Source organism: Gorilla gorilla, chromosome 1 (genome assembly GCF_029281585.2).
Source record: "Gorilla gorilla gorilla isolate KB3781 chromosome 1, NHGRI_mGorGor1-v2.1_pri, whole genome shotgun sequence".
Classification (NCBI taxonomy): Eukaryota; Metazoa; Chordata; class Mammalia; order Primates; family Hominidae; genus Gorilla; species Gorilla gorilla.
The window spans coordinates 228555611-228694255 of record NC_073224.2 but is presented as its reverse complement, the minus strand read 5'-3'; the positions used below and the strand labels follow the sequence as shown (position 1 = coordinate 228694255).

General features: G+C 51.9%; 4 protein-coding genes, 1 non-coding gene and 1 pseudogene across 16 annotated transcripts; 4 read left to right on the top strand and 2 right to left on the bottom strand.

Moving 5' to 3' along the window:
• The first annotated feature begins 7641 nt into the window (after nucleotides 1–7641).
• Nucleotides 7642–7760, top strand: LOC115932091 (U5 spliceosomal RNA). Its single transcript, XR_004068438.3, has one exon. It is a non-coding gene; the product is annotated as a U5 spliceosomal RNA (small nuclear RNA).
• A 1455-nt stretch (nucleotides 7761–9215) lies between these two features.
• LOC115932095 (uncharacterized) lies at nucleotides 9216–9337 on the bottom strand (annotated as a pseudogene).
• A 9652-nt stretch (nucleotides 9338–18989) lies between these two features.
• On the bottom strand, nucleotides 18990–25806 carry KIAA2013 (KIAA2013 ortholog). 2 transcript variants are annotated; one of them, XM_004065274.4, is made up of 3 exons: nucleotides 24584–25806; nucleotides 22013–22866; nucleotides 18990–19730 (listed from the first exon to the last, which is right to left on the bottom strand). In XM_004065274.4, exons 1-3 carry the CDS (start codon nucleotides 25614–25616, stop codon nucleotides 19713–19715), a joined length of 1905 nt encoding a protein of 634 aa, XP_004065322.2. In that variant the 5' UTR covers nucleotides 25617–25806; the 3' UTR covers nucleotides 18990–19712. The 2 variants fall into 2 exon arrangements, with proteins under 2 accessions (XP_004065322.2, XP_018866810.1); XM_019011265.4 differs by lacking the exon at nucleotides 18990–19730 and having other exon boundaries at nucleotides 19739–22866; nucleotides 24584–25795.
• Nucleotides 25807–34255: 8449 nt separating this feature from the next.
• On the top strand, nucleotides 34256–75007 carry PLOD1 (procollagen-lysine,2-oxoglutarate 5-dioxygenase 1). The gene is made up of 19 exons (XM_019011273.4): nucleotides 34256–34545; nucleotides 47528–47619; nucleotides 49322–49455; nucleotides 49906–50069; nucleotides 52154–52266; nucleotides 54349–54412; nucleotides 56448–56545; nucleotides 57373–57474; nucleotides 58046–58177; nucleotides 60218–60339; nucleotides 63093–63197; nucleotides 63652–63777; nucleotides 64125–64266; nucleotides 64962–65075; nucleotides 65734–65799; nucleotides 66470–66574; nucleotides 70184–70330; nucleotides 72347–72472; nucleotides 74123–75007. Exons 1-19 carry the CDS (start codon nucleotides 34470–34472, stop codon nucleotides 74276–74278), a joined length of 2184 nt encoding a protein of 727 aa, XP_018866818.3. The 5' UTR covers nucleotides 34256–34469; the 3' UTR covers nucleotides 74279–75007.
• Nucleotides 75008–79625: 4618 nt separating this feature from the next.
• Nucleotides 79626–111597, top strand: MFN2 (mitofusin 2). 4 transcript variants are annotated; one of them, XM_055384592.2, is made up of 20 exons: nucleotides 79650–79913; nucleotides 81392–81535; nucleotides 81948–82015; nucleotides 88624–88802; nucleotides 91685–91820; nucleotides 94319–94481; nucleotides 95460–95584; nucleotides 96933–97041; nucleotides 97151–97258; nucleotides 99555–99708; nucleotides 99923–99990; nucleotides 100136–100257; nucleotides 102145–102271; nucleotides 102640–102744; nucleotides 102956–103058; nucleotides 103842–104062; nucleotides 104669–104824; nucleotides 105184–105380; nucleotides 107673–107807; nucleotides 109578–111597. In XM_055384592.2, exons 4-20 carry the CDS (start codon nucleotides 88628–88630, stop codon nucleotides 109645–109647), a joined length of 2274 nt encoding a protein of 757 aa, XP_055240567.1. In that variant the 5' UTR covers nucleotides 79650–79913; nucleotides 81392–81535; nucleotides 81948–82015; nucleotides 88624–88627; the 3' UTR covers nucleotides 109648–111597. The 4 variants fall into 4 exon arrangements, with proteins under 4 accessions (XP_055240544.1, XP_055240548.1, XP_055240567.1 ...); XM_055384583.2 differs by having other exon boundaries at nucleotides 79658–79913; nucleotides 81388–81535; XM_055384569.2 differs by lacking the exon at nucleotides 81948–82015 and having other exon boundaries at nucleotides 79626–79913; nucleotides 81388–81535.
• A 6059-nt stretch (nucleotides 111598–117656) lies between these two features.
• Nucleotides 117657–130190, top strand: MIIP (migration and invasion inhibitory protein). Of its 8 annotated transcripts, none has more exons than XM_019011306.4 (11): nucleotides 117730–118083; nucleotides 119787–119982; nucleotides 120237–120584; nucleotides 120975–121059; nucleotides 127178–127286; nucleotides 127368–127426; nucleotides 127910–128039; nucleotides 128171–128267; nucleotides 129218–129273; nucleotides 129417–129554; nucleotides 129873–130190. In XM_019011306.4, exons 2-11 carry the CDS (start codon nucleotides 119869–119871, stop codon nucleotides 129964–129966), a joined length of 1230 nt encoding a protein of 409 aa, XP_018866851.2. In that variant the 5' UTR covers nucleotides 117730–118083; nucleotides 119787–119868; the 3' UTR covers nucleotides 129967–130190. The 8 variants fall into 8 exon arrangements, with proteins under 8 accessions (XP_055240607.1, XP_018866851.2, XP_055240589.2 ...); XM_055384614.2 differs by lacking the exon at nucleotides 129873–130190 and adding an exon at nucleotides 129692–129866 and having other exon boundaries at nucleotides 117967–118083; XM_055384624.2 differs by having other exon boundaries at nucleotides 117968–118083; nucleotides 120327–120584; nucleotides 129692–130190.
• The last annotated feature ends 8455 nt before the right edge of the window (nucleotides 130191–138645 follow it).

The window sequence follows — 138645 nt, the reverse complement described above, 5'->3', positions numbered from 1 at the left end:
CATGGTGGCACACACCTGCAGTCTCAGCTACTCAGGAGACGGAGGCACGAGAACTGCTTGAACCTTGGAGGCAGAAGCTGCAGTGAGCCAAGATCGCACCATTGCACTCCCACCTGGGCAACAGAGAGAAACTGTCTCAAAAAACACTTTTTTTAGAGCTCTTGATACATATCATCAAGTGACATTTTAGTAAGATTGGGCCAGTTCCTGTTTCTACCTGTGGCATCTGCGTTCCTGTTTCACTGTAACATGGCTGCCTCTGAATTTTATATTTTAAAAGTATTTGCTAATGTAATAGATGGGACGTGACATACAGAGTTGCTTGTATTTGGATTCCTCTGATTACTAGTAAGACCAAACAGGTTTTCACATATTTATTAGACATGTACATTTCTTCTGGAAAATTTTTCTCTCTACTATCAATGATTTTCTATTGCAGTTTAGTATTGATCTCATTAATTTTTCTTTTTCTTTTTTTTTTTTTTTTTTTTAGATACAGGGCTTCACCACATTGCCCAGGTTGGTCTTGAACTCCTGGGCTCAAGCGATCTGCCCTCCTCAGACTCCCAAAGTTCTGGGATTACAAGCGTGAGCCACCGCACCCAGCTTTATCTCATTAATTTGTAAGGCTTTTTGATATAGTACAATTGTTAACCCTTTGGTGTATTGCAAGCATGATTCTGGTGGGAGGCTCACCTTTTTGCTTGATTATTTTTGACACACAGAATTTCAAAATGTCAAATATATTTACAGTAACTTTTTAAAGGCTCGGCATGGTGTCTCACACCTGTAATCCCAGCACTTCAGGAGGCCGAGGCTAGCGGATGGCTTGAGCCCAGGAGTTCAAGACCAGCCTGGGCAACATGGAAAAACCCCGTCTCTGCAAAAAATACAAAAAATTAGCCAGTGTGGTGGCATGAGTGCCTGCAGTCCCAGCTACTCAGGAGGCTGTGGTGGGAGAATCACCTGAGCCAGCGAAGTTGAGGCTCCAGTGAGCTATGATCACACCACTGCACTCCAGCCTGGGTGACAGAGCGAACTCCATCTCAAAAAAAAAAAGAGGCTGGGCACAGTGACTCACGCCTGTAATTGTGCTGGAAGGCCGAGGTGGGAGGATCACCTGAGGTCAGGAATTTGACACCAGCCTGGCCAACATAGTGAAACCCCATCTCTACTAAAAACACAAAAATGAGCCGGGCGTGGTGGCTACTCAAGAGGCTGAGGCAGGAGAATCTCTTGAACTCGGGAGATGCAGGTTGCAGTGAGCCGAGATCACACCACTGCACTCCAACCTGGGTGACAGAGTGAGACTCTGTCAAAAAAAAAAAAAAGAATGGCCAGGTGCAGTGGTTCACACCTGTAATCCCAGCACTTTGGGAGGCTGAGGTGGGTGGATCATGAGGTCAGGAGTTTGAGACCAGCCTGACCAACATGGTAAAACCCCGTCTCTACTAAAAATACAAAAATTAGCCGGGCATGGTGGCGGGTGCCTGTAATCCCAGCTACTTGGGAGGCTGAGGCAGGAGAATCACTTGAACCCGGGAGGTGGAGGTTGCAGTGAGCCGAGATCACACCACTGTACTCCAGCCTGGGCGACAGAGCGAGACTCCATCTCAAAAAAAAAAAAAAAGAAAGAAAGAAGGAAAGAAAAAAGAAAAGAAAAGAAAAAGAAAAATGCTATAATCCTGCTAAAAACTCCCCTGTCTCTGTCTACTTTGGAATGCTGACCACTCCTTTGGAGTCGGTGTTTCCGAATTGTCCATCCTCACACTTTGTGCTTGAATAAACACTCTTTAAATTAGATTCTAACCCTTTTGATGATTTTAGGTTGACTTTTTGGTGACCCACAGATGGAACCCGAGGCAAGCCTCCCAGAATCCATGCTGCTTTGCCAACATTCTGAGCTTTGGTACCCGCAGGAACAGCTTTCACTCGTCCGACCTCATCAGAGCTAGCGGGGCTTCCTGGCATTTTCTCTTGGGTTTCAAATCTCCCTGGCTTTGGCTGAGATTCAGACTTTATTCAAGTACCCTGATTCCGCAATTCCATGCTCTATGGAGCTGAATTTGAAGCTCTACTTTTAAAAGTAGAAGTTTCAGGCCAGGCATGGTGGCTCATGCCCGTAAACCGAGCACTTTGGGAGGCTGAGGCGGGCAGATCACTTGCGGTCAGTAGTTTGAGACCAGCCTGGCCAACATGGTGAAACCCTGTCTCTACTAAAAATACAAAAATTCCCCAGGCATGATGGCACACATCTGTAATCCCAGCTACTCAGGAGGCTGAGGCAGGAGAATTGCTTGAACCCAGCGGGTTGAAGGTTGCAGTAAGCCAAGATCTTGCCAATGCACTACAGCCTGGGGAACAGAGCGAGACTCCGTCTCAAAAAAAAAAAAAAAAAAAAAAAAAAAACAGTGTGTGCCGAGCGTGGTGGCTCATGCCTGTAATCCCAGCACTCTGGGAGGCCCAGGCGGGTGGATCACCTGAGGTCAGGAGCTCGAGACCAGTCTGGCCAACATGGTGAAACCCCGCCTCTACTAAAAATACAAAAATTAGCCACGTGTGGTGGCGGGCGCCTATAATCCCAGCTACTCAGGAGGCTGAGGCGGGAGAAATGTTTGAACCCAGGAGGCGGAGTTTGCGGTGAGCCGAGATCACACCACTATACTCCTGCCTGGGTGACAGAGTGAGACCCTGTCTCAAAAAAAGAAAAAAAAAAAAAAAAGAAGAGGAAATAAACTATATGTGTGTGGTTATTGTTACAAAACACACACAGACACACACACACACACACAGAGAAAATTTAAACTAGAAACTATTGAAAATGTGTTGGGTGCAGTGGCTCACACCTGAAATCCCAGCACTTTGGGAGTTGGGAGGATCACTTAAGCCCAGGAGTTAGAGACCAGCCTGGGCAACATAGTGAGACCCCATCTCTATTACAAATAACAAAATGTAAACAAATTTTCTTTAAATAAAGAAACTATTGAAAATGGGGATGAGTGGAAACTGGGCGAAGGGGCTAGGGACAGGAGTGGGACTTCTCTGAGTATATGTTTTTACATAGTTTTGATCTTTGAGTCTTGCATTTTTCATTTTCAAAAAGGAAAAATCTTAGCCGGGTGTGGGGCTGCATGCCTGTAGTCCCAGCTACTTAGGGGGCTGAGGTGGAAGGATTGCTTGAGCCTGGGAGGTTGAGGCTGCCGTGAGCTGAGATTGTGCCACTGCACTCCAGCCTTGGTGACGGAACAAGACTCTGTCTCAAAAAAAAGAAAAAGGAAAAATCAAATTATAAAGAAAAATGTATTATGACTTAAATGGGCCTTATCTCAAGAATGCAAATAATTAACATCCAAAAATCTAGCAATGGCCCAGGAGCAGTGGTTCACACCTGTAATCCCAGCACTTTGGAAGGCCAAGGTGGGTGGGTCACCTGAGGTCAGGAGTTTGCAACCAGCCTGGCCAACATGACGAAACCCCATTTCTACTAAAAATAGAAAAACTAGCCAGGCATGGTGGTGCACACCTGTAATCCCAGCTACTCAGGAGGCTGAGGCACACGAAACGCTTGAACCCGGAAGCGGAGGTTACGGTGAGCTGAGATCGTGCCACTGCACTCCAGCCTGGGCAACAGAGTGAGACTCTGTCTCAAAAAAAAAAAAAATCTAGCAATGTAACTCACCATATTGCTGAATTCAAAGGAGAAAATTTATACAACTATCTCAATAGATTCTGAAGAGCATTTGATAAAAAATCTCAGCACAGAGAAACCTGATGATAGAAGGAGATTTCCCTAACATAATTAATACAGGCTGTATGTTAAAATCTTACACCAGGCCAGACGCGGTGACTCATGCCTGTAATCCCAGCACTTTGGGAGGCCGAGGCAGGCAGATCATGATGTCAGGAGATCGAGACCATCATGGCCAACATGGTGAAACATCGTCTCTACTAAAAACACAAAAATTAGCTGAGCATGGTGGCGTGTGCCTGTAATCCCAACTACTTGGGAGGCTGAGACAAGAGAATCACTTGAACCAGGGAGTTGGAGGTTGCAGTGAGCTGAGACCACGTCACTGCACTCCAGCCTGGCAACAGAGCGAGACTCCGCCAAAAAAAAAAAAAAAAAAAAAAACTCACACCAAATATCACACATAACAACGCATTTTCCCTGATCAGGAAAAATGGGCCAGGCATGGTGGTTCACACCTGTAATCCCAACACTTTGGGTGGCTGAGACAGGAGGATCACTTGAGGCCAGAAGTTTGAGACCAGCTTGAGCAACATAGCAAGATTACAGCTCACAAAAAATAAAAATAAACAAATTAAGCCTGGCCAATATAATGAGACCTAGTTTCTACAAAAAATTTAAAAAAAATTAAAAATTTAAAATTAACTGGGCAACAGAGCAAGACCTCATCTCTAAAAACTAAAAATAAATTCAAAACATTCACAATGTTGTAATACCATCACTGCCATCCATTTCCAAAATTTTTCATCACCCCAAACAGAAACTCTATGCATTACCCAATAACTCCTATTATCCCCTCTTCTAGATATTTTACCTAAGTACAGTCACACAATCTATGCCTTTTTGTGGCTGGCTTCTTTCATGTAGCATACATCCTCAAATTTCATCTACAATGTAGTGTGTACGAGAATTTCTCTCCTTTTTATGGCTGAATAGTATTCCATTGTATGGGTAAACCACATTTTGTTTACCCACTCATCAGCGGATAGACACTGGGATTGTTGTCATCTTTGGGCTGTTATGAACAACGCTGCTATTAACGCTCATGTAGAGTCATCTGTTTGAGTCCCTGTTTGGAAATCTTTTTTTTTTTTTTTTTGAGACGGAGTCTTTCTCTGTCCCCCAGGCTGGAGTGCAGTGGCACGATCTTGGCTCGTTGCAACCTCTGCCTCCTGGGTTCAAGCGATTCTCCTGCCTCAGCCTCCCAAGTAACTGGGACTATAGGGGCCTGCCATGCCCAGCTAATTTTTGTGTTTTTAGTAGAGACGGGGTTTCACCATGTTGGCCAGGCTGGTCTCGAACTCCTGACCTCAGGGGATCCGCCCGCCTTGGCCTCCCAAAGTGCTGGGATTACAGGCCTGAGCCACTGCGCCCGGCCCCAAGTTTCTTTTTACTAAAGAGATTTCCATCAGATTTTTTTCTAAAATAGAAATACAAAGTAAAAGTGCTTTGCTTTGTTGTGGCTGATGGTGATGAGGTTTAGGAAGTCTTTCTTCCTTCCCCACTTCCTCTTTCACTCCTCTGTCTCTCTCAGGTTAGGAAGTAAGGAAGCCTACTTATCCGTCTAGAAGATGAGCCAGTACGGGGGATGTCCTAGTTCAGGTGCTATGACAAAATACCTTAAACTGGATAATTTATAAACAACAGAAAGTTATTTATTGCTCACAGTTCTGGAGGCTGGGAAGTCCAACATCAAGGCATCAGCAAATTTGCTGTCTAGTGAAGGCCTGTTCCTCATAGACGGCACCTTCCCTGTGTCCCCACTTGATGGGAGGGTGAAAGGGACAAACTCGCTCCCTCAAACCCTTTTATAAGGACACTGATCCCATCCATGACCCAATCACCTTCCAAAGGCCCCACTTATGAATACCATCACCTTGGAGATTACATTTCAGCCTGTGGATGTGTGAGTGGCCACGACATTCAGACCACAGCGGGAGGGACACGGAGGGTGCTGCTGGGGGATTGCATGGGAGGGGAGCCATCTTTGTGGAGTTGGGGTTCAAAGCCCAGGACGAGGGCCGTTCATGGGAGGAGGCAGAAGATGAGGCAGATGCGGTTGCAGGCAGGCTGGGAAGATGAGTGTGTCTGGCCTCTCAAGGAAGCCCCTGGGATGTCGTGGGCTGACACGGTGAGTTGCAGAGGGGGAAGCTGAAGGGAGAGAAGGATTAAAAGGGGTGTTTGTGTGTTTGTTTGTTTTTTGAGACGGAGTTTTGCTCTTTCACCCAGGCTTGAGTGCAATGGTGCGATCTCGGCTCACTGCAACCTCCACCTCCTGGGTTCAAGTGGTTCTCGTGCCTCAGCCTCCCAAGTAGCTGGGATTACAGGCACGCATCGACACACCAAGATAATTTTTGTATTTTTAGTAGAGACGGGGTTTCCCCATGTTGGCCAGGCTGGTCTCGAACTCCTGACCTCAGGTGATCCGCCTGCCTCCACCTCCCAAAGTGCTGGGATTACAGGCGTGAGCCACCGCACTCGGCCTGAAAAGGACATCTTGAGGTGGGAAATGGAGCCAATCAGAGAAACAGGTGAAGTGGAGGCCTGTATGGGAGGTTCCCCTGCTGTGGAATTTTTCCAGCAGTTCAGCTGCTACAGGGCAGAGGCTGGAAAGACGGCCCTGGGATCTTCCCAGGTGAGAAGATGGAAGGAAAGAGGGGCCAGCAGAGGAGGGGCTGCAGGGGAGTGAGAGAACAGGGGTAGTGGGGGGCCCAGGCTCCATGGACCACGATCACTGCGGGGAGGCACCTGCACCGCTTCTCCTTCCCATCTGCAACCAGGAGCCAGCTACCGCCCCCTCCCCATCTCCTGTCCCTCCTCACCTACTGTTTCCTTCCTCTCTCCCAAAGTGTTGGGATTACAGGCGTGAGCCACCGCGCCTGGCCGGGAAACCTCCTCTCTGCCCTCGGTTTCTGTGAGGCTCCCAGTCCAGGTTTTCCTCCTGCCTCCCTCAATTTCTCTAATCTCTTTCATAGGCTCCTGCACTGTCCCCTCCTTTTATGCCACCATCCCCCAGGGACTTTCCCTGGCCTTTTCTCTCCTCATTTCAAAGCCTTTCCCAGGCCTTCCCCTGCTCAGCCAGTAATCTGTCTCCCAAACTCCTCTCACTCTCCGTATTTCAGGCAGAACAGTTGCCAACAGAGGTTCTCAATGTGGCCTCCATCAGAATCACATGGAGGATGAGTTCAGACCCAGGGGGCTGGGCCCAATCCCCAGGCCTGCAGTAGGTCTGGAGTGGCTAGAAGTGTAAGAATTTTTTTTTTTTTTTTTTTTTTTTGGAGACACGCTCTCGTTATGTTGCCCAGGCTGGTCTCGAACCCCTAGTTCAGGCGATCAGCCAGCCCGCCTCAGCCACCCAAAGTGCTGAGATTACAAGGGTGAGACACGGAGTCCAGCCAAGATAATTTTTTTTTTACTTTTTTTTTTTAAGTTCAAAAAAATTCTTTACTTATTAGGCTAATTGTGCAATTAAAAAAAAAAAAAATTGCAAAAACCGCAATTACTTTTGCACCGATCTAATAGATCGCCCACTGTAAGTAAAGCAGGTAAAGTCAGCCTTTTTCTTCTGGGACCAGACTCTGCTCTGCCCCCCGGTGGTGGCCTCAGGCGCAGCGCTAAAACGCATGAACCACTTAAGGTATTTCCTGAAACTGGAGCGTGATTGGTGAGACTTTATTTGCATACCCACAATGCATTGCGCACTAAATAATGTTCGTCTTTAAAATTATTTCCCCTTTTTCCTTCAACATATCTTTCTCGAAACCGAGATTGCTGTCCCAGAATTGTCTGAAGAAAAAGACTGAAGTCAATAGCTCTTTTGGACGGAAAGAAAGTTACCATTAGCCGTTTGGGGGTAGCCGTTACCTGAGAACTGAGTGCCGATGGTTGTTGTTATACTCTGGTTTCTCTTCAGATCGTATAAATCTTTCGCCTTTTACTAAAGATTTCCGTGGAGAGGAACAACTCTGAGTCTGAAACCAATTTTTTGAGGCCTTGCTTTTTTGGCAGGGCTTATTTTAAGTGCTTGAAAAACAGATGTAATTCTATTAAGTTGTCTGTTGGAGCCGAGGTTTTTCTAGCTCTGCGCTTTGATAAGGTATGTAGTATCAGTTGTATTGTAGTTTTGGGCAGTCACAACATGTTGGGGTGGATTAACTGCTTATGACGAAGAAGTAGGGTTTGTTGGTTGATTATAGGAGTGGTTTTTAACCCCAGCCACTGACTGACGGAGGGTTACCGACTGACTCACAAGCGAGCATTAACGCCTGAGGTCTGCCTGCTGTCAGGGCAGCAAAGCATCAGATTCTCCTAGGAGCGGGAACTCTATTGTGAACTGCGTATACGAGGTATCTAGGTGCGTGCTCCTTTTAAGAATCTAATGGCTGATGACGAGGGGGACAGTTTCAACCTGGAACTGTCCACACCCCCTACCCACCTTCCCCCGCCCTTGGAAAAACTGCCTTCCATGAACTGGGTCCCTTGTGCCAGAAAGGTTGGGACCGCTGGACTATCCGATCAAATGAAGCAGGGACTCGGGGCGAGCTCCCCCGCTGCTCCCGCCGGCTTCTCCGTGTAGAATCGAAGAAGGCAGTCCCAAGGGCTCTTCTGCCCCGTATCCCCGCCTGAGGAGCGCGCCAGGCGCGCAGCTAGTCCTCCCCCGACCCAACCGGTTTGATGAAACGCAAGAGAAAAGTGAATTTTCCAGCCACTCCCATTGGCCAGAATTCTTCTCAGCCGCAAGGGAGGCTGGGAAATGCAGTCATGCCTTCAGGTAGCCGTGAGCCCTGCTAGCGATGGGAGATTCTAGGGAGAGGTTGAGTACTGGGGAGGAAAAACTAGCAGGGTCTGTCCCAGTAAAGGAGGGAGGAAATCCATCGCAAAAAATCCTGACCCCCAGGCCGGGCGCGGTGGCTCACGCCTGTAATCCCAGCACTTTGGGAGGCCGAGGCGGGCGGATCACCTGAGGTCAGGAGTTCGAGACTGGCCTGGCCAACATGGAGAAACCCCGTCTCTACTAAAAATACAAAAATTAGCCGGGCAGGAGGGCTCATGCCTGTAATCACAGCCACTCGGGAGGCTGAGGCAGGAGAGTCGCTTGAACCTGGAAGGCGGAGGTTGCAGTGAACCGAGATCACGCCAATGCACTCGAGCCTGAGCGACAGAGCGAGACTCTGTCTCAAAAAAAAAAAAAAAAAAAAAAATCTGCCCCAGGCTCAGGCCCTGAAGCAGCCGCCCACAGCCCAGCCCTGCCATGCCCCAGTGACTCAAAGCCCCATTCAAGCTACGTAGGAGGGTAAATTGTCCTTTTCCCCCAAGGCCAGCTGCTCCTCCAGAAGCCAGCTCTGTTCCTTCAGACTCAAATACTAGAGAACAATGTTTTCTCTGAGTTTTGAGTGTGGTTTTTGTTTCAGAATAAACACAAACCATCGTAATGGCTAAGTACATCTACTTTTAGGACGCCCAAATAAGCCTTGCTAAAAAATGCAAGGCTTCTAAAAAATTGGTTTAAAACTCACGAGTTGTTTCTCTCCACGGAAATCTTTAGTAAAAGGCGAAAGATTTATGCGATATGAAGAGAAACTAGAGTAAAACTGTAGCGACCGGCACTCAGTTCTCAGGTAATGGCTACTCCAAACAGGCTAATGGTAAATTTCTTTCTGCCCAAAAGAGCTATTGACTTCTGCCTTTTTCTTCAGACAATTCTGGAACAGCAATCTCAGTTTCGGGAAAGATAGATTGAAGGAAAAAGGGGATCTAGTAATTTTAAAGACGAAAATTATTTGGTGCACAATGCATTGTGGGTATGCAAATAAAGTCTCAGCTATCAAGCTCCAATTTTGACAAACTGGTGAAGCCTTAGGGACTCCTCAAAAAAAGGTTTTCTGTTGCTTTTGTTTTGTCTTAAATTTTTGATTTTTAATGTTTGTGGGTACATAGCATGTGTATGTATGGGTTACATGACAAGAGAAAGGTTTTGTTTGTTTGAGATGGAGTCTTGCTCTTGTCACCCAGGCTGGAGTGCTGTGGTGCGATCTCAGCTCACTGCAACCTCCGCCTCCTGGGTTCAAGCCATTCTCCTGCCTCAGCCTCCCGAGTAGCTGGGATTACAGGTGTGGGCCACCATGCCCGGCTAATTTTTGTATTTTTAGTAGAGATGGGGTTTCACCATGTTGGCCAGGCTGGTCTCGAACTCCTGACCTAAGGTGATCCGCCTGCCTCGGCCTCCCAAAGTGCTGGGATTACAGGCGTGAGCTACTGCGCCCGGCCCCTGCGAATGCTGTGTAGTTGTCTCTTCCCAAGGTTTTATTCTGAGAGGAGCCCCAGCCTTTCTCACGAGCTCACTTGCCCAGTGTTGCCGTCTCCCAGGACAGCCACAGAGCAGTCACACTGGTCCCTGGCCCGGGTTTTCAGAGCTCTCCTCCACGTGTGTGTTAGGATTCTCTAGAGGGACAGGACTAATAGGATCTACGTATATATGAGAGGGACTTTATTAAGGACAATTGACTCACACGATCACAAGGTCAAGTCCCATGATAAGCCGCCTGCAAGTTGAGGATCAAGGAAGCCAGCAGTGGCTCAGTCCAGGTCCCAAAACCTCAAAAGTAGGGAAGCTGACAGTGCAGCCTTCAATCTGCACCCCCAGCAAACCACTGGTGTAAGTCCAAGAGTCCAAAAGCTGAAGAACTTGGAGTCTGATGTTCAAGGGCAGGAAGCCTCCAGCACGGGAGAAAGATGAAGCCGGGAGGACCCGGCAAGTCGGCTTTTTCCACCTTCTTCTGCCTGCTTTTTCTAGCTGTGCTGGCAGCCGACTGGATGGTGCCCCCGACACTGTGAGTGGGTCTTCCTGTCCCAGTCCACTGACTCAAGTGTTAATCTATTCTAGCCACGCCCAGGAACATCCAGATACACCCAGAAACAATACTTTGCATCCTTCGATGCAATCAAGTTGACACTGTTTTTTTGGTTTTTTTTTTTTTTTTTTTTTTGAGATGAAGTTTCTCTCTGTCACCCAGGCTGGAGTGCAATGGCACGATGTCGGGTCACTGCAACGTCCGTCTCCTAGGTTCAAGCGATTCTCTTGCCTCAGCCTCCCAAGTAGCTGGGATTACAGGCACCCGCCACCACACTCGGCTAATGTTTTGTATTTTTAGCAGAGATGGGGTTTCACCATGTTGGCCAGGCTGGTCTCGAACTCCTGACGCTTACTATTAACCATCACAAGCTGTTAGCAGAGGTAATGATTAACACACCACTGGCTGGGGGTACATCCTGCAAGGGTGCCACCACCCAACTCCATGAGTGACCTCTCTTTGACCTTTAGCAAGTCACTGTTTTTCACCGGGTCTCAATTTGCACTTTGTAAAACATGGTGATAAAACCGTTCTTTGGTTTTCAGGGAAGCTGTAGATTGGCTAAAATTATGACAGTAATAAGGAGAGAAGAAGGGATACGTCCATGGGAGGAATGATGATCTCTAATGTCACTGTTGCTGTGAATTAGGGCCAGAGCCCACCCTTTGTCCCTAGAGGTCAGTGATGCCGGCGAAGAAATCCAATTCTTGGGTGGGTGCAGTGGCTCACACCTGTAATCCAACACTTTGGGAGGCCGAGGCGGAAGGATCGCTTGAGCCCAGGAGTTTGAGGCCAGCCCGGGCAACATGGCGAGGCCCCATCTCTACAGAACATTTTTTAAAAATTAGCCAGGTGTGGTAGCATGCACTTGTGGTCCCAGCTACTCAGGAGGCTGAGGTGGGAGGATCACTTGAGCCCAAGAGCTCGCGGCTGCAGTGAGCCACGATTGTACCACTGCACTGCAGCCTGGGAGACTCTGTTTCAAAATAAAGGCTCCCTGGCTTCCCTACACCCACTCACCTCTGTGCATTCATTCATTCACTCAGGCTCTCCACTGCTTAGCTTGGCTGACTCCCATCATCTTTCGGTTTCCAGATTGGAGGTTTCACCTTCCTCCAGGAAGACCTCCCTGACTTTCAAGGGGAGGTTAGATGTCCCTGCCCCATAGTCCCGCAGCCCTGACTGCAGTATCATCGTCCACTTTCTCGTCTATAGGGTCCAGCCCTACGGGGTTTGGCGGGTGTTCTCCCCATGTGCGGAGGCAGACATAGTAAGAAATAAAGACACAAGACAGAGATAAATAGAAAACAGCTGGGCCCAGGGGACCACTACCACCAAAACACAAAGACCGGTAGTGGCCCCGAATGGCTGGGCGCGCTGATATTTATTGTATACAAGACAAGGGGGGCAGGCAGGGTAAGGAAGGTGGGTCGTCCAGGTGATTGATAAGGTCAAGCAAGTCACGTGATCATAGGACAGGGGTCCCTTTCCTTTTAGGTAGCCGAAGCAGAGAGGGAAGGCAGCATACATCAGCGTTTTCTTCTGTGCACTTATCAGAAATTCGATCAAAGACTTTAAGATGTTCACTATTTCTTCTACCACTATCTTCTAAGAACTTCAAAGAGGAACCAGGAGTACGGGAAGAGCATGAAAGTGGACAAGGAGCGTGACCATGGAAGCACAGCACCACGGGGAGGGGTTTAGGCCTCCGGATAACTGCGGGCAGGCATGGATAATATCCAGCCTCCTACAAGAAGCTGGTGGAGCAGAGTGTTCCCTGACTCCTCCAAGGAAACGGAGACTCCCTTTCACGGTCTGCTAAGTAACGGGTGCCTTCCCAGGCACTGGCGTTACCACTTGACCAAGGAGCCCTCAAGCGGCCCTGATGCAGGCGTGACAGAGGGCTCACCTCTTGCCTTCTTGGTCACTTCTCACAATGTCCCTTCAGCCCCTGTCCCTATACCCGCCGGTTATTTCTTGGTTATACAACAAAGAGTAATATTAAAAGTTAATGATTAATAATGTTTATACTAATGATTTATAATGTCCATGATCATCTCTATATCTAATTTGTATTATAACTATTCTCATTCTAACTATTTTGTTTATTATACTGAAACAGTTTGTGCCTTCAGTCTCTTGCCTCGGCACCTGGGTAATCCTCCGTCCACACTCGTCTGTCTCTCCTGCAGGCTGCATTCGCTGAGGTGTGTCTGTGTTGTTCCCCTTTGAGTTCCAGTCAAAAAAGATTCCTAGAGAGAATTCGCTCTCACGCCAGGGCTAAGCTCCTCCCACCAGGTTCATGAGCCTGGAAGTAAGTGCCGTCCACCAATGTCCTGCCTGCTCTTCAGAGGCTCCTCAAGCCTTCCCTGCCCAGAGAGATTCCGGGATGAAAAGGAAAAACGTCCCTGCCTGGCAGAAATTGATGCTGCTTCGGGAAACGTAGGGCAGGTGGCTGTTTCCAAAATGTGTCTGCCATCACTTGAGCTAGTAGTGGGAGCATCTAGTTTTGGAGCTGGACAGACTTGGGAACGCATCCCTGACTCCACAAATTATGTGACTTTGGCTTAATGACTTATCGTCTGGGAGCCTCACTTTCCTCATCTGTAAAACAGGACTGACACTCGCCTTGCAGGAATACCGGAGGTCTGTACTGCGCTGCCAACATCTATTCGCCCTCATCCGTGACAAGAGTACCCACAAGTTCCTCTGGGAAGCTGCTCCTCTCCGATTAGTGTCTCTTCAGTGGTTGGAGGTTGACCCTACCCCAGCTCTGAGACGGCCTGGCCAGCCTATCCTAATTAGCATATCCCTTTCACCCTGGCCACAGTGATTGACTTAGGGCTGGGCTGTGCAGAGGTGAGCCTCAGCTTTTTGGGTAGGAACACCAGGACTTGGATTCCACTGGGTTTAATGCTAGGAGGGCATCAAGCTTGTGATAACTGTGGCCATTTTTGTTACCATAAGGGTAGCCAGTCTGAGGATGGAAGCCAATCTACAGGAAACAGAGCTAAGAGATACTAATGCATCCCTAAATCACTTGAGTCCTGGATCAAACCGTTCCTGAAGCTCCCACTAAGCTACACTGTTATGTGAACCAATACTCTTCCTTTTGTTTAACCAGTTTTTGGTTTGTGGGTTTTTTTGTTTGTTTTTGTTTTGTTTTGATATAGGATCTTACTCTGTCACATAGGCTGGAGTACAGTGGTATGATCTTGGCTCACTGCAACCTCCACCTCCTGGGCTCAAGCAATCCTCCCACCTTAGCCTCCCAAGTAACTGGAATCACAGGTGCACGCCACCTGTGCACCATGCTCAGCTAACTTTTAAAATTTTCTGTAGAGACAAGGTCTCACTATATCACTCAGGCTGGTCTCGAAGTCTTGGGCTCAAGAGATCCTCCTGTCTCAGCCTCCCAAAGTGCTGGGATTATAGGTGTGAGCCACTGTGCTCGGTCAGAATGTGGTTGCTCCTGCACCAGAAATACCCTAAGATTTATTTGGCCAGGCACGGTGGCTCACGCCTATAATCCCAGCAGTTTAGGAGGCTGAGGTGGGTGGATCGCTTGAGCTCAGGAGTTTGAGACCAGCCTGGGCAACATGGTGAAACCCCGTCTCTACAAGATATACAAAAAAAATTAGCCAGGCGTGGTGGCTTGTGCCTATAGTCCCAGCTACTCAGGAGGCTGAGGTGGGAGGGTTGCTTGAGCCCATAAGGTTGAGGCCACAGTGAGCTGTGATTGCACCACTGCACTCCAGCCTGGGCGACAGAGCGAGACCTTGTCTAAAAAAAAAAAAAAAAAAGAAGCATCCACGGTCCTATGACTCTCTGTATTCTTGGTTTGTTATCACCAGAGAAGAGTTCCATTTCTCCGCTGGAAGGATATGCCCATATTGGTGTGTTCCGGCTGCTCTAACAATATACCATAGACTGGGCAGCTTCAAAACAGCAGAAATTGATTTCTTCCAGTTCCAGAGACTGAAGTTCGAAATCACGGTGCCAGCATGGTTGGGTTCTAGTGGGGCCCCTCTTTCCGGTTGCAGACTGCTGTCTTCTCATTGCATTCTCATATGTTGGAAAGAGGGTGAGGCAGCTCTGTGGGGCCCCCTTAGAAGGGCCCTAATCCCATTCATGAGGACTCTACCCTCATGACCTAAGAACCCCCCTAAAAGCCCCACCTCCTAATCCTATCACATTGGAAGTTAGGACATCAACACAGGGGCCTGGTATGATGGCTCACACGTGTCATCCCAGCACTCTGGGAGGCTGAGGCAGGTGGAATACTTGAGCTCAGGAGCTTGAAACCAGCCTGGGCAACATGGCAAAGCCCCATCTCTACAAAAAATACAAAAACTGGCCAGGTGTGGTAGTGCACACCTGCAGTCCCAGCTACTTGGGGAGCCAAGATAGGAGGATTGCCTGGGCCCAGGAGGTTGAGGCTGCAGTGAGCCATGTTCACGTCACTACACTCCAGCCTGGGTGCACTCACAGTTCTCAAAAAAAAAAAAAATTTTTCAACATAGAAATTTGAGGAGGGGACACAATTCAGCCCATGTCAGTGGCCATGGAGAATCCCACTTCCTCCTGGAAAAATCGTCAGGGAGGAGCCACAGGCCTCTTGGTTAGTGCCTTAGCCTGGGTCTCCTACCCGGGGCTTGATCTTGTGGGGACCTTCTGTTTCAGTCCATGTCATGTTGCTATAACAGAATACCTGGGGCTGGGTAATTTATAAAGAAAAGAGGTTTTTTTTTTTTTTTTTGAGGCGGAGTGTCGCTCTGTCGCCAGGCTGGAGTGCAGTGGCATGATCTTGGCTCACCGCAACCTTTGACTCCCTGGTTCAAGTGATTCTTCTGCCTCAGTCTCCTGTGTAGCTGGGACACGGGCATGTGCCACCATACTCAGCTAATGTTTGTGTGTTTTTTTTGCTTTGTTTTGTTTTGTTTTGAGACGGAGTCTTGCTCTGTTGCTCAGGCTGGAGTACAGTGGCGCAATCTTGGCTCACTGCAAGCTCCGCCTCCCGGGTTCACGCCATTCACCTGCCTCAGCCTCCCGAGTAGCTGGGACTACAGGCGCCCGCCACCATGCCCGGCTAATTTTTTTGTATTTTTAGTAGAGATGCGGTTTCACTGTGTTAGCCAGGATGGTCTCGATCTCCTGACCTCATGATCCGCCCGCCTTGGCCTCCCAAAGTACTGGGATTACAGGCATGAGCTACCGCGCCCGGCCAATTTTTGTATTTTTAGTAGAGACAGGGTTTCACCATGTTGGCCAGGATGGTCTCGATCTCCTGACCTCGTGATCCACCCGCCTTGGCCTCCCGAAGTGCTGGGATTACAGGCGTGAGCCACCACGCCCAGTCAAGAAAAGAGGTTTATTTACCTCACGGCTCTGCATGCTGAGAAGTTCGAGGGCATGGTGCCAGCATCTGCCTGGCCTCGTAGCATGGTGGAGAAGGTTGAAGGGGAAGCAGACATGTGTAAAGAAGCAAAACCCGAGGGGCTTCCTGGTTTTATAACAACCTGCTCTCTCGGGAACTAATCCATTCCCAGAAGAGGAAGAACTCACTCACTCCTGAGAGAAGGCACCAAGCCATCCACGAGGGATCCACTCTCGTGACCCAAACACCTCCCACAAAGCCCCACCTCCCAACACTGCCACACTGAGGGCCAAATGTCAACAAACCATATCCAAACCGTAGCACCTTCTGAGGAGCCGAATAAAATGTGCCTCCGAATTGTCCACGCCAGGGACAGAAGAGGAGAGCTTGTGTCTACTGGCTCCATGTCCCACGGGTGAAGGGTGGCCCCGAACGGTGTTATCATTCACATGCTTCAAGGCTACATAATCCTGAGTGCCTCGCAGCTTCCTAAAGATGACAGAGGCTGATGTTGGGTGCTGCCAGGACACTCAGACCCATGCAGAGCTGGCTGTCGCCACAATGGCAGGAGTCAAGGTGGCTGAGAGAGGCCGGGTGCGGTGGCTCAAGTCTGTAATCCCAGCACTTTGGGAGGCAGAGGTGGGTGGATCACCTGAGGTCAGGAGTTCAAGACCAGCCTGGCCAACATGGTAAAACCCCGTCTCTTCCAAAAATACAAAAATTAGCCAGGTGTGGTGGCACACGCCTGTAATCCCAGCTGCTCAGGAGGCTGAGTGAAGCAGGAGAATCGCTTGAACCTGGGAGGAGGAGGTTGCAGTGAGCTGAGACTGCCATACGGCACTCCAGCCTGGACAACAGAATGAGACCCCGTCTCAAAAAGAAAAAAAAAAGAGGTGGTTGAGAGGATGTGAGATGGGACAGAGGTATGAGGTGCAGGTGGATTTTCAGGGAGTGAACACATTTCCAAACCAATGTCTCGGCTGTTGGGAAGCTTCAGATAGTATGCAATTAAATTTTCCACACCAGATTTCAGGCCCTGAAAAAGCAACTTGAAAAAGGCTCTCTGTGGCCGGGCGCGGTGGCTCACTCCTGTAATCCCAGCACTTTGGGAGGCCAAGGCGGGCAGATCACGAGGTCAGGAGATCAAGACCATCCTGGCTAACACGGTGAAACCCCGTCTCTACTAAAAATACAGAAAATTAGTCAGGCGTGGTGGCGGGCGCCTGCAGTCCCAGCTACTCAGGAGGCTGAGGCAGGCGAATGGCGTGAACCTGGGAGGTGGAGCTTGCAGTGAGCCGAGATCGTGCCACTTCACTCCAGCCTGGGCGACAGCGAGACCCTGTCTCAAAAAAAAAAAAAGAAAAAAAAGAAAAAGACTCTCTGTGCAGCCACAGCCTCCACTGGACCGTGCAGATGGGACCCACCAGGGTTACTGCTTGGCCTGCTCCACCATGGACCACCAGCATCTCCTCTCTACCACGGTGGCCAGCTGGAAGCCCTGTGGACACTGAGCCATGCCACAGAAGCCATCAGACGCACACCACGGGGAGAAATGGCAGTGTGGGGATCCAAGCAAGCCTGCACCGGCATCGAGGCAGAGTTTGCACTCCAGTCACTCCATGGTCGCGTGGCCTTGGACAAATGATTCACTGTGTGAGGTCCAGGTTCCACATCTCTCAAACTGGGATCTTAACCCCCAGCAACCTCTTCATCCCAAAAGGCCATGTTGATGTGAAATATCTAACACGTATGGTGAGCACTTAATGAGAGCTGTACTTTACAAACCTCAGTTTATTGACATTCTAATCATTCGATAGGTATTTCTCAGGCACCACATACAAAGGTTTGTTTTTTTGAGATGAAGTTTCGCTCTTGTTGCCCAGGCTGGAGTGCAATGGCGCGATCTCGGCTCACCACAACCTCCGCCTCCCAGGTTCCAGTGATTCTCCTGCCTCACCCTCCCGAGTAGCTGGGATTACAGGCATGCACCACCACGCCTGGATAATGTTGTATTTTTAGTGGAGACGGGGTTTCTCCATGTTGGTCAGGCTGGTCTCGAACTCCCGACCTCTGGTGATCTGCTCACCTCAGCCTCCCAAAGTGCTGGGATTACAGGCGTGAGCCACCACGCCCGGCCTTGTTTTACATTTATGGGAGCCTACAACATGCCCAGTTCCAAGTTCAAGAAGGAATGGGAGCTGCAGTTGTTGTGGTCTAACAGCTTTCCGTTTAATGTCACACTGTAAATGACACCAATTGCACCCCAGGAGGTTCCCACTCTGTAATAGGTGAACCAGCCCGTGGCCCACGGCTGGAAGATCACATGTCAGAGCTCTGCACGAGCCAGGGGAGAAGGTGCTGCATGGACAGAGGTAAGTGGGTTACCAGTGCCACTAAGAGCAGAGCTTGAGTTTACTCTCATAACCATCGGCTGTGGGCCAGACATTTGGCTGCTCTGCAGGCAGACCAGGCTTCCCGGTGAGTCATGCTGCTTAAAATGCTGTCTGGGAACGCAGAGAAAGTCTAAACGCCAAGATGCTGAGGACAGCCCTGCAGGTGGACTGCCATGCCCGGCTCGGCCCCTTTTTGGTCCCCAGAGTGGACCCTTCTCCTCCCCACAGAGGGGAGGCATCCGATGGTGGCTTCAGCAGACAACCTGGAGAAGAACCACTCAGGGTTTGTCTTGCTGATGTCCTATAGCTAGCAAAACCCAGGGCAGGAGAACCCTGGCTCTTTAGGGCAGGTGGGGGAGAGGGCACCTTAGCAGGGAAGGAGCTAGGGTAATGCCAGAAGCAACCCACTCGGCAGGGCCACTCAGCAACCCCCTGGCGAGCAGAAAGGTGGCCAACAACACATCTTCTGGGCAGACTCCTTTGAAGAGAGGTAGAACATACCGGAAAGGAATAGCGTTGTGACAGCGGGGCCGGGTGGGTGTCCTGCTTCTGACAGATCTAGTGCTGAGGGCAGACGTGGTGCATGTCTCCAGGTTTCAACCACACACAAACCGGTCATGAAAGTTTGAAAGATATTTATTTAAAAACAGAACAAAAAAGCTTTGGTATTTCAAAACCTGACAATCATCAATCACTAGAAAGTTAAACACCTCCCCTGAAGCCCCAAAGTACAAAACCACAGATGTCCACAGGCTCCTAAAAAAGGGCGTGCAAACCCGAGGATGACAGCGCACCCCGCACCCTCCTACAGGCAGCAGCACAGCCACCCTGGGGGGCCCCGGCCCAGCCTCGGGACCGTGGGGCCCCCGAACGCCGAGACGGACGTCACCGCCAACACTCACCATCTACAGGGGATGCAAAAGCCATCTAGCAAAATCTCAACAAAAATAAATTAAAACTTCATTAAGAAAGAACACGTTAAATTAGGAAAAGGACACAACTTTTCCTAGACAAGAGTCTTTTTCAAAAGACGGTCTATTTCCTGGGACAGAAGAAAGGGGGAAAGCGGAAGGAGTGAGTTCCATTTCAAGTATTTGCCATACAGGTTCATTTTATTGAGTGGAAAGCTTACAAAAGGTCCACTGGCCCCTTCCCTCCCCACGTGACACTCATTCCTTCCAATGCAAACTCTGGTGTATCCACACTCACTTCTGCGTCACTGGTTTCCCCCAACAAGGCACAAAGGGCGGGTGCTTCCAAAGGATCCCTTGCTCCTGGCAGCGGGACTTTCAGTGCTGGGTGTCTTGTGCAAATGGTGGCTGAAAGCAGGACTGTTAGTTCACTCAGACACTGGGATCTTCCTGTTCAATTCACAAAACAAGTGTGATTATTGTTCACTGCCAACCCCAGTGGCCAGCTACAGAAATAGGCTACGGAGACAACCCTAGTGGCACCACACCCTGGCTCTGACCCAGCCTTGCAGAATTACCACAGACTCAGTGGCCTGGGCCCTTCTGGAGCTGAGTGTTCACTGGCTCCGCTCTGGCACGGCCCAGCTTGAGCCTGAGTCAAGGAGAGATCGGTCAGTACCCCATGAAGGTAGTTTGGCTCATTTGCCCAACTGTGGGAGGAACCGAAGGTGCACTCAAGAGCGAGGGCAGAGAAGCCACCAAGCAGCAGGGAAAAGCAGCCGCCTGCCAAACAGACGGCAAAACCCACACGATGCACATTTGGCACCTGTCCTAGTGCAGCTAGTTCAGAGGCGGCTCACAAGGAAGGCCTCTGTGCGGTCCTTTTTGATCTGACTTTTGATCTTTCTTCAAACTTGAGGAACTCAGCCCTGTCTCCCACTCTTCTGCTCTTTCAGGTCAAGTTCTGCTTCCTTTTCCAAGTCCTGGTCTTGGGCCAGAAACTAGAAGCCGCAGGCATCCCTGTGGATGTGATGGGACACTTCCCATTTCTCCAGGGTGGGATCTGGGCTCTCTGACTACTTGGGGGCACAGACGCAGAGCCTAATATACCTCTCTACTGTCACTACAGTTTAAAAAGAGAGGATAAAGGAGAAAAGAAGAGAAGGGAGGGGAGGGGAGGAAGAGTAGAGGGAGGAGATGGGGGATACAGGAGGAGAGAAGAGAAAGGGAAACAGCTCAGCTGTTTGGGAAACATTTTCTTCTACAACTGCTAACAAAGGCCTCCCCCTGGAATCCCTGCTGGTCTTTCTCCTGAGGAAGCACAGAAGGCCGGGCGGCAGGGCACAGTAGGCAGCCTCACCCCGCGACAGCAATGCTGATGCTAAGATGCTGCCGCGATGACAGTCTTGCAGCAATGATGGCCAAAATCACCGCTTCCAGGGGCAAACATGTCTCAGGAAACTAGAGGGCAATGCTTCTGTCCTGTGTCCTATGCTAACGAGATGGCCACTCTGGTCCGAGGCCTGGAGCAAGGGGCTGACCTCTGCATGCCATGAACAGGCACATGGGGGGGAAGCTGGGGATCCCGCCAGCAGTTCAGACAGAGGCTTCAAGTCAATTTAGGGGCTTGTTGCAGTTATTTTTATTTTATTATTATTATTTATTATTATTATTTTTATTTTTTTGAGACAGAGTCTCACTCTGTCACCCAGGCTGGAGTGCACTGGCATGATCTCGGGTCACTGCAACCTCCACCTCCCGGGTTCAAGCAATTCTCCTGCCTCAGCCTCCCGAGTAGCTGGAATTACAGGCATGCACCATCATGCCCGGCTAATTTTTGTATTTTTAGTACAGATGGGGTTTCACCATGTTGGCCAGGCTGGTCTTGAACTCCTGACCTCAGGTGATCTGCCCGCCTCAGCCTCCCAAAGTACTGGGATTATAGGCGTGAGCCACTGCACCCAGCCTCATTATTATTATTTTTAGACAGGGTCTCACTCTGTCACCTGGGATGGAGTGCAGTGGTGTAATCACAGCTCACTGCAGTCTCAAACTCCTGGGCTCAAGTGATCCTCCCACCTCAGCCTCCTAAGTAGCTGGGACTACAAGCATGCACCATCACGCCTGGCTGATTTTTAAATTTTTTGTAGAGACAAGTCCTCGTTATCCTGCCCAGGCTGGTCTCAAACTACTGGGCTCGAAGGATCCTCCCACCTAGGCCTCCCAAAGTGTTGAGATTATAGGCATGAGCCACCAGGCCCTGCCTCTAATTTTTTTTTTTTTTTTTTTAACTTTTGGTTTTTTGAGACAGGGTCTTGCTCTGTTGCCCAAGCTAGAGTGCAATGACACAATCATAGTTCACTGCAGCCTCAAACTCCTGGGCTCAAGGGATTCTCCCATCTCAGCCTCCCAAGTAGCTGGGACTACAGGCACAAGCCACCACACCCAGCTTGCAGTTATTTTTAAATGCTGAGATTTATGATGCGGGAGGAGGGGAGGGCTGCCCTGGAAAGCCAGAAGACCATCAATTCACACCTGGATTTCCAGCTTTCCCTTCCTCGTCGTCTCCTCTCAAAACACTTGCGCGCGCTCTCTGGTGTCAAGGGCTGAGGGCATCAGGACACCCATTCCTGCCCAGGCCTCACCCCCCCTCGCCAGGCTAGCCCCTTCCGAGACACAGGGCTGAGAGCAAGGCCAAGGCCTCGGGTTTCGACCAGATGGCGGCTTCCTACCTTACTCCTGAAGAGGGGCTTGGCTCCAGGCCCACAGTACTCGTTGTAGATGAGCTTGAAGAGGAAGAGGTGGAAGAGGGTGATGAGGGAGGCCACGCTGAACCAGAAGAGGAAGGGCAGCCCGGGGTCCTGCTGGGCCATGTGCTCATCATGGGCCAGGATGGCCTTGAGGTGCAGCGTGTGCCGCAGGTCCTGCAGGTGTGTGAGGTCGGTGGAGATGTAGAGCAGTGGCGTGATGGGCTGTGTCACCATGATCGAGAAGGTGTGGCCCGTGGGCGCTGAGGTCAGCTCCACTGGCTCGTCCAGGCAGCCTGCCTTGCAGGCATAGATCTTGACAGGCTGGCCACGGGACTCCACGGACACGTGTAGGTAGGGCTTGCCCTCGGCATCCGCCAGCACGGCCAGGTTGATATGGTCGTTCTTGTAGCGGATGCCATGCAATGCATAGCTGTTGTGCAGCACGTCGGGGTCGGCCTGGAACTGGAGGTGGTTCTCTGTGAACTGCAGCCCCCCGAAGCTGAGCACCATGCCCTGCAGGATGCCTGGGGCACCCACCTTCACCAGCCCCTTGCAACCACGCTTCTGGAGGGTCAGCCTCCACAGGTCAGAGAGCTGCAGGATCTGCTCGACGGAGGACAGCCGCCCCGGCCACAGGTTCTCGGCATGCATGGTGGCGTGCCCGCTGAAGCAGTGATCTTCATAGTTGAGCGTCGACTCCATCTGGTCTCGCTCCCTGTGGCTCAGGGAGGGGCTGAGCAGCGGGGCTGGCGAGCACGAGAGCATGTAATAGAGCGTCAGGTTCACGGTGAGGCCAGACGGCGTGTGGGTGTCAGTGATCTTCTTCATTTCCACTCCTGCAACACCATGAAAGCAGCATGTTAAGGGGGAAGGACAGCTGGGAGGCAGAGCATACGAAATAAAGACCAAGGGCAGCAGAAGAGTGAGGTGTTGTGCCTTAATGATAAAGACAGTGGTGCCCATCTCCCTAAAGTATAGAAGAAAGTCAGCCTGTCTTGTTTACACGACCAACTTGAGCCTGTGGGCCTGAAATCTAGAATCCTGTTAAAAAGCAGCGGGGCCTGATGCCAGAGCCCAGAGGAACACAGACTTAGCCAGGACTTGGCACCAACCCTATGGTCAGACATCCTGCACCAGATCAGTCACCAGTGCTGAGGCCAGTCTCAGGCCACTTCTCCTCTCTGTCCTTTCTCTCTCCAGTCTTGTAGCTTTATGTATGTATGTATTTATTTGTTTATTGAGACAGAGTCTCACTCTGTTGCCCAGGCTTGAGTGCAGTGGAACCATCTCAGCTTACTACAGCCTCCGCCTCCCAGGTTCAAGTGATTCTCCTGTCTCAGCCTTTGAGTAGCTGGGACTACAGGTGCAGGCCACCACCCATGCCTAAAACAGCCCTGGCAGAAGCATTCAATAGACACTTGCTGAATAAACACGTGCTGGGCCCCTTTGCTACTGATGGATTCAACAGCCCTAAGATTTAAAAACATACACACACACAACTTTGTTTCTGTGAAGATGACCATCCTCTCGCCGGGCGCGGTGGCTCACGCCTGTAATCCCAGCACTTTGGGAGGCCAAGGTGGACGGATCATGAGGTCAGGCTAAGTTTTGTATTTTTAGTAGAGACAAGGTTTCGCCACGTTGGCCAGGTCGGTCTTGAACTCCTGACCTCAGGTGATCCACCTGCCTCAGCCTCCCAAAGTGCTGGGATTCCAGGCGTGAGCCACCGCGCCCAGCCAGCACATTCTAGCCTAAAAAGCTGCCTTATTTTAATTTTAATTTTCACTTTTCTAATGTCTGTCTTCCTCCCAACCAGAATTTAAGCAAGCACCATGAGAACAGGAACTCTGGTTCCCATCTGCACCCCCCCATGCATAGACCAGCCCTGGCAGAAACATTCAATAGATACTTGCTGAATGAACTCAACTCTCTGAGCAACCAAACACAAAGGTTCAGACAATTGGAACCCTGGAAACCAAAACCCCTCTCTTATCCAGAACAGGATTTTCTTTTCTTTAACAGTCAACGAGAGGAGAGTTTTCATCGGGCGGGAGCATCTCAACCTGCTAAAAGGGATTCTCCAACCTCCCTGTGAACCAGTTGCAGCCACAACTGCCAGGACGCACCTCAGCCTAGCAGGGGTTATGTCAAGAAGCCCACGTCTGTCACCAGGCCGACTGCGGGGCTGAGCAAAGAATCAGGGGATCCACCTGCTGGTTTCACCTCTGCAAACTGACTCTAAAACACTTCACTCTGCTCACATCAGGCCCCATCTAGCAAAACAAATAACAGAAAGAATTGACCTTTACACTCAATTGTCCACTACAGTCTCATAAAAACCTTCTGAGGTAGGCGTTATTGTTATTAAATACAGGCCCAGAGAGATTAGGCGACGAATCCAAAGGTCGCACAGACACTAAGCAGTTGAGCAGATTCAACCCCTGGTGAAACGCCAAGCCCAAGTTTTAACCACCCCACCATCACCTTCAGTGTCACCTCTGCAGACTTGGGAGGGACATATCTAGGGTGGACCAAGCGCTGGCCAGGACTCACCTGGGCTGAAGAGCTGAGCCCAGAGGAGCTGGTGGTCTTGAAGCAGCTCCGCCGCTGGCATCTCCAAGAGCTCCAGCATTTCCTTCCGTGCCAAGTCCTGCAGCGCCTTGAGCTCCTTGGCTGCTTTGCTTTTGAGCACCTGGGGGTTAATGGGGCCAGAGACGTGCACCACCCACAGCACCGTCTCATCCAGCTGCGTCTTGGGAGCCACTTGGAGGCGGTTCACCAGCTTCTTGGCGGCCACCACCACCAGGTGCACCAACCCAGTGGGCGTAGGCGGGGACCGGCCTGAGTAGAGGAGGAACTGATGGTCTCCGACCTTCTCCAGGGTACTGGTGAAGGCCTTGGGGGCTGGGCCGGCAGTGGGCCCCACAGTCTGCAGCGCGGCCACGCGCTCCGTGGGGTTGTTGAGCTGGATGCGCTGCAGGTAGACGTGGGGTCGGCCCCTGTGCGCCAGAAAGTCCTCTTGCAGCAGCACGCAGTCGCGACCGGACCCCGCGGCAAGGCCAGAGACGGAGGCGGGCCCGGGGCCGGCGGCCACGGGGCCAGGACCTGGGGACCCCAGCTGCAGGCAACGCACGCGGCGCAGAAGCCCCTCCCGCAGCAGCAGCACCGCCTCTCCAGCTTCAGCCAGCGCGCTCAGCGGGCGCAGCTGCACGAAGGGCACAAAGTCCGGCGCCACGGCGGGCTCCCGCTCCCCGGGAGTCACCCACAGCCGATTGGCAGCCACGTCCAGGGCCAGGAAGCCGTTGGCCACCAGGGCCGGCACTCCAGGGCCCAGCGGTACCGCCTCGCCGCGCTCCCGCAGGCCGCGCCAGGCGCGGGTGGCCGCCTCCAGGCAGGCAGACGGCTCGGCGGCGCCCGGCTCACCGCGGGACCAGGGCAGCAGGTGCAGGCCGCCCGCCGCCCGCCGCGCGCCGGACCCCCCAAACCACAGAAGCAGCAGCAGGAGGCCAAGCAGGCAGAGGAGGCGGCGGGCCCAGCTGCTCGACAGCAGTCCCGGCAGCCCCTTAAGCCGCTGCTGCAGCCACATCGGGCCGCCAGGCGCGGGCAAGGGCGCGAGGGCGGCCGCCGGGCCCGCCGCCCAGCCCACCGGCCCGGCCGCCCGCGCCTCACTGCCCGGCCCGGACCGCGACGCCCACCCCGGCCCCCGCCGCAACCGCCGCAGCAGCCGCCACCCCTGCTTCTTCCTTCTTCTCGGTGGCCTCCAGCCGTCAAACGACGCCGGCCGTCAAGCGTCGCCGTGTCTTTTACGACAGATGGAAAACGGGAGGGCGGAGGGAGGAGAGAGAGGCGGGCCGGAGAGAAGGGGGCGGAGCCACGGCGAGGGCGGGACAGAAGCTGCCGGGGGCGGGACCACCCGTTCCCAGGCCGGAAGAGTGAAGTTCAGTGGAGTTAAGTGCAGGGGTCTGGGGAGGGCTGGAAGCATCCAATTCACTCGTGAAAAAAACATCGAGCCAGCCAAACAGAACACGTGTTAGGCCCCTTTGCTACTGATGGATTCAACAGCCCCCAAATTTAAAAACATACACACACACAACAACTTTGTTTCTGTAAAAATGACCATCCTCTCGCCGCGCGCGGTGGCTCACGCCTGTAATCCCAGCATTTTGGGAGGCCAAGGCGGGCGGATCACGAGGTCAGGAGTTTGAGACCAGCCTGACCAACATGGTGAAACCCCATCTCTACTAAAAATACAAAAACTAGCCGGGCGTGGTGGCGCATGCCTGTAATTCCTGCTCCTCAGGAGGCTGAGGTAGGAGAACTGCTTGAACCCGTGAGGCGGAGGTTGCAGGCTTGCAGTGAGCCGAGATCACTCCACTGCACTCCAGCCTGGGCGACAGAGTGAGACTCCGTCTCAAAAAAAAAAAAAAAAAAAAAAAGACTATCCTCACTGCAAGAAAACACTTGGAACAATACGAAAAAGTGGAGGAAAAAAAAGAGAGAGAGAGAAGAGGAAGAAAGAAGAAAGGAAAAGGGAGGAAGAGGGGAAGGGGAACCACCAGAGGCCAGGAGTGGTGGCTCACGTCTGTAATTCCAGCACTTTAGGAGGCTGAGATGGGCAGATCACTTGAGGTCAGGAGTTCGAAACCAGCCTGACCAACATGGTGAAAACCTGTCTCTACTAAAAATACAAAAATTAGGCTGGGCACGGTGGCTCACGCCTGTAATCCCAGCATTTTGGGAGGCCGAGGCCGCCAGATCACGAGGTCAGGAGATCGAGGCCATCCTGGCTAACACGGTGAAACCCTGTCTCTACTAAAAATATAAAAAATTAGCCAGGCGTGGTGGCAGGCGCCTGTAGTCCCAGCTACACGGGAGGCTGAGGCAGGAGAATGGCGTGAACCCTGGAGGCGGCACTTGCAGTGAGCCGAGATCGCACCACTGCACTCCAGCCTGGGTGACAGAGGGAGACTCTGTCTCAAAAAAAATAAATAAATAAAAAATAAAAATAAAAAAATAAAAATGCAAAAATTAGCTGGGCGTGGTGGTGGGCGCCTGTAATCCCAGCTACTTGAGATACTGAGGCACGAGAATCGCTTGAACCAGGGAGGCAGAGGTTGCAGTGAGCCGAGATCGTGCCACTGCACTCCAGCCTGAGCAACAGAGCGAGACTCCGTCTAAAAAAAAAATAATAATAAAAAATAAAATAAAAACTAACCACCAGAAACTAGACTTCCCAAAAAATATTTTGTTAACAGACCTGTCTAGCTGCATGTACACCACATGTGGACACAAATCCAGCCAAGGGCCATCAATGTCTCCACTACACCAAATCGTCTTCTTGATGTCAGTCCTAAGTTTTAACTTACTAAATAACATAAGACACTAACGTCTCATACTTTGAACATGGCTTTAAATTGTGAATCATCGATGCAAAAGAGAAATTTTGCTTTGTATTTTGGGAAAAAAATTCAATATAAGCACAGAGGCAGACAATGGGTGATTGTTTCCACTTTGGTTTCAGTACATTCCAAAGCCAGACAGTGCTTCCCAGTTGTTGGAAATTAAACGGTCATTTGAGGTGGCCTCTGGTGGGCTGTGAGCAGACACAGAAATGTTTGCTGAGGCCAGTGCCCTTTAGAAGGAACTGTCCAGGTGGTCCTACAGTCTGCTTACCATTTTTATTTTATTTATTTATTTTTATTTATTTTTATTTTTTATTTTTTTGAGACAGAGTCGCACTTTATCCCCCAGGCTAAAGTGCAGTGGTGCGATCTCAGCTCACTGCAGCCTCTGCCTCCTAGGTTCAAGCAGTTGTCATGCCTCAGCCTCCCAAGTAGCTAGGATTACAGCCAACACGCCTGGCTAATTTTTGTGTTTTTAGTAGAGACCAGGTTTCACAACATTGGCCAGCATGGTCTCAAACTCCTGACCTCAGATGATCCAACTGCCTCAGCCTCCCAAAGTGCTGGGATTACAGGCATGAGCCACTGTGCCTGCCTTATTTATTTATTTATTTATTTATTTATTGAGACGGAGTTTCACTCTTGTTGCCCAGGCTGGAGTATAGTGGCGCGATCTCAGCTCACCACAACCTCCACCTCCTGGGTTCAAGCAGTCCTCCTGCTTCAGCCTCCCGAGTAGCTGGGATTACAGGAAACTGCCACTACACCTGGCTAATTTTTATATTTTTAGTAGAGATGGAGTTTCACCATGTTGGCCAGGCTGGTCTGGAACTCCTTACTTGTGATCTGCCCACCGTGGCCTCCCAAAGTTCTGAGATTACAGGTGTAAGCCACCACCCCCAGTCCTATTTATTTATTTATTTAGAGAGAGGGTCTCACTCTGTTGCCCAGGCTGGAGTGCAGTGGCACGATCACAGCTCGCTGCAACCTCCATCTCCCAGGCTTAAGTGATCCTCCCAACTCAGCCTCCCAAGTAGCTAGAACTATAGGCTGTCACCATTATGCCCAGCTAATTTTTTTTTTTTTGGTATTTTTTGGAGAGGCAGGTTTTTGCCATGTTGCCCAGGCTGGTCTTGAGCTCCTGAACTCAAGCAGTCCTCCTACCTTGGCCTCCCAGAGTGCTGGGATTACAGGTGTGAGCCACCACACTTAACCTTCTTTATTTTTTTTTTTTTTCAATTTTTATTTTAGGTTCAGGGAGTACATGTGCAGGTTTATTACAAGGGGATATTGTGTGATGCTGAGGTTTAGGCTTTTTTTTTTTTTTTTTTTTTTTGAGATGGAGTTTCGCTCTTGTTGCCCAGGCTGGAGTGAAATGGCACGATCTTGGCTCACCACAACCTCCACCTCCCAGGTTCAAGCAATTCTCCTGCTTCAGCCTCCCGAGTAGCTGGGATTACAGGCATGTGCCACCATGCCCGGCTAATTTTTTGTATTTTTAGTAGAGACAGGGTTCTCCATGTTGGTCAGGCTGGTCTGGAACTCCTGACCTCAGACGATCCACCCGCCTCAGCCTTCCAAAGTGTCGGGATTACAGTCGTGAGCCACCGTGCCCAGCCTTAAGGTACTGCACTCCAGCCTGGGAGACAGAGTGAGACTCTGTCTCAAAAAAAAAAAAAAGAAAGAGGACATTTTATTATGATTTATTTTTACTATTATTATTATTAGGGAGGCTTAAGTGCTAGTGAGAGGTGATCATCCATCTAGCAGCACAGAATATGGCCATCCTACCGAAGCCCTTGCTCTTCCTGGGGCCAAAAAAGGAAATGAATAAAACAAAAGGATGAAAATGAGAAAAGCCCCTCATGTCACCGGGCAGCTGCCCTCCAGGCCAGCTATCCTTTCTACACCTTCCCTAGAAATCTGAGTCCTGTGCCTTTAACTGTCCACAGCACGTGCAGCACGTACCAGAAGTAACATCTGGATGGCAGCCACCACTGGTTAAAGAGACAGGCCCCCTTTCTCCATGAAGCTTGGGCAGGGTTCAAGTTTCAGCAATTTGGTGAAGGGAACAGGAAACAGATACCAAAGGAGGAGAGGGCAGGCTTTGCCAGAGTGAATCCTTTCTCCCAGAGAGGCCAGCAGCCTCCAAGATTGATTCCCCCTCCTGACTTAAAATGACTTTTGGGCATGGGACCCCCACTGCCCAAGGGGTTTTTTCTTTTCCTTTTTTTTGAGACTGAGTCTTACTCTGTAACTCAGGCCGAAGTACAGTGGTACAATCACGGCTCACTGCAGCCTCAACCTCTTGGGCTCAAGTGATCCTCCCACTTCAGCCTCCTGAGAAGCTGAGATTACAGGTGCACACCACCACACCCTCCTAATTTTTTTTGTGGAGACAGGAGGTGGGTGGGGGCGGAGGGATGGGTCTATGTTGCCCAGGCTGGTCTTGAACTCCTGGTCTCAAAGGATCCTCCCACCTCAGCCTCCCAAAGTGTTGGGATTACAGGCGTGAGTCATGGCACCTGGCCTCAAGGTTTTTTTTTGTTTTTTTTTTCTATTCATAGTACATCACCATTGAGGTTCTCCTTGGACTACAGCAAATGGAGGGTTAGAGCTGGGTTCCAATGCTGCCTCCCTTACTGTAGTTCTGCATCAGTTGTGTGGCATCGAGCAGATTGCTTCACTTCTCTGGGTCTGTTTCCTCATTTGGCAAATGGGGCAATACTGCTTAATTAGCAAGGCTGTTGCGAGCAGGGAATGAGGGAGAGTTTTGAAAACTGAACCAGGGGCCGGGAGCATTGGCTCACACGTGTAATCCCAGCACTTCGGGAGGCTGAGGAAGGCAGATGTCTTGAGCTCAGGAGTTTTAGACCAGCCTGGCCGACATTGTGAAACCCTGTCTCTACAAAAAAAAAAAAAAAAAAAGGCCGGGCGCGGTGGCTCACGCCTGTAATCCCAGCACTTTGGGAGGCCGAGGTGGGCGGATCACGAGGTCAGGAGATCGAGACCACGGTGAAACCCCGTCTCTACTAAAAATACAAAAAATTAGCCGGGCGCAGTGGCGGGCACCTGTAGTCCCAGCTACTCGGGAGGCTGAGGCAGGAGAATGGCGTGAACCCGGGAGGCGGAGCTTGCAGTGAGCCGAGATTGCACCACTGCACTCCAGCCTGGGTGACAGAGCGAGACTCCGTCTCAAAAAAAAAAAAAAAAAAAAAAATTAGCCAGGCAAGGTGCATGCCTGTAGTCCCAGCTACTCAGGAGGCTGAGGTGGGAGAATCACCTGAGCCCAGGAAGTTGAGGCTGCAGTGGGCTGTAATCACACCACTGCACTCCAGCCTGGGCAACAAAGTGAGACTCTGTCTCAAAAAAAAAGAGAAAATGGAACCAGCCAACAAATGCTCATTCTCCTCCCTCTGCTCCTCTTGGCATTTCCTCTTCCTCCAGGGGTCTGGAGTCTGAGTCTGCATCCTCCTGAATCCAAAACATCCGGTGGATTCTGGCACCAAGTCCTGTCTCCAGATGCTGAAACTCCCAGCCCTGGATCCCAGCTGGGAGGTAGGGGCCCTGGATTCTGCTCAGGCCTCTTCCTTTTACTTGCCTTGTGACCTTGAGCTTGCTGCCCCATGCCTATGGATATCACTTGTGCTATCTGTGCAATGAGCACATCTCCATACAATGAGATGATTTCCACACAATGAGATGATTTCCACGGTTCCCAGTGACTGACTCTATCTTTGTTTTTTTAATAGAGATGGGGGAAGGGTTTTGCTATAGTGTCCAGGCTGGTCTGGAACTCCTGGGCCCAAGCAGTCCTCCTGCCTTGGCCTCCCGAAGTGCTAGGATTACAGGCATGAGTCTCTGTGCCGGCCTGGACCTATATTCTAAAAATAGCATGTATTGATTTTGTTTGAATATATATATATATTTTTTCAAGACGGAGTTTTGCTCTTGTTGCCCAGGCTAGAGTGCAATGGTGCGATCTCGGCTCACTGCAATCTCCGCCTTCCAGGTTCAAGAAATTCTCCTGCCTCAGCCTCCCAAGTAGCTGGGATTACAGGAATGCGCCACCATGCCCAGATAATTTTGTATTTTTGGTAGAGACAGGGTTTCTCCATGTTGGTCAGGCTGGTCTTGAAATCCCGACGTCAGGTGAACTGCCTGCCTCCACCTCCCAAAGGGCTGGTATTACAGGCATAAGCCACCATGCCCGGCCGATTTTGTTTGAATTTTACAAATAGTATATATTTATTGAAAAAAAAGAAAAATATAAATAACGAAATAAATACCTGGAAATAATATAAAACATCAAAAATTGTCTATATAAATATGAAATAATCCCACAACCTGGAAATAATCACAGTAAACATTTGGCCATAATTTTCTCCCAGCATTGTCTCTATGCATGTATACATCGATAAGAATATATTTTTGGCTGGGCGTGATGGCTCACACCTATAATCCCAACACTTTGGGAGGCTGAGGCGGGTGGATCATGAGGTCAGGAGTTCAAGACCAGCCTGGCCAAGATGGTGAAACCCCATCTCTACTAAAAATACAAAAATGAGCCAGGCATGGTGGCAGGCACCTGTAATCCCAGCTACTCAGAAGGCTGAGGCAAAGAATTGCTTGAACCAGGGAGGCGGAGGTTGCAGTGAGCTGAGATCGTGCCACTGCACTCCAGCCTGGGCTATACAGTGAGACTCCATCTCAAAAAAAAAAAAAAAAAAGAAGGTAATTTTACTGAGTGGAACCATACTATATATTCGGCTTTTCCACTTAACATCATATGGGTAGTGTATTTCTCTGGCTGCAGCATCTGAATGCTATTTTGTTTTTATTTTTATTTTTTGGTTTGTTTGTTTTTTTTTGAGGCAGGTTCTGACTCTCTTGCCCAGGCTGGAGTGCAGCGGTGTGATCATGGCTCACTGCAACCTCCACCTCCCGAGCTCAAGTGATCCTCCCCAGTCAGCCTCCTGAGTAGCTGGGACTACAGGCACATGCCACCATGCCCAGCTAATTTTTGTTTTTTTAGTAAAGAAGGGGTTTCACCATGTTGCCCAGGCTGGTCTTGAATTCCTGGGCTCAAGCAATCTGGCTGTCTTGGCCTCCCAAAGTACTGGGATTACAGGCATGAACCACCGCACCCAGCCCATCTGAATGCTGTTGATTTATTAATATCTTTTCCCAGCACAGACGCATAGCCTGCTCTTTGTCGTCCATTGACATTCGTGACATTCCTTCTCTCCCACCCCTTTGCCCCCTGCAGGGAACCCCCGTCATCCTAGGGTTACACCTGCCACCCACTCCTCTGGAGCCTAATCAGCTGGGAAAAGGCTCCTGGGTCCCTGTCTGAGGTCTTTTTTTTCTTTTTTTTTTTTGAGACAGAGTCTCGCTCTGTCGCCTAGGCTGGAGTGCAGTGGTTCAATCTTGGCTCACTGCAAACTCAGTCTCCTGGGTTCAAGTGATTCTACTGCCTCAGCCTCCTGAGTAGCTGGGATTACAGGCGTGTGCCACCATGCCTGGCTAATTTTTGTATTTTAGTAGAGACAGAGTTTCACCATGTTGGTCAAGCTGGTCTTGAACTCCTGACCTTGTGATCCGCTCGCCTCAGCCTCCCAAAGTGCTGGGATTACAGGTGTGAGCCACCGTGCCCGGCCTCTGTCTGAGGTTTCTTCCAAGGAAGGAAGGATTTTTGTTCAGAGGTGGCTGCCCCTGTCTGACATCTGGTCCAGGAGCCCTTACTCTAGAGACCGTTGAGTTGTTTGTTGGGCTTTGGGTATCTGTGAAGAGGCCCTAAAAACTTTCATCGATTCGTTTACTCATTTAACAATTAATCTCTCTAGGGTGTGGTGGCTCAGCCTGTAATCCCAGCACTTTGGGAGGCCAAGGCGGGTGGATCATCTGAGGTTGGGAGTTCAAGACCAGCCTGACCAACATGGAGAAACCCCACCTCTACTAAAAATACAAAATTAGCTGGGCATGGTGGCACATGCCTGTAATCCCAGCTACTCGGGAGGCTGAGGCAGGAGAATTGCTTGAACCCGGGAGGCGGAGGTTGCCATGACCCCAGATCTCGCCATTGCACTCCAGCCTGGGCAACAAGAGCGAAACTCCGTCTCAAAAAAAAAAGTAGAAAAATTAGCCAGGGATGGTGGCTCAGGCCTGTGATCCCACCTACTTGGGAGGCTGAGATGGGAGGATCGCTTGAGCCCGGGAGGTCGAGGCTGCAGTAAGCGGTGATCACGCCACTGCACTCCAGCCTGGGCAACTGAAAGCAACCTTGTCTCAAAAAAATGGAAAAAAAAAAAAAACAAAAAAAACAAACCTCAGAAGCAAGACTTTCCTTGGCTCAGAGGTTTGCCTCCCAGGGACACAAAGGTAGATCAAGTGATTGCCTTTTGGGGAGAGTGGAGACGGGCTTCCTGCATTTCCAGTGCCTGGGTGGGCCACGTAGGGGTGTCCGTGTCTCTGAACGCATCCGTGCCCACCCTCACCCCTTGGGTTTTGGGAAGGACTAATGAAATCATGAAAACTGACTTCCTTGGGGCTTGACCTGGGGCTGCTCTAAGTGCGCTACAGGTAACGCCATTAACCCATGCAAGACCCAATGAACAGACGCTACCATAAGCCCCACTTTTCAGGCGAGCAAACAGGGGCTCGCGGCTATCGATGCCATGGAGCCTTGGCCCAGAACCTGGGGTCTAGAAATCGTGGCCTCGCTCTCCTCTCACCGCCCTCTTTCTGGTCGGAGTGAACCCCCCAGAGAAGGGAGGGAGACGGCAGGGCCTGACGGAAGTCCCGGGAGCTGCACAGACAGGCAGAGGGAGCTGCCCCGATAAGGAGAGGCCCGGACTTGGGCATATCTGCAGAAAAACCCTTCCCCCTAGGCAGGCGGCGGGGAGGGCGTGGAGGGGCGGTGCGGTGCCGCCCCCGGGGCGGGCCCAGTGCGTGGCAGCGGGACCTGCGGCCCCGTCGCGAAGTTTCCAGCCCTGCGAGCGCCGCCGGGTCGGCCGATCGTCCCCCATACCTCGGCCATGCGGCCCCTGCTGCTACTGGCCCTGCTGGGCTGGCTGCTGCTGGCCGAAGCGAAGGGCGACGCCAAGCCGGAGGGTGAGGGAGCGAAGGCCGGGGGCGGGAGCGCGGATCCGGGCGGGAGGGCTGGTGTCGGGCTGCCTCCCTGGGGACGACCTGAATGGGAGGCCTGGGCTGGAGAGGGAGTCTGGGTTCCGGCTCCTTGTCCACTTAATCGCTGGTGACTTGAACAAATCACTTCCCCTCTTGGGGCTGCGGTTCCTGCTTCGGGAAGGAAAGGGTGACAGCTGAGTCCCATTCAGCACAGAAAGGCTCAAATAATAATAGTTCTCATAGTAATAACCGACAATGGCTATTCTGCCCAGTGCTCACTCTGGGCCAGGCATCAGTTAGGCATGATTGCTACCCTGGTAAGTGTTTCCTTCTATTATCCCCGTTTTCCAGCTGGGCAAACTGAGGCTCCAGAGTTCATTCACTTGCCCAAGATCACACAACTTGTGGGCCTTGGAACCAGGATTTACCCCACCCACCCAGGTGTCTGGTTCCAGAGCCAGGAGGCCTCATGACCATGGGAGTGAGGGGTCTTGAGGGGGACAGGGGAGGAATGGGGGTAGAAGGTGTGGCTCACTTTGTGGATAAGTTTGTGCTTTCACCCATGTCCCCTGTGGTCTGCTTAGCCCCTGCCAGGGTGGTCTTCCTCTCTGCAGTTTATTTTTTTATTTTATTTAATGTATTATTTATTTAGTTATTTATTTTTGAGACGGAGTCTTGCTCTGTCGCCCACGCTGGAACGCAGTATGCGATCTTGGCTTACTGCAACCTCTGCCTCCCAGGTAAAAGCAATTCTTTTTTTTTTTTGAGATGGAGTCTGGCTCTGTCGCCCAGGCTGGAATGCAGTGTCACAATCTCAGCTCACTGCAACCTCCACCTCCTGGGCTCAAGTGTTTCTCCTGCCTCAGCCTCCCAAGTAGCTGGGATTACAGGCACGCGCCACCATGCCTAGCTAATTTTTGTATTTTTAGTTGAGATGGGGTTTCACCATGCTGGCCAGGCTGGTCTTGAACTTCTGACCTCTTGATCCGCCGGCCTCAGCCTCCCAAAATGTTTGGATTACAGGCGTGAGCCATCGCGCCCGGCCGGTTCAAGCGACTCCTGTACCTCAGCCTCCCAGGTAGGTGGGATCACAGACATGTGCCACCATGCCCAGCTAATTTTTGTATTTTTGGTGGAGATGGGGTTTCACCATGTTGGCCAGGCTGGTCTTGAACTCTTGACCTCAGGTGATCAGCCCACCTTGGTCTCCCAGAGTGTTGGGATTACAGGCGTGAGCCACCACACCTGGCCCTCTCTGCAGTTCATACTTGAGGAAACTGAGGCCCAGACAGGTGAAGTGACTGTCCAGGGTGGTCCAGACAGAGGTGGTTGGTCCGAGGTCAGCTGGGCTCCAGTCTAGCGCTCCTTCTACTTCCTCAAGGCAGATTGGATTGCAGTGTGTGCCCCACTGTCCTGAGTGGGTGCTTCCCTCCTCCCCAGCCCTCCCTGGCATGGGCCATCTCCAGGGCTGTCCCGAGAAGGGCATAGACTGTGGACAGTCCCAGCAAAGCCAAGCAGAAGTGGCGGTACTTTCCATGGCATTCTCCTCCTTCAGCCTGCCCTCCTGGAGAACCTGAAACTGTACCACCAGAAGGATCCCGGGTTCTTTGGGTCAGGAATGGGAACCACCATTTATTTTATTTTATTTATTAATTTTTTTTTTTTTGAGACAGAGTTTCGCTGTGTCCCCCAGGCTGGAGTGCAGTAGCGTGACCTTGGCTCACTGCAACCTCTGTCTCCTGGGTTCAAGCAATTCTCGTGCGTCAGCCTCCCAAGTAGCTGGGATTACAGGCCTGCACCACCACGCCCAGCTAATTTTTGTATCTTTAGAAGAGACAAGGTTTCGCCATGTTGGCCAGGCTGGTTTCAAACTCCTGACCTCAAGTGATCCTCCTGCCTCGGCCTCCCAAAGTGCTGGGATTACAGGTGGGAGCCACTGCGCCCAGCCAGGAACCACCATTTCTTTTCTTTTCTTTCTTTTTTTTTTTTTTTTGAGGCAGAGTTTCACTCCCGTTGCCCAGGCTGGAGTCCAATGGCGTGATCTCAGCTCACTGCAACCTCCGCCTCCCAGGTTCAAGCGATTCTCCTGCCTCAATCTCCCTAGTGGCTGGGATTACAGGCGGATGCCACAACGCTCAGCTAATGTTTGTATTTTTAGTAGAGACAGGGTTTCACCATGTTGGTCAGGCTGGTTTCAAACTCTTGATCTCAGGTGATCCGCCTACCTCGGCCTCCCAAAGTACCGGGATTACAGGCGTGAGCCATCGTGCCCGGCCAGGAACTGCTATTTCTTGAGTACCTCCCTTGGACCAGGTTGTGCCCAAGGCCCCACGTCTCCCAGTGGTAAAGCTGGCAGTGCTTGTTCTCTGTGAGGCTTGGTGTTCTAGCCTGCAAGTCCCGGTGATACTACCTCACGCCTGGAGCTCTAACAGGAATTCCAGGGGGTGAAGTTGGGGAGAGTTCAGCTCAATGCCTGGCCCATGAAAGGCCCTCGGCAAAGGGCATTTTCTCTCCCGGTCCCAGGGCTGCTGGCTTACAGCAGGGCAGTAAGACAGCTCAGAAAGTCCAGTGATGGAAACGCTGACCACCAGGCTGTGCGAAGGGCTCTCGGCCTGGGTCCCCTCACTGGCCAGGAGCCCTGTTGTGGCCTTGTTTTCTGGGCCTTTGATCCCCCTGCTTCTGCTGACATGGGGTGCCTGCATCCCAGACCATCCCAGGAGAGAAACCGCAGCTGCCCATGATGAAGCCTGGTGAGTTGAATTGAAGAGGGACCAGACTGATGACAGGGCATTAGGCACCCTGATCCCCAGCAAGTGACAGGAGGAGGGCAGAGCAGATCCAAGGAAGCCTTCACAGAGGGTGCTGCTATGGGCGGAGGACAGGATCAGTGTGCTACTGAGGTAACCCAGGTAGAGCACCTGGTAGGTAGAAAGCACATCTGTGCTCACTGATGCACAAGAGAGCGGATCCCCAGGCCTGGGGCTAATGTCAGGCCAGTCTGAGTTAGGCCCTTTGCTTCCCTTCTCCATTTGGATCCCTCCCTGTTTTCCTTTTTTTTTTTTTTTTTTAAGTTTTCATTTTCTTTTTTTTTTTTTCTTTGAGACAGAGTCTCGCTTTGTCGCCCAGGCTGGAGTGCAGTGGCACGATCTCAGCTCACTGCAGCCTCCACCTCCAGGGTTCAAGCGATTCTCCTGTCTCAGCCTCCCAAGTAGCTGGGATCACAGGCATGCACCACCATGCCTGGCTAATTTTTGTATTTTTAGTAGAGACGGGGCTTTGCAATGTTAGCCAGGCTGGTCTCGAACTCCTGACCTCAAGCGATTTGCCCACCTTGGCTTCCCAAAGTGCTGGGATTACAGGCCTGAGCCACCACGCCCGGCCAGGATCCCTTTGCTAAGTAAGGAATCATCAACTCCATTTTGGAGATGGGAAGACTGAGGTCCTGGTAGGTTAAACATCTGGTCTCTCGTTGCCAGAGCTGGTTGGAGGTGGGGTCATTGTCTGGAACTCACACCTACTGTTCATTTCTGCACCTCTGGACGGGAAGGGGGTGCTGTTGCCTGGAAATGCTGCCTGGGGGAGCCTGCTCAGCTCCCCCAGACCCAGCTGAGGTGTGACCTTTAGCCAGCTGGACAGGAGGACAGAGTGGGTTGCTCCTCTTCCCCGCAGGTCTTGCCTGAGCAGCCCACTGACTAGTGTGTGTGTTTGGTGGGGGGTACCCCAGCAGCCCCCAAAGAGGCCAGCTCTTCCCTTTCCCTGGCAGATGGATGGGAGGGGGCAGCTACTGAGGTGGATTCAGCTGGAGTAGGGAAGGGGATTTGCTGTGGAGTCTCGGGGAGTGAGGTGGGTGGGGTGCTGTCGGCAGCTTGTCTGTCCCCTCACCCAAAACGCATGGCCTTGGTGCATGGAGAGAAACATGGACCATTTTCACTTTTAGGGGGCTCCCAGTCAGAGGGGGGTACAGAGCACCTCACTTCAGTAGACACCCCGCGTCTGAGGGAAGAGATATTGCGCCATCCTGGGGGGGCTTCCAGAACAAGATGGGAGACACAAGAAGGCTTCAACAAAGCAATATCTTCCATCACAGGGAACTGGGAGAATAAAAGGCAACATCCAAACAGGCAGATATCCCTAGAGCCGAGGCCAGATGTCCCACAGTCCTCCCGTTTGTAGAAACTTCTAGCAGATCTCCAGCTCCTGCCTTTCCCTGTAGGCCTTGATTTGGCTGTGGTGAGGGAAGGACAGCTGCAGAGATCAGAGGCTCAGCTGGCCGTTCAGGTCATGCTGTTCCCTACTAGAGAACAGAAGGGTCCCAGGAGTCAGTCAGGCTGCACTGGATGGTGTGGGGGTGGGGCCGGGTCTGGGGAGACCTAAGTGGGCAGCTGGCCCCGGGGAGGCCAAGGTTGGCTCCCAGGTGCGGGGCATCCCAAGCTCCTGCCAGACCCTGTTCCTGGCTTCAGTTCAAGCCTGGGGTGGGGATGAAGGATGGGGGAAGGGAGAGGTCGGAAGGGCTTCATTCATTCCCGCCTCCCCAGGGAGCAGACTGGGTGTGTCATGACTGTGCCTTGACTCAGGCCACACAGTGACCACCCACGCCTTGGGCTGGGACTGCTTGGGGAGGAGGGGGCATCCGGTGGCACAGTCAAACCAGGGGTGCCCAGAGGTCCCATTCTTCCAGGAGCTCATCACATACGCATGCCCCAACCAAGCCCTCACCGTCAGTCTCTCCACATCATTCTTTTTCTTTTTCTTTTTTTTTTTTTTTGAGATGGAGTCTCGCTCGCCTAGTCTGGAGTGAAATGGCATGATCTCAGCTCACTGCAACCTCTGCCCCCTGGGTTCAAGCAGTTCTCCTGCCTCAGTCTCCCGAGTAGCTGGGATTACAGGCACCCACCACCATGCCCGGCTAATTTTTGTATTTTTAGTAGAGATGGGGTTTCGCCATGTTGGCCAGGCTGGTCTCGAGCTCCTGACCTCATGTGATCCACCCGCCTTGGCCTCCCAAAGTGCTAGGATTACAGGTGTGAGCCACCGCACACATCATTCTTCTCTTAAAAGTTTTTCTAAATTTTATTTTTTTGTACAGACAGGGTCTCACTGTGTTGCCCCGGCTGGTCTTGAACCCTCAGGCTCAAGTGATCATCCCCACCTTGGCCCCCCAAAGACCGGGATTACAGGTGTGAGCCACTGCACCTGGCTAATTCCTGTGGCCCAGTAGCATGACTATAGCTCACTGCAGCCTTCACCTCCTGGGCTCAAGCAATCCTCCTGCCTCAGCTTCCTGAGTAGCTGGGCCTAGAGGTGCGTGCCACCATGTCTGCCTAATTTTTTAATTTTTTGTAGAGACAGGGTCTCACTTTGTTGCCCAGGTTGGTCTTGAACTCAGGGCCTCAAATAAGCCTCCTGCCTTGGTCTCCCTAAGTGTTGACATTACAGGTGTGAGCCACCCCACCCTCTGCATCATTCTTGCTCTCAGGAAGGCAGCTCCCCTTTATTCCTGACCCCCAGGGCAGCATCTACCAAGACACAGCTCCCCTTTAGGGGGGGCACCCTGTTGCCAGAACCCCCCCGCAGCTACCAAGGCAGGCACTGTGCCAAGCGCTTTACGGCATTGGCTCATTGAATCCTCATGAAAGTCTCTGGAGGGAGGTACTATCATCTGTATTATTCCAATTTTACAGATGAGAAAACTGAGGCACAGAGAGGCTAAGTTCCCTGCCCAGCAATCTGTCTTTAGCACCCTCTCTGTTGTATCTCATTGATTTCTGCTGATCCTGGATCACGGATTCATCTGGGGAAGTCATTGCTGGACTTTGGGCAGTAGGTGGGGAGGGCTGAGAGCTCTGGGTGCCAGGCCTTGGCCTTAGCCCAAGGCAGCTGGCTGGACCAGACAGAAAGCAGATGGGAGGGGCCTTGGTGCTCAAAAATGAATCTTCCACATCCATGCCTTAAGGGTTTCTCTGGCCTGGCCTAACAGTGAGCTGGGAAAAGACCTCACCACGTGACTGGAGTTGGGTGCTTGTGCTGCAGAGGCCAGAGGGAAGGCACTGGAAACGCTGGCTTTCGTCTGCAGCCAGGCGTCTGGCATCTTAGGGTGTTGGGCTCTTGGACAGGGAAATGAAGACAAGAGCATGGGCATTTAGAATTCCAACTCATTCCCATTTCACCTAAAGGTTCTGTGACTTTGGGTCAGGTATTTAGCCTCTCTGTGCCTCGGTTTCCTCACCGGAAGAAGCAGGGATAAAAATATCACCTTCCTCGTAGAGTGTTGACCGTTAAATAAGATAATGAATGTAACATGCCTCATATAGCACACGGTATCCGGTATCTCACAGGGGTTCAGTGGTGATAGCTGTTCCTAAAAGTACCTTCCATGTTGCTGCTTTTTTTTTTTTTTTTTTTTTTGAGACGGAGTTTCACTCTGTCACCCGGGCTGGGGTGCAGTGGCACAATCTTGGCTCACTGCAACCTCTGCCTCCTGGTTTCAAGTGATTCTCCTGCCGTAGTCTCCTAAGTAGCTGGGATTATTATTATTATTATTTTTATTTTTTTGAGATGGAGTTTCACTTTTGTTGCCCAGGCTAGAGTGCAATGGCGCAATCTGGGCTCATTGCAACCTCTGCGTCCCGGGTCAAGCAATTCTCCTATCTCAGCCTCCTGAATAGCTGGGATTACAGGCGCCTGCCACCACGCCCGGCTAAATTTTTTTTGTATTTTTAGTAGAGACGGGGTTTCATCACATTGGTCAGGCTGGTCTCAAACTCCTGACCTCAGGTGATCTGCCCGCCTAGGCCTCCCAAAGTGCTGGGATTACAGGCGTGAGCCACCGCGCCCGGACTAGTAGCTGGGATTACATGCACCACCGTATAACTTGCACCATGTAAAATGCACCACTGCCGGGCTAATTTTTGTATTTTTAGTAGAGACGGGGTTTTGCCATGTTGGCCAGGTGGGACTTGAATTCCTGACCTCAGGTGATCTGTCCACCTTGGCCTTCCAAAGTGCTGGGATTACAGGTGTGTGAGCCACTGTGCCCGGCCTTTTTTTTTTTTTTTTTTTTGAGACAGAGTTTCACCCTGTTGCCCAGGCTGGAGTACAGTGGCACAACCCTGGCTCACTGCAACCTCTGCCTCCTGGGTTCAAGCAATTCTCGTGCCTCAGCCTTCCGAGTAGCTGGGACTACAGCTCTTGCCACCATGTCTAGCTAATTTTTGTATTTTTAGTAGAGACGGGGTTTCACCATGTTGGCCAGCCTGGTCTCAAATTTCTGATCTCAACTGATCTGCCTGCCTCAGCTTCCCAAAGTGCTGGGATTACAGGTGTGAGCCACTGTGTCAGGCCTCACGTAGCTGCTTAAGGCCAGAATGTACAGTGTGTCTTGGTCATGCCCAGTCCCAGCCATGGTGAGGGAGAGGGAGAGCAAGGAAATAAAGATGTGGCCCTGGCCTGGCAAAGGGAGAAGGAGCAGGTTTGTACCAATATGTCAACTACTGGGCAAACCAAGACTGCACGTGCAAAGGAGTGACCACATGGGATGAGATTAAGGAGGGCTTCCTGGAGGAGGTAGACTGGAGGCCTCTTTAGGGGAAGGAATGTGTGTTGCAGACAGGTCAAGGGAATGGGGTGCAGGCTGGGTTTACTGAGGCTGTTTCCTTGGGGATGTTAGGAGGTCATGCCAGGGTCTCTTGTTGGAGGGCTTGCCTTCAGTTCTCTTGTTGTGAACCGCCTCCCAGACCCCTGCATTGCAGCCCAGTGTCAGCGGACCAAGGGGATAGATTGGACCAGTGATTCCCAAATGTGGCTGACATCAGAAATCACCTGGGAAAGGTAGGAAAAATCCAGACTCTTGGGCCCACCTCAGACCCCTAGCCCTGGGGCCTAGGACCCTGGATTCCACAACCTCTCTTGTGATGCTGATGTGTGGGCAGGTTTGGGACCCTCTGAAATGGACAATCACGTGGGATCCTCAACCAGAGATGCAGGCTCTGCGTGGCCCAAGGAACCCGGGAGCTTTTTTTGTTTGTTTGTTTTGTCTTTTGTTTTTGTTTTTGAGATGGAGTCTTGCTCTGTCACCCAGGCTAGAGTGCAGTGGCATTATCTCGGCTCACTGCAATCTCTGACCCCTGGGTTCAAGCAGTTCTCTGCCTCCGCCTCCCGAGTGGCTGGGATTACAGGCTCCCGCCCACCACCACGCCTAGCTAATTTTTGTATTTTTAGTAGAGATGGGGTTTCACCATGTTGGCCAGGCTGGTTTTGAACTCCTGACCTCATGATCCACCTGCCTTGGCCTCCCAAAGTGCTAGGATTATAGGCATGAGCCACCGTGCCCGGCTTTTTTTTTTTTTTTGAGACAGAGTTTTGCTCTTGTCGCCCAGGCCAGACTGCAATGGCACAGTCTCTGCTCACTGCAGCCTCCACCTCCCGGGTTCAAGCGATTCTCTTGCCTGAGCCTCACGAGTAGTTGGGATTACAGGCATGTGCCACCACGCCCGGCTAATTTTTGTATTCTTAGTAGAGACAGGGTTTCACCATGTTGACCAGGCTGCTCTCAAACTCCTGACCTCAGGTGATCCACCTGCCTCAGCCTCTCAAAGTGCTGCAATTACAGGCATGAGTCACCACGCCTGGCCACGGAACCTGGGGGTTAAGGCCCCAGTGTGGGCTCTCGGCAGCACTGTTTCCCTGGAAAACAGGGAATAGACAGGTTATGGGGAGGAAAGTGGGCATGTGGGGAGGGCACAGCTAGACAGCTCCCTTACATAGATAGAGAGACAGGGCCCTCTCAACAGATGGCCTGGCCACCGTCCCTGGCTGGGCAGTGCATGCATTTAGGTTCAGAGAGGAGACTCTGGGTTCAGGCTTGTGTCCAAGTCCTGGTGCTGCTGCTTCCTAGGTCCCTTGGGCACATTACTCGCCAGCTGTACCCTTGGTTTCCTAACTGGAAAGTCGGGGGTTAGTATGTGTGAAGTGCTTGGAACAGCATTGGCTGGGCACGGTGGCTCATGCCTGTAATCCAGCACTTTGGGAAGGTGAGGCAGGCAGATCACCTGAGGTCATGAGTTTGAGACCAGCCTGGCCAACATGGTGAAACCCCATCTCTACTAAAAATACAAAAAATTAGCTGGGCGTGGTGGCCGGCACCTGTAATCCCAACTATTTGGGAGGCTGAGGCATGAGAATCGCTTGTACCCAGGAGATAGAGGTTGTAGTGAGACTAGATCTAGCCACTGCACTCCAGCCTGGGTGACAGAGCGAGACTCTGTCTCAAAAAAAAAAAAAAAATGTGTCTGGCACACAGAAAATGCTCGATGAAGGTAAGCCATTATTGTTGCTGTTATTGAGAAGCAGGAACTTGAGAAAGGGGCTTTGAGCCACGCCACCCCATCCCCTTCCCCCACCCCTGCTGCTGGAGTTCAAGAGCCTGTTCCATCAAGAATTCTGAATTGCGCATGCACGCGCGCACACACACACACACACACTCTCACATGCTCTCACGCTGGCTTTTTCCATCCATGAAATGTGACACTCTTCCTGGCTCCAGCAGCCCCCTGTTGCCAAGAGGGCCTCAGAGCTGGTGGCTCTGGTTCTCTTCACCTGGGGAGAGACTTCACCATCCTGGCAGGAGCTGGGGGGAGCCCTTCCCCAAGTGTGAGCAGCACCCCTCGTTTCTGGATCCCAGGTTCAGGTAGTGAGGCCTCTCCTTCCCACACCTGCCTGGTGTATCCACCCCCTCCTCCCCCAGGACCGCAGCTGATCCCTGCCAATCCCTGCTGGGCCGCCTGGCGCCAGCCCCCTGCCCTGGGGCCATCTCCCTGCCCCGGCTACCCCTGCCCCGCCAGCTCTGGCAAGCCAGCCCCCTTTGTTCCTACAGTCTAGGTTCCTCCTGACTTCCTGAGGTGGTGGGAGGGGAGGGCCTTACCTGCCTGCTGTCAATCTGGCCACCAGGTGAAAAGTGTAAGCTGCAGACCCTCAGGGAGCTAAGACTCACCCAGGGAAACAATGATGAGCACCGCAGTGTGGGTCTTGCCTCTGTGGCTTGGAGGCCAGAGAGGGCAGGAGAAATCCGAGAAGGCTTCATAGAGGTGGAAGGGACGTCATTGTCACTGGCCCTGGGACCTGGAGGAAGGTTAGAGAAAGGAGACACAGGCCGGGTGTGGTGGCTCACGCCTGTAATCCCAGCACTTTGGGAGGCCAAGGTGCACAGATTGGTTGAGGCTGGGAGTTCCAGACCAGCCTGAGTAACAAGGCGAAACGTCATCTCCACTAAAAAATTTAGCTGGGCTTGGTGGGGTGCACCTGCAGTCCCTCCCAGCTACTTGGGAGGCTGAGGTGGGAGGATCACCTGAGTGCAGGAAGTCAAGGTTGCAGTGAGCCATGAGCCATGATTGTGCCTCTGCACTCCAGCCTGGGCAACGGGAGTGAGATTGGGTCTCAAAAAAAAAACAAAAAAACCCAAAAAACAAAAACAAGAAAGAGGACACAGAGGGAGCCATGGTCCCTTGCATGGGAGGTCCCTTGCATGGTCCCTTGCATGGGAGGAACCCAGCAAGGAGAGACCCCCCTCCAGTTGGAGGAGGGCCTGCATGATGGAGAGGGATGAGTATATCACCCGCCAGATCAGAGAGGGCCTTGAATGCCAGGCCAAGGCATTTGCTTCTCATTAATCAGCACCAGTAATACCTCTTTATTTTTATTTATTTATTTATTTATTTTTGAGACGGAGTCTTGCTCTGTCACCCAGGCTGGAGTGCAGTGGTGCGATCTTGGCTCACTGCAACCTCTACCTTCTGGGTTCAAGCAGTTCTCCTGTCTCAGCCTCCCAAGTAGCTAGGACTACAGGCACATGCCACCATGCCCAGCTAATTTTTGTATTTTTGGTAGAGACAGGGTTTCACCATGTTGGCCAGGCTGTTCTCGAGCTCCTGATCTCAAGTGATCTGCCTGCCTCAGCCTCCCAAAGTGCTGGGATTACAGGTGTGAGCCACTGTGACCAGCCTTCAGTAATACCTCTTCATGTGTGCCGAGCATCCCAATAAGGATTTTACATGCCTGATCTCATTTATTTATCATTTAATTACTCCAGCAGCCCTGAGAAGTAGGTACTATTATTATCCCTGCTTTCCAAGGGGGAAACTGAGTCTCAGAAGGGCTAGGGACTTGCCCCAGGTCACATGGCTATTAAGGAGCAGAGCTAGGATTCTAACCAAGCAGGCTAGCTCCAGACTCCTTGCTTCTCAGAGAACACAGCTTCAAAGTGTGCTCTGAGAGGGGCTTCCCCAGGGCTCCCTGAGATGCTCTCTGGGGAGTTATTTCCAGAAGGTTCTGTTGCAGAGGCAGGCCACACTACAGAGCCTGGGAGAGGTTCCTTGTTAAAATTGTAGGAATGGCTGCCCTGGCCAAAGGTCAGCAGTGGACCAGTAGATTTCAAGTCAGTTTCCACTCTGGGCCGACTCATTGGTTGTAAGAGCCTCAAGCATGGTGTTGGGAGAATCTAGAGCCATGTGATACTCAGCAAGAAAGACTGTGGGATAGATTAGCAATGTCTGTCCTGGGTTAGGTATGGAGGGCAGGGACCTGTGAGCCATGTATTTGCTGTCCCTGGGCTAATTGTCTATCATTGGCCAGAGAGATCTTCCTGGTGGTCAGCATTCAGAGTAATCTTCCTTCCACACCCTCTAAAGCCAGAAACTCAGTCCTATAATGCAGGGTGTAGACACCTCTCCTGTCTACAGCACATGCTTCATGACATGTTGGTCAGTGTATTTGTCTGTTTTATGTCGCTGTAAAGAAGTACCCATGGCTGGGTGATTTCTCAAGAAAAGAGGTTTATTTGGCTCACAGTTCTGCAGGCTGTACAAGCATACCACCAGCATCTGTTCTGCTTCCAGTGAGGCCTCAGGAAGCTTTGACTCATGGCAGGCATGTCACATGGTGAGAGCTGGAGCAAGAGAGAGGAGGAAGTGCAAGGCTCTTTTAAACAACCAGCTCTCTGCTGGGCACGGTGGCTCATGCCTGTAATCCCGGCACTTTGGGAGGCCAAGGCGTGTGGATCATTTGAGGTCAGGAGTTTGAGACCAGCCTGGCCAACATGATGAAACCCCGCCTCTATTAAAAATACAAAAATTAGCTGGGCATGGTGGCGAGTGCCTGTAGTCCCAGCTACTCAGGAGGCGGAGGTTGCAGTGAGTTGAGATTGTGCCACTGCACTCCAGCTTCGGTGACAGAGTGAGATGCTGTCTCAAAAAAAAAACAAAAACAAAAACAAAAAAAACCCAGCTCTCTTGGTCGGGCATGATGACTCATGCTTGTAATCCCAGCACTTTCGGAGGCTGAAGCAGATCACCAGAGGTCAGCTGTTCAAGACCAGCCCGGCCAACGTGGCAAAGCCCCGTGTCTACTAAAAACATAAAAATTAGCCAGGTGTGGTGGCATCCACCTGTAGTCCCAGCTACTTGGGAGGCTGAGGCAGGAGAATAGCTTGAACCCAGGAGGTGGAGGTTGCAGTGAGCTGAGATCATGCCACTGCATTCCAGCCTGGGTGACAGAGTGAGACTCTGTCTCAAAAAAATAAAAACCAACCAGCTCTCACATGAACTCAGAGCAAGAACTCACTCATTACCAAGGAGATGGCACCAAGCCATTCATGAGGGATCTACCTCTGTGACCCAAACACCTCCCACTGGGCCCCACCTCCAACAGTGGGGATCACATTTCAATGTGCAATTTGGAGGGGACAAATATCCAACTATATCGGTCAGTTACTGGGTGGAGGGAGCCCTGGAGGAGACTCAGGAGACCTGGGTTATTTCCTGCTCTATCATCCCTTCCTCCCTGGGCCCTGTTCTGTAACGGGTTGACATGAAGACACTTCCTGCCAGAATTTGACAGGTCACTGGGAACAAAGACCTCCTCCCTGTCACCTCCCTCATCCTCCATTCCCATTCACCATACCCTCCTCTGTCTGCAGACAACCTTTTAGTCCTCACGGTGGCCACTAAGGAGACTGAGGGATTCCGTCGCTTCAAGCGCTCAGCTCAGTTCTTCAACTACAAGATCCAGGTAAGGGGTTTCCTGGGTGAGGCAGAGACAGTGAGGGGTGGCAGGAGGATCTAGGAGCTAGTGTCCTTTCCAAACTACCACGTCTCTTAAGATAGACTTGGGGCCACAGGGGAGGCTTCTGGAAGCCTGAAGGATGAAAATGAGTTAGTCGGGAATGGGAAGACACAGCAGAGGACACAGCGTGAGTCTAGGGGGTGATGGAGAGGGAAAGAGTTGGCTAAAGAAATGCTCAGATGTTAGTGTGCAGGAGCCTCAGCTGAGAGGCTAGTTTAGAGGACAGGGCCTCGGGATCAGCATTTCCACAAGTACCACCAGGTAATCTGGGGATGGGCACGGTCTAGACATCTTCCCGGTATTATAAACACTGCTCTAAAGAAACATGAGTGGTCCGGCGCAGGGGCTCACGCCTGTATTCCCAGCACTTTGGGAATCTGATGATCCACTGAGGTCAGGAGTTCGAGACCAGCCTGGCCAACATGGCGAAACCCCATCTCTACTAAAAATACAAAAAAATTAGCTGGGCATGATGGCACGCACCTGTAATCCCAGCTGCTTAGGAGGCTGAGGCAGGAGAATCACTTGAACCTGGGAGGCGGAGGTTGCAGTGAGCCGAGATGGCGTCACTGCACTCCAGCCTGGGCAATAGAGTGAAACTCTGTCTCAAAAAAAAAAAGAAAATAGAAAAAAGAAACATGAGCTAATGCCCGATCGACCACTGGCATGGGCTTGGTGTTGTCTGTGTGCAGTCCATGGGGCTGAGCCCTGCAGGGAGACGAGTATCCTGAGTGCTTACTTATGTCAGGCACAAGGTTGGGCACTGGCAATAGGGTGATGGACAATACAGAAAATGTCATTGCTTACACAGAGCTTGCAATCTAGTGGCATTAAGTCAGCAGGCAAGTGTATCAGCTCACATGAATGAGGGTTGCAGCAGAGGGTTGCTTCAGGCATGGCTGGATCCAGGGATTCAAGCAGCAAAGTGAGGGCCTTGCGTTTCCATCTCTAGGCCCTGTTTGTTTTCATCGTGGTGGCAAGATGACCACCAGCCACAGATTCATGTGCCCCAGTTTCTCAACTTCAGCAGAAGGAGACAGCCTTTCCTTTTTAGGAAAGGCCTGCAGACTGTTCTGTTTTTCACAGAACAGTCCCAGGGAAAGCGCTGATAGGCCATGCTGGGGTCACATGCTCAAATCTCCGGATGTGGGAGGGGCAGGAAGGGTGGGACATTCTGATTGGACAGGCATGGTCACATGACCACCAGGAACCGGCTAAGCCTCATACAGGTGGAGAATGGTTTCCTTATAGGGGAGGGTCAGAGTTGCTGGACCCACAGAAGCAAAAAAATTATTTCTTTTTCTCTTTTTTTTGAGACGGAGTGTTGCTGTGTCTCCCAGGCTGAAGTGCAATGGAGTGATTTCGGCTCACTGGAACCCCCACCTCCCGGGTTCAAGCAATTCTCCTACTTTAGCCTCCCGAGTAGCTGGAATTAGAGGCATGTGCCACCGCACGCCGCTAATTTTTGTGTTTTTAGTAAAGACAGGGTTTCGCCATGTTGGCCAGTCTGGTCTTGAATTCCTGACCTCAGGTGGTCCACACGTCTCGGCCTCCCAAAGGGCTGGGATTACCAGCATGAGCCACCACGGCCAGCCCTGGAAAAATATTTCTTTACCAAAAGCCCGTGTTAAGGGGTGTTTCTCTCCAGGCGCTTGGCCTAGGGGAGGACTGGAATGTGGAGAAGGGGACGTCGGCAGGTGGAGGGCAGAAGGTCCGGCTGCTGAAGAAAGCTCTGGAGAAGCATGCGGACAAGGAGGATCTGGTCATTCTCTTCACAGACAGGTAGGTGGGTCAGGGCTTCCTAGCCTGGGCCCCTCCGAGGAAGATAGAAGAATATTCTAAAATGAGGCCCTCCCAGAACATCGGGGAAGAAGGGGGACCACTCTAGCTAAGGTTGCCTAGTTTTAGGGTGTCCATTCCCGGTCTTAGTGAAGCCCATTCCCAGGCTTGGTGAAAAGATAAAGAGGAGGTGGCCCATGAGTGTGATGGGCCCCCTTTAAGTAAGAGAAGAATGACATGTTGTGGGGACCATCTCTTTGCCCAGGGTGCAGGTGGGAACATGGCAGGCAGGGCTGCAGACGGAGACAGGTCCATTTCCCAGATGGTGGCCCAGGCTGGCGTGGGCAGAGGGCCATTTGTGGAGCACTTGATCCCTGGTCCCTCCTGTCTGTGCCCTCACTGGGCCCCTGCTCACCCCTGCCCTGCTCCGTCTTCTCGCTGCTCTGGCCACAGCTATGATGTGCTGTTTGCATCGGGGCCCCGGGAGCTCCTGAAGAAGTTCCGGCAGGCCAGGAGCCAGGTGGTCTTCTCTGCCGAGGAGCTCATCTACCCAGACCGCAGGCTGGAGACCAAGTATCCGGTGGTCTCCGATGGCAAGAGGTTCCTGGGCTCTGGAGGTGAGAGGCCTGGGTGCAGGGCGCTTGGCCCAGCAGAGGGGTCCATCTACTGCCTTTGTGAGGACCCCCCTTGTTTGACGTGCAATCTGGGTGTCTCACAGGTCTCCAGTGCAGAATGTCCTGAATAGAGCTCCTGACTTTTCAACCCCAAATGTGCTCCCCTGCAGTTCTGATCTCATTCAACAGACACGCAGCCCCATGGACAGAACCCAGGAGTCACTCCTGACTCCTCCCTTGCCCTCCTCCACCTACGTCCAATGCCAGTCACCTGTCTACTACTTTTTAAATTTTGAGACGGCATCTCAGTCTGTTGCCCAGGCTGGAGTGCAGTGGTGGGTCTCAGCTCACTGCAGCCTCCGCCTCTTGGGCTCAAGCAATCCTCCTGCCTCAGCCATCCAAGTCACTGGGATTACAGGCATGCACCACTATGCCTAGCTAATTTTTGTATATTTAGTAGAGATGGGGTATCGCCATGTTGGCCAGGTGGGTCTCGAACTCCTGGCCTTAAGTGATCCACCTGCCTCGGCCTCCCAAAGTGCTGGGATTATAGGCATGAGTCACCACACCTGGCCACCTGCCTCCTACTTCCTAAAGATCTCTGGAATCTGCTCTCTCTGGCCCACAGTTCACTGCCACCATTCTCACTGGGCTCCTGGCCGTTGGTAGGAGCCTCATTACTGCTCTGCCAATCCCTACCCTCATGCCCTTCCAGGCCATTCTCCATCCAGCAGCCAGAGGTGTCTTTAAACGATGCAAATCCAAGGCCAGGCACGGTGGCTCACGCCTGTAATGTCAGCACTTTGGGAGGCCAAGGTGGGAGGATCACTTGAGGCCAGGAGTTCAAGACCAGCCTGGCCAAAATGGCGAAACCCCATCTCTACTAAAAATATAAAAGGTAGCCGGGCATGGTGGTACACGCCTGTAATCCCAGCTACTTGGGAAGCTGAGGCAGGAGAATCTCTTGAACCCAGGAGGTAGAGGTTGCAGTGAGCTGAGATGGTGCCACTGCACTCAAAAAAATAGATAATTTATTTTTTTAATAAAAAATAATATATTATTTTTATAATATAAAATATATATAATAATTTATATATATATAATATATATATTGGTGGCTCATGCCTGTAATCTCAGCACTTTGGGAGGCCGAGGTGGGCGGATCACGAGGTCAGGAGATCGAGATCATCCTGGCTAACACGATGAAACCCCGTCTCCACTAAAAATACAAAAAATTAGCCAGGTGTGGTGGCAGGCGCCTGTAGTCCCAGCTACTCGGGAGGCTGAGGCAGGAGAATGGCGTGAACCCGGGAGGCGGAGCTTGCAGTGAGCCGAGATCGTGCCACTGCACTCCAGCCTGGGCGACAGAGCGAGACATTGTCTTAAAAATAAATAAATAAATAAAGACGCAAATTCACACACATCACTTAATGACTTTCCACTGCATGGAGAATAAAACCACAGGCCTCTTTTCAACCTTAGATGGGGATCTGCCATCTGCCCTCAACAGACACTTTTTTCCACTGGTCCAGAGTAAGCACAGTCCAGATGGCCTTGCCCTGGCCCAGGCCCAAGAGTAGGGATGTCCCATTGCTCTTGTGGTTGCTTGTCACCAGTCTGTACTCTAGCCAGGGGCCCATGTGGGCTTCCCCACTATGCCAGGTCTCAGCCCCCAAGGCACTCTGTGAGCTTGGCCCAGCCTTTCCCTTCTCTGGGCCAGGTTTCCCAGATAACTGTAAAAAGGGACACCAGGCCTGTATCCTCCCAGCCCTGCTCTCCAGGGGCTCCTCGTACAATCCGTTTCTTCACCACCTATATGGTGCCCAGCACTGAACAGTACAGCTTAGTGGGCACCATTGGTCTTATTCTTGGGGTCATTAGGAACTCATTAATAAGTGACATTCACTGGCAGGCCCATTTCCAACCTGCAGCCCCACCTCCTGTCAATTCAGGAGGACTTCTGAGAGGTGACAGGGTTTGTGGGCATATGAGTGGAGGTGGATAAGAGGGAAGGGTGGGAGGAAGCCCCTGGCTTAGAGGCTGGAAGCTAAGCGTCTGTCTCGGTGTCCCCACCCACCAACCTTCAGGCTTCATCGGTTATGCCCCCAACCTCAGCAAACTGGTGGCCGAGTGGGAGGGCCAGGACAGCGACAGCGACCAGTTGTTTTACACCAAGATCTTCTTGGACCCGGAGAAGAGGGTAAGAGGCAGTGGGCGGGCCAAGGAGAGGGGGCTGGGGATCCACCGGCCAGGCTGCATGGAAACAGCTCCTCTCGGGCCTGAACCCCTGGGTTGGTGTCTTAGTCTGTGCAGGCTGCTCTGACAAACTGCCATAGGCTGGGTGGCTCCCAAACAACGGATGTGGATTTTTCATGGTTCTGGAGGCTGGAAGGGTGAGATCACAGTTCGGTTCTGGTCAGAGCCCTCTAACTGGTACAGAGACAGCTGACTTCTCTCTGTGCCCTCAGATGGTGGAAGGGGGTAGGGAGCTCACTGGGGCCTCATTGATAAGGACACTAATCCTATTTTTTTCTTTTTGGGATGGAGTCTCACTCTATCGCCCAGGCTGGAGTACAGTGGTGCGATCTCGGGTCACTGCAGCCTCTACCTCCCTGGTTCAAGCAATTCTCAAGCCTCAGCGTCTCGAGTAGCGGGGACTACAGGCGTGCACCACCACGTTTGGCTGATTTTTGTATTTTTAGTAGAGACGGGGTTTCACCATGTTCGCCAGGCTGGTCTCGAACTCCTGTCCTCAGGTGATTTACCCGCCTCGGCCTCTCAAAGTGCTGGGATTACCGGCATGAGCCACCACACCTAGCTGTCAGGTCTTAAAGAGGCAGCATCGTTCATTGGTTCAGAATAAGGACTTCAGGGCCAGGCTGCCTGGGTTCCAATCCCAGCTCACCATTTACTAGCTGTGTGACATTGGGCAGCTTCTCTGTCCCTTGTTTTTTCCGTTATGAAATGCAATAATGGGCCAGACTCAGTGGCTCATGCCTGTAATCCCAGCACTTTGGAGGCCAGAGTGGGTGGATCACCTGAGGTCAGGAGTTTGAGACCAGCCTGGCCAACATGATGAAACCCTGTCTCTACTAAAAATATAAAGATTAGCCAGGCGTGGTGGTGGGTGCCTGTAATCCCAGCTACTCAGGAGGCTGAGGCAGGAAAATTGCTTGAACCTGGGAGGCGGAGGTTGCAGTGAGCCAAGATTGTGCCCTTGCACTACAGGCTGGGTGACAAGAGCAAGACTCCATCTCAAAAAAAAAAAAAAAGCAGTAATGATAGTACTTTCTGACAGAGATGTTGTCAGGATTAAATTGATTAATATATGTAGAATATTTTATTTATTTATTTATTTGAGACAGGGTCTCACTGTCACCCAGGCTGATGCGCAGTGGCAGAAACATAGCTCACTGCAGCCTCAGTCTCCCGGACTCAAGCGATTCTCCCACCTCAGCCTCCTGAGTAGCTGGGACTATAGGCCTGTGTCACCATGTCTGGCTAATTTTAAAATTTTTTAATAGAGATGAAGTTTTGCTATGTTGTCCAAGCTGGTCTCAAACTCCTGGGCTCAAGTGATCCTTCTGCCTCAGCCTCCCAAAGTGCTGGAATGACAGGAGTGAGCCACCGCACCCAGTAGAATATTTGGAGTAGCGGCCAGGTGCGGTGGCTCACACCTGTCATCCCAGCACTTTGGGAGGCGGAGGGGGGCGGATCACCTGAGGTCAGGAGTTTGAGACCAGCCTGCTCAATGTGGTGAAATCCCATCTCTAGCAAAAAAAAAAAAAATTAGCTGGGTATGGTGGCACATGCCTGTAGTCCCAGCTACTCAGGAGTCTGAGGCAGGAGAATCGCTTGAACCCAGGAGGTGGAGGTTGCAGTGAGTCGAGGTCGTGCCATTGCACTCCAGCCTGGGTGACAAGAGCGAAACTCTGTCTCAAAAAAAAGAATATTTGGAGTAGCTATGTGCATGTAGTGGAGTGCTTGGCAGGCGCTGGTTACTCTTAACGGCTGTCATTGTTGTAGGTGAGCCGGCTGCATTCTTAGATTCCTTCCAGTTCAGAGTCCCTGGTTTTCTGTGAGTAGAGCCACTAGACTGTAGACCCCAGGAGCTTGGCTGCTGGCCTTCTCTGGGCACCTAGCTGCCCTGATGTGACGTGGCAGAGTCGGTGTGGGGAGAGAGGGCTGAACTTGGGGACAGATTCCCCACACTGGGTGAGATGTAGCCCCAGCCTCCCCCAGGGCCTGTCCCTGCTGCAGTCTGGTACCTTCTTTCCTGCAGGAGCAGATCAATATCACCCTGGACCACCGCTGCCGTATCTTCCAGAACCTGGATGGAGCCTTGGGTGAGCAGCCCCCACGGGGAGGGGTGGATCCTCAGAGGGGTGATAGGAAGAATTCCAGGCAGGGCCCGAGCCCAGGGAGGAGAAATGGGCTGCTTCTTTCTGGCCATTGTGCTGAGAGGTCACTGGCCTCATCCCCAGGTCCCCAGGGGCCACTTGGATATCCTGGCGCAGAGCCATGTCTCTCTTGGGGGCCGGGGACAAGTGAGCATTCAGCCTGGGAGGAGTTGGGGGATGCGCACAGCAGGTGCTGGACCCCCTGCCCTGCATACCAGGTCCTTACAGGTGGGCCCTCTTTCCCCACTTTCCCGGCCCTCCCACCTTCCAGGTGAAGGAGTCCTGGGCTAGGGGCAGGAACTCAGCTGGTGGGACAGGCAGCTTGGGAAGCAAAAGGCTACTTGACCCTTGATGCCACAAACATCCCTGGGCCTGGCCTCATGTCTGTGGCTGGTGATGACATTGCTTTGCCGTAGGTCTTCCTGAGTGACCTCAGGCAAGTCACACCTCCTCCCCACAGGGGACTCAGTTTTCTTATCTTTACAAAAGGGAAGTGAACCAGATCCACTGATTGCTGATTTTGTGGATAAATGGGCCCTTTTGAGAATCTGATGAAAGCTACGGCTCTGCTCCCAGAGAAACGCAGAAAATGTCCTTTGCCTGTGGTTTCTGGGGATTAAGAAGCACTGAGTTCAGATCCACGCAGGTCAGGAGCTATCTGTTTTCCTTTTTTTTTTCTTTTTTAAGATGGAGTCTTGCTTCATCGCCCAGGCTGGAATGCAGTGGCGAATTCTTGACTCACTGCAACCACCGCCTCCCAGGTTCAAGTGATTCTCCTGCCTCAGCCTCCCAAGTAGCTGGGATTACAGATGCACGCCACCATGCCCGGCTAATTTTTGTATTTTTTCAGTAGAGATGGGGTTTCACCATGTTGGCCAGGCTGGTCTCGAACTCCTGACCTCAGGTGATCCACCTGCCTCGGCCTCCCAAAGTGCTGAGATTACAGACGTGAGCCATCGTGCCCAGCCCTATTTTAATTTTTAAAATGGAGACAGGGTCTCACTATGTTGCGCAGGCTTGTCTCAAACTCCTGGGCTCAAGTGATCCTCCCACCTTGGCCTCTCAAAGTGCTGGGATTACAGGTGTGCGCCACCGTGCCCAGCTGAAATACCCATTTTCCTATGTGCAGACTAATAGGGTCAAACATGGGTATTGGGGGCCGGGCACAGTGGCTCAGGCCTGTAATCCCAGCACTTTGGGAGGCCAAGGCGGGTGGATCACCAGAGGTCATGAGTTCGAGACCAGCCTGACCAACATGGTGAAACCCTGTCTCTACTAAAAATACAAAAATTAGCTGGGCGTGGTGGCATGTGCCTGTAATCCCAGCTACTCAGGAGGCTGAGGCGGGAAAATCACTTGAACCTGGGAGGCGGAGGTTGCAGTGAGCCGAGATCATGCCACTACACTCCACACTGGGCAATTGAATGAGACTCCATTTCAAAAAAAAAAAAACAAAAACAAAAACACACACACAAAAAAAACATGGGTATTGGAACCCTGCTGCAGGGGCTCCCTCCACTGGGACAAGATCTGTCCTGATCATGCCCAGGCCTCCCCTGCATGTGGCTCTGGCATTTTCTCAGTGCTGCTCTGCCTACTCAGAGAAGGCACGTCCCGGACCCTTTCTCTTGGGGCTTCTCTGAGGTGCCTGGAGCTGGGATGTTCCAGGTCTTCGTTCTTCTCCCAGCCCCTGCTTCTGACTGTAAGTAACCACAACAAGTACAGGGGTTGCTGTGGATTCTGTGCTCATCATGGGCCAGGCTTGGTGCCCCACACTTGCTCAACACAAATCCTCCCCCTCACCCCATGAAGAAGGGATTATTCCTATTTTATAGATGAGGAAACTGAGGCTTAGAGAGAAGTGACTTGCCCGAGGACATAATCTACTCATTGCACAGCTGGGTTTTGAGCCCAGCTGGTTGGACCCTGAGCCTGACCTCTGGGTCTGATGCTGGGTGGGGCTGTGCTTTCTGACCCCCAGATGAGGTCGTGCTCAAGTTTGAAATGGGCCATGTGAGAGCGAGGAACCTGGCCTATGACACCCTCCCGGTCCTGATCCATGGCAACGGGCCAACCAAGGTAGGGGGGCCCCAGCCCCTGGGGAGTGTGGGAGGGGGCCAGAGCCCTAATTTCATTCTCACTGTGACCCCACAGTGTCTCCCTGGGGCCAGGGCCACCTTCCTGGGGCCTGCTATGAACTCACTGCCTCTGTCCTCACATCTGAGCTCAGCGTGATGCCTTCTTTTCCTGCTGTGGTGGTCAGTGGTACTCTGTCTGTTCTTGCTGGTCACAGGACACGTAGGAGGCTGCCATCCCCTTCCAGGCCTAGGCTGGGCTACCAGAGCCATCTGCGCTGTCACCCCAGGGCAGAGTCACTTATTCACTCAGTAAACCTTTATTTCATGTTTGCACCGGATAGTAAGACATAGTTATAAGCAGGACAGATGTCCTGCATTCATGGTGACAGAAGGGACTGGGTGCAGATGCGGCCAGGGACAGAATGGACCTCACTGGTCCCTGGGGAACTGGCTCATAGCTCATAGCATATTTGAGTGTGGTCTTTCACCGCTGGAATGAGGGAGAGGAAGGAGGATGTGATGTGTTTAAAATGCAAATTTGCTGATTCCACCCAGGATCTGTTCAGATGGAATCTCTGAGCGGGGTGGGACCCAGGAATCTGCATTTTACAAGCTCTTGGGAGAAGCACTAGAGCGCCAAGCCCTCCCCTGCCCTCTCTCAGAGCGGCTTGGTGATCTCCTGGGGATGGAGCATTATCTCCAAGACCCTCTTAGGGAGTGGGAGGGGGCTGGATGGTGCTGACCCACTGCGGGCCCAGGGAGATGTGAGTCAGGGCTATGGCGGGTGGGGCTGGCTGACTTCTCTGTGACCCCACGTCTCCCCGACAGCTGCAGTTGAACTACCTGGGCAACTACATCCCACGCTTCTGGACCTTCGAAACAGGCTGCACCGTGTGTGACGAAGGCTTGCGCAGCCTCAAGGGCATTGGGGTGAGGCTGCGCCCAGGCCTGTGCCTGAGGGACACGGGGGGCTCAGTCCCCTGAGATGGCGAGATGGGTGATTCTGGAATAGACTCCATTGTCTTTGGTGGAAAGTGAAGGGGTCACCTCCCTGCCTGGGGTTCTATCCCGGTTGCCACCCCAGTGCCTCCTCCTGGAAGCCCTCTCAGATTGCATGTCTCTAGCTTCCCCCGAGATGTCCAGGTTCTGGTTTCTTCTGCCTGGTCCTTCAGGCTCTCCTGCAGCCCCCTCCCCATCCCATGAACCTCATCCTCATTTATGACTCACCTCCAACACCACGCCAGCCACGATCTCCCGACAGCAGGCCCTCAACCGAGTCCTTGTTCCAGGCCTGGGCTCCTGCTGCTCTCTCCCCGGGGCACCCTCCTGCTGCTTCCCTGCCCCCCGTACCCCCTGCCTGGAGTTCCCCAGCCCGGGCACCTTTCTTGGGAAGTCTACATGCTTCTGATTCTGGCTCTGACTCCCTTGGGCCACCCTGGGGTGGAGTGGCAGTGCTGTGGCTGGACACTGCTGGACTCTCGTGCCGCCCTCCCTGGTGCAGGATGAAGCTCTGCCCATGGTCCTGGTCGGCGTGTTCATCGAACAGCCCACGCCGTTCGTGTCCCTGTTCTTCCAGCGGCTCCTGCGGCTCCACTACCCCCAGAAACACATGCGACTTTTCATCCACAACCACGTGAGTAACAGGCGCTCTGTGGGGTCGTCATGTGGCTTAGATCCAGGGCCCAGCTTCACAAGGTAGCCCGAGACCTCTGAGGGTCTCACCGAATCTAGCTTATCTGGGCCAAATGACAATCACCAGTGGACTGTGTCCCCAAATCACTGAGTTGACTTTGGAGTCAGACTGGGTGAGTTTGAATCCCAGTGCCGCTATTTTTATTGGCTGTGTGACCTTGGGCACATTACTCAACCTCTCTGTGCTTTAGTTTCTCATCTATAAAATAGGGATAAAAGTCGAGCGTCGTGGCTCATGCCTGTAATCCCAGCACTTTGGGAAGCCCAGGTGGGCGGATTACCTGAGGTCGGGAGTTCGAGACTAGCCTGACCAACATGGTGAAACCCTGCCTCTACTAAAAATACAAAATTAAGCTGGGTGTGGTGGCAGATGCCTGTAATCCCAGCTACTCAGGAGGCTGAGGCAGGAGAATCACTTGAACCTGGGAGGCAGAGGTTGCAGTGAGCCGAGATTGTGCCATTGCACTCCAGCCTGGGCAACAAGAGCAAAACTCCGTCTCAAAAAAAAAATAAAAATAAAAAATAAATAAATAAATAAATAAAATAAAATAGGGATAATAATTGTCCAATCACACAGAATTGCTGCAAGGGCTAAGCAAGTTGACATGCGAAGTTCGTAAAAGGTGCCTGGTGCACAGGACGCATCTAGATGCTTCTAACTGTTGTCATCTTCACTTCCATCCCCGTCCCTGTTAATCCTTCCTACCTTCCTAATTGTACCTGGTGGCAGTCATATTGGTTTTCTTTTTTTTTTTTTTTTTTTGAGACAGAGTCTCACTGTGTCACCCAGGCTGGAGTGCAGTGGCATGATCTCGGCTCACTGCAACCTCTGCCTCTTGGGTTCAAGCGATTCTCCTGCCTCAGCCTCACAAGTAACTGGGACTACAGGCATGTGCCATCACAACTGGCTAATTTTTTGTCTTTTTTTGTATTTTTTTTTTTTTTTGAGACGGAGTCTTGCTCTGTTGCCCAGGCTGGAGTGCAATGGCGTGATCTCAGCTCACTGCAACCTCTGCCTCCCGGGTTCAAGCCATTCTCCTGCCTCAGCCTCCCGAGTAGCTGGGATTACAGGCGCCTGCCACCGTGCCTGGCTAATTTTTTGTATTTTAGTAGAGATGGGGTTTCACTATGTTGGCCAGGATGGTCTCGATCTCCTGACCTCGTGATCTGCCTGCCTCCGCTTGCCAAAGTGCTGGGATTACAGCCATGAGCCACCACACCCAGCCAGACGGTTGTTTTTCCTTTTTTTTTTTTTTTTGAGATGGAGTCTTGCTGTGTCTCCCAGGCTAGAGTGCAATGGTGCGATCTTGGCTCACTGCAGCCTCCGCCTCCCAAGTTCAAGCAGTTCTCTGCCTCTGCAACCTCCGCCTCCCAAGTTCAAGCAGTTCTCTGCCTCTGCAACCTCCACCTCCTGGGTTCAAGCAGTTCTCTGCCTCAGCCTCCCGAGTAGCTGGAATTACAAGTGTCTGCCACCATGCCTGGCTAATTTTTGTATTTTTAGTAGAGACGTGGTTTCACCATCTTGGCCAGGCTAGTCTTGAACTCCTGACCTTGTGATCTACCCGCCTCGGCCTCCCAAAGTGCTGGGAATACAGGCGTGAGCCACTGTGCCTGGCTTGGACTGTTGTTTTTCAAAGCGAAGTTGAGGATCACCTGGCACATTTTGTAACAAAGTGGATCCCTGGGCCACACCCAGGAATCAGCAATGTCTCTGAATGTGGGATCCTAAGCGTGGTGGCGGAGCTCTATCCTGATGACAGAGGCTCTTAGGAGGCTTGGCCTGTTCAGAGGAGAATGGGTAAAGGATGGCCAGGGAAGGGTGTTCTGGCACAGGGCTGGTATGGGCAAAGGTCTGGAGACAGGAAAGCAGATGGTCAGGGGTGCCAGAGATGAAGGGGCACAGCCTGGCAGTGACAGGAGGTGCTGCAGTCCCTGGGTGGAAGCTGTGTCCTCCTCCTCACCCCCCCATCCCCAACCCCAGGAGCAGCACCACAAGGCTCAGGTGGAAGAGTTCCTGGCAGAGCATGGCAGCGAGTACCAGTCTGTGAAGCTGGTGGGCCCCGAGGTGCGGATGGCGAATGCAGACGCCAGGAACATGGGCGCGTGAGTTGTGGGCCACAGTACTCTCGACTGACAGTGGCAGGCAGGGGAGGTTTGGCTGTGGTAAGGAGCAGCAGGCTGAGTGACAGGAGTTCAGAAGGCTGTGTGTGCTCTAGCAAGTTCCTGCCCCTTTCTGGGCCTTGGAGTTTCCGTGTGTCAAATGGGGAAATAGCCTCTGTCCTGCCAACCCCTGGGGCTCCTGGGCAGGGCTGAGCCATGTTATTTGGGTTCAGGAAGCAAATCAGAGAAAGAGGAAGGACTGGGGGCAGAAGTAGACAAAGGCTGACTATTAGGGAGCCAACCTCGAATGTTTTACTTTATTATATATATAAAAAAAAAGGCCGGGAGCAGTGGCTCATGCCTGTAATCCCTGCACTTTGAGAGGCCAAAGTTGAAGGATTGCTTGAGGCCAGGAGTTCGAGAGCAGCCTGGGCAACATAGCGAGACCCTATCTCTTCAAAAATAAAAAAAAAATAGCCAAGTGTGGTGGCTTGAACCTGGGGTCCCAGCTACTGAAGAAGCTGGGGCAGGAGGACCTCTTGAGCCCGGGAAGTCGAGGTTGCATGAGCTATGATTGCACCACTGTGTTCCCGCCCGGGAAACAGAGCGAGACCTTGTCTCATAAAGCAAAACAAAAACAAAGAAAGAAGTAATTTGTGTTGCTTGTAGAAGAGTCAGACAGTCCAGATCAAAGGTTGGCAAACTTCCTGCTAAGGATTAGATCATAAATCTTTGCAAATTGGCTCTGCCGGCTCTGTGACAACCCTCAACTCTGCCGTAGTAGCACAGAGGCTGCATTCCAGCAAAATTTCATTTATGGACGCTGAAATTTGACTTTCATGTCATTTATTTTTTTTTCTTTTTGAGACTTGGTGTCACTCTTGTCATCCAGGCTGGAGTGCAGTGGCAGGATCATAGCTTACTGTAGCCTCAAACCCCTGGGTTCAAGTGATCCTCCTGCCTCAGCCCCCCAAGAAGCTGGGACTACAGGCATGTGCCATCACATTCAGTTAATTTTTAAATATTTATTTATTTAGAGACTGAGTCTCACTCCGTCACTCAGGCTGGAGCACAGTGGCGCAATCTCGGCTCACTGCAACCTCCCCGTCCCAGGTTCAAGCCATTCTCTTGCCTCAGCCTCTCAAGTAGATGGGATTACAGGTGCTTGCCACCACACCTGGCTAATTTTTGTATTTTTAGTAGAGATGAGGTTTCACCATGTTGTCCAGGCCTGTCTCAAGCTCCCGAACTCAAGTGATCCACCCGCCTTGGCCTCCCTAAGTGCTGGGATTACAGGTGTGAGCCACTGTGCCTGGTTAATTTATTTATTTTTATTTTTTGTAGAGACAGGATCTTGCTATGTTGCCCAGGCTGGTCTCAAACTCCTGGCTTGAAGTTATCCTCCCGTCTCAGCCTCCCAGAGTGCTGGGATTACAGGCATGAGCCACTGCACCTGGTGATGACCTTCACATAATTTTTACATCTTCTTCTTTTGATTTTTTTTTTTTTTTTTTTTTTTGAGATGGAGTCTCGCTCTGTCACCCAGGCTGGAGTGCAATGGTGCAATATTGGCTCACTGCAAGCTCTGCCTCCCACGTTCACGCCATTCTCCTGTCTTAGCCTCCCGAGTAGCTGTGACTATAGGTGCCCGCCACCATGCCCGGCTAATTTTTTGTATTTTTAGTAGAGACGGGGTTTCACCGTGTTAGCCAGGATGGTCTCGATCTCCTGACCTCGTGATCCATCCACCTCAGCCTCCCAAAGTGCTGGGATTACAGGCGTGAGCCACCACGCCCTGCCGATTTTTTTTTTTCTTGAAACAACTTAAAAACATAAAATCAGCCAAGTGCAGTGGCTGTAATCCCAGCACTTTGGGAGGCCAAGGATTGCTTGAGCTGGGGAAGTTGAGGCTGCAGTGAGCTATGATTGTGCATTCCAGCTTGGCTGACACAGTGAGACCCCCATCTCTAAAAAAGGAAAAAAGGCCGGGTGCAGTGGCTCGCATCTGTAATCCTAGCACTTTGGGAGGCGGAGGCGGGCAGATCACCTGAAGTCAGGAGTTCGAGACCAGCCTGGCCAACATGGTAAAACCCTGTCTCTACTAAAAATACAAAAATTAGCCTGGCATGGTGGTGCATGCCTCTAATCCCAGCTACTTGGGAGGCAGAGGCAGGAGAATCGCTTGAACCTGGGAGGTGGAGGTTGCAGTGAGCTGAGATTGTGCCATTGCATTCCAACCTGGGCAACAGAGTGAGACTCATTCTCAAAAAAATAAAATAAAATAAAAAGAAAAAAAAGAAAAACATAAAGCTGTTCTTAGCCCATGAGCTGTACAAAACCAGGCAGGGCCAGAGTTTGACTCACAGACCCTCGTTTGCTGAGTCCTGTACCAGATAAACAAAAGTAACACAAATTTTTAAGGCTTTTGGTACAAGTTACCAAATTGCATTTCAGAAAGGCAGCCCCATCTTACTCCCCACCCTGGGCCATGTAGGCACCTGTGGGCTGTGTTCTTCCCAGTACCAGGATTTTCAGGGCACTTGATACCCGTTGCCAACCTCTGGGCCTTGGGTAATAGAGCCCAGCAGTCCAGGGGTTTGGGACTCAGAGTCGGGAGGAACCTTTGAGGCTGCTGGTGTGACCTCTCTAAAGCCCCTTGGCTGATATGTGGTGAAGCCAGACTGTGGTCACACATGTGAGCAGCCACCAGTAGCTCCAGGATCAGGTGCACTGACCCTGTGTCCTCCTCCTTGCAGAGACCTGTGCCGGCAGGACCGCAGCTGCACCTACTACTTCAGCGTGGATGCTGACGTGGCCCTGACCGAGCCCAACAGCCTGCGGCTGCTGATCCAACAGAACAAGTGAGGCTGCTCAGTCTGCGCCCAGCACTGCTCAGGACTGGCCTGGTCCTGGGGTGGGAGCCCTCCTTGCCTTCCTCCTCCTCTTCCTCTTCCTCCTCTTCCTCCTTTTTCCTCCTCCTCCTCCTCGTCTTCCTCGTCCTCTGTCTCCTCCTCCTCTTCCTCCTCCTCCTTGGCCTCACCTATTACCCAGAGCTGTGGATCCCCAGCCTGATACCCCAGGTTCTGATAGAGAAGGTGTCCTGCCCTGTCTGCTCCTGGCTGCCCCATGGGAGGGAGCAGGTACCAGAAGAGCCAAACCCCCGACACCCCCGCCAAGGCACTGCCTGTCCCAGTGAGGTGCTTGGGGATCCCTGCGTGCAGGTTGAGGGGCACCTACCTCCCCCGATCCCTGGTTAGTGCTGTCTCCTACTCCCAGTGGGCAGCGACCTCCTACTGAGGTGCTCCCTTCCCTCAGGAACGTCATTGCCCCGCTGATGACCAGGCATGGGAGGCTGTGGTCGAACTTCTGGGGGGCTCTCAGTGCAGATGGCTACTATGCCCGTTCCGAGGACTACGTGGACATTGTGCAGGGGCGGCGTGTGTGAGTACCTGCAGGGTGGGGGTGGGTGGGGGACACCTTCATCTGGCTTCTGCCTGCCTGGGCTTGTGGGGCTCCCTCCCTAGTATTCCTGTTCTTGTTACCCTCAAATTCCTGTTGAACCTGAAGCAAGGAAGACTTCAGTTAGACACACAGAAGGACTTCCTGACAAATAGGCCCATGTGTCCAGGGCGGGGGAATCAAATCAGCACAATTGTGCCCCCCTAGCCTGTGACTTCCCTTCTCACACCCAGACTCCAGGCTATGACTCCCCACCACCACCCTGTGACCCCCTCCATCTTCCCCACCACCAGCCTCTGACCCCCGCTCTCTTTCTGTCTCTCCCACAGTGGTGTCTGGAATGTGCCCTATATTTCAAACATCTACTTGATCAAGGGCAGTGCCCTGCGGGGTGAGCTGCAGTCCCCAGATCTCTTCCACCACAGCAAGCTGGACCCCGACATGGCCTTCTGTGCCAACGTCCGGCAGCAGGTCAGCCAGGAGCGGGCGGCACAGGACGCCCTCTGGATGGGGCAGGCGGGAAGGTGGGCCTCCAGCTCTCACCCTCATGGTGGGCCGCCTTGTCACCATAGGCCTGGGAGCTCCAGAGATTCCAGCAGGGCATCTCGGAAGCCACCAGGGCCTGCTGGAGGAATGGGGGCCGTCGGGCACGAGGGCTGGTCCTCAGAGGTCTGCAGGGACCATTTTAGCTCACCTGGTTTTTATACCATCTATTTTATTTACATTTTTGGCATAGCCCAAAGAAAATGGAACTTTCCACCTAAAGGTACTCCAAGTGATGTGCCCGAGAGACACCTCACCCTGTCTCTGTGCCCCGCCCTATATACTTTTGTGACTTTTTTTTTTTTTTTTAAACATGCAGCAAGATGAAGTTTTCCCCTGTGACCAACATTTCAGGACCAGAACACGCTCCTTTTCTTTTATGCATTTTTTCTTTCATTCTGTGTTCAGCCCTCTGGGAAGACTTCCCTGATCACATTCTCAGTGTCAGGCCTGGGCTGGGCCCTGGGGACATAGCGGTGACTGCACTTGGTCTCTGATATTGGGAACTTCAGTTCGGCGGGTGGAGGAGGCTGCACTGTTGCCCGTCTGGGAGCGTGCAGGGGAGGCGTGAGGGCAGGGGAGGGGTGGGGGAGCGCCTCTTCCACTGGGCCTGTCCTCCCCAGGATGTGTTCATGTTCCTGACCAACCGGCACACCCTTGGTCATCTGCTCTCCCTAGACAGCTACCGCACCACCCACCTGCACAACGATCTCTGGGAGGTGTTCAGCAACCCCGAGGTGAGGCCAGGGTGGGCACATAGGGGCTGGGAGCAGAAGGGGCCCAGTGATCCTGCAGTCGGAGAGACTTCCCTCTCAGAGTCTTACAACAGCCAGGACCCCTGTGGGCCACCTGCCACCCTCCCTTCACCCCAGGAGGCTATAGGACGGGATTTGGGTAGGGAGAGAAGGGTGTCCAGAGAGGCAATACCATCTATTGGAGGAGGGACCAGGACTCAAGAGGCCTGGGTTTGTGGCCTAGGTCTGCCATCATCTGGGACTTAGTTGAGCCTTCCAGCTTTGGGGACCTTAGTTATCTTAGCTCCAAAATGGGTACACTGTCCCAGCCTGTCTTACCCATGAGGGTGTTGTGATGATCAGAAGGGGAGACAGTTGTGACTGTTTCTAGACGTTGGGAGCTCGCAGCTGATGGGTGTAAGTACGTGCCTGCACACAGACATGTACACACAAGCACACACATGTACATACATGTGCAAACACCACCTCCTATGGGCACACCTGTGCACCCAGACAACACACACGCACCCAGTGGGCGCAGGTGAACACCTGCCTCCGTCAAGCACGTACACCTTCACTCCCACTTTGAGGGGTCTGCTCGGAGCATCCCTGGCAGTCGAGCCAATGGTGAGGACCCTAGCCTGCTTCCCACTTCCCACAGGACTGGAAGGAGAAGTACATCCACCAGAACTACACCAAGGCCCTGGCAGGGAAGCTGGTGGAGACGGTAAGGGCCATGGACACCCTCTTGGACCAGCCTTGCCTGCTGCAGGGGGCAGGGCACAGAAGGGAAACTGCTTGCCCTGGGGAGTGGGGGATAGCAGGATGGGAGTGGGGGGTGGAGGGATGGGAGTTGGGGGGCGGCAGGATGGGAGTTGGGGGCGGCGGGATGGGAATGGGGGGGCGGCAGGATGGGAGTGGGGGGTGGTGGGATGGGGGTCGGGGGAGGCAGGATGGCCCCTCTACCTGTTGGCACTTTCCTGCTGGAGGCTGTGGGGGTCTGCAGGGCCTCTCTACCTGGCCCAGGCAGGAAGGAGGAAAACATCCTGGATGTGATGGCCACTGTGGCCCATCATGCCTGGACCACTTCGGGGAGTGGCTGCTTCTCTCCACTCACTAATGTCTGCTTCCCCCGAGCCTGGGGCCTCTGCCCCCTCCCTCCCTCCATGCCCATGTTTCTGTCTGACCTTGGCGCTGGTAGCTCTGTGACCTCGGCTGAGAAAGTCTGTCTCTGGGCTCTGCCTCCTCCTCCCCACTCAGTCTTTCCAGGATTGACAAGGCTCTGCTCCCCGGGGACACTAGGAGGGCTCCCTGGCTTGGGTGTGTGGCCCTGAAGAGGGAGGAGGATTCTGTGGTGCCACTGTGGACCCCCTTGACTGAGTCCCTGCCCTCCCCAGCCCTGCCCGGATGTCTATTGGTTCCCCATCTTCACGGAGGTGGCCTGTGATGAGCTGGTGGAGGAGATGGAGCACTTTGGCCAGTGGTCTCTGGGCAACAACAAGGTGGGACCCTGATGCCTGGGCTGGGGCCGCAGGGAGGCTGCCTCTCCATCAGTGCCGCTCACTGTCTGGGGTCTTCTGGCAAGCTGGCCTGGCCACCCTTTCTGGGACTCTTGACATAGGGGTGCTGGCATGGGTATCTGCAGGCAGTTAGGAGTAGAGGGACTGAGAAACCTGAGATGGAGTTTGGTCCCCGGGCTGCTATTGCCACCGTGTGGCTTTGAGTTGCCTTGACCGTAAGCTACTAGGTTTTCAGTTCCTGGTTTGCTATTGGAATGGCTTAGCTTGGTTCCCTAGACTTCCCCCAGGTGGAGCTGGGGAGGAAAGGGCCAAGGTGGGATGAGGGGCATTAGGAAGGGCTGTCGGGTCCAAGTTCATCAGACAGCAGGAGCAGGTGGCCTGCTGAGGGTGCTAGGCCCTGTGTTCTCTCCGTGAGAATCCCAACACCTGTTCCTGTCCTGGAAAGTTCAGGTACCATTTTTTTTTTCTTTTCATGTATATATATATATGAAAAGAAATATGTGTAGATTTTTTTTATTATATATATATATATATATATTTTTTTTTAATAATAGAGATGGGGTCTGGCTGTGTTGCCCAGGCTGGTTGTGAACCAGGCACAATTTCATTTTATTTATTTAAATTAATTAATTAATTAATTTAGAGACCGAGTCTCACTCTGTCGCCCAGGCTGGAGTACAGTGGCACAATCTTGGCTCATTGCAATCTCTGCCTCCCAGGTTCAAGAGATTCTCATGCCTCAGCTTGCCGAGTAGCTGGGATTATAGACGTGTGCCACCACACTCAGCTAATCTTTGTATTCTTTATTTATTTAATTGTGTGTGTGTGTAAATTTTTTTTTTTTTTTTTTTTTTTGAGGCAGTGTCTCGTTCTGTCACCTAGGCTGGAGTGCAGTGGCATGATCTCAGCTCACTGCAACCTTCCTTTCCCAAGTTCAAGCAGTTTTCTTGCCTCAGCCTCTCCAGTAGCTGGGACTACAGGCGTGTGCCACCATCCCTGGCTAATTTTTGTATTTTTAGTAGAGACTGGGTTTCACCATGTTGGCCAGGCTGGTCTCAAACTCCTGGCCTCAGGTAAGCTGCCCACCTCGGCCTCCCAAATTGCTGGGATTACAGGCGTGAGCCACCATGTCTGGCCTAAGGCACCTTTTTATTTTATTTATTTTTTTATTTTAATGATCCCAGAACATTTATTTCCATAGGATTTTGATAAAAGAGCACAATCTTGAATAAAAATACACCACTGTACTTAAAGGCAACATTACCTAGTAAGCAAACTCTGTCCTCAGCCCTTTCACAGAAGAGAAACTTCAGAAAGGAATTTTTCGTCTCCTGACAGTTTTACACCATTCATATCTCCTATGTACTTCAAGCCCCAACCCACCTCTGATTTTCTTTTTTCTTTTTTTTTTTTTTTTGAATGGAGTCTCGCTCTGTCGCCCAGGCTGGAGTGCAGTGGCGCCATCTCAGCTCACTGCAACCTCCGCCTCCCAGGTTCAAGCAGTTCTCTTGCCTCAGCCTCCTGAGTAGCTGGGATTACAGGCGCCTGCCACCATGCCCGACTAATTTTTGTATTTTTAGTAGAGACGGGTTTCACCATTTTGGTCAGGCTGGTCTCGAACTCCTGACCTCATGTTGTGATCCACCCGCCTCAGCCTCCCAAAGTGGTGGGATTACAGGCGTGAGCCACCGCACCGGGCACCCCACCTCTCATTTTCTACATCCTTTTTTTTTTTTTTTTTTTGGTGAAGTGGCGCCTCGCTCTGTCGCCCAGGCTGGAGTGCAGTGGTGCAGTGGTGCAGTGGTGCGATCTCGGCTCACTGAAACCTCTGCCTCCTGAGTTCGAGCGATTCTCCTGCCTCAGCTTCACAAGTAGCTGGGATTACAGGTACTGGCCACCATGCCTAATTTTTTTTTTTTTTTTTTTTGAGACGGAGTTTTGCTCGTCACCCAGGTGGAGTGCAATGGCACAATCTCAGCTCACTGCCACCTCCTCCTCCTGGGTTCAAGTGATTCTCCTGCCTCAGCCTCCTGAGTAGCTAGGATTACAGGTACCCACCACTACGCCTGGCTAATTTTTGTATTTTTAGTAGAGACAGGGGTTTCACCGTGTTTGTGAGGCTGGTCTGAAACTTCTGACCTCCGGTGATCCACCTACCTTGGCCTCCCAAAGTGCTGGGATTACAGGCGTGAGCCACCATGCCTGGCCTCATTTTTAAGTTGTTTAACAGAAATGTGTGTTCCCAAGTTTAAGGCACCATTTTTAAAGGCACATGAGACCCTGGACCTGTGTGCCAACCTGTGACCTGGCAACTGGACTAACCTGAAGTTCTGGTTATCTTCCTAATCCACATGCTTTGGTTGCTGAGCTGATCTCCAGAAGCCAGGAACTGGACTAGCCCGTGCATTCTGGGGGCTGGCTGATGCTTGTGCTCCAGTGACAGGGCCAGACCTCGGACCCCAGCTGACTCTGGCCCTGGAATAAGTTTTCAGTGCTCTGTAACAAATGGCTGTGGCTCAGAATAACACCCGTGTGTTATCTCCTGGTTTCTGTGGGTCAGGAATCTGGGCCCAGTTTAGCTGGGTCATTGAGGTGTCAGCTGGTGTTGGGGTCTCATCTGAGGCCCAGGGTTCCATTCCAAACTCACTTGGTTGTTGGAGAATTCATTCCCCTGCAGCTGTAGAACTTAACTTGCTTCTTCAAGGCCAGCAAGAGACAGAGTCTCTCTTCAAGATCCTCCTTTAGCCAGGCGCAGTGGTTCACGCCTATAATCCCAACACTTTGGGAGGCTGAGGCGGGAGGATCGCTTGAGCCCAGGGGTTTAAGACCAGCCTGGGCAACATAGTGAGACTTCATCTCTACAAAGAATAAAATTAGTGGCTGGGTGCATGGCTCACGCCTGTAATCCCAGCACTTTGGGAGGCCAAGGTGGGCGGATCACCTGAGGTCAGGAGTTTGAGACCAGCCTGGCCAACATGATGAAACCCCATCTCTACTAAAAATACAAAAAAAAAAAAAAATTAGCCGGGCATGGTGGCGCACGCCTGTAATCCCAGCTACTCGGGAGGCTGAGGCAGGAGAATCACTTGAACTCAGGCGGTGGAGGTTGCAGTGAGCTGAAATGACGCCATTGCACTCCAGCCTGGGCAACAGAGTGAGACTCCGTCACACACACACACAAAAATAAAAATAATAAAAATAAAATTAGTTGGGCGTGATGGTGCGTGCCTGTAGTCCCAGCTACACGGGAGGGTGAGGTGGGAGGATCACTTAGGCCTGGAAGGTTGAGGCTGCAGTGAGCTCAAGTTGCGCCACTGCGCTCTTACCTGTGCAACAGAGGGATACCCTGTCTCAAAAAATAAGGTCTTCCTGCAGATGACTCACCTAGTAGGTCAGGCCCCCCCCAGGACAATCTCCCTTTTGATTAACCCAAAGTCAACTGATTAGGGGCCTTAATTGTATCTGCAAAGCCTGTTCAGTTTTGTCATGTAATGTGGTCCGGTCACATTCCCGGGTGTAGGAGAGGGAAGTAGACAGAGCCTGGGGGCCATCCTAGAATTCTGCCTAAACATTCGCCTCGGTCACCTCCAGGACAACCGCATCCAGGGTGGCTACGAGAACGTGCCTACTATTGACATCCACATGAACCAGATCGGCTTTGAGCGGGAGTGGCACAAATTCCTGCTGGAGTACATTGCGCCCATGACGGAGAAGCTCTACCCCGGCTACTACACCAGGGTGGGCAAGCCTGGGGCATAGCCAGGATGCGGGGACAGTTGGGTGGGGTGTCAGTGGAGTGGCTGGGACTGGTGGGGGGTAGGGTGGGAGGTGGAGAAACTGGGAGGGGCCGAGGTGGAGTGGGGGTGTGGGGAGCGTGGGAGGGGCAAGGGTGGGGCATGAGGTAGAGGGACTGAGAGGTGGGGATGGGGTTGGGAAGAGCAGGGGTGGGGTGGGAAGTGGTGGAGAAGCTGGGAGGGGTGGGGAGGAGTAGGGAGCCTGGGAGGGGCAGGGGTGAGTGGGGGTGGAAAGCCTAGAGGGGCAGGGGGTCAGGGGTGAGGGAGTGGAGAGACTGGAAGGGGCAGGAGTTGGTGGGGAGGTGGAGGCCAGTGTGGGGCATGGGGATGGGGTGGGAGGGGTAGGGTGGAGTGGGGGGCTTGGGTGGAAGGGCCAGGGGTGGGTGGGGGCTGGAGAATCTGACAAGGGGAGGGGCTGGGGAAGGGGTTGGGTTGGAGTAGGGGTGGAGGAACATCCCAGCTTATGGGAGAGGCCTGGATATTTGGTCCCCAGGCAGGAGTGAGGTCTCACCGCACACACCCCCTCCGTCTAGTAGCGTGTGGGAAGACAGGGTGCTGGGCTGGGCCTCTAGGGCCGGCTAGTTGGCCTCTAGCCTGAGCTGGAGTCTCATTCAGCCTCATGAGTAGCTGGGATTACAGGCACCTGCCACCACGCCTGGCTAATTTTTGTATTTTTTGTAGAGACAGGGTTTCACCATGTTGGCCAGGCTGGTCTCGAATTCCTGACCTCAAGTAATCCGCCCACCTCTGCCTCCAAAAGTGCTGGGATTACAGGCATGAGCCACCGTGCCTGGCCGACCTCAGCCCTTTTGAATCTTTCTTCCTTGTCATTAACCCTGCCTCAGTGGCTCCTATACCAGCCCACCAAAAAAGCACCCCTGCCCGCCTTAGCCGGCCAGCGTGCCCACTCCCTCCCTAGCCACAAGCCTGTGCCCCACGCCTGGGCCCTGCTTCGTCCGAAGCAGCCTTCTTCCGATAGTGAGGAAAACCCTGAACTCCTGTTACTGACAGTTGTCATTCATCCCTTGAATGCTTACTGTGGTTCCCCGGAAACAATTACCTGGCTGGCCTCGGTTAATTCTCACAATTCTTTCCAGTGCTATCACTTATGTGTCTGTCCACTGCTACCTTGGCTTTCTCCAGTCCTCACTCAGTTCCTTCCTTGGTCCCTGGTTTCTCCAGATACCTGCCCATGGCGTGCCTGGGTCCTGCCTCAGGGAATCCAGCCTGGATAGTTGCCAGAAAGGGTTGTGAGGATTGGATGCCCCCCTTTGTCTTTGTCTTTTCATTCATTCCTTCCTTCCTTTCTTTCCTTCCTTTCTTCCTTCCTCTCTCTCTCTTTCTCTCTTCCTTTTTCTTTCTTTTCTTTCGCACTTGTCACCCAGGCTGGAGTGCAGTGGCGCAATCTTGGCTCACTACAATCTTCACCTCCCAGATTCAAGCAATTCTCCTGCCTCAGCCTCCCAAGTAGCTGCGATTACAGACGCCCACCACCATGTCTGGCTAATTTTTTGTAATTTCAGTAGAGATGGGGTTTCACCATGTTGGCCAGGCTGGTCTCAAACTCCTGACCTCAGGTGATCCGCCCACCTTGGCCTCCCAAAGTGCTGGAATTACAGGCATGAGTACCATGTCCGGCCTCCTTCCCTTTCATTTCTTCTCTTCCCTTTCATTTCTTCTCTTCCCTTTTCCTCCCTTCCTCCCTCCCTCCCTTCCTTTCTTCCTTCCCCTCCGTTCTCTTCCTTCCCTCCCTCTCTCCCCTCTGTCCATACATTTTTGTTGAGAACCTTTTCTGTGCCAGGTAGTTGCAGGCACTGGAGCATAGAGCCCCATGTAGACCTGGCCCCTGTAAGCTGACCTGCAGCAGGCCAGACCAGGCCCCATGTGTGCACCCTCCTCTCCTGGCCTTTGTGTCCTCCTTAACTAACACAGGCTCTCTTGTCCCCCTGCCTTGGTACAGGCCCAGTTTGACCTGGCCTTTGTCGTCCGCTACAAGCCTGATGAGCAGCCCTCACTGATGCCACACCATGATGCCTCCACCTTCACCATCAACATCGCCCTGAACCGAGTCGGGGTAGATTACGAGGTGAGCAGGAGCCAGCCGGGGTCAAGGGGCCGGCAGTGGGGATGAGGAGGGCTGGCTGGGGTGAGCCTTCAGGGTGGTTGAGGCAGAGGGGCCCCAGGTAACCAGTGCCAGAGAACCAGAAAAAAAAGGATGTGGGTCTGTGGGAGGGCTCCCTGGAAGGGTTCACAGTCTAGCAGGAGGAGGGGCCAGGCTCTTAAGCTACTATTTTAAGAGATTTTTGGGCTCGGCATGGTGGCTGATGCCTGCAATCCCAGCAGTTTGGGAGGCCAAGGCAGGCAGATCACTTGGGGCCAGGAGTTTGAGACCAGCCTGGCCAACATGGCAAAACCCCATTTCTACTAAAAATAGAAAAATTAGCTGGGCGTGGTAGCACACGCCTGTAACCTTCGCTACCCAGAAGGCTGAGGCATGAGAATCTCTTGAACCCAAGAGGTGGAGGTTGCAGTGAGCCGAGATCGTGCCACTGCACTCCAGCCTGGGCAACAGAGCGAGACTCTGTCTCCAAAAAAAACAAAAAGAGGTTTTTTGAACTTAGCCCTGGGCTGGGTGCTGTGAAGAACACTCATAAAAACAGCTATAATCTTTTTTTTTTTTTTATCGAGACAGGGTCTTGCTCTGTCACCCAGGCTGGAGTATAGTGGCATGATCACAGTTCACTGCAGCCTCAACCTCCTGGGCCCAAGCAATCCTCCCACCTCAGCCCCCCAAGTAGTTGGGGGCACAGGTGTGTGCCACCATGCCCAGCTAATTTTTTTTCTTGCTTTTAGAGATGGGGTTTCACTATGTTGCCCAGGCTGGAGCTATAATTTTTTGAGAGCTTACAACATATCAGGCATCCCTAATCCAAAGATTCTCAACCAGGAGCAACTGTGGCCTGCAAGGGACATTGGCAATACCTGGAGACATAATTGGTTTTTACAACTATGAGGGGCTACTGGCATCTAGTGGGTAGAAGACAGAGATGCCCGGGACAGCCTTCCACAGCAAAGTGTCTATAGTGGTGAGGTTGGGAAGCTTGATCCTCAGCTCTCAATTGTAACATCTCATTTAATTCTCACTACCCTGTTCTGTTTAACCCTCATTTTACAGAAGGGGAAACTGAAGCTCAGGTTGGTCACAGTTAGTAAAGAGTGGAGGTGATGTCTGCCCAGGGCTGCCTGACTCCAAGGCCAGAGCTCTTGATCACTTACTCTTTGGTTTTTTTTTTTTTTTTGAGACAGTCTCATTCTGTTGCCCAGGCTGGAGTACAGTGGCGCGATCTCGGCTCACTGCCTCCTGGGTTCAAGTGATTCTGTCTCAGCCTCCCGAATAGCTGGGATTACAGGCGTGCGCTGCTACGCCCAGCTGGTTTTTGTATTTTTAGTAGAGATGGGGTCTCACCATGTTGGCCAGGCTGGTCTCAAACTCCTGATCTCAGGTGGTCCACCTGCCTTGGCCTGCCAAAGTGCTGGGATTACAGGCGTGAGCCACCACTCCTGGCCACTACTCTTCATTTAGTGTCTTCCTTAGCAGCGCTTGTGGCTGTCACTCCAGAAGGCATCCCCAGGCAGGCAGTGCTGAGGGCCACTTGGCCATGACAGGAGATCATGACGGGAGAACAGACGGGCAGGGGGCGGTGGGGAAAGGCCACTGATGCTTTCTGTCTCCCAGGGCGGGGGCTGTCGGTTCCTGCGCTACAACTGTTCCATCCGAGCCCCGAGGAAGGGCTGGACCCTCATGCATCCTGGACGACTCACGCATTACCACGAGGGGCTCCCCACCACCAGGGGCACCCGCTACATCGCAGTCTCCTTCGTCGATCCCTAATTGGCCAGGCCTGACCCTCTTGGACCTTTCTTCTTTGCCGACAACCACTGCCCAGCAGCCTCTGGGACCTCGGGGTCCCAGGGAACCCAGTCCAGCCTCCTGTCTCTTGACTTCCCATTGCTCTTGGAGCCACCAATCAAAGAGATTCAAAGAGATTTCTGCAGGCCAGAGGCGGAACACACCTCCATGGCTGGGGCTCTCCGTGGTGCTCTGGACCCAGCCCCTGGAGACACCATTCACTTTTACTGCTTTGTAGTGACTCGTGCTCTCCAACCTGTCTTCCTGAAAAACCAAGGCCCCCTTCCCCCACCTCTTCCATGGGGTGAGACTTGAGCAGAACAGGGGCTTCCCCAAGTTGCCCAGAAAGACTGTCTGGGTGAGAAGCCACGGCCAGAGCTTCTCCCAGGCACAGGTGTTGCACCAGGGACTTCTGCTTCAAGTTTTGGGGTAAAGACACCTGGATCAGACTCCAAGGGCTGCCCTGAGTCTGGGACTTCTGCCTCCATGGCTGGTCATGAGAGCAAACCGTAGTCCCCTGGAGACAGCGACTCCAGAGAACCTCTTGGGAGACAGAAGAGGCATCTGTGCACAGCTCGATCTTCTACTTGCCTGTGGGGAGGGGAGTGACAGGTCCACACACCACACTGGGTCACCCTGTCCTGGATGCCTCTGAAGAGAGGGACAGACCGTCAGAAACTGGAGAGTTTCTATTAAAGGTCATTTAAACCACTGAAGGGAAGATGCTCAGGGTGAGTGGGTGTGTGTGTGTCTTGGTGTGAGTGTCTGCAGGGAGAGGTTTTAAGAGCCCTCTTTTTTTTTTTTTGAGACAGAGTCTCACTCTGTCTTCCAGGCTGGAGTGCAATGACGTGATCCCCGCTTTCTGCAACCCCTGCCTCCTGGGTTCAAGTAATTCTCCTGCCTCAGCCTTCCGAGTAGCTGGGCTACAGGCACCCATCACCACGCCTGGCTAATTTTTGTTTTTTTATTAAAGAAAGGGTTTCACCAGGTTGGTCTGGCTGGTCTTGAACTCCTGACCTCAGATGATCCACCCACCTCGGCCTCCCAAAGTGCTGGGATTACAGGCATAAGCCACCGTGCCCGGCCAAGAGCCCTCTTTTTAGAGCCTTTAAGAAAGGTCATGCTAGCCTCTTGACCTCCTGAGTAGCTGGGATTATAGGTATCCATGCCCGACACATTTTTGTATTTTTTGTAGAAACGGGGTTTCATTTCACCGTGTTGGCCAGGCTGGTCTTGAACTCCTGACCTCAGGTGATCCATCCGCCTCGGCCTCCCGAAGTACTGGGATTACAGGCGTGAGCCACCATCCCAGGCCTGAAAGTCTTTTAAAAAAGATTTTTGAGGCCAGGCACAGTGGCTCACGCCTGTAATCCCAGCACTTAGGCTGAGGCAGGCGGATTACCTGAGGTCAGGAATTTGAGACCAGCCTGGGCAACGTGGCGAAACTCTGTCTCTACTAATAATATAAAAAAATCAACCGGTTGTGTTAGCATGCGCCTGTAATCCCAGCTACTCGGGAGGCTGAGGCAGGAGAATCGCTTGAACCCAGGTGGTGGAGGTTGCAATGAGCCAAGATTGGGCCACTGCACTCCAGTCTGGGTGACAGAGCAAGACTCCATCTCAATTAAAAAAAAAAAAAAAGATTTTTGAGTCTTTTCATTTTCAAAATTGACTCATTGTAAATTCAAACAGCACAAATCTTAATCTTTCTCTCATCCTTTCCCCCCAGCTGCTGAGTTCCTCTCTCTGAAAGCCACCATGTCTAATCTGTTTTTTGAATGTTCTTGAGCTGGTTTGTGCTGACACAAGCCTGTGTGTGTGTTTGTGTATGTTAGGGTTATTTTTGTTTTTGTTTTTGAGATGGAGTCTCACTCTGTCGCCCAGGCTGGAGTGCAATGGCATGATCTCGGCTCACTGCAACCTCTGCCTCCCGGGTTCAAGCAATTCTCGTGCCTCAGCTTCCCGAGTAGCTGGGATTACAGGCACCCGCCACCACGCCCAGCTAGTTTTTGTATTTTTAGTAGAGATGGGGTTTTACCATGTTGGCCACGGTGATCTCGAACTCCTGACCTCAGATGATCCACCTGCCTCGGCCTCCCAAAGTGCTGGGATTACAGGTGTGAGCCACTGTGCCCGGCATAGGGTTGTTGTTAACTTTTTTCTGATTACAAACGCATCTTCACCATGAAAAAGTCAAACAAAATAGGTAACATGGGGGGCCGGATGCTGTGGCTCACATCTGTAATCCCAGTACTTTGGGAGGCTGAGGAGGGTGGATCACTTGTGGTCAAGAGTTTGAGACCAGCCTGGCCAACATGGCAAAACCCCCATCTCTACAAAAAAATACAAAAATTAGCCAGATGTGATGGCAGGTGCCTGTAATCCCAGCTACTTGGGAGGCTGAGCTGGGAGAATCACTTGAACCTGGGAGGTGGAGGTTGCAGTGAGCCAAGATTGCACCACTACACTCCAGCGTGGGTGACAGAGCAAGAACCTGTCAACAACAACAACAACAAAAAGTAATATGGACCGGGTGCAGTGGCTCATACCTGTAATCCCAGTGCTTTGGGAGGCTGAGGTGGGAGGATCACTTGAGGCCAGGAATTCTCAACCAGCATGGCCAACATGGCAAAACCCTGTCTCTATTAAAAATACAAAAATAAGGTGGGCTTTATGGCACATGCCTGTAATCCCAACTACTCAGGAGGCTGCAGCACGAGAATTGCTTGAACCCGGGAGGCAGAGGTTGTAGTGAGCTGAGATTGCGCCACTGCACTCCAGCCTGGGTGAGAGAGCAAGACTCTTGTCTTAAAAAAAAAAAAAAGTAAGAAAGGTCTCCTGGAGTTGTACATCAGTGTGCTCTGCACCCATTCCCAGTAACACTCAGCACTGCTAGGAGAGTTTTGTCATCCCGAGGGTTGAAACGAGGATTCAGCCATCTCAATGAGAAACACATGTTAATGGGTTGAAACATATCTCCAAACTGTGAGATTTCCTCTACTTGCTGGGCAAGTTTGCAGATGTGTTTCAGAGATAAAGCCCAGCTGCTGGGCAGAGTACAAGACTAAATGCCTGGGAATGGATTCAGAGGTTCCTACAGCAGTCCAGGCAAGTGACCAGGACCTAGACCAATGCTTGCAGGGAAATTTAGGGAAGAGGAGGGAGTGGGCAGGGGAGATGTTTAGGAGAGAGAACATCCAGGCTTTCACCTGACTTGGGCAAGATTCTGCTAAAGAAGGAAAAGGAAGGCTGGGCGTGGTGGCTCACACCTGTAATCCCAGCACTTTGGGAGGCTGAGGCGGGTGGATCACCTGAGGTCAGGAGTTTGAGACCAGCCTGGCCAACAGGGTGAAACCCCATCTCTACTAAAAATACAAAAATTAGCCAGGCATGGTGGTGCACGCCTGTAATCCCAGCTAGTGGGGAGACTGAGGCGGGAGAATTGCCTGAGGCGGAGGTTGCGGTGAGCCAAGATGGTGCCACTGCGCTCCAGTCTGGGCAACAGAGTGAGAGCGAGACTCTGTCTCAAAAAAAAAAAAAGAGGAAATGGAATTTATAGTTCCTGCCCTCAGAGAATGGAAGTGGAATTTAGAGTTCCTCTCCTTAGAGAGTCCAGAGATTGTGGAGGAGGAAACAATCCGACCCAGTACCAGGCAGCTAGCAGCTGAGGCCCCAAGGCACGCTACATCCCAGACAGGGCCCTGTCTACACCCTGAGGCTGAGTCTGCATGTGGCCCCACAGTCCTCAGTCAGACCCGCAGGGCACTAGGCTACTCAGAGGGCAGTGTGGGCAGGACAGCTCCCTTTGGCCATCCTCATGAGACTGATAAACCAGTCATTTCTATATCAGAGTACTGATTTGCCTCTTGAGGTTGTTTGTGGCAATAAATCGAGGTTGTTCTACCATGGTTATAGAGCAGCACCATCCCACAGAATTACAGTTTGACCCACAAATGCAAGCTACTTATGTAATTTTAAATTTTCTAGTAGCCACATTTTTAAAAAGAAACAGGTGCAATTAATCTTAGTAATGTATTTAACCCAAATGACCCAAAATATTATCACTTCAACATGTAATCAGCATATAAATAGTAATGGGCTAATAGCCCTGCACTGTGGCAGGTACCTGTAACCTGGCATTTTGGGAAGCCGAGGCAGGAGAAGATTGCTTGACTCCAGGAGTTCAGGAGACCAGCCTGGGTAACAAAGTGAAATGCTTCCCCATGTCTACAAAAGATAAATACTAGGCATGGCTGCGGCACCTGTGGTCAGCTACTTGGGAGGCTGAGTGAGGTGGGAGGATTACTTGAGCCCAGGAGTTCGAGGCTGCAGTGAGCCGTGATTGCACCACTGCACTCCAGCTTGAGTGACAGAGTGAGACTCTGGCTCAAAGATAGATTTTTTTTTTTCTTTTTTGAGACGGAGTCTCTGTTGCCCAGGCTGGAGTGCAGTGGCATGATCTCGGCTCACTGCAACCTCCACCGCCCGTGTTCAAGCGATTCTCCTGCCTCTTCCTCCCGAGTGCACTATCATGCCTGGCTAATTTTTGTATTTTTAGTACAGATGGGGTTTCACCATGTTGGCCAGGCTGGTCTTGAACTCCCGACCTCAAGCGATCCACCCGCCTCGCCCTCCTAAAATGCTGGAATTACAGGCTTGAGCCACCGCGCCCGGTCGATATTTTTTTTTCCCTAAAAATTGAGATAGTTTAACAGCCTTTTTTGTCCTAAGTCTTATAGCGCATCTCCGTTTGCACTGGCTCAGGACTCGAGAGCCACACGTGGCTAGTGCCTACTGTTCTGGCGCGCTCAGGCTTGGAGCCTTCCCTGCGGAGGCCAAGTCCTGCAAGGGATCTGTTTGCTGCGGTTTCCTAGTAGTGTCTGCCGCATCACTGGGGCCCGGTGATCTGGGTAACCATGTGAGCTTGGATAACCTCTCCTCTCCGTCTCCTGGGACTGCTGTGGATGTTAAACACAGCGGTGGATGTTAGAGGCGCAGTTCAGTCACTGGCATTGATTCGCCGTTGTTGCTGCTCTTCTTTCCTCAAAGGCGACTGAAGGGCAGCAGGCCCATGCTCGCTTCTGTCTGCCCGATGAGTCACTTCACCCTAGGCCTGGCCCTCTAGAGAACACTCCTCTAAGATTACAGAATGCAAATCTGGATTCCAGAGCTGGCAGAGGCCCCAGGGTCAGGCTCTAGGACAACCGGCGAAAAAGCGGGAACCTCTACTCCACGCTCCTGGTTTTTCGCCCCTTGACAGCTTGAGGCTCCGCCCCGCTTTGCCCCGCCCCCCAGCTCCGGCCGACGCCCACCGGAACTACAGCCCCCATGATGCAGTGGGAGTCCGAGCCTCTGCGTCGTCCGCTTGGGGCGCGCCGGCGGAGGAGTGGCGCGCTGAGGCGCCGCTCGAAGCGCCGAGTCGCGGGGCAGCAGAGGCGTAAGGAGTAGGCGGGGCGAGCCGGCTGGGCTCAGGGTCCACCAGCTCACCCGGGTCGAGGGGCAATCTGAGGCGACTGGTGACGCGTTTATCCACTTCCCTCCTCCCGCCTCCCCTCGGGGTGGCGCTCGCTGGTGACGTAGTGAGTGTGATGGCCGCCGCGAGGCCGGGAAGGTGAAGGTGAGAGGGCGAGCAAGCCGGGGTGGCGGGGACTGGCCCGGCCCGGCCCGGCGAGTCCTGAGAAGCTCGGCGTGGGCCGACGGGATTCTGGGGCCACGGGGGTCTGGGATGCAGTCAAGCGGGGGTCCCCACTCTCCGGCCTCGCCGCCGGGCTCTCCCCGGCCCTGAGGGGAGGGGGCGGGCCACGGGACCTGGGACTGGTCGGTGGGGTCCCCTGTAGCTTCTCATCGCCCCCGCCTTTCCACCCTTCACGGCCATGTTCTACCCCTGCCCCTTCTCTATTTTTCATCCTGTCTTCATTTTGCCAGCATTTACTCAGCACCTGATAGGTGTCCACGTTCACCGCGGGAGCGCCCTGCCATCCCCACTTTGGGCAGTTACTGCCCTCTCGTTCAACCCTGTTTACTTGTATGACTTCTCACCGGACTGTAAGGCCCTGGAGGGCAGGACTGTTTCTTATCCATTTCTAACGTGGCGCCTGACACACACAGAGAAGGCACACAGAAAATGTTGAATAAATAGCTGTTAAGACGCACGAAGGCAGAATTGCCCGTTACCCCCTCTCGTAATCCTTCATTGCCCTCTTTAAATTCTCAATCATCTCTCTCTCTTCTACCCAGAAAAGGGCTCTGGTTATCCGCCTCTGGTGTCCCAAGGTTTGGGGCTTGGGGGAGGAAGGCAGCTCAATGTAGTTAAAAAAGAAAGGAAGCCGGTCGCAGTGGATCACACCTGTAATCCCAGCACTTTGGGAGGCTGAGGCGGGCAGATCACCTGAGGTCAGGAGTTCGAGACCAGCTTGGCCAACATGGTGAAACCCCGTCTGTGCTAAAACCAAAAACTAGCCGGGCTTGCTGGCACATGCCTGTAATCCCATCTACTCAGGAGGCTGAGGCAGGAGAATCGCTTGAACCCGGGAGGCGGAGGTTGAGTCGAGATTGCGCTGCTGCACTCCAGGAGCTTTGGAGTCAAAGGGAGCTAATATTTCAGATCCCAGCTTAGACAACTGACTAACAGTCTATAAATCTTCAAGTATTCCAGCTCTCTGTCCCATAGAATAGAGAATTAAGTGAGATACTTTATAGTAGCTGAACACATTGGCTTTCAGTCAGTTCTTCTGTTCCTCAATAGTCAGCTGTTCCACAGTCCTCAAGCCCAGTTTTGTTCCTAGTTTTGCTCTGTCCTCTTCTCCCCTCTCTGGATGTACCTTTCCCAGGACTCCTGCAGGGACCTCCGTGGTGCCTCAAACCCGCACATGGCGGAATACGTGTGCACAGCCAGGATTGGTCCCACACCTCTGCGTTTTTTTCCCCAGGGCACTTCCTCACATGCCAGCGCAACTCCCCAATACCTCAATGAGTAAGCTTCCCTCAGGGATAAGTTTGTTTGGCTTGAAACCTGATTAGACATGTTTTGTACACCAGTGTTTTTTTTTTTTTTTTTTGGACACCTGATCCATCTCCCTTTTCTTTTCTAGTAAGTCAGGACTGGTGGAGTCAACACAGTCAATCAATAGCCAACCTCAACCTGAGACAGGACAGAAGAGAACTCAGAATCTTTTTGTCTTTTGGACTTCAGCCATGTCCATGATGCCTACCCTGTGAAGATCTCTCACATCCAAAAAAGTAAGTAGTAGTTGTGACTTCTGGCACCCTGGATTTGAGCTGAGTGGACAGGGGTGTGCTCTCCTGGACCTCTGGTGGCAAGTCTCTTGGATGGCATCCTCTTTGTATAGAGCCACAGCTTTCTAACTTGTGTTGAAAAACTACCGTATCTCTTTACTTCCGTGAAGGATTTCGCTGGTTGCTTAGAGAACCTGTTTAAAAGTTGACAGTTCAGAAGTGGCTGGGATCTCTTGGGCTCCCTGAAGAATTAGTCTCTGTCTCCCTGATTTGGTCTTCTCTGCTGTGCTGGCTCTTCCCCATCTCGGCCCAGCACAGGTTGGCTCCTTGTCACTGCTCTACTAAGACTCTGCTCTGTCCCCTTTACCCTGTATACTCTTTTTGTTTCGATTTCTCAGCTTCTCCTCTTTTCCAGTTGTGCCAGCAGACGATCCGTGGATCCATTTTATTTTCCCTGCTAGGAGTTGCTGTACATAACACTGGGTAAGGAGGTGGTGTGGATTCAGGGACTGTGCTTGGGATCCAAACACACCTTGCAGTGAATTTTGCTACTGCTGTCTCTACACCCAAGATACCTAATACTCCTCAACTAATAGCCTAGGTTGAGGCAAAGCTGTTGACCACCTTGGAGGGCTAATAGCAGTTTCCATTTAGAACTGGGTTCATTTCTGGTCTTAGGTTAATATTTATTAATACTGTGCCCCTGGCACTTTTTGGGGGTAGGGGCAGGAGAGTACCAGAAAGAATGGGCTTTTCCCTAAAGTGTGATCCTCGGGATTTTAAAAGCTATTACACAGAAGGGTTTTTTCATTGAATATATTTGTGAAATGCTGAATTCAACACAGTTAAACTAGTCTCTTTACAACAAGGCTTCCTTCCCAAACTCTTTTGCTGTGCTCACGTGCTCCACTGAGGGAAATGGTAGCATATGGTGTTTTTTGTTTGTTTGTTTGTTTTTTGTTTTTTTTTGAGACAGAGTCTTGCTCTGTCACCCAGGCTGGAGTGCAGTGGCACGATCTTGCAGTGGCGTGATCTTGGCTCACTGCAAGCTCTGCCTCCCGGGTTCACACTATCCTCCTGCCTCAGCCTCCCGAGTAGCTGTACTACAGGTGCATGCTGCCACGCCTGACTAATTTTTTATAGTTTTAGTAGAGATGGGGTTTCACCGTGTTAGCCAGGATGGTCTCGAACTCCTGACCTTGTGATCTACCCACCTCGGCCTCCCAGAGTGCTGGGATTACAGGCGTGAGCCACCGTGCCTGGCCTAGCATATGGTGTTTTACAAACTGATTCTACTATTGAACCTTCTTTACATGGGATATTGGGTGCAAGTCGAGTTCTGTGGACCACGCTTTGGGAAGCACTGCCAGAAACTATCCAAAACAGTAATCTCCAGAGCACTTACGAGGCAGTCACAGCTTGAAGTGTGACGCTTAGTGTGTCACTGATGTTGGAGCTGGACTCTCAGGCTGTGCTTGCGGGATGGTCCCCACGTGCCTGTGGCGAGGTCTGTGGTGAAGCAGAGATTATCAAGGCTTTCCAGAGGCGGAGGAGGAACCCAGCTGCCCTGCATCACCCTGGAGGAGTAGGGAGTCAGCAGTCAAAGCCTTGAGATAATTGGGGAACACAGGATGTGATAAAAACCAGAAGCCTGTGATGTTGTTTGTTCTCTATGAGGCATCAGAGGAGGCTTCATGGAGCGGGTGACACTTGAGTTGGGTCTAGAAGGACAGTAGGAGTATGCCAAATGGGTGGAAAAGGAAGGAGGCTTCCAGGCAGAAAGCAGCTCATGCAACACAAATGTGGAATCTCAGCTTGCAAGTTAGCAGAGCCAGATAAATCAGGCAGAGTTTGGAGGAGCTGACAGTAGGTTTTATGCCAGGGGTTTGGAGGCAGCTGCAGGCTGGGTATTAGTGAGAGCAGGGAGGCTCCTGGACCGGCTGAGCTCCCAGCAGACCTTGTAACCTGGAGCTCCCAGCAGACCTTGTAACCTGGAGCTCCCAAGCTTCTACTGGTGTACACGCTGTTGAGTCTTGCAGTTAGTGAGCACTAATGCTTTTGGTTTTATATCTCCTGGGCTTGCAAACATTGACCAGAACTTAAAAGCACCTGCTTCTGATGGCAGGGAACTTGCTTCCTGCAGCAAGTCACTTCTGGAGTGGGGTGTCGCTGATCCTTCCCCAGCTGACCTGTTTATTTGATCTCCGTGGTAGCGGGTAAGGGAGTGGTGTGTGTGGTGTGAGTTGGCGGAGTTGCCTCTGCCCTTCCTGAAGGCTGGGTGTTCATGGAGAGAGTCTTGTGATCTTGCTGGTAGAGTTTGTTGTTACTGTTTTATAACATGTAAAGCTGCCTTTAGCTCTTACTGTAGTGAAGCATGTTGCTTGCACCATCAACTTTAGTCTTCTCACAGTTTAGATGGTATTGTGGTATTAGGATATTGGTTTTCATCCACGGATCCAGGCTCGTAACTCCTATCCACAGCCCTTGTTATGGTTTTTTGATATAATGTTAGATGTGTTAGGCCTCAGGGGCAGGCCTCTGACCTTCTGCTCTCCTTCCACCCTAATCTTTCCCCACCTTTCTGATTATGGGCCTTAAAACCCTCCCCTGAGAGGGGTGGACCCTGTATCCTGAGGGAAGGAATGCTGATGTCATGAAGCTTCCATAAAAATCCAAGAGGACAGAGTTCAGGGAGCTTGTGGATAGCTGAACACGCGGAGGTTCCTAGAGAGAGGCCTGCTCAGGGAGGGCACAGAAACTACACGCCTCTTCCCCCATACCTCGCCCTAAGCGTCTCCTTATCTGTATCCTTTGCGATATCCCTCATAATAACCTGGTAAACGTAAGTAAGTGTTTCCCTGGGCTAGGTAGGCTGCTCCATCAAATTAATTGAACTCAAAGAGGGGGTCATGGGAACCCCAGCCTGAAGCCAGTTGGTGAGAAATTCTGGAGGCCCAGACTTGCAACTGGTATGTTTGAGGGGTGGTGGTGGAGAGGCGGGGCAGTCCTGGGGACTGAGCCCTCAACCTGTGGGATCTGACACTCTCTCCAGGCAGACAGCATGGGAACTGAATGAGAGGATACCCAGCTGCTGTCCGCTGGTTGGTGTGTGGGGAAGAAACCCCCTCACATTTGGTCACAGAAGTCTCTTGTGTTGATGATTATGGTGTGAGAGTAGAGAAAAAAGATAATTTGAGACAGTTTTTTCTCTCCAGTAGGTGTCTTGTTTGTTGTACACATGAAGAAACCAAGGTTCTGTGATGAAATAACTTGCTTAAGTTTAAGCAGCCCAGAAATAATGTAGTCACAATTTGAACCCAGCTCTGCCTGATTACAAAACCTGTCATAGGTAGTGCTATATCATGCCCCATCCTTGATCCCCCCCTTTTTTTTTTTTTTTTTAAGAGAGAGACTTCGCTCTGTCACCCAGGCTGGAGTACAGTGGCGAGATCTTGGCTCACTGCAAATTCTACCTCCCAGGTTCAAGTGATTCTCCTGCCTTGGCCTCTGGAGTAGCTGGGACTACAGGCATGCGCCACCACACCCAGCTAATTTTTTGTATTTTTCGTAGAGACGGGGTTTCACCATGTTGGCTAGACTGGTCTTGAACTCCTGACCTCAGGTGAGCTGCCTGCCTCGGCCTCCCAAAGTGCTGGGATTACAGGCATGAGCCACCGTGCCTGACCCCTGATCCCTTTTCTTTTCCTTTTGGATGGCTTTCCTCTTGTGCCTGCCACATCCCCTCTTTCTCGAACAGTCTGATCTGCCAGGCCATGGCAAGCCTGATTTCAGCGCACTCTCCTTTGCTGCTTTGGAAGAGTGAGAGTAGCATTTTCTTTGCAGTTTCCTTTCTCAGAGCTGTACTGTCTTTAAGCCCTGGACATATGGCTTCCGTGCTGAGAAAACATCTCTCATAGCTGTGGCGTCATGCTGAGGAGGAATGTAGAAACGGAAGTGGGGTCACTTTCTTCCCTTGTCTCCAGAAGAATCATTAACATTGCACAAGAACTTGTTGGTTTGGGCACACATGTGGGTCCGTATCCCGCTTTGGGTCGGTCTGTCTTCTGCCCACTCTTTGGGATGGTTAGTTACTAAAAGTCCGTTTTGGCATTTGGTCTTCATGTACCTCTTCCGGGTGTTCTTTCTGCTTTTCAGGACCTTGTGCAACATACTTTGGCCCCATTTGGAAGTTTTTCACGTGTGCTTGCTGGGGAGCAACACCTCATTTCCAATCTAGAGAGAGTGAGCTTACTGCTGGGTGGAGAACTGAGCAGTAAGATTAGGGTGGCTGGGGAGGCAGTGACAGACCCAGGCACAGTCAGCTGTGCACACACCCCCTCATCCAGGAGGGCCTTTGCCCTTTGACTTCCTGGGATCGGTGGGCTCTGCTCAAGAAGTAGCTTTCGCCGTGGTGGGAACTCTGAGGGACCTGGCAGGGGTCCACTTTTGGGTTCGGAATTCCCAGTCTTACCCTGGGCACTCCTTCTGGTGTGTACGCCTCTTTTTGATCTTTTTTTTTTTTTTGAGATGGAGTCTTGCTCTATTGCTCAGGCTGGAGTGCAATGGCGCGATCTTAGCTCACTGCAACTTCCACCTCCCAGGTTCAAGCAATTCTCGGGCCTCAGCCTCCCGAGTAGCTGGGATTACAGGTGCCTGTCACCATGCCTGGCTAATTTTTGTATTTTTAGCAGAGAAGGGGTTTCACCATGTTGACCAGGCTGGTCTCAAGTGATCCACCCGCCTGGGCCTCCCAAAGTGCAGGGATTATAGGTGTGAGCCACCATGCCCAGCCTCTTTTGACCTTTGACCAAAGACCTCTAGGACTTTGGAGTCAAATCTCATGACCTCTAAAATGTTGTTATATGAAAAGATAAGCTACAAAGATATGTAGGATTGAGTGAGAGCAAGAGAGACAGTCACACAAAAATAGACTGTGATGATATGGCTGGGTGCGGTGGCTCACGCCTGTATTCCCAGCACTTTGGGAGGCCGAAGCAGATGGATCACTTGAGGTCAGGAGTTTGAGACCAGCCTGGCCAACATGGTGAAGCCCTGTCTCTACAAAAAATACAAAAATTAGCTGGGTGTGGTGGCACATGCCCATACTCCGAGCTACTCAGGAGGCTGAGTGAGGCAGGAGGATCGCTTGAACCTGGGAGGTGGAGGTTGTAGTGAGCTGAGATTGCACCACTGCACCCAGCCTGGGTGACAAAAGTGAGACTCTGTCTCAAAAAAAAAAAAAAAAAAAAAAAAATTATAATAAACAAAATGTTGGGCCGGGTGCGGTGGCTCATGCCTGTAATCCCAGCACTTTCGGAGGACAAGGTGGGTGGATCATTTGAGGTCAGGAGTTCAAGACCTACCTGGCCAACATGGTGAAACCCCACCTCTACTGAAAATACAAAAATTAGCCGGGCATGGTGGCGAGTGCCTGTAGTCCCAGTTGCTTGGGAGGCTGAGGCAGGAGAATAGCTTGAACTCGGGAGGTGGTGGTTGCAGTGAGCCGAGATCATGCCACAGCACTCCAGCCTGAGCGATAGAGCAAGACTGTCTCAAAAAAAAAAAAAAAAAATGTTGGCTGGGCATGGTGGCTCACGCCTTTAATCCCAGCACTTTAATCCCAACACTTTGGGAATCCAAAGTGAGAGGATCACTGGAGCCCAAGAGTTTGGGAGCAGCCTGGGCAACATAAGAAGACCCTGTCTCTACAAAAAATTAAAAAAAAACTAGTGGGGCGTGGTGGTGCATGCCTGTGGTCTCACGTACTCAGGAGGCTGAGGTGGGAGGATTGCTTGGGCCCAAGAGGTTGAGGCTGCAGTGAGCTGTGATTGTGCCACTGCACTCCAGCCCAGGTAACAGCGAGATCTTGTCTCAAAATAAAAAATAAATAAGTAAATAAACAAAATGTTAACATTGCTTATCACAAAATGATGGGGTTATGGGTTTTTTTCCCCTTCAGTTTCCAAATTTTCTGTAGCACACCTGTGCTATACTAAAATAGACCAATAGTTTGTGTGTGTGTGTGTGTTTGCGTGTTTTTCTTTGTTGAGACTTGGTCTGACTCTGTCACCCAGGCTGGAGTACAGTGGTGCGATCTCGGCTCACTGCAACCTCCGCCTCCCAGGTTCAAGCCATTCTCTGCCTCAGCCTCCCAAGTAGCTGGGATTATAGGCGACCACCACCACACCCGGCTATATTTTTTTGTATTTTTAGTAGAGACGGGGTTTCATCATGTTGGCCAGGCTGGTCTTGAACTCCTGACCTTGTGATCCACTTGCCTCAGCCTCCCAGAGTGCTGGGATTACAGGCATAATCCACCATGCCTGGCTGTTTTTTTTTTTTTTTTTTTTAAGTAGAGACGGGGTCCTACATTGCCTAGGCTTGTCTCAAACTCCTAAGTTCAAGCGATCTGCCTGCCTTGGCCTCTCAAAGTGCTGGGATTACAGGTATGAGCCACTGAACCTGGCCCCTAACCAATAGTGTTTTTATGTGGTCTTGCTCTGTCTCCCAGGCTAGAGTGCAGTGGACTGATCATAGGTCACTGCAGCCCAAACTCCTGGGCTCAAGTGACCCTCGCACCTCAGACTCCCAAGTAGCTAGGACTGCAGATGCATGCCACTGTGTCAGGCTAATTTTGTTTTATTTTTTGAGACAAAATCTCGCCCTGTCGCCCAGGCTGGAGTACAATGGCATGATCTTGGTTCATTGCAGCCTCCATCTCCCAGGTTCAAGCGATTCTCCTGTCTCAGCCTCCCGAGTAGCTGGGATTACAGGTGTGTGCCATTGGGCCTGGCTAATTACTGTATTTTTAGTAGAGACGGTTTCATCATGTTGGCCAGGCTGGTCTTGAACTCCTGACCTCAGGTGATCCCCCTGCCTCAACCTCCCAAAGTTCTGAGATTACAGGGGTGAGCCACCGCGCCCAGCCTGAGACACTGTTCTTATCTCACCGTCCTTTGTTCTAGTCCTGGAGGTTGCAGTGACCTGAGATTCCCATATTCTTGATTCTCCCCCAAGCATTCCGCCATCTCCCTAGCAGGATGTCCCGAGGTAGGTGTTGCTGGGTTCACTCACGTTAGCTTCTCTTGCAGCGCAATGTCCCTGCTCTTCTCTCGATGCAACTCTATCGTCACAGTCAAGAAAGATAAGAGACACATGGCTGAGGTGAATGCATCCCCACTTAAGCACTTTGTCACTGCCAAGAAGAAGATCAATGGCATTTTTGAGCAGCTGGGGGCCTACATCCAGGAGAGCGCCACCTTCCTTGAAGGTAAGGGGGCACCGGCTCAGCCAGGCCCGCTCTTACCTGTTTAGATATTTAGCTAGTGGGATTTGCGGGTGGGGAAGTATATCTCTGCTCCCAGGGAAGTCATAACCAGATAGCCTTAGAAATGCTCTGCTCTTGAAATCATGTGGAATTGGAGTCTGGGGAGATGAGGCCAGGAAGACAAGGGAACTGCCATTTAGTAATTACTTTAAGAAGTCCACATGTTTTGTTTCATTTAATCATGAAAGATAGGTGAATCTTATCCCCATCTACAAGGCAAGCAAATTGAGGTTTGAGAGTTGTACGATACCTTGTAAGTAATAGATCAGGGTTTTACCCAGGTGTCTCCAACTCCGGAGCCCACGTGTTTTCCTTTGCCTAGTTCTGGCTGCCATTAATACCAGGCACTGTTTGGGTGTCAGTGATCCCTGACCAGGGCGCCCTTTCTTTGATATTTTTAGATTGGTGACAGAACTATAGGAAACTCACGTCACCTATGCCTTTTCTACTAGTTACTAATTTGAGCCCAACCTCTAGTTCCTTGTCTATCAGCAGAGAAGGACTGGTTCCCAGGGCCCCGCTCGTCTGAGTGTCAACTCCAGCACTGGCTTCCTCAGGCTCCCTCTTTAGAAGGACACTTTGGCGCCAGGTCCTGAGATTGTCTGTGGAGACCCAGTAACTGAGTCTTATCTGCCCTTGGTTTCCTCACTTGTGAAAGTGGGGCTCAGGTGTGAACAGTGGTTTCAGATTCTAGTCTGCAGAACCCTAGAAGTTCAGTGGTGGTGCTTCGGGGGTTGGCCCCTGGCTCAGGGGGGCCACCTTCTTTCCATTCTGCTTTCAAATAGAGCAGCTTGGCTTCTCGTTGTTTTACATGCCAGGCTGCTACACGAGGCTCCCTTTGAAGAAAGAGACTGTCCAACTTCATGCCCTCATCTGTGCCCTGCCCTTTGCATGGCGCTTGATGCCACAGAAGGTGTTTCCTAAATACTTGTTGAACTAAAACAAATCTGAATTTTAAAGTAGTATGATTGGTAGTTGAAATAATCCCAACTCATTGCCTGTTTATCAGTGGCTATGGTGTGCCAGCCGTGTGCCAGGTGCTGGGCATGCAGAGATGGGGTAGATCAGGCCGCTCCCCTCTGGGAGCTAACCCTCTTGGAAGCTCTGAGTCACCTACTCAGATGATGTTGTGGACAAACACATGCGTAATGCAGGTGTTTATGTGATACATGCTTTGATTTCTCTGTGTGTGAAAATATGAGGCCTCCCCTGTTGTTTAAATGGAAGGGAAAGAGCTGGAGTGATCCTGAGCTGTGTTGGGTCAGGGAAAGAATGGTTCCTGCCTGGGGACTGTTTCTAACGGGCAGGTAACAAGAGCTTGTTGGCCTGCTGGCTCTCGCTTTTAAGTGTAGTCACATGCTTGAGAGCCAGCTTCCTCCGAGGGACATTCCAAAGGCCATGCCCAGGTGCCCATATAAGGGAGGAATATTGATGCATCTGGGGCAGAGGTGACCGGTGGACATAGCAGGAGGGGAGATGGGGGTGTTGTTGACTTGGTCACTTCCTTTCATGGCGCTGGCTGCAGGGGAAATTCACTGGGCAGGCCCTTGTCATGATTCAGATGCTTTCGGAGTGTTCTCAGGGCTGGGGCCTGTCAGCCTCATAGTTCCCAGGAGTGTGCAGAGGGGCTAAACACCCGTCTGTGTTCCAGCCAGCTGAAGCACCTGTCTGGTGCGAGTTCTAGACAGGACAGTGGTGGGATCTCACTCAGTTGCTCCTGTATGGAGTAATTTGTTGGCCATCTGCCTGTTAAGGGCACTGGGAAAAAGCAGTGCAGTGATCCAAAGGTCTGCTCACGTAGCAAACATTTGTGCACCTGCTGGGTGCTGGGATCAGATAGCGTGGCCCTCATGAGGCAGATGACACAGACAGGTGAGCTGGACAGTTACCTTATGATGAGGTGAGAGCTGAGATGGGAGAAGTGCAGGGTGCTGGGGCACACAGAGAAGGGGTCCAGGGTCCTGACTCAGGTTAGAGGGGTGGTCAGAGAAGGCTTCCTGGGGGCAGTGCTGTCTAAGCTAGACTGGAGGCCAAGTGAGAATGAGCCACGCTGCCCCAAGGCAGTGTAGTGTGTCAGTTCTTCAGAGAGTGGGGAAGGGGTTTGGGCAGCAGGGAGTGGAGCCAGAGGGCCGAGGAAGCTGGTGAGTTTGGGGATATGGTGAGGGAGACCGTGAGGCAGCGGGTGGCAAGAAGCCAACAGGGCCAGGGCAGGGAGGGCCTCAAGAAGTGACATAGAGTGGTTAAGAGCCTGGACTCCAGAGCCAGGCTGCCTAATTCAAGTCATAGCTCTGCCTTTTACTAACTCTGGAGCCATGTTAATAAAGAGGACCAAAGGAGAGAACGAATTTGAAAAGTGAAAGGAACAGTGCCTGGCATGTGGTAAGACCTTCGTAAATATTTGTTAAGAAAAAATAAACAAGGAAGGCAGTTAACATTTAAGTATTCATCTTCTACCAGCCGCCATTCACAGCATTTGCGTTTCAATTCGTTTGATCCTCACGATGGTCTCATGAAGTAGATAGTGTAGTTATCTCCGTTTTGTGCTTAAGGAAACTAAGACCCAGAAAGTTTCTTTTGCTTGAGGCCACAGAGCTAGAAAGTGGTAAGAACCAGCTTCAAAACCAGGCAGTGTTGCTCCTGAGCCATCTTCTTAACCACCACACTGTGGGGCCACCATAGAGGATCTGGAGCTCAGCCTGTCAGCTGCAGGGAGCCAGAAGTGGACTCATTTAGGGTAAGCAGGGCCGACGCTCTGGCCCTTCCAGACTTGGGACTGTGGAACTCCTCTGACCATGTGGTGACCCGTATTCAATCCCCACCTCCAGACACGTACAGGAATGCAGAACTGGACCCCGTTACCACAGAAGAACAGGTTCTGGACGTCAAAGGTTACCTATCCAAAGTGAGAGGCATCAGTGAGGTTCTGGCTCGGCGGCACATGAAAGTGGCTTTTTTTGGCCGGTAAGTCCTTGAGGCACCCACCCTTTCTTTCTTCCTGGCTAGGAGGGAGGGAGGCACTTTGTGCAAGGTCACAGAACGTTCCAGGCAGGGACATGCTTCAGAATTCATTGCTTTCCTCTTAATTTATATTTTATTTATTTGATTTTTGAGACAGGGTTCTCTGTCATCCAGGCCGGCAGGGACATGCTTCAGAATTCATTGCTTTCCTCTTAATTTATATTTTATTTATTTATTTGATTTTTGAGACAGGGTTCTCTGTCACCCAGGCTGGTAGCTCATTACAGCCTCGATCTCCCTGGGCTCAGGTGATCCTCCCACCTGAGCCTCCTGAGCAGCTGGGACTGCAGGTGCATGCCATCAAGCCTGACTATTTTTTTTTATTTTCTAATTAAGGTTAAAGGCATATAATATAAAATTTACCACCTTAACCATTTTAAGCATATAATTCACTAGTAGGTATATTTGCAACCAGTCTCAAGAGCTTTTTCATCTTGCAAAACTGAAGCTTGTATTATAGCCATTAAACAATAACTCCCTGTCCCACATGTCCCTCGCCCTGGCCACCACCATTCTACTTTCTGTCCCTATGAATTTGACTATTCTAGATGTCTCACGTAAGTGGAATCATACAGTATTTGTTTTTTTTTCTCCATTCATAAAACTTTTATTCCACTTACATGAATTTAATACACGTGTTCTTAACAATTGTGCTTGTATTGTTCATGAAAATTTCGTAAGACATTAAACAAAGCTAGCCATCATCTCAAGTTATTTCCCTGTTAAATATTTTTACAGCACATGCATGTTAGGCAAGCATCAAAAAAAAAATCACAAAAGCAAAGAATCTAAAAATACGCCGGGCGTGGTGGCTCACACCTGTAATCCCAGCACTTTGGGAGGCCGAGGCAGGCGGATCACGAGGTCAGGAGATCGAGACCATCCTGTCTAACACAGTGAAACCCCATCTCTACTAAAAATACAAACAATTAGCCGGGTAAGGTGGCGGGGCCTGTAGTCCCAGCTACTTGGGAGGCTAGGGTGGGAGAATGGTGTGAACCCCGGGGGGCGGAGCCTGCAGTGAGCCGAGATCGGGCCACTGCACTCCAGCCTGGGCGACAGTGAGACTCCATCTCAAAAAAAAAATAAAATCTAAAAATAAGTTAAATACGTGGTTTTTTTGTTTTGTTTTACTGCTAGCTTGATATACATGAAGTATTCATTTTTCCTGCATTTTTACTTTTACATTTGTTCTTAGGTTGCCTAAAACATTTTAAATACAAATAAAATGAGTGTAGCAAAAATAATGAAAGCTAACAGCAGATAACTTTACAAATAATGGAGTGTGAACCATTTCTGCCCTTATCCAGATTAAAATGGGTCACAGCTTTGTTTAAAGGAACACTGCCACAGCTGTAGTCAAAGGTGTGCACACTGAGACTGAGTATTCCACAGATACACATGGTTTAACATGTGATAACCATGGGGTATCTGTTTCTACCACAGCCTTGTAAGTGCTCCAAACCTTAAAGTACCCACATTTACTATACCTGTGACTGGAACCAATGATCCTTTTTATTCCCCACCAGGACAAACCAATATGTAGGCAGTTTGCTTTGACATGGAAGCTGTTTTAACACTGGCCCTTGTGAAGCCACAGTGTACCCAAAGTACTATGCCAAACATTTATAACTTGTATAATGACCAGGCACGCCTGTAATCCCAGCACTTTGGGAGGCCAAGGCGGGCAGATCACAAGGTCAGGAGATTGAGACCATCCTGGCTAACACGGTGAAACCCCATCTCTACTAAAAATACAAAAAAAATTAGCTGGGTGTGGTGGCGGGCGCCTGTAGTCCCAGCTACTTGGGAGGCTGAGGCAGGAGAATTGCTTGAACTCAGGAGGCGGAGGTTGCGATGAGCTGAGATCGTGCCACTGCACTCCAGCCTGGGCGACAGAGTGAGACTCCGTCTCAAATAACAATAAAAAAAAAAAAAAAAGAATGAGAAAGTAACCTTCCCTTTAGCCTGGCAGTTGTTAGCTGGGACTGACAAGGTGGAGCTTCATGTGTAAGGAGGAGCGTGATGGGAGAAAAGCAGCGAAACATGCCCTGTGTAGGAAACACTGGGGTCATTTAGACTGAGGAAGACACTGGGGGTTAGTCGGTGTTTCAGGTAGGCCTGAATTAAACTTTGGAGACAGACAGACAGTCTCTATAAGTGTTGCTGAGGGTGGCTGTGTGATTAAAGGGGCAGACAGCGCGCAGTGAGCCTCTTGTAGATTGATCTGAAATGATGAACCAGGGGCATGTCAGAGGTTTGGGCCTGGGGGTGTTTATTCATTTTAATAAACAGTGCCTACTCTTTGTCTCTCAGCACTGTCTGGGCACTGGCAACATTGCAGTGAATAGGGCTTTGGCCTTCCAGGCTGGTATCTGCATTGTGAAAGTAATTCAGGTCAGATACTGGTGGCTTTGCTGACAGCTGTTACTTCCTTCTAGGACGAGCAATGGGAAGAGCACCGTGATCAATGCCATGCTCTGGGACAAAGTTCTGCCCTCTGGGATTGGGCACACCACCAATTGCTTCCTGCGGGTAGAGGGCACAGATGGCCATGAGGCCTTTCTCCTTACCGAGGGCTCAGAGGAAAAGAGGAGCGCCAAGGTGAGGGTGCCAGGCTGGCTGTCAGCCCTGTGCCTGCTGGTGGAGCAAGTCCTCCGTTGTGACACGGCTGACCTCACCTCTAGGGAGGGGGCAGCACCATCCTGTGGAGGTGAATGGGAGACCCTATTTTAGATGAACTTTTTGAAGGACGTAAGAGCTTCTGGGGGCTTGTGGAGGCGGTTTTCAGAAACGTGGATCACCAAGAATGAGGACCCTGCTGTTCCTCATACAGCTCTGAGTGGCCACTGACCTCTCTTCACTAATTAAGGAAGACAGTTTGTGCTGTGTTCTTCCTTGGGATATTGCCAGAGAGGAATTCCTGCATTTGCTGTGTGTCTCTGACCTATCAGTCAGGGACCGACACTGAGTTTTCTGAGAGGCAGCTGCATTCTTGTTTGGGGCCAGATGCTCAATTTGCTTCATAAAGAATCAATCGGCCGGGCACGGTGGCTCACGCCTGTAATCCCAGCACTTTGGGAGGCCGAGGTGGTTGGATCATTTGAGGTCAGGAGTTCAAGACCAGCCTGGCCAACATGGTGAAACCCCATCTCTACTAAAAATACAAAAATTAGCTGGGCGTAGTGGTAGGCACCTGTAATCCCAGCGAGTTGTGAGGCTGAGGCAGGAGGACTGCTTGAACCCAGGAGGTGGAGGTTGTGGTGAGCCGAGATCACGCCACTGTACTCCAAACCTGGGTGACAGAACGAGACTCCGTCTCAAAAAAAAAAAAAAAAAAAAAGAATCAATCAGTGCAGAACAGATGACTTTAGGGTGATATCCGGGAAAGAAGCTCAAAAGAGCAGTGAAGAAAGTGGGTTCTTATTGACAACTCCCAGCTGTTAACTTTTTATATGTGGAAGAAGAAAGGGTAGCAGATGGGCAGCATTCCCAGCCACTGTGCTGTGATGCAGCGGCACAGGAGATCTCCTGGCCTGGTGGTTCCTCCTCAGCCTCTTTCTTTCCTTCCTCTGCCGTCAGACTGTGAACCAGCTGGCCCATGCCCTCCACCAGGACAAGCAGCTCCATGCCGGCAGCCTAGTGAGTGTGATGTGGCCCAACTCTAAGTGCCCACTTCTGAAGGATGACCTCGTTTTGATGGACAGGTAAGAGGGAGGTGCCCTCCTAGGAGGTCCAAACTGGAAGGCACCAGGTTTCCATTTCTGGATAATCTAGGCCAGGGTCCCTGGGCCCCATCCTTGCTCTGCTTAAGTATTACTACCTTTCAGATGGGCTCAACCAAATCCTCTGGCCTCTTGGCTTTCCTCTGGAGTCTGGTTACTATACCTATTTATCAGTACCCTGCAGATGTCCCAGGGATGGTCTGTAAAAGATAGGAGGGATGCTCAAAAGTTGGCGGGGGAGGTTCTCAATCTCAGCCCAGTGCCAGCATGTGTACTGGGGGTGGGGGGTTGTGGCGGAGTCAGAGGTGTATTTTATTTCCCTTGAAGAAACACTTTGCCTTGGCTTGGTGGACTGGTTATAACTATACCAACATGTACAGTATTGTAGCGTTTATCTGGACTCACATCAAGTCACAACTTCACCTTAATTGTATATCATCTTTTTTTTTTTTTTTTTTTTTTTTTTTGAGACAGAGTCTTGCTCTGTCACCCAGGCTGGAGTGCAGTGGTGCAGTCTCGGCTCACTGCAACCTCCGCCTCCCGGGTTCAAGCGATTCTCCTGCCTCAGCCTCTGGAGTAGCTGGGATTACAGGTGCCCACCACCATGCCTGGCTAAATTTTGTATTTTTAGTAGAGACGGGGTTTCACCATGTTAGCCAGGCTGGTCTCGAACTGCTGACCTCATGATCCGCCCACCTTAGCCTCCCAAAGTGCTGGGATTACGGGCATGAGCCACTGTGCCCCGCCTGGTATATCATCTTTAAAGTAGAATTACAAGTAATTCTGTTTTTATAAAAGCAATAGATATATGTGTTTAAAAACACTCATTTCTGCCAGGTACGGTGGCTCATGCCTGTAATCCTAGCACTTTGGGAAGCTGAGGCGGGCAGATCACGAGGTCAAGAGATCGAGACCAGCCTGACCAACATGGTGAAACCCTGTCTCTACTAAAAATACAAAAAAATTAGCTGGGAATGGTGGCACGTGCCTGTAGTGCCAGCTACTCGGGAGGCTGAGGCAGGAGGATCGCTTGAACCTGGGAGGCGGAGGTTGCAGTGAGCCGAGATCGTGCCATTGCACTCCAGCCAGGGCGACAGAGCAAGACTCTATATCCAAAAACAAAACAAAACAAAACACTCATTTCCAGGCAATCTGGAAGGATAGGAAATGGGAAGTAAAATCCGTTAATGAGGGCCAGGCCTGATTTCTCTCCCGTCCCTGGCTTTCTCCTCCATGACCTGCCTGCCTCACAAGTCCCAGGTCTGTTCTCAGCAGGAATAATAGGGCTCCTGCTCTGCCTGATGATTTGGTTTACCCCTGTCACCTTTAGCCCTGGTATTGATGTCACCACAGAGCTGGACAGCTGGATTGACAAGTTTTGTCTGGATGCTGATGTGTTTGTGCTGGTGGCCAACTCAGAGTCCACCCTGATGCAGACGGTAACTCCTCCTCTGCCTTCTCCCAAGCTCCCAGCACCCCCTGGGCAGGCAGCTGATGGGGCCTTGGCTGTCAAGCTCCTGCTCCACCGAGGTCTTACCCTTTATCTAGGAAAAGCACTTCTTCCACAAGGTGAGTGAGCGTCTCTCCCGGCCAAACATCTTCATCCTGAACAACCGCTGGGATGCATCTGCCTCAGAGCCTGAGTACATGGAGGAGGTTCGTGCTTCTGTTTGGCAGTTTGGGGAATGCAACCCCGAGGGAGCACTGCATGCCACTAGGGCCACTTCATGCACCCCTGGATCTAGTGACTTCCCTGAATTAATTTTATTGCCAAAGAATTCTCCAAGTACTCTTCTGTGGTATCTTCTGGTGGTCTTTCCCCTCTCCCATCCACTTGGCTGGATGCACCCCCTCTTCAAGCCGCTCTCCCCTAGGCCTAAAAAGGATCCCTGCTGCATTAGTGCATCTTCAGTGCCGGTGCTCAGTTTGGTTTCTGAGGAATTAATATGGAACAGGCTCAGCTCTAGGGAGGCCTCTGGGAAAGAGGCTGGAAAGAGGAATGGAGAATAACTGGTTCTTACTGGTGACTTACAACTCTTAGCTATTTACTTATTTATTTAGAGACTGGGTCATGAGGCTGGCTAATTTTTGTATTTTTGGTAGAGACGGGGTTTTGTCATGTTGCCCACGCTGGTTTTGAACTCCTGGGCTCAAGCGATCCACCTGCCTCAGCCTCCCAAAGTGCTGGGATTACAGGCATGAGCCACCACGCCTGGCCTCACAACTCTTTAAATATGTGAAATGAAAGACAAAAGGGTAACAGACGGCATGGTGGTGCACACCTATAGGCTGAGAGAGGATCCCTTGAGAGTAGGAATTTGAAACCACCCTGGGCGACGTAGCAAAATGCCATCTCCAAAAAAATAAAGGGTAGGCCGGGCGCGGTGGCTCACGCCTGTAATCCCAGCACTTTGGGAGGCCGATGTGGGCGGATCACAAGGTCAGGAGATCGAGACCATCCTGGCTAACACGGTGAAACCCCGTGTCTACTAAAAATACAAAAAATTAGCTGGGTGTGATGGTGGCAGGCGCCTGTAGTCCCAGCTACTCGGGAGGCTAAGGCAGGAGAACGGCGTGAACCCGGGAGGTGGAGCTCTCAGGGAGCTGAGCTCAGTGAGCTGGGCCAGAGAGCGAGATTCCGTCTCACAAAAAAATAATTAAACAAATAAAGGGTAATAAGACTGATAATATGGCAATATGGGATGATAAAACATGCAGTTGCAGTCAGTAGGCCAGAGTCCAAATTATTTATTTTTTTCGAGATGGAGTTTTGCTCTTGTCACCCAGGCTGGAGTGCAGTGGCACAATCTCGGCTCACTGCAACCACCGCCTCCAGGGTTCAAGCAATTCTCCTGCCTCAGCCTCCCGAGTAGCTGGGATTACAGGCACCCGCCACCACACCTGGCTAATTTTTGTATTTTTAATAGAGATGGGGTTTCACCATGTTGGCCAGGCTGGTCTTGAACTCCTGACCTTAGGTGATCCGCCCGCCTCGGCCTCCCAAAGTGCCAGGATTACGGGCGTGAGCCACTGTGCCCGCTTGTGACTGACACTAGGCAGTGTGACTTTGTTAGCTTCCTTGACCCTTCTGATAATCCAGTTTCCTCGCCAGTGTGATGGTGTGATAAATAGACTTGTTGAGAGGATGAAATCTGTCAAAAACACCTGACATGTGGTAGGTGTCTACAAGAAGCTATTGTCACATTTTATTTGTAGAACCCCAGGATGTCAGAGCCAGGAGGGATGTTCTAGTGATGGCCACTCCTTTTATAAACAATGCCTCAGGAGGACACAGCTTGTCAGAGTATAGGTCCCAGATTTAGGTTTCTTGACCTCAGGGTTCCTTTCCTGCCAGGGCACCAAAGTGAGGCACTATGTAAGCTTAACAAGAGGCAGTCTAGGGCACGTTTAAGCGTTTCTGCTTGTATAGCATAAAATATCTTTGGCACGCTTACTGCCAAGTAACCCCCACACGTTGGTCTGGGAAACTTGGTGGTGAGAGAGCAGAATAGTGGGGGACATTACACTGTGTGTGTGTTTGTGCCTTTGGCTGTTGAGCCATGTGAATATATTGCCTATTCTTTTTTTTCCCTCACTCTGTCGCCCAGGCTGGAGTGCAGTGGTGCTATCTTGGCTCACTGCAATCTCTACCTCCAGGTTCAAGCGATTCTCCTGCCTCAGCCTCCTGAGTAGCTGGGATTACAGGCGCCTGCCACCATGCCTGGCTAATTTTTTTGTATTTTTAGTAGAGACAGGGTTTCACGATGGTGGCCAGGTTGGTCTTGAACTCCCGACCTCAAGTGATCCACCTGCCTTGGCTTCCCAAAGTGCTGGGATTACAGGCGTCAGCCACCATGCCCAGCCTCTTATGACCTATTCTTTTAATAAAAGAGGCAGGTGGGGGCTGTGGGGCCACCTACGCTCACTCTGGACACATTTGTTTGGGCTCCAGGTGCGGCGGCAGCACATGGAGCGTTGTACCAGCTTCCTGGTGGATGAGCTGGGCGTGGTGGATCGATCCCAGGCCGGGGACCGCATCTTCTTTGTGTCTGCTAAGGAGGTGCTCAACGCCAGGATTCAGAAAGCCCAGGGCATGCCTGAAGGAGGTAACGATGAGAACAGATGTCTTCCTTTTCTCTGATGTTTGAGACATTTTGTCTCGTGCTGAGGAGTCTGTCAGTAGAAAATCCTTCTGAGAAGGGGATGCTGAGAAGAGCAGAGAGGCTCTTGCTCTTTAGCCAGTGGCTTGGTTTCTGGGGATTTCATCGTTTTCCTCTGCTGCCAAGTTGTTTCTGGACTAATGCAGTACAATCCTCCTAGGGGGCGCTCTCGCAGAAGGCTTTCAAGTGAGGATGTTTGAGTTTCAGAATTTTGAGAGAAGATTTGAGGTGAGTCCTCTGATTCTGGTATCTGGCGATTCTGTGCCTCCCCAGCTCCCATTGGCTGTGTCCCTGGCAGTGAAAACCAGAGTCTGGCCCTTGGTTGTAGGCCCCTGGTGGCCCCCACCTCCCTCCGTGCCTCTGTGTGTTCCAGGAGTGCATCTCCCAGTCTGCAGTGAAGACCAAGTTTGAGCAGCACACGGTCCGGGCCAAGCAGATTGCAGAGGCGGTTCGACTCATCATGGACTCCCTGCACGTGGCGGCTCGGGAGCAGCAGTAAGAGTCCAAGACTGCAGATAGGTGGAGAGGGCTGCCGAGACGAGGGTGCTCCACCCCTGCCTTAGGCAGTTAGGACACGCCTTGATGGCAGGGCTGAGTCTCTGGGCTCCCATCCAGAGCCCTTTCCCTGGCCACCAGACCATGTTAGAACCACACAGACAGCCTGGTGAGGAGGGCGGCTGGGTGCTTCATCACCCCACCTGGTCTGTGCAGCACGATTCCCTGTGTTGGAGGTCTTGGCCCATGCCCTGCTGAGCTCTGCAGCCATTCTCAGAGCCTGAACACATTTTTAAAAACAACATTCCAACCAGGAGCAGTGACTCACACCTGTGATCTCAACACTTTGGGAGACCAAGGCAGGAGGACTGCTTGAGGCCAGGAGTCCAGCCCAGATAACATAGTGAGATCCCATCTCTACAAGAATTTTAAAAATCAGCTGGGTGTGGTGGCGCACACCTGTAGTTCCAGCTACTTGGGAGGCTGAGGCAGGAGGATCGCTGGAGCCCAGGAGTTCAGGGTTCCAGTGAGCTGTGATCGCACCACTGCACTCCAGCCTGGGCAACAGAGTGAGACCCTGTCACTAAAGAATAATATGAAAACACCTTGCTTCTATCACACAGAATTGACTTTCTCAATTGTTTATGTTAAGTTAAAATTTTAAAAAGTTCAGTTCCCTTTTGATTCTTTTGCACTTGTCCCAGTGTCACTCTGCCCAGAGGCACCATAATCATGAATTTACATTGTTCTATCACCCAAACAGTACTTTTTACATAAGTGCTGAGGAATATGTCAGGTTTTTACATGCTTCAGATGTACAGATGTGGCATCACACTGTCTGTCACTGTACCTGGCTTTGCTTTCTCAACATCGTTTTTCCCTCTATCCTTGTTAGTATGTGTAGTTTGTTTATGAATAGGAACTGCTGTAGTATATTCCATTGTGAATATGCCTCATTTTCCTATGGATGGAATTTTAGATTTTTTTCTGCTATTAGAAACCCTACTGCAGTGGACATTGGTTCATGTGTCCCCTTGTGCACCTTTTTAAGAGTCTTCCTGGGGTGAGTTCCTAGGGGTGTGGCGATTCTGTTTTAGGGTACACGCGTTTCCAGTTTTAGTCAGTTTTCTTGATTGCTCTTCAGAACAGCCGTACCCATTCATTGCATGACCAGTACTGTCCATAGGCCTTCCATTTCCTCAGCCCTCACCAGAACTTCAGACCTGGTCATTTTTGCCAGGCCTTGGTAGAAAATAGTGCCTTTAAAAATTTCATTTACAACTGGGCATGGTGGCTCACGCCTGTAATCCCAACACTTTGGGAGGCCAAGGCGGGTGGATCACCTGAGGTCAGGAGTTCAAGACCAGCCTGACCAACATGGAGAAACCCTGTCTCTGCTAAAAATACAAAATTAGCTGGGTGTGGTGGCGCATGCCTGTAATCCCAGCTACTCGGGAGGCTGAAGCAGGAGAATCGCTTGAACCCAGGAAGTGGAGGTTGCAGTGAGTGGAGATCGTGCCATTGCACTCCAGCCTGGGCAACAAGAGTGAAACTCCATCTCAAAAAAAAAAAAAAATCATTTCTGTGATTACTAGTGAGGTTGAGCTTTTTTCCCTGTATTAATTGGCAGAATTTGTTTAAACCCCCTTAAAGCGCCCTCCCTGTTTTGTGCCCACCACCTGACCCACATGGAAGACTGAAGAGTGCATGGTTGGCTGCAGGGTCCTCTTCTTACCTAGGAAGGGGAAGGCCATGCCCCTGGGTGCGTGTGTGCAGCCCTGCCAGGCAAGATAGCGGGCGGGGTGGCGTGGGCTTTCTGGCATCCCCTCTTGCTCCTCTGCTTAGTCAGACAGGAACATGGATTTCTCACCAGTACTCTGCTTTCAGGGTTTACTGCGAGGAAATGCGTGAAGAGCGGCAAGACCGACTGAAATTTATTGACAAACAGCTGGAGCTCTTGGCTCAAGACTATAAGCTGCGAATTAAGCAGATTACGGAGGAAGTGGAGAGGCAGGTGAGAAATGAGGAGGCATTCTGGGAAGATTTGGACTCCGAGTAGAGTCCAGAAGAAAGCAGACCTCCTCCTCTTAGGGACTTCTCAGCCTTTCAGAAGAAAGTTGCAGAGCTGCCGTTTGGGTTCCATTGTCGGGTTGTGTGATGCTGGGCATGTTCCCCTTCCTCTGGACCTCCACAGATCATGTGGGCGTTTGATCAGCCAGTTTCCCAGACCCTCTCACTTCAGAGGCTTTAATTCCATAGAGGAGCTGAGGAGGCTGCTGGTTTGAGAGGAAGGATGTGCCGTCTGCTAGGATCTCTCCTGGTGCTGCAGGAGTGAACTTTGGTCTTCCTTGATACTTAACAGTGTGCTTCCTTTTGCTGTAGGTGTCGACTGCAATGGCCGAGGAGATCAGGCGCCTCTCTGTACTGGTGGACGATTACCAGATGGACTTCCACCCTTCTCCAGTAGTCCTCAAGGTTTATAAGAATGTGAGTCATGGAGCAACAGGTCCTCTTGGCAGGAGGCCCCCAAAAGTGATTCAACCCTTGTTGGTCTGGGTCAGGGCCCCCAAGCAGTGACAGTAGAAGCCACAGAGACAAGGCCCAGGCTTCCGTCAGCCTTCTGGGGTCACCTGGTGGATGTGGCCTGAAGGGAATTTTGATGGACATGCTTCTCTTAACTTCCCTCTTCTGGTGGCAGGAGCTGCACCGCCACATAGAGGAAGGACTGGGCCGAAACATGTCTGACCGCTGCTCCACGGCCATCACCAACTCCCTGCAGACCATGCAGCAGGACATGATAGGTTAGTGCCCATGGGGAACTGGGGAGCTGTGGCCCTGGGCTGCCCAAAGATGAGATGCGGAGGCCAAGCTAAAGAAATCAGGACTTTCCTTATCTGTCACTTTTCATGATGATTCAACTTGATACCTTCAGGTTCTGGGTACATGTTCTGAACTCATTCTTGTTTGCTTTTTGAGACAGAGTCGCACTCCGTAACCCAGGCTGGAGTGCGGTGGCATGATCTTGGCTCACTGCAACCTCTGCCACCTAGGTTCAAGCGATTCTTCTGCTCCAGCGTCCCGAGTAGCTGCGACTACAGGCGTGACCACCACACCTGGCTAATTTTTTTGTATTTTTAGTAGAGATGGGGTTTTGCCACATTGGCCAGGCTGGTCTCGAACTCCTGACCTCAAGTGATCTATCTGCCTTGGCCTCCCAAAGTGCTAGGATTACAGGCATGAGCCACCGGGCCTGGCCTTGTGAACTCATTCTGTACACAGGGTTGGGGAGCCCATCTTGTGCTACTGCATGGGTTTACCCTAGGCTGAGAATTGAGCCTGCTCCTATAAGTCCACGTGAGGCATAAGTGTTAGCAGTATGGCATCTGAGTCCACACTTGCCTGGGAGAGCTGGCCTCAAGTGAGGCATGCTCAGTCTCACGGGCCAACTTGACTGGGGTGTGGTTCCCAGGCAAAGCTGTTCAGCATCCCTGGCAGTAGCTGGTAGAGCCCTGTCTCCAAGGCTTGGTGCCGCTGTGGTGCAGGGCTGAGCTGATAAGCTTTTCCTCCATTTCTCTTCCTGACAGATGGCTTGAAACCCCTCCTTCCTGTGTCTGTGCGGAGTCAGATAGACATGCTGGTCCCGCGCCAGTGCTTCTCCCTCAACTATGACCTGAACTGTGACAAGCTGTGTGCTGACTTCCAGGAAGACATTGAGTTCCATTTCTCTCTCGGATGGACCATGCTGGTGAATAGGTTCCTGGGCCCCAAGAACAGCCGTCGGGCCTTGATGGGCTACAATGACCAGGCAAGCAAAGTTCCTCACCTCAAGGGCATTGTGGGGGGTCAGTCTGTACCCCGCCTCCAGACACGGGAACCATTCTAAAACGGGGGTTCCCTAAGGTCAGCAGCTGTGGTGGTGTGCCCCACCACACAGTATACCACAGACAGAATTTTTGCTACTGATTGACCTGGATTTGTTCTAAGCAGTGATATTTGTGAAATGACAGATGCTAGTATTTTTCTCTAATACACATTAAAGTAAGTATGTAACTATTAAAAATAGACGACTTTAAAAATAACCACCTACATACAACTATTTTAAAATTCAGATTTTAAAAACATTCATCTCTAAACCACTTGAGTTGTCACATGTACTGCCCTCTGTACACATCCCACACTCGGGGAAGCTGCCAGGCGGGTCAGGATGGCTCCTGCTCACATTTTGCACGTCCCGTGGTGCTCACCTGAGGGTCTCCTCTGCTACATCCGAAGCTGGTTGTCCCCTTTTTGCCTTTTGGAAATTGAAGAGCCACTCTGTGTCCCTGTTCCCCAGACTAGGGCAACACTGAGGGTTCACGTGAATGAGAGACTCAATACGTCCCCCTCACCCCTCTCATGTTTCTCTCCTCAGGTCCAGCGTCCCATCCCTCTGACACCAGCCAACCCCAGCATGCCCCCACTGCCACAGGGCTCGCTCACCCAGGAGGAGTTCATGGTTTCCATGGTTACCGGCCTGGCCTCCCTGACATCCAGGACCTCCATGGGCATTCTTGTTGTTGGAGGAGTGGTCAGTGACCAGTTCTGCTCGGGAAGGTGGGGGCGGAGGGCAGGTGGGTGGGGCCTGAGGGCTAGGTTCCTGCGGTGGCCCCTGCATTGGGCCACACTCCACAGTCCACTGCATACTTTCTCCTCTGTGATTGCATGGGGAGTGCTTACTCCCTCACCAAGTTTCCCTCACTTCCTGCTGGAAATGGTCCCAGACCTTCTGGCCTCGGTGGGATCAAAGGAGACATTGAAAGAGGAACTCAGAGTAGAAACATGAAGGCTCCTTGGCTGGGGCCCTTCAGATTGCTCTGGTAGTGATGGGCCCCAGAGGAGTGTGGGCCACAGAGAGGCTGCACTCCAGGCTGACCATGTGCTCTGCAGGTGTGGAAGGCAGTGGGCTGGCGGCTCATTGCCCTCTCCTTTGGGCTCTATGGCCTCCTCTACGTCTATGAGCGTCTGACCTGGACCACCAAGGCCAAGGAGAGGGCCTTCAAGCGCCAGTTTGTGGAGCATGCCAGCGAGAAGCTGCAGCTTGTCATCAGCTACACTGGCTCCAATTGCAGCCACCAAGTCCAGCAGTGAGTGGCCCTATCGGACCCCAGCAGGGGACTTCCTTTAGGCAGGGTCAGCCCCATCTCCCTTCCCCATCTCTCTTCCAACCTGGCCTGGAAGCCACTGGGTCCTAAGCATCGTAGACCCTGGGCCTTCGGGTGTGCAGGGCCAGCTTTGAGGCCAGTGATGGGGAGAGGGGTCTCCCAGGGACACTTTGCGTCTTGGGCTGGGACGGGGTAGGCCTCTGGGCCCCTTGGTGAGGAAGAAATGGGAAGGCGAGAGATATTCCTAGTAGGAGTTTTAGAGGTTGCCTTGAAGAGCTTGGGCTGTGGATGTAGTTTTGAAGTTTTTGAACCGAGCCTGATCTTCGTGCACATCTTAGGTCAGGTGGGAATCTATTGCCTAATCTGGGGTGGTGGGGATGAATATTCTCGCTTCCTTTTTTTTTTACTGTGTGTGGCAGACCCTTTGCTCTAGACATTTTGCACCTAATTATTTCTCTGACTCTTGGAGGTAGATGTTGTCTTATAGCCATCTCCTTTTTCTTTTTTTTTTTCTTTAATTGATCATTCTTGGGTGTTTCTCGCAGAGGGGGATTTGGCAGGGTCATAGGACAATAGTGGAGGGAAGGTCAGCAGATAAACAAGTGAACAAAGGTCTCTGGTTTTCCTAGGCAGAGGACGCTGGGGCCTTCCGCAGTGTTTGTGTCCCTGGGTACTTGAGATTAGGGAGTGGTGATGACTCTTAACGAGCATGCTGCCTTCAAGCATCTGTTTAACAAAGCACACCTTGCACCACCCTTAATCCATTTAACCCTGAGTGGACACAGCACATGTTTCAGAGAGCACCGGGTTGGGGGTAAGGTCATAGATCAACAGCATCCCAAGGCAGAAGAATTTTTCTTAGTACGGAACAAAATGGAGTCTCCTATGTCGTCTTCTTTCTACACAGACACAGCAACAATCTGATTTCTCTATCTTTTCCCCACATTTCCCCCTTTTCTATTCGACAAAACCGCCATCGTCATCATGGCCCGTTCTCAATGAGCTGTTGGGTACACCTCCCAGACGGGGTGGCGGCTGGGCAGAGGGGCTCCTCACTTCCCAGAAGGGGCGGCCGGGCAGAGGCGCCCCCCCACCTCCCGGACAGGGCGGCTGCCGGGCGGAGACGCTCACTTCCCGGACAGGGGCGGCTGCCTGGCGGAGGGGCTCCTCACTTCTCAGACGGGGCGGCTGCCGGGCGGAGGGGCTCATCACTTCTCAGACGGGGCGGCCGGGCAGAGACGCTCCTCACCTCCCAGACGGGGTTGCGGCCGGGCAGAGGCGCTCCTCACATCCCAGACGGGGCAGCGGGCAGAGGCGCTCCCCACATCTCAGACGATGGGCGGCCGGGCAGAGACGCTCCTCACTTCCTAGACGGGATGGCGGCCGGGAAGAGGCGCTCCTCACTTCCCAGAGTGGGCAGCCGGGCAGAGGGGCTCCTCACATCCCAGACGATGGGCGGCCAGGCAGAGACGCTCCTCACTTCCCAGACGGGGTGGCGGCCGGGCAGAGGCTGCAATCTCGGCACTTTGGGAGGCCAAGGCAGGCGGCTGGGAGGTGGAGGTTGTAGCGAGCCGAGATCATGCCACTGCACTCCAGCCTGGGCAACATTGAGCACTGAGTGAACGAGACTCCGTCTGCAATCCCGGCACCTCGGGAGGCCGAGGCTGGCAGATTACTCCCGGTTAGGAGCTGGAGACCAGCCCGGCCAACACAGCGAAACCCCGTCTCCACCAAAAAAATACGAAAACCAGTCAGGTGTGGCGGCGCACGCCTGCAATCGCAGGCACTAGGCAGGCTGAGGCAGGAGAATCAGGCAGGGAGGTTGCAGTGAGCAGAGATGGCGGCAGTACAGTCCAGCTTCAGCTCGGCATCAGAGGGAGACCGTGGGGAGAGGGAGAGGGAGACCGTGGGGGAGGGGGAGGGAGAGGGCCATCTCCTTTTTCAAAATCAAGAAACTGAGATTTGAAAAATAGTGATGTGTCCCCTGCTACTCGGCTGATGAGCAGCAGAGTCAGGATCTCTTGTGCCCAAACCAGGGTGCACAGCTCTGTGCTGTTGCTTCTCAGGCCGTGGTGATGCTGAGTGTGTTTGGTTGTTATGATTATTCACAGTCTCAGCAGGGTGTAGGAGATTCTGCCAAACCAGGCCTGGCTCAGGGCAGAGCTGCTGGCAGGGATATAGACAGGCCCAGCTGCTCCCTACTGTGGGTGGGTTAAGCCACCAGTGGCATCTTGCTCCACACACTCCAACTGGTCCCTTCTCTCTCCTCCCCAGGGAACTGTCTGGGACCTTTGCTCATCTGTGTCAGCAAGTTGACGTCACCCGGGAGAACCTGGAGCAGGAAATTGCCGCCATGAACAAGAAAATTGAGGTTCTTGACTCACTTCAGAGCAAAGCAAAGCTGCTCAGGTGAGGCTGGCCCGCGTGGCCAAAGGTTAGGGCTCCAGGGTGCAGCCCAGGCACACTGGGGCTCAGCTGCTGGGCTTGCGTCTTGGGTGTGGACACAAATTTTTCTGGTGGGGATTTAGCTCATTCGTGTTAGACGTGTACCATGGGCTGGGCACGGTGGCTGACGCCTATAATCCCAGGACTTTGGGAGGCTGAGGCAGGTAGATCACCTGAGGTCAGGAGTTTGAGACTAGCCTGACCAACATGGTGAAACCCCGTCTCTATGAAAAATACAAAGATTAGCTGGTCGTGGTGGTGTGTGCTTGTAATCCCAGCCACTCGACAGGCTGAGGCAGGAGAATGGCTTGAACCCAGAAGGCGGAGGTTGCAGTGAGCCGAGATCATGCCATTGCACTCCAGCCTGGGCGACAAGAGCAAAACTCTGTCTCAAAAAGAAAAAAAAAAAATGGATGTGTACCACGTACCTCATGGATGCCAGACGGTGCTGGAGGCTCAACAAGACAAGCGTTGCTGCCTTCAAGGCACTTGCAGTTGAAGGCATGATGGCATCACAGTACTGCGAGACTGCAGTTCACAGCGCCCTGTGCTGAACCGCAGGGCCTACAGCGCTTTACATGTGCTATTTCACTCAGTCTTCCCTATCCCTCCATTTTCTACGTAGAAAAGTTGGGGAACTTGTCTGGCATCTCAGAAAATGGCCAGGCTAGGAGGGGAGCCCAGGTGTACTTGGCTCCAGCAGCCCCCACACTCTGATTCTCCTTACCTGCCGCTCTTTGGACCCATGAAGAGGGCATAGCCCCCCATTTACCCACAGAGAAGCAGGTTACTTGGCTGGGGACTGGCAGAGCTGGGATTGGAACTCAGATCTCCATGGGGTCTCTGTGGAGCTTTCATTAATAATTTGCTGGAAAGAGCATCAGTCTGAGGAGTCTGGAGTCCTGGGTTCTCTCCAGCCACTCATGTTTGGCCCGAGCTCTTAACTCTCCTGTGTCTCATTATTTTCATCTGTAAAATGGGAGTAAGATTTCATGACACAGCTGCATGACTGAATGTAAAAGTGCCCTGCGAAAGTCCTCGGCCTGCCCAGCTCATGATAACATCAGCACACGGGGACCCTGCAGAAGTCCTCGGCCTGCCCAGCCCATGATAGCATCAGCACACGGGGACCCTGCACTTCCTGCCCTCGCCCCTGACGTCAGAGTCTGCAGGGTGGCAGAGCCAGAGGGGGAGATGGATCAGAGGGTGTCAGCTCCAACCCTCACCAGATCACTGGGCTTTCCCTGCCCTCGACTGCGGATGTGCCCCCCCGCACCCCCACCTGGGGACAGCTGCTTCCTAGGGACACACTGCTTGCCCTCTGGCGACTCTCAGAAAGGGGGAATGGGGGGAACTGCTGCTTGTCAGCCACAGTGACACAGCTGAACCTGGAAAGGGTCTCCTGTCAGCACCTCAACCCCTTGCTTGGCAAGCAGGGAAACTGAGTTCCCGACAGCTCAGGGACTTGCACATGGTCCTGGGTGAAGGAAACACAGGGCTTGAGAATCAGAAAAGCCTAACTTGTAGCTCCCTGGCTTATTAACCGTGTGGCCTTGGGAAGTTATTTAACCCCTCTGGGCCTCCTTTTCCCCATCTGTGAAACAGGGATAAACACGGTGGTTGGAGGATTATGTAAGGGTGTGTGTCAAGTGTCCTTAGGATGGTGCCTGGCGGGTAGTCCTAATACTGCCTATCATCAGCTATCATGGTTACAAAAGAACCATTTCTTTGCAGGAATAAAGCCGGTTGGTTGGACAGTGAGCTCAACATGTTCACACACCAGTACCTGCAGCCCAGCAGATAGTGGGCACCTGAGGCGGAGTCTGCGTGGAGAGGGGCGGTGCTGCCAGCCCTAAGTGCCATGTGGGCTCCCCCAGGGGCACTTGTGGCTCCTGCCCCCTGGCCACTGCCAAGAGAATGAAGCACCCAGTCTCGTACCATTTTGAGCCCTCCAGCACTACTTATTTTCCCCCACCTTTGCCTGCTGTTGCTGGAAGAGCTGGCTCATACCCCCAAAGGACACTTTCAGCGACAGCTATGGACAGCATGGTACCAAGGAGTTAAGTTGAGGCTTTTTCCAGCTTTCTCTGGTTCATTTGATTGCTTGATAAGGCCTCAGGATCTCAGCATTGCACAATGCCTCATGGAAGCCTTTGAGGGTATCACACAGACACCCCCACCTTCCTCCAGCCTGTGCGCACCTGCCTTCCTTGCAGCCCAGCACACCTGCAGGTGTAAGGGACGATTGGAGTTTCTTCCCAGAGAGTCTGTCCCGGAAGGACTGTGGCTTGTCTGTGTCCATCTCGCCTGTTGGCTCAGTGCTTCATGCTTCATCCCATTTGCAGAGCCTCAGACACGTCTTGGTGGTGAGGCTCAGTTACCCCTGGGCTTAGGCTGAGGCGGGCCCTGTGCTGGGGGCGGTAGAAAGGATGCTGCTGAGGCAGCTGGAGGAGTGGGAGTAGCTCAGAGGGGAGGGCTGTTGGATGTATGGGGAGCTGGCAGAGCAGGTGGCGGTCACTGGGACAAGGAGGGACTTGCCTCTCTTCTCATTATTGTGTCCTTTGCTTTAGTGTCAGTCCTGGACTTCTGCAGGCCTGTTTTGTGTAGATCTGTTTTGGAAGATGGCATGGTCTAGGTGGTTGAAGGACGTAGTAGAAGGAAGGATGGTGGAAGGTGGGGACGTTGGTGGCTGGCTGAGGTGCACGGGCCCCACACAGGACAGCTGGAGAATGGGCCGTCCACTTGGCCTCGTTCTGCGAGGGGCTTATGGGTCTGAGAGCCCCCACCCACTAGGCTTGATTGCATCCCTGTTGTGCCCTTTAAGAGACATGTTTCCACCCTACCCCCAACCTTGCCCCAAGTACCCTGGACTAAATTTCCTGTGCCAGTGACTGCAGTTGGCCAAGGGACAATGTGGAAAACCCAGTGCCCATCTTTCCACCCTCCCTGATCTCCAGAACCTTCGACTGACCCCCTTGTCTTTATGCTGATGTTGAGTTTTGGGATTGTTACTGGTTGAAGTGGGGGCAGATGCCTGTCACCAAGGTGTTGACTGTGTGAGAAAAGCAGTTTGGGTGACAAATCCTGTGTGGCACAAGTTGGATCGCTTTCTACAAATAAGCAACACCTCTCCCAAAAAGCAGCCCACAAGGCAGGGGCCCAGCAACCCAGCCATCACTCATCTTTGAGGAAATGAGTTGGTAGCCTCTGTGCACTGGTTGGTGGCCACATCACAGGTGATGTCCTGTTCACATACCTGCTTGTATTTAAAGCCCTCAGTCTGTCCTGTTGTGTGGGGCGAAGTGATGGACTCTGCCAGGTGGACATGCTGTGGGTAGATGTTCCCGGTGTGTGCCGGGCCTGAATGAACAGGGGCCACTTCACAGCATGTCAGGGAAAATCACTGTCACACAATTCCAATGGATTTTGTGCTCTTTTTGAAAAAAAAAAAAATCTTTAGCGTAAACATGAATTTTTTTTCAATGTAGCCCCTGGGGAATGAATGAAATTTTGAGCTTCTTCAGTAAGTAAAATTAAATTTATACCACTGAGGGAGAGACCCTTTCTGAAAGAAGTATGGCCAAAAGCACTTTAATGCTGCTGACATTGTTCTGTTTTTACGTTCATTTGCTGGAGCGCAAGACGTGCTGACACAGTGAGTTTTCTCTGATGTATTTAAGGTGATATATTTGCTTGAGTTACTCCTGTATCATTGCTCATAATATTGGAAACTAAAATAAAACCTAGTTGGAAATCCTTTGTGAGATCTGTCTTTTTGGGTTCTTGTAAAACTCCTCTTTGACATGGCCAGCTGTCTTCTGAAGTGGCCATAACTTTGGGGAAGTTCCCACTATAATCTGGCTCCTTATTCTTGGAAGGAATTTGATACTCTCAAAAGAACAGATGGTTTAACTGATCTTTAAGGATCAGGAAATCGAGACTGATTTCTTTACAGATTTCTCTATAACTCCAGACCATTTTTCACTTAAAAAGTAAATGACTCACTGTTCCATCCTGCTTTGCCTTCTGAGAATTTGGTTGCCACTATTCTTTTTTTTTTTTTTTTTTTTTTTTGAGATGGAGTCACGCTCTGTCGCCCAGGCTGGAGTGCAGTGGCACGATCTCGGCTCACTGCAAGCTCCGCCTCCCGGGTTCAAGCAATTCTCTGCCTCAGCCTCCCAAGCAGCTTGGGATTACAGGCGCCGACCACCAGGCCTGGCTAATTTTGGTATTTTAGTAGAGACGGGGTTTCACCATCTTGGCCATACTGGTCTCGAACTCCTGACCTTGTGACCCACCTGCCTCGGTCTCCCAAAGTGCTGGCATTACAGGTGTGAGCCACCGCTTTTTTTTTGTTTTGTTTTTAAGGGTCCTCAGGAGTAGATACAGGGGTAGTCAGTCAGTTTCCCTGCCCCTACAGCTGTCCTCTTGGCTCTGGTGCTGCCCAGTGTCCACCCTGCTCGCCCACAGAGGCCACAGCTCAGCTGATAGCAACCTCATCCTTCCAGATTCCCAGGCTACACACTTGGGGCATCACCCTCGAGTCCACGGTCACACGTGCTGCACCAAATCTGTCACCTGCTGTCTTCCAAGTCTGTTGACCCTGCCCAGTTTCCTCACCTCCATCATAACCATCAGCCCGGATCCAGGTTCCTGTTCCTGCCTTGTCCCCGCTTATCCTTGCCATCTTGTGGCTGTTTCAAGGCAGCAGCCAAAGACTTTCTCAGGTAACAAAAAAAAAAATGAATCATTACCTTTTTTTGCTTTTGCAATCCACAAAACAAGTAGTTTCTGTCATTAACAAGATGTTATGTACAACCCACTAAATTGTTCACAACAGCATCATCCCGGGTGATGAGCCATAGTTTGAAAAAGGGCCTTCTTGCCTTATGCAAATGCTGCTTAGTTATTCCCAGTCAAGGCCAGCCTCATTCCTGTGCTTTCTCTGACTACCTCATCTGTCCACTGGCGAATCTGAGAGGCTGGAAGTTTTAGCCCTCTGGTAACAATGTCCCTATTTAATCACAAAAAGTAGGTAGTCAGGAATGTTCCACTGTGTCCCAAGCACTGGGGTGACAGCCCAGGCAGCTCTCTTGGAGAGCATCTGGCTTCATAACGTGGCTTCAGAAGCAGGGCCCTCCTCGCAGATGTCAGCTAAGTTGTTCACTGTGTCCTCAAGTGGATGGTTTCCTGTGTCTAAGTGGGACTCTTAGGCTTGAGATAAGAACAGCGAACTTTGAGAGTTTAGTATGTCAGACATTCATACGCATGAGCCCTAATCTCAAAATCCAATGGTCTGTTTTCCCCAATTTCCTCAAATGAGGAAGTTCATTAATTCAGCAAAATATTTGTGCACTTACTATGTGCTAAGCATGGTTCTAAGCACTGGAGATATAGCAGTGACTAAGGTGGATAAAAATCTGCCTCTGGGGCCAGACGCGGTGGCTCACGCCTGTAATCCCAACACTTTTGGGAGGTGGGCGGATCACCAGGTCAAGAGTTCAAGACCAGCCTGGCCAACATGGTGAAACCCCATCTCTACTAGAAATACAAAAATTAGCCAGGCTTGGTGGCGTGCACCTGTAATCCCAGATACTAGGGTGGCTGAGGCAGGAGAATTGCTTAAGCCTGGGAGGTGGGGGTTGCAATGAGCCGAGATCACGCCATTGCGCTCCAGCCTGGCGACAGAGGGAGGCTCCCTCTCAAAACAACAACAACAACAACAAAAATCTCACTCACTGATTAGTAACCTTTTTCAATTACAAAGAAAAACAACATACTCGCTAAACTCCCTAACATCAGGAGCCATCAGGCAAATTATCCCAAGTCTTGATTTGCAAACCAAACCCTTATGCCTCTGATTACATAGGGGACCGGTCTGACAAACTTTTTTTTTTTTTTTGAGATAGGTTTTTGTTGGCTGGAGTGCAGTGGCGCAATCACGGCTCACTGCAGACTTGACCTCCCAGGCTCAAGTGATCCTCTCACCTTAGCCTCCCGAATAGCTGGGATTAAAAGTGTGCGCCACCATGCCCGGATAATTTTTTGTTTTTTGTAGAGACGAGGGATCTCACTATGTTACTCAGGCTGGTTTCGAACTCCTGATCTCAAATAATCCTCACACCTTGGCCTCCCAAGGTGCTGGGATTATAGGTGTGAGCCACCATGCCTGGACACAAATACTCTTTTTCTTTTTTTAATTTAATTTAATTTTTCAAATAGAGAATGTATGTTGGCTGGGCACAGTGCCTCATGCCTGTAATCCCAGCACTTTGGGAGGCTGAGGTGAGAGGATCGCTTGAATTCATGAGTTTGAGACCAGCCTGGGCAATCTGGCAAAACCCTGTCTCTACAAAAAATACAAAAATTAGCCCAGCGTGGTGGTGCGCACTGGTAGTCCCAGCTATTCCGGGGGCTGAGGTAGGAGGATCACTTGAACCCAGGAGGTGGAGGCTGCAGTGAGCCGAGATTGCATCACTGCACTCCAACCTAGGCAACAGAATGAGACCCCGTCTCAAAAAAAAAAAAAAAAGATAGGATCTCACTGTGTTGCCCAGGCTGGCCTCTAATTCCCAAGCTCAAGTGATCCTCCTGCCTCAGCCTCCCAGAGTGCCGGAACTACAGGCATGAGCCATCACACCCAGCCAATAAACATTCTTTTCTGATAAGCAACTGCAGAACTTAAGCCAGTTTCAGCCAGCTTACAGAAGCTGTGAACAACCTGTTTAGCCATTGCACATGAGCTCACCTCCTCTCATAAATATGTATACAGCTTTTCCCTCAAACCTGCTAAATATATATGAATACGGGCCCTGTGAGGCATAAAACCCAACCTGTCCTTTCTCTTTTGGAAGAGAGCACCTTCAGTGCATGCTGCAGACCGTCTCTTCCTGGTTTGCAAACAAGTATCAACAATAAAGTGCTCCTTTCTACTATTTAGCCACCCTGGTGATCTTCTAGACAACATTATGCGTATTTCTGCTAGGAACATTAGTGTTCAAATCTCTGTGTAGGCAGATGTTTTCATTTTTTGTAGGTAGATATCTCAGGCTGGACTTGCTGGGCCATATGGTAAATTTATGTTTAACTTCTACATATTTTGTGAAGTGGTTATACTGTCTTATATCCCCACCAGTAATGAATGTGGGTTCATATATATATATATATATATATATATATTTTTTTTTTTTTTTTTTTTTTTTTTTGAGACAGTCTTACTCTGTCACCCAGGCTGGAGTGCCGTGGCACAATCGCGGCTCACTGCAACCTCCGCCTCCCAGGTTCAAGCCATTCTCCTGCCTCAGCCTCTTGAGTAGCTGGGATTACAGGCGCCCGCCACCACACCTGGCTAATTTTTTTCTGTTTTTAATAGAGATGGGGTTTCACCATGTTAGCCAGGCTGGTTTCGAATTCCCGACCTCAACTGATCTGCCCGCCTCGGCCTCCCAAAGTGCTGGGATTACAGACGTGAGACGTCGTGCCCGGCCTCATTTCATTTTTTAGAGCATCACAAACTACCTCTCCAGCTCATCTTGCTAGAGTTACTGCATAATCCATGCATTCCTGCCAAGGATCAGCCATCTTCTTGAGTCGGAGGGCTTCCTGCTAGCTCGGTGCCTGGTGTTATCACCCTCAGCTCTTCTGGAGGTAGAGGGGCTACCTATCTTCTTTTCATTCTTTTTTTTTTTTTTTTTTTTTTTTTAATTTGAGACAGAGTTTCACTCTTGTTGCCCAGGCTAGAGTGCAATGGTGCGATTTTGGCTCACCACGACCTCCGCCTCCCGGGTTCAAGAGATTCTCCTGCCTCAGCCTCCCGAGCAGCTGGGATTACAGGTATGCGCCACCATGCCCGGCTAATTTTGTATTTTTAGTAGAGACGGGGTTTCTCCATGTTGGTCAGGCTGGTCTGGAACTCCCGACCTCAGGTGATCCGCCTGCCTGGACCTCCCAAAGTGCTAGGATTACAGACGTGAGCCACTGCACCCAGCCAATTTTTGTATTTTTAGTAGAGACGGGGTTTCGCCATGTTGCCCAGGCTGATCTTGAACTCCTGACCTCAGGTGATCCACCCGCCTCGGCCTCCCAAAGTGCTGGGATTACAGGCGTGGGCCACTGCGCCCGGCCCCAGTTTTTCTAAGTTATATAGTTTAGGTTTCACAACTAGATCTATGATCCATTCTAGGTTAATTTTTGCATATGGGTTTTTTTTTTTTTTAGGATGAGTGTGTGGATATCCAATTATACCTACAACATTTGTTGAAGACACCATCTTTTCTTGTTTTTCCAAGTTTCCACACACATTATTGATAAAATAAATTTTTTTGGGGGGGGTGCTGGGTGTCACTGGTCTGTAACTCCTTACCTCAAGCGATCTGCCCACCTCGGCATCCCAAAGCGCTGGGATTACAGGCGTGAGCTACCGCCCCGGGCCAAAGGCATTATCCTTTCTCCACTGAATTGCACTTTCATTTTTGTCAAAAATTAATTGCTCACATATCGGAACTCTATTCTGTTGCACTGATCCATTTGTCTACCTGGACGCCAATACCACACTTTCTTTCTTTTTTAAATTAATTTATTTATTGAGACAGGGTCTCTCAGTCAGGCTGGAGTGCAGTGGTGCAATCAAAGCTCACCACAGCCTCAGCCTCTTGGACTCAGGTGATCCTCCCATCTCAGCCTCCCGAGTAGCTGGGACTACAGGTACGTGCCTGGCTCATTTTTTGTAGAGACGGGGTTTTGCCATGTTGCCCAGGCTGGGTATCTTTTTTTTTTTTTTTCTTTTTTGAGATGGAGTCTTGCGTCTTGCTCTGTCATCCAGGCTGGAGTGCAGTGGCGCGATCTCGGTTCACTGCAACCTCTGCCTCCCTAGTAGCTGGGTTCAAGCGATTCTCCTGCCTCAGCCTCCCTAGTAGCTGGGATTACAGGCGCCGGCCACCTCGCCCGGCTAATTTTTGTATTTTTAGGTTTACTGGCGTGAGCAACCGCGGCCGGCCCCCATACTACACTTTCTTGTTTACTGTGTAGTCCTTATCTTCTGGCGCAAAGCGGGCACTCGCTAAAAACCTGAATGAAAGTATAAAGCAGGCCGGGCACGGTGGCTCACGCCTGTAATCCCAGCATTTTGGGAGGCCGAGGCGGGCGGATCACGAGGTCAGGAGTTCGAGACCAGCCTGGCCAACATAGTGAAACCCTGTCTCTACTAAAAATACAAAAAAAAAAAAAAAAAAGCCAGGCATGGTGGCGCTCGCCTGTAGTCCCAGCTACTTGGGAGGCTGAGGCAGGAGAATCAATCGCTTGAACTCGGGAGGCAGAGATTGTGGTGAGCCGAGATCGCGCCACTGCACTCCGGCCTGGGCAACAGAGCGAGACTCCGTCTCCAAAAAAAAAAAAAAAAGAAAGAAAAGTATGAAACGATGAGTACAATGAGTAGCCAGCCGCCTGCCCCATCTACCCCGCCGCTCCGGACTGCCGCCTGCGCCGAGCCTAGGCCGCCGAGCCGAAACAGCCGCTGCTGAACTCAGCGTATCCAGTCCCGCAGCTGACCAATCGGAGCCCGTCCTTCCGGGGCCCGCCCCATTCCAGGAATCGACCTCCGCACCGGCCTCGAAAATTGACCAATCGGTTGTGTAGCTCCGCTCTTAGTCCCGCCCCCACGCTGAAACTGCCACTTCGGATCGCCGAGTAACGCTCACCAGGCGTCCCGGCCCTGCCCCTCACCTGACCAATCAAGACGGCCGGCCGAGGCCCCTGGAACGGCTCAGGCGGCTGCGGCGGCTACGGCGGCTACGGCGGCGCATGCTAGGGGATTCTGCCGGGTGAGTGCTGGGCGGCAGGACTGCGGTGGGGCGGAAGGGCTCGGCAGGAGGCCCCACGTGCATTCCCGCGAGGGGCTCGGGGGCCGCAGTGGAAAAGAAGGGGAGGCTGCATCTGCCTCTGCCGGGGTCCCGCCTCGGCGTCCGCCCGCTCGCCCTCTGTTACTTCTGCGGCCCCGGTGTTTCTGGAGCGTCGCTTTCCCGGTGTCTCCGCTCAGCTTTTCCCTTTCCAAAGCGCGGCCGGGGCCAGGGGAGGGCAAGGCCAGCTGTGCCCTTTGACCCCGTGCGAAAACGGCGACCCTCTGACTACAGGGGTGTGGCCCAGAGCCACTTGGCCAATTAGGGGTGGGGGCCGGGATCTTTGTCCTGCGCATCAAACAGTTGGCCCCTCTGGACTGCATCTCCGTGCCCCCCAGCCCTGCGGGGTAGTATACGTGTGGGGAGGTTCCGGGGTAGTCGGCTACTCTGTGCTCCAGACCTTGTACCCGATCCTGAGGATCCTTGGAGGTGGGGGGCAAGGGCTGGGAGGAGGAGGCGGAGTTTTCCCAGGCTCCCCCACACTTCCAGGGAAAGGCTTTCCAAGAACCCTGAACTGATGGACCCTGGAGTCAAATTTTGGTTCAGATCTAGCCTCTTGCTAGCTGTGTGACTTGGGGCAAGTTGCTTAACTTCCCTGAGCTTTGGTTTCTTCATATGTAAAAAGAAAGTGAAGGAGGAAGGGAGGGCAGGAAAGGAGGAAGAATCCCTTTTGAAGCCTGATTTGTATTGGACTCACCAGTTATAAAGCAAGCTTGTCCAAACCACTGCCCAGGAGGCGGAGGTTGCAGTGAGCCAAGAAAAAAAGGAAGCATGCCCTTGCCCCAGCCATTTTGGTAATAATAGACGTTTATTGAATGCTTACTATATACCACTGTAAGCACTGTATTAAGTAGTAAGGACTGTACTGAGTGCTTTGTTTTTTGTATTTTGTGTGTGTGTGTGTGACAGTCTTGCTCTGTCACCCAGGCTGGAGTGCAGTAGTGTGATCTCCACTCACTACAACCTCTGCCTCCCAGGTTCAAGCGATTCTCCTGCCTCAGCAGCCTCCTGAGTAGCTGGGATTACAGGCGCCCACCACCACACCCGGCTAATTTGTTGTTGTTGTTGTTGCTGTTTTTGAGACGGAGTCTCACCCTGTCGCCCAGGCTGGAGTGCGATGGTGCGATCTCGGCTCACCGCAACCTCCGCCTCCCGGGTTCAGGTGATTCTCCTGCCTCACTCAGCCTCCCGAGTAGCTGGGATTACAGGCGCGTGCCACCACGCCCGGCTAATTTTTGCATTTTTAGTAGCGACGCGGTCTCTCGCCATGTTGGCTAGGCTCATCTCAAACTCCTGACCTCAGGTGATCCTCCTGCCTCAGCCTCCCAAAGTGCTGGGATTACAGACGTGAGCCACTTGGCCTGTTTTTTGTTTTTTTGTTTTTTTTGTTTTTTGTTTTTTTTACAGTGATGCAACCATGGCTCACTGCAGCCTGGGTCTCCTGGGCTAAAGCTATCCTCCTGAGTAGCCGGGGCCACAGACAAGTGCCACCATGGCCAGCTAATTAAAATTTTTTTTGGCCGGGCACTGTAGCTCATGCCTGTAATCCCAGCACTTTGGGAGACCGAGGCAGGCGGATCACAAGGTCAGGAGATCGAGACCATCCTGGCTAACACGATGAAACCCTGTCTCTACTAAAAATACAAAAAATTAGCTGGGCATGGTGGCAGGCGCCTGTAGTCCCAGCTACTCAGGAGGCTGAGGCAGGAGAATGGTGCGAACCCGGGAGGCGGAGCTTGCAGTGAGCCGAGATTGCGCCACTGCACTCCAGTCTGGGCGACAGAGCAAGACTCCGTCTCAAAAAAAAAAAAAACAAAAACAAAACAAAACAAAATGTTTCTACAAATGTTGTCCAGGCTTAACATGCTTTCTTTAATTCTAACAACAATCGTATGAGGTAGATACTGTTGTCGTCCAGCAGATGAGGAAACTGAGGCACAGAGAAGTTAAATAACTTGCCTGAGGCAGTACAGTTAAAGAGTGTCGAATGGGGGTCTCTGGCACCACAGGGCACCCTACTGAGCCCCGTGTCCTGCTGTCTTGACTTCAGGTAGAAGAGCTGGGCCTGGAACCCAGCCCTGAGGACATCCTGCGGCCCAGGGGCAAGTGACACCTGCTGAGAGAGGCCCAGGATGGTGGAGGCTGAGGAACTGGCACAGCTGCGGCTGCTCAATCTGGAGCTCCTGAGGCAGCTGTGGGTGGGGCAGGATGCTGTGCGGCGGTCAGTGGCCAGGGCAGCCTCGGAGGTGTGTGCTCGCCTTGGGAACCCCAGAGGAAGGGGCTACCTGACCTTCAGGCCAGCATCCAGGCTTCTGGGCTCATCTTGTTCAACACACCCATTTTACTGATGATGGGACATTGAGGGCTGGGGAGGGAAGAGACTGGCCTTGGTCACTGCTGAGGCCGGAGCAGGATGAGGATGCTTGCCTTGGTGCCTGGCGTAGGCCCGGTGGGTAGGTTCTGGCAGCCACTCCCTGGGTGACCCGGCCCCTCTCTCCAGTCAAGCCTGGAATCCAGCAGCAGCTACAACTCAGAGACTCCATCGACCCCAGAGACGTCCTCAACTTCCTTGAACACCTCCTGCCCACAGGGCCGGTCCTCCGTGTGGGGCCCACCAGATGCCTGCCAAGGGGACCTCCGTGATGTGGCCAGATCGGGGGTGGCCTCTCTCCCACCTGCCAAATGCCAGCACCAGGAGTCCCTGGGCCGACCGAGACCCCACTCAGCACCCTCGCTGGGCACCTCAAGCCTGAGGGACCCAGAGCCCTCAGGGAGGCTGGGTGATCCGGGACCCCAGGAGGCACAGGCCCCGAGGTCCATCCTGGCTCAACAGAGCAAGCTGTCCAAGGTAACGTGGGAGAGCGGGACATCTGCTGATGGGAGGAACTGCCTTGGGCCTCAGTTTCCCTATCTGACACATGTGCTTGTGGGCAGCCTCACTTGCAGAATAAGAGGCTCCTGGGAGATACTGTGAGTTGGGTCTGGCTCAGCCTAAATGCTCGCTAGGTGGTAGCTGTGAGTTTCTCAGACAGTGCTTTGAGAAGAGGCCAGGATTTGTTCACAGCCACACATAAAGTGGCGCCAAACGTTTCCCTTCTTGCTCTTGTGCCCTTGGCTGAGCCCTGGGCTGCAAGTCAGGGTGTAAGTTAAGACACAGTCTCTCTGTCCCTCGAATTGCGGCTTCCTCTGGGCCAGGCCTCTTGGCTTAGTCCTTGTCCCTCTGTGCTTCCTTCCTCAGCCCAGGGTGACCTTCTCTGAGGAGTCTGCAGTTCCTGAGAGGAGCTGGCGCCTCAGGCCATACCTGGGCTATGACTGGATTGCAGGTAAGGCGTGCTGCTGCCCTGCACACACTTTGCCTGGGAGTGGGAGGTGGAGGCCTGGGATCCTCCATGCTCCTGTCTGAGCCTCCGTCTGGTGCTGTTGCTTGTTTCTCTGACAGTGCCATCCTCCGTGGGGAGCACCCTCTTATTTATTTATTTATTTATTTTTTTTTTGAGACAGAGTCTCACTCTGTCCCCCAGGCTGGAGTGCAGTAGTGCGATGTTGGCTCACAGCAACCTCCACCTCCCAGGTTCAAGTGATTCTCATCCCTTGGCCTCCCGAGTAGCTGGGATTACAGGCGAGCACCACCACGCCCGGCTAATTTTTGTATTTTAAGTAGAGATGGGGTTTCCCCGTATTGGCCAGGCTGGTCTCAAGCTACTGAGCTCAAGATATCCACCTACCTTGGTCTCCCAAAGTGCTAGGATTATGGGAGTGAGCCACCGCCCCCCACAGCCACCTTCTTTGTTTTCTTATTTATTTATTTTATTTATTTATTTTTGAGATAGAGTCTCGCTCTGTCGCCCAGGCTGGAGTGAAGTGGCGCAGTCTCAGCTCACTGCAAGCCCCGCCTCCGAGGTTCATACCATTCTCCTGCCTCAGCCTCCCGAGTAGCTGGGACTACAGGCGCCTGCCACCACGCCTGGCTAATTTGTTTTTTTTTTTTTTTTTTTTTTTTTTTTTAGTAGAGACGGGATTTCACCGTGTTAGCTCGCCTCAGCCTTCCAAAGTGCTGGGATTACAGGCATGAGCCACCATGCCCGGCTTTTTTTTTTTTTTTCTTTGCTTTTTAAGAGAAGACAGGCCGGGCACGGTGACTCACGCCTGTAATCCCAGCACTTTGGGAGGATGAGGTGGGCAGATCATGAGGTCAGGAGTTTGAGACCAGCTTGACCAACATGGTGAAACCCCGTATCTACTAAAAGTACAATAATTAGCCGGGTGTGGTGGCACGGGCCTATAATCCCAGCTACTTGGGAGGCTGAGGCAAGAGAATCGCTTGAACCTGGGAGGCGGAGGTTGCAGTGAGCCGATATTGCACCACTGCACTCCAGCCTGGGTGACAGAATGAGACTCCATCTCCAAAAAACAAGCAAACAAAAAAAACGAGATGAGCAGCAGTGAGAAGAAGGGGGAAAGAGTAGAACAAAGAGTTTGGTCTGTCACTGACTGTGAGTATACAATTGTGATAACTCATACCTTCACGCCAGCCTCTGAGCACCTTCTGAGCCATATCTGCTCTCTCAACCTCAGGCACTGAGACGGTGCACCTGTTGAATGAATGAATGAGTCCCAGCTGCCGTATGTTTGAACATTTGTTATGTGCCAGGCCCCTGCACAACTTCATACCAATGCCAGCTCTTTTCACTTATTGTCCAGCTCTCCCCGACAGCAACCTAACCTCAGCTGCCTTCTGGCTGGTTTCCCCCTGGCCTATGTCCCATTGCTGTCCTTTGCATGTGTATGTGTGTTTGTGTAAATACATAACATAAAATTTACCACTTTAGCATTTTTTTTGAGATGAAGTCTCACTCTTGTCATCCAGGCTAGAGTGCAATGGCATGATCTCCGCTCACTGCAACCTCCGCCTCCTGGGTTCAAGCGATTCACCTGCCTCAGCGTCCCGAGTAGCTGGGATTACAGGTGCCTGCCACCACACCCGGCTAATTTTTGTATTTTTAGTAGAGAAGGGGTTTCACCATGTTGGCCAGGCTGGTCTGGAACTGACCTCAGGCGATCTGCCCGCCTCAGCCTCCCAAAGTGCTGGGATTACAGGCGTGAGCCACTGCCCCCAGCCACATGTAGCGTTTTTTAAGTGGACTGTTAAGCAGCGCATCAAGTATGTCTACACTGTTGAGCGGTCATTACTACCATCCACCTCCAGAACTTTTTCATCTTCCCAAAAACTTCTCTCCCCATTAAATAATTACTCCCATTCCCCCTCCCTCCAGCCCTGGACAGTCACCATTCTACTTTCTGTCCCTGTGAATTTGATTCCTCTAGGGACCTCATATAAGTGAAATCATATAGCCTTTGTTCTTTTGTACTGGCTTATTTTATTTAACATAATGGCCTCAAGATTTATTCATGTTGTACTGTGTGTCAGAATTCCCTTCCTTTTTTTTTTTTTTTTTTTTGTTGTTGTTGTTTTTTTTTGTTTTGAGAGAGAGTCGCACTGTGTCTCCCAGGCTGGAGTGCAGTGGTGTGATCTCGGCTCACTGCAACCTTCACCTCCCGGGTTCAAGTGGTTCTTGTGCCTCAGCCTCCCAAGTAGCAGGGATTACAGGTGTGCGCCACCACACCCAGCTAATTTTTGCATTTTTAGTAGAGATGGGGTTTCACTGTGTTGGCCAGGCTGGTCTCAAACTCCTGCACTCAAGTGATCCTCCTGCCTCGGCCTCCCAAAGTGCTGGGATTACAGGTGTGAGCCGCTGTGCCTGGCTGGAATTCCCTTCCTTTTTAAGGCTGAGTGACATTCCATTGTGTGTAGATGCCACATGTTGTTTATCTGTTCATTCAGGGATGGACACTTGGGTGCTTTCCATCTCTTGACTGTTGGGAATAATGCTGCTGGTGACATGGTTGTGCACTGTCATTTTTGACACAGCAGCCAGAGGGAATTTTTAAACATGGGAATCAGATCATGTCACTCCCCTACTCAAACCTCCCCATGGGCTTTTCCCAGTACTTACTGTAAAATCCAAAATCCCTATCTAGACTTACGAGGCATGATCTGGCCTCTACTGGCCCCACGATGTGACCTCCCGTCTTTCTTCCAGCCTCGCAGCCTCCTCCTTTTTTATTTTTATTTTTTTTCTCTGTTGCCCAGAGTCAAGTCCAGTGGTGTTATTTCTGCTCATTGCAACCTCCGCTTCCTTGGTTCAGGCAATTCTTCCTCAGCCTCCCAGGTAGCTGGGATTACAGACGTCCACTACCATGCTTGGCTTATTTTTGTATTTTTAGTAGAGACGGGGTTTCACCATGTTGGCCAGGCTGGTCTTGAACTCCTGACCTCAGGTGATCTGCCCGCCTTGGCCTCCCAAAGTGCTGGGATTACACACATAATGGGGTGGCCACAGGCATGGCAGGACCAGAAAGGAGGCCACGACCAGGCATGGTGGCTCACGCCTGTAATCCCAGCAATTTGGGAGGCCGAGGTGGGCGAATCACTTGAGGTCAGGAGTTCGAGACCAGCCTGAGCATCGTGGTGAAACTCTGTCTCTACTAAAAATACAAAAATTAGCCAGGTGTGGTGGCGGGCACCTATAATCCCAGCTACTCAGGACGCTGAGGCAGGAGAATCATTTGAATCCAGGAAGTGGAGGCTGCAGTGAGCAGAGATCAAGCCACTGCATTCTAACCCGGGCGACAAAGCGAGATTCTGTCTCAAAAAACAAAGACAGGTGTACTGTGGAGTTGCTGAGAGCAAGTGGTGGCGGGGACACAGGCCCTGCCCTTGAGTACTTCTTGAACTCTCAGCTCACTGCCCTCCTTCCTGGTTCTGGGAAAATGGAGGCGCCTGTCCCAATACCTGCTCTTGGTCCATGCGCTCTGCTCCCCTGCCTTTGCCGAGGTGACTGTCCATGCTGCCACCTGGACCCTGGCCCTGCTCCAGCGTGCTCCGCCCCTCTGCTTCTGGCTCCTCCAGGGTTTCCTTCCTGTGATCCTCTCCCTCTCTGTCCTGCATCCTCATCCTGCCCCTTAGCATGAACATGAACGTGCAGGAAGCATTCTGGGAGCTGGTTGTATCTCATGCTCCCTGCACCAGGCACCACTCCGAGCTGTGCTTCCTGTTCCTCCTGCTGACTCCTTTGCCCTTCATAATAAGCTTGTTAGGTAGGCACCACCATGGTGCCTATTCACAGATGGGAAGGCTGAGGCCCGGTGAGACAGAATCTTACCAGCAGCTCACATCCAGTCGGGGTAAAGCCGCTGTCTGTTATTTCTCATCCCGATGCCACATTTCTACCTTTAGCCCACATTTGCTTCCAGTGACTGCCTATTTTCTCAATAACAAAACTTCCTCTTCAAAAGGGCTGTCTAGCCTCGTTGCCTTCAATTTCTCTCCACTACTATTTCTTTTCTTTTTCTTTTTTTTTTTTTTTTTTGAGATGGAGTCTCGTTCTTTCACCCAGGCTGGAGTGCAGTGGAGCAGTGATCTCAGCTCACTGCAACCTCCGCCTCCCAGGTTCAAGTGATTCTCATGTCTCAGCCACCTAAGTAGCTGGGATTACAGGCATGCACCACTACACTCAGCTCATTTTTGTATTTTTAGCCAGAGACAGGGTTTCGCCATCTTGGCCAGTCTGGTCTGGAACTCCCGATGTCAAGTGATCTGCCCGCCTTGGCCTCCCAAAGTGCTGGGATTATAGGCATGAGCCACTGTGTCCAGCCTCCGCTACTATTTCTTAAATCGGGCTTCAGCTCCCAGCATTTCATCAACATGGCCCTCAGTTGGGTCATCAGTGGCCTCCGTGGTGCCAACTCCCCAGCTTAGCCCTCATCCACATCTTCCTTTGAGCGGCAGGGGACACAGTGGTCACTCCCTCCCTGAAGCACTTTCTCCCCGGACTTCCAGCCCCTTGCTTCCTGGTTCTCCCCCATCTCTGTTGGTGCTCCTTCCCAGGCTTCTGGGGAAGGAAAGGTCCTTGTTCTGACTGCTACATCCCTAGGTCTGGGACTCGGTCTTCTGACTCCTCCTATCTATCTTCCCTCTATGATCTCCCAAACGCTGAGGTGTTTGGACACTTTCTCTACTTCTCCATTTGTATCTCTAGCCCACACCTGTCCTCCAAATTCCAGACTTGTATATCCCTCTGTCTTCTCCACATCACCATGAAGTTACTAACCTTCTGTCCGAAATCAAGGTCGGGATTTCCACTGCTGTGCTCCTCCTGCAGTCTTTCCTGTCTCCATAAATGGCAACTCCACATACTAAGTAGGTCAGGCCATAAACTTGCTGGATTTACCATCCAGCTACATCCTGATACGCCCAACATAAGTTGAAAATACTGTTTAGGCCGGGTGCGATGGCTCACGCCTGTAATCCCAGCACTTTGGGAGGCCGAGGCAGGTGGATCAGGCCAGGAGTTTGAGAACAGCCTGGCCAAGATGGTGAAACCCCGTCTCTTATTAAAAATACAAAAATTAGCTGGGTGTGTTGGCGCACCCCTGTAATTCCAGCTGTGTAGGTGGCTGAGACATGAGAATCACTTGAACCTGGGAGGCAGAGGTTGCAGTGAGCCGAGGTCGCTCCACTGCACTCCAGCCTGGGCAACACGGTGAGATTCTGTCTCAAAAAATAAAAAAAGAAACATCCTAAGTCGAATCACGGTAAGCTGGGGGCTGCCCCTACCTCACTCCAGCTGAATCCTAACCGATGCCTCTGCCTCCCCTCAACTTGAAGCAGCCAGAGGAGGAGTTCTGTAAAAGTATGTGGCTGATGCGATTGTGTCCCTCCCATTCCCCAAACCCTCCTTGGGCTTCTTAACCTCATCTCCTCCACCCTTGCTGCCTTCCTGCCACTTTCCCCTCCTGGCTGTTCCTCAGCTGAACCACGCACATGCCCACCCCGGGGCCTTTGCACTTGCTCTTTCATCTGCCTGGGATTGTCCTTCCTGGGAGGTCTCTGTGGCTTCTCCATGTCTCTGCTCAGGGTCATCTCACTCGGAGAGGCCTTCCCTGGTATGGCTGCCCGGCCGTACTAGGCTCTGACGCTGCTCTCTTGCTTTCTGGCAGGTGTCACCATTCAGTCTTGTATCACAGGTTTTTTTTTGGTGGCTAGTTCATCTCTTGCCACCTTACAGCGTAAGCCTCATTAAGGCCAGGGGCTTTGTCTGTCTAGTTCCTGGCACATGAAACAGCATCTAGCACTGTCATAAGGGCTCTGTCGATATTTTTTCCATGGATGGTTGGCTGTGCATCAGGGTAGACAGACACTGAAACCAACCAACAGTCCCAGTGACTGGAGGGGCCCTCCTGGCCTGTTTGAGGCACCGTAGGGATAAAGCAGGTGGCCTGGGGTGCCAGGGCTGATCGTCTCTCCAAGCCTTGGCCGGTGGCCACACAGCAGCCCCCAGCCCCTCTCCCGTCAGCTGCCTGGTGCTTTGCCCACACCAGGGTCTCTGGACACCAGCTCTTCCATCACCAGCCAGCCTGAGGCCTTCTTCTCGAAGCTGCAGGAGTTTCGGGAAACCAACAAGGAGGAGTGTATCTGCAGCCATCCTGAGTGAGCAGGGGCGGGCGAGGGTGGGCGAGGGCGGCTGAGCGGCTCCATCCCCCGGCCTGCTCATCCCCCTCGCCCTCTCAGACCCCAGTTGCTAGGCCTGCGTGAGAGCAGTGGCAGCGGCGTGGAGGAAGACCATGAATGTGAGTGCGGGCCCTCAGCTAGGCCGCTGAGTAGTCCAGCCTCACGCTGCCCTGGCCTCCCCTGCCCCAGAGCAGTCCCGTTTGAGGTTTGGGGCCTGGGGAGGCCCCTGAGATGTTGAGACTCATGGAGGGAGGCCTGCAGTCTGGACAGGGTGGCCAAGCCCTGGTAGGGGTGGAGTGAGCTAAGGCCTGGCCACCGAATTAGGGGCTGCCCTGTGTGGCACCATCCCACCCTCCCCAGCAGTGCCCCTGTGCTGGTGGGACTCCATCCCAGCTCCTGAGAGCCCCAGGAGAATGTCCCTCCCCACCCCTTAGGGCGTGGGCCCCAGGTTCTGGGAGGAAAGGGGTTAGGAGGAAATGGGCTGAAGGGCTTCCCAGAGGGATTGGCAGCTTATGTGGTTGGGGGCCGCTGAGGGCAGCACAGGGCCTGGGGACCTGGGTTCCTGGCTCAGGGAGAGCTGTGGCTTCTCATGGGCCTCGCAGGCGTGTACTGTTACCGTGTCAACCGGCGCCTGTTCCCGGTGCCTGTGGATCCCGGTACCCCTTGCTGCCTGTGCAGGACACCGCGAGACCAGCAGGGCCCTGGGACCCTGGCGCAGCCAGCGCAGGTCAGGTGAGTGACCAGAGTATTGGGACACCTTGGGGGACAGAGCCTGAACCACTGGTTTTAAGAAAAGATGGGCCTGGGTGTGGGCCCCCAACCACTGGGAGGCTCCTCAGGGGTCCCACTGCCCTCCTGTGCAGGGTGAGCATCCCGCTGTCGATCCTGGAGCCCCCGCACCGGTACCACATCCACCGGCGAAAGAGCTTTGACGCCTCTGACACACTGGCCCTGCCCCGGGTGAGCAGCCACGTGGGGCTGGATGGTGATGAGGGCGGGGCTGGCTCAGACTGGCCCAGGTCCCCAGGGAGGGTCACAGAGCGAGACTGGGCTCGACAAGGGTGAGCGCCCAAGTCTCTGGAGCACAGCCTGGGCCTCTTCCATCACCCACACCTGTACCTAAGGGAGGTAGGACCCCCGCTCCACGTACCCCGGGGCTTCCAGGGTGATCTGCCTGCAGGCTGGCATGACATGAATGGGTCCTGTTTATTGCGCTCTTGTGTACTGCAGGCACAGTCCTTAGGGGGCTTATCTCATGGAGCCCCCACAGCAGCCAGGAGTGTAGGCACTGCTGTACCCCCACCCTGCAGGTGGGGAGACCGAAGCAGAGGGGGAAGGCGCCTTGGTGGAGGAGTTGGGATTCGAACCTAGGTCTCTGTGCTGCTGCTTTTTTTTTTTTTTTTTTTTTTTTTTTTTTTTTTTTGAGACCGAGTTTTGTTCTTACTGCCCAGGCTGGAGTGCATTGGCACGGTCTCAGCTCACTGCAGCCTCCACTGTAGTCCCAGCTACTTGGGAGGCTGAGGTGGGAGGATCGCTTGAACCTGGGAGGCAGAGGCTGCAGTGAGCTGAGATCTCGCCACTGCACTGCAGCCTGAGTGACAGAGTGAGACTCCACAAAAAAAAAAAAAAAAATGTCCTTTCCTGTGTCTCCAGGTCGGGATGGGATGCCAATGGCAACTCCCCCTGACTCCTAAATTGAGAGTAGGGCAGCTGGGGTCAGAGGAGGAGAAGGATGCAGAGGAAAGTCAGTTTGCTGGTCCGTAAAATGGACATAACAGCACCATCCTCAGGGATGTTGGTGGTGAGGTGGGGCTGTTGAGTGAAGCAATCCATGTGGGTGCTTGGAGAGCCTACAGCAGGAAGTACCCTGTGAATGTCACTGTCACCGTCCTATCCTCCTCCCATTTCAGCTCTCAGGGCCCCAGGAATGGCTGGATCTGCCAGGAGAAGAAAGGGGAGAGCTGGGGTAATCTTGTGGGTAGACACAGGCCCTGCCCTGGTGGGGGCCTCCTTCCTAATGGGGGGCACAGTCCCTCCCTGGTGGGGGTGTGCCCATTCAGCGGGGAGCCTGTCCCAGGTCAGGCACTTTTAACCCCTTGCCTTCCACAGCACTGCCTGCTGGGCTGGGACATTTTTCCTCCAAAGTCTGAGAAAAGCTCAGCCCCCAGGAACCTGGACCTCTGGTCCTCTGTCTCCGCTGAGGCCCAGCACCAGAAGCCGTCAGGCACCAGCAGCCCTTTTCACCGGGTACGGTCCAGATTGCATCCTAGCCTGGGGTGCCCCCTAGAGGGACAGAGACCTCGCAGCAGGACTGGGGACTGCAGAGCCTCCTGGGGGGTAGAATTGAGGTGGGGAGGATGGAGCCTGGGAGTGTCTCTCTGCAGGGTCCAGCCCTCCAGCCCTGACCCTAGCCATCCCTCGGAACTCCTCTGCTCCCTGCCGCCTGCCTTGCTCCACCCAGGAAGGCCACCCTGACTGCAAGATCTAGGAGGGAATGTGGCTGGAACTGGGGATGACGTGTCCCTTTCAAGTGGCCCCCCTGAGACTTCCCTATTCCCCATCCAGGCCTCACCAATGCAGGTGCTGCCCCCCACCCCGACCTGGTCAGTGCCCCAGGTCCCTCGGCCTCACGTCCCACGGCAGAAGCCCTGAGGACTGACTCCTGGGGGAGAACAGCATTCCCGCCACCTCCAGCCTGTCCCCTCTGGCAGGCACACCCAGGAGATGGAATCCCCTGCCCGCCCAGCTCAGGCCCGGCTGTCCTAAGTTGGGCAGGTGGGTGGACCCAGGCTTGTCTGCTGCCTGAGTTCCAAAGAGGGAGGACCCTGGGGTGGAGGGTGAGGGATTCTGTGGAAGTTTGTAAATAAAGCTCAGTGCTCTGCAGCTCAAGTCCCACGTGTGCTGGTTCCATCCTGCTAATGCACTTGAGGCCCAGTAGGCACTCTGGCCTCTCAGCCTGCCCTCCTGGCACCTGCGGAAGGAAGATACTGCAACCACTGGGACTAGGCAGTGTGTGTCCATCACCATGAGGGTGGCTCCTTCCCCAGATCCCCAGCTCTGGGTAGTGGCCTCCACCAGATGGGGGAGGGGGGCCCCCTAGGCAGGCTGGGCCAAGGTTATTAAAAAGTCATTTTAGCGAGGGCCTCCGCTGAAGCCGTGAGTCGTGTTGAGTGACTGAGCTCTCTCCTTCCTGGTCCCAGAACCGGGATCCACTGATAGAAGGGCTCTCTGGAAGTCCCTGGGGTCACATGGCTCCTCCACCCAGCCATGGGAGCCACGGGTCATTCAGAGCCCCAGCAGGGACAGATGAGGAAACAGCGCTGGGCGGTGAGTTGGAGGCAAGGTTAGCAGAGAGCCCAGATGTCCAGTCTGGGAGAGTAGGCAGCACCCTGTCTTTCACTCACCTCTTGTATGTGTTGGTTACATAATATGAAATTCTTGTTTTTGTAAGTGGAATAAATGCGGAAACAAGGCATGAACTTTCTCTAAGGTTTCTCGGCTTAGAGATGGAACTGGGCTATGCTGTCCTGGGGCTTTTTCCTGGAGTTTATGAAGCTATAAAAACCTTTCCCTCTCTCTGGAGAAACAAAGTCTGTTTGAGTCCCTGCTTTCAATTATTTTGGGTATACAGAAGTGGAATTGCAGGATCAGAAGGTGATTCTATGTTTTTTTATTTTTGAGACAGGATCTCACTTTGTCACTCAGGCTGGAGTGCAGTGGTGCCATCTCCGCCCACTGCAACCTCGACCTCATAAGCTCAAGTGATTGATTCTCTTGCCTTAGCCCCCTAGGTAGCTGGGACTATAGGCGCGTGCTACCACTCCTGTCTAATTTTTTTGTACTTTTTGTGGAGAAGGGGTTTCACTATGTTACTGAGGCTGGTCTTGAACTCCTGAGATCAAGGGATCTGCCACCTTAGCCTCCCGAAGTGCTGGGATTACAGGCGTGAGCTACCACCTCCGGCCAATAATTCTATTTTTAATTTTTCGAGGAACTGCTATACTGTTTTACTTTCCGACCAGTGATGCACAAGAGTTCCAATTTTTCCTCATCGTCAACAGCACTTGCTATTTTCTGGTTTTTCGGTAGTAGCCATCCTAATGGCTGTGAAGTGTATCTCATTGTGGTTTTTATTAGCATTTCCCTGAGGATTAGTGAAGTTGAGCATGTTTTAATATGCTTATTGGTCATTTGTATATTTTTAAAATATTTATTAATAGTTTTTTTTAACAAGTTCGGGAGTACATGTTTATTAGTTTATTTTTAATAGAGACAGGGTCTTGCTATGTTGTCCAGGCCTCAGGCTGTTCCCACCTGGGCCTCCCAAAATGCTGGGATTATAGGCACAAGCCACTGCACCCGGCCTGTTTGTATATCTTCTTTGGAGAAGTCAAGTCCTTTGTCCCATATTTCAGTTGGGCCTGGTTTGTTGTTCCACATGTAATTTTGAGTCAGAGAACCTGTGGGAGTCAGTGGTTCCTTTAGAAATTCTTTGGCCACAGGGAGAAGATAATTCAAAGCCTTTCTGTCAAACAAAAGTTACAAAATCAGGCTGGGCTTGGTGGCTCACTCCTGTAATCCCAGCACTTTGGGAGGCCGAGGCAGGAGGATCACTTGAGGTCAGGAGTTTGTGACCAGCCTGGCCAACATGGCGAAACCCCGTCTCTACTAAAAATACAAAAATTAGCTGGGGATGGTGATGCACACCTGTAATCCCAGCTACTCGGGAGTCTGAGGCGGAAGAATGGCTTGAACCTGGGAGGCAGAGGTTGCAGTGAGCCGGATCATGCCACTGCACTCCAGCCTGGGCGACAGTGATACTCTGTCTCAAAAAAGAAAAAAAAAGTTACAAAATTTAGGCCAGGTGCTGTGGCTCACCCATATAATCCCAGTACTTTGGGAGGCCAAGTCAGGCTGATCACTTGAAGTCAGGAGTTTGAGACCAGCCTGGCCAATATGGCAAAACCCCATCTCTAGTAAGAAATTTAAAAACTAGCCAGACATGGTGGCACATGCCTGTAATCCCAGCTACTTGGGAGGCAGAGGCATGAGAATCACTTGAACCCGGGAGGCGGAAGTTGCAGTGAGCCGAGATAGTGCCATTGCACTCCAGCTTGGGGGACAGAGCAAGACTCTGTCTCAAAAAAAAAAAAATTACAAAATTTACAAAGCTGAGATCAGTTTACAGATTTAGCCGTGTATAACAGAAGTCCAAAACAGCAACAGCCTAACCCAGAGAGAAATGCTTCTTTCCCATCACCGTGCAGGCTGGAATGCTGCCACAGGGCCCATAATGCATCAGGGTGCGTGGTTTCTCTGGAAAAACAGTTCTTTTGAAACTTTGGAAGACTTCCAGCTTGCTTGCTTCCAGTAAGTTCCATGCACAAGAACCACAGCTCAAAGTCTGTAGACACTGCGCTGAATGAAACCTGTGGCGCCATAGCCTGAAAGACCCTCTTTGTGTGGCGGCAAATAACTCCTGTCTTCCCACATACAGACCTCTGTGCTCTGCCTGTTCCTGGCTATCTCTTCAGAAGGCAGCCTCCTTGGGACCATCTGGAGCAATCGGCAGGGGTAGGAAGACCACAGCCTGAACCAGATCCTTCCTGCTGGTCGCTTGAGAACTCTTTTTTTTTAATTTTTGAGACAGGGTCTGTTGCTTAGGCTAGAGGGCAGTGGTGCAATCTCGGCTCACTGCAACGTCCTTCTTGCGAGTTCAAGTGATTCTCATGCCTCAGCCTCCCGCGTAGCTGGGATTACAGGCACCCGCCACCATGCCCGGCTAATTTTTGTATTTTTAATAGAGAAGGGGTTTCTCCATGTTGGCCAGGCTGGTCTCAAACTCCTGGCCTCAAGTAATCCACCTGCCTTGACTTCCCAAAGTGCTGGGATTACAGGCATGAGCCACTGCCCCTGGCCTCCGGAGAACGGCAGGGAGGTGCTTGAGAAAGCCCTGGGCCTGGGGCTGCCTCTCCAGCCACTTCTTAGGACTGATTTCAGCATGGGATACAGGCTTATTCAAGCTGAAGGGGCCCCAAGAATGAAGGTTCCAGGCAGGAGGCCCCTAGAGCAGAGCCCATGTCTTGCAGCTCTCCAGCACCCACACAGTTCCATTTCGTGAATGTCCCCACTACCCTCCCAGCTACTTGCAAGCTGTTCTTAATTCTCCTGGGCCTTTCACCCGTACAACTTGGGGTCACCCTGGGTGCTCGTCTTGTCTCCCACCCTTGCCCCATCCATGTCTCAGCTTGGATGTCTCTTCTTTCAAGAGGTCCTCCCTGAACCTCTGGGTTCTCAGATCTGCCCCCGCCATCACACAGCCTGCCTTCCTGCTCTTCTCCAAGGCCCCTGAGTAGTAGTATTAAGTAACTAACGGTGAGATGCATTGCCTAAGCTCTCTCCCCTGCGAGAATTGCAGCTTCCTGAAAACAGAGATGGCATTGTTTTTCTTCATTGAAATAGTTTTGTATTGTACTTTTTCAAAAGTACTGGCTAAACTGTATTCCAGAATTTGGCTTTTCCCTCTAGCCTGGTTTCTTACCTGCCTTGTGAAGGTTACTGGACAAATGCTTTCATTTCTCTGCATGAAAGGACCCTGGTGGTTGGGCACACTCCTGATACACCTTACATGCACCCCCTCTCCCATACTGATAGCGTTCTTTTCTTTTTTTGTGCCTTCTGAGTATGTACTGTAAATCCCAAAGGAAAAAGGCAAGATCACCTACTTCTCCCAAAACTAGTGTCTTGTGATGGTCATTTAGAAATAAGAACAAAGATCTGACTCCTCCATTGCTGAAGGGGTGGGTTGCCCCTCCACACCTGTGGGTGTTTCTCGTAAGGTGGAACGAGAGACTTGGAAAAGAAAAAGACACAAAGTACAGAGAAAGAAATAAGGGGACCCGGGGAACCAGCGTTCAGCATATGGAGAATCCCGCCAGCCTCTGAGTTCCCTTAGTATTCATTGATCATTCGTGGGTGTTTCTCCGAGAGGGGGATGTGTCAGGGTCACAAGACAATAGTGGGGAGAGGGTCAGCAGACAAACACATGAACAAAGGTCTTTGCATCATAGACAAGGTAAAGGATTGAGTGCTGTGCTTTTAGATATGCATACACATAAACATCTCAATGCTTTACAAAGCAGTATTGCTGCCCGCATGTCCCACCTCCAGCCCTAAGGCGGTTTTTCCCATCTTAGTAGATGGAACGTACAATCGGGTTTTATACACAGACATTCCATTGCCCAGGGACGGGCAGGAGACAGATGCCTTCCTCTTGTCTCAACTGCAAGAGGCATGCCTTCCTCTTATACTAATCCTCCTCAGCACAGACCCTTTACGGGTGTCGGGCTGGGGGACAGTCAGGTCTTTCCCTTCCCACGAGGCCATATTTCAGACTATCACATGGGGAGAAACCCTGGACAATACCTGGCTTTCCTAGGCAGAGGTCCCTGCGGCCTTCCGCAGTTTTTGTGTCCCTGGGTACTTGAGATTAGGGAGTGGTGATGACTCTTAAGGAGCATGCTGCCTTCAAGCGTCTGTTTAATAAAGCACATCTTGCACCGCCCTTAATCCATTTAACCCTGAGTTTGACACAGCACATGTTTCAGAGAGCATGGGGTTGGGGGTAAGGTCATAGATTAACAGAATCTCAAGGCAGAAGAATTTTTCTTAGTACAGAACAAAATGGAGTCTCCTATGTCTACTTCTTTCTACACAGACACAGTAACAATCTGATCTCTCTTGCTTTTCCCCACACATTGCCTGCACCACAGGTTAGAAACATGACCCTGGCCAGGCAGTGGCCTGAAGTTTGTCTTCTTGGACCTAACCATGCTGGAGACAGTCAGCTGAGGACGTGAGAAAAGGCAGGAGCTCAAATCCAGCCTGGGCAACATAGCAAGACCCCATCTCTCTTAAAAAAAAAAAAAAAAAAGGCCGGGCGCAGTGGCTCATGCCTGTAATCCCAGCACTTTGGGAGGCCAAGGCGGGCGGATCACGAGGTCAGGAGATCGAGACCATCTTGGCTAACATGGTGAAACCCCGTCTCTAATAAAAAATACAAAAGAATTAGCCGGGCATGGTGGCGGGCGCCTGTAGTCCCAGCTTCTCTGGAGGCTGTGGCAGGAGAATGGTGTGAACCCAGGAAGTGGAGCTTGCAGTGAGCCAAGATCGCGCCACTGCACTCCGGCCTGGGCGACAGAGCGAGACTCCGTCTCAGAAAAAAAAAAAAAGGCTGGGCATGGTGGTTCACATCTGTAATCCCAGAACTTTGGGAGGCTGAGGCGGGTGGATCACTTGAGGTCAGGAGTTTGAGACCAGCCTGGCCAACATGGTGAAACCCTGTCTCTATGAAAAAATACAAAAATTAGCCGGGCATATTGGCAAGCACCTATAATCCCAGCTACTCAGGAGGTTGAGGTATGAGAATCACTTGAACTTGGGAGGCGGAGGTTGCAGCAAGCTAAGATCGCGCTATTGCACTTCAGCCTGGGTGACAGAGTGAGACTCCACCTCAAAAAATAAAGATAATTAAAATAAGAGCTTTTTTAGAGGCAGGTTCTTGCCCTTGCCCAGGCTGGAGCACAGTGGCTATTTACCCCCCTGCTGATCAGCACTGGAGTTTTGACCTGCTCTATTTCCAACCTGAGCTGGTTTAACCCTCCTTAGGCAACCTGGTTTCAAGGAAGTCACCATATTGATACTCAAGTTAGTGCAGACACCCCATCAGCATAGGGCACCAAAGCCCCGAACTGGGCACAAGTGATCCTCCCGCCTTAGCCTCCTGAATAGGTGAGACAACTGGCGAGCACCACCACACCTAACAAGGCAGGGAGATGGATTCCTCAATAGAAAGGTGTGGAGCTGGCCGGGTGTGCTGGCTCACACCTGTAATTCCAGCACTTTGGGAGGCCGAGGTGGGCGGATCACGAGGTCGTGAGATCGAGACCATCCTGGCCAGCATGGTGAAACCTCGTCTCTACTAAAAATACAAAAATTAGCTGGGTGTGGTGGCGTGTGCCTGTAGTCCCAGCCATTCAGGAGGCTGAGGCAGGAGAATCGCTTGAACCTGGGAGGTGGAGCTTGCAGGGAGCCGAGATCGCACCATTGCACTCCAGCCTGGGCAACAGAGTGAGACTCTGTCTCAAAAAAAAAAAAAAAAAAAAAAGAAAAAAAAAATGTGTAGAGCTGATGAACGCTCTCCAACTGGAACCCAACTCCTTGATACAGTCTGTAATGCCTCCACCATTCCCCCACTCACTCATTCATTCACCAGCCACGTGTTCGACTCCTCCTGTGTGCCAGGCACTGTTCTAGGCTCTGCAGATGCAGCAGTGAAGCAGACAACACTAGCACCCACAGCCACAGGAGCCTGCCCCCTGGAGCTTCCCTGCTGCTGGGTGGGGGGGCTGCAGTCTGAAATAAGCCAGTAAACAGAAAATGTGTCAGGTGGTGGGAAGTGCTGGGAAGAAAACCAGAGCAGCCCGACCACGCTTCCCTGACCCACGTCTCACACCTCCCACACCCCTCCCAGGCGAGGCTCCAGCTCTGCTGAAGCTTTTTTCTGGGTCTTAAACCGGCAGGCTCCCCCTGGCTTCTGGGTCTTTATCTACTCCATTGCCTCTGCCCAAAGCTCTCTTCCACCCAATGAACTCCTACTCAGTCCTCAGCTTCTATTTCCACTCCTCAGAGCCCTTCCCTGAGCCGACCGAACTGGCCAAGGCTCCTGGAGTTGGGTTCTGCAGCATCCCCATTGTAGACTTTGTGACACTTGACTGTAAGCTCCTCGAGAGCAGGAACCAAGCCTGTCCTGTCCTTGGCGCTATCCCCAGGGCCTAGTACAGCATGCGGCATATGATAGACGTTCAATAAACAAATGTTGAATGAACGAGGGAGTAAATGAGCTCCCAGGTCTTGGGAAGGTAGGCCTGGCAGCCCTGAGACCCGAGGTTCCTGTTTCCTGGGATTCTAGCACTGGGGCTGAGCTGCTGCTGTTCTAGCTTGCGCTGGTTTCTGCGCATCTGTTGCCCTAGGCCTCAGGCAGATTGTGGGGTCTCGGCTCAGCACCAGTCTCCCAGGGGAGTCTAGGGCCCTAGGGTGGACGGTAGGGAGCGGCTGGGGACAGCTGAAACATCTTCATCTGGGAAACTCTACGTCCGCCATCCATTGGCAGCTGCAGGGCCCAGTCCCTTGGCGTGCAGATGGAAGTGTATGGAAATAACCCCACCTTCCCTCCCTCAGGCCACTTTTAACCTCCCAGGCAAGACAAGGACTTGTTGGCTACTGATTGCCACCCTCTGAGAGGGAGGCTGCAAAGGGGAATTCTCCCCGGAGGGGTTGGGTGACCCTTCCACTCCCACTTCATCATGAGGTGAAGCGTGCATGGCCCAGAAACACACACACAGCTGGATTTCCCCCCTCTGCCTTTGGAAAGTGGCATTCACATGTTCTGAGAATGCACACTGGCTCAATGCAGACTTGGCTGTAGGTTTGCTGAACTTTTCAGCCCAATCTGTGGTAGGACACAGAGTGTAGCTCCGAACACCCGCCCTCGGTGTTGCCACCCACTGACTGCGTGACGGCGGCCGTGTCACTTAGCCTTTCTGTATGTAGCTCAGTTTTGTCATCTGTACACGGGCGATAACTCCAAGAAGAGGTGAACCAGATCCGACCTGCAGAGACCCGGGCACGCGGTCTGACGGGGAGGGGAGCTGTGATAAATGATAAGACTGTCATCAGCTCTTCCATCATAAGATTGATGCCATCCTGTTGCCTGGAATGGAACCTGCCCCCTGAGTTTGCTCCAGCTCATGCCTTCCCCAGGACGATAAGAGAGAATGGAAGCAGGGCATGGAGTCCTTTGATCCAGTGGCCTTCACCCCCAGCTCCTGGAAGGGCTGTTGCTGGGAGCAGATGCCGGCAGCAGCCTTCTTGCCAGTTTCATTAGCATGGAGGCTCTGAGGACAGGGAGGGAGGAGGGATGTGGGTGGGCAGGACCCTCCCTGGGGCCAGTGCTGAGGCTGTGAGGGTGGATGGCTGAAGCCTTGCAGGAAGTTTTGAGAGGAAGCTGGGCCCACAGGATCGTGATGTGATCAGTTGGGGTGGCATAAGAGTGCCTGATGATGGTTTGGGTGGCCTTTGGGGACATCCCCTATCATGCCATCACCACGCTGAGCTCTGACCACACTCTCTTTGGCCCTCTTTATCTGTGGCTAAGAGTTGGCAACACAGCCTCTGAAACTCAGCAGAAACCCCTCTGCTTCCCCCAGCCCTGCCTCCTCTATCCCCCACCATTGTTGATGGGATACCAGAGGCACCCAGGTGTCCTGGGCCTCCAGCT

What these genes read in the sequence shown, in the direction of transcription:
- KIAA2013 (XM_019011265.4), bottom strand. Translation starts at nt 25,616, where the DNA reads ATGTGGCTGCAGCAGCGGCTTAAGGGGCTGCCGGGACTGCTGTCGAGC. An exon ending in GGCTCAGCTCTTCAGCCCAG is followed by an intron (nt 22,867 to 24,583) that starts GTGAGTCCTGGC and finishes ATGGTGTTGCAG; the next exon opens with GAGTGGAAATGAAGAAGATC.
- PLOD1 (XM_019011273.4), top strand. Translation starts at nt 34,470, where the DNA reads ATGCGGCCCCTGCTGCTACTGGCCCTGCTGGGCTGGCTGCTGCTGGCC. An exon ending in TCTTCAACTACAAGATCCAG is followed by an intron (nt 47,620 to 49,321) that starts GTAAGGGGTTTC and finishes GTTTCTCTCCAG; the next exon opens with GCGCTTGGCCTAGGGGAGGA. An exon ending in CTGCTGATCCAACAGAACAA is followed by an intron (nt 63,198 to 63,651) that starts GTGAGGCTGCTC and finishes CCCTTCCCTCAG; the next exon opens with GAACGTCATTGCCCCGCTGA.
- MFN2 (XM_055384569.2), top strand. Translation starts at nt 88,628, where the DNA reads ATGTCCCTGCTCTTCTCTCGATGCAACTCTATCGTCACAGTCAAGAAA. An exon ending in GTGGCGGCTCGGGAGCAGCA is followed by an intron (nt 100,258 to 102,144) that starts GTAAGAGTCCAA and finishes CTCTGCTTTCAG; the next exon opens with GGTTTACTGCGAGGAAATGC. An exon ending in TGCAGCCACCAAGTCCAGCA is followed by an intron (nt 105,381 to 107,672) that starts GTGAGTGGCCCT and finishes TCTCCTCCCCAG; the next exon opens with GGAACTGTCTGGGACCTTTG.
- MIIP (XM_019011306.4), top strand. Translation starts at nt 119,869, where the DNA reads ATGGTGGAGGCTGAGGAACTGGCACAGCTGCGGCTGCTCAATCTGGAG. An exon ending in GGGCTATGACTGGATTGCAG is followed by an intron (nt 121,060 to 127,177) that starts GTAAGGCGTGCT and finishes TGCCCACACCAG; the next exon opens with GGTCTCTGGACACCAGCTCT. An exon ending in TGTATCTGCAGCCATCCTGA is followed by an intron (nt 127,287 to 127,367) that starts GTGAGCAGGGGC and finishes TCGCCCTCTCAG; the next exon opens with ACCCCAGTTGCTAGGCCTGC.